Raw genomic sequence first — 128,448 nt, forward strand, 5'->3', positions numbered from 1 at the left:
GGTAGTTCCTCAGGAAAAACATCCGGGTATTCACTCACTACCGGAACTCCTTCTATGGCTTTGGCTTCCATGTTAAAAACCATTGGGTCAGGCCCACTTCCCCGGGTGTGGCAGGTTACTTGTACGCCATCCTGATTAATTAGGCGCACTACCTTATCAGCACACCCTATGTGTCCATCATGTAGACTTAACCAATCCATTCCAAGGATCACATCTATTCCTTTAGACTTAAGTACTACTAGATCTGCTAGGAATTCTACCCCACTTAAATTGATCCTCACCCGGGAACAACCTAGTCGACACTGGATGTCGGCTCCAGGTGTCCGAGTTAATAGGGGTACCTTTAGTAGTACTGTAGGTATGTGGTGCTTATCCACAAAGCTTGATGATATAAAAGAATGTGATGCTCCAGAATCGAAGAGTACTGTTGCCAATACTGAGCTGACTAGAAACTCACCGAGTACAACGCCCTGAGCTTCCTGAGCCTCTTGCGCGCTGATGTGGTTGACGCGGGCTCGTCCAAACGACTGTTGGGGCTGCCTCATCTGCTGGCTGTTGTTGTTGTTGTTGTTGTTGTGGCCGGGGTTGTTGCTGCGGACGGGAACACGGTTGGCTCCTGACACTGCTGCCCTTGGCCCAGTCACTGCATTGGAGAAGGCTGATGCAGCTGGCTTGTTGGCGTAGGGGCAGTTGGCAATGAAGTGCCCTGGCTCACGGCAGTTGAAGCATGCCCTGCCATTGTTGGTGACCTGACTGGCGCTGTTCTGTGGGGCCTTGACAGGGTTCTGGCTTCTGAATGGGGCATTGGTCTGATGAGAACCGGAGGCTTGGGACTGGGTCCTGTACTGCATGGGAGCTTGGGACCTGGGCATGGGGTAACCAAAGCTCCTCGGTTTCTGGAACCTGTCCTGCTGGTGGGTCTTGCTGTCCAGAAACCGGCGCTTGTTGTCCCTCCTTTCATCTGCCTTGGCCCTCTCAGTCAGAATGGCCATGTTCATCAGGGTGTTGAAGTTGGGGTAAATCTGAGGGGTAAGCAGGGTCCTCAGTTCTGCGTTCAAGCCCTTCTTGAACATGTCTTGCTTCTTCTCATCCTTGTCTACCTCTTCTGGAGCATAGCGGGCCAACTCCATGAACTGATAGGTGTACTCCTCCACAGACTTGTTGCCCTGGCGCAGTTCACGGAATTCATCTGCCTTGCGCTTCATGGTAGCTGCAGGAATGTGATAGCGGCGGAACTCTGTCACAAACTCGTCCCAGGTGATAGTGGAGGCATCCTGGGCGGCCGTGCAGTAGTTCTCCCACCAAGCTAAAGCAGTCCCAGTGAGCTGGTGTGCAGCCAGGAGAACCTTGTCCCTGCTCTCACAGCCGAATGGCTCTAGCTTCCTCTTAATGACCCGCAGCCAGTCATCTGCGTCCAGGGGGTTGATGGACCCGCCGAAAGTGGGTGGCTTGGTGCGGAGGAAGTCTGTCAGCTTCTCATTCATACCCTGTCCGCGGGGCCTCTGGCGAGTGATGGCATTGGCCAAGGCTTCCAGCAGAAGGGTCTGGTTGTTCATGACTTGTACCAGGTCAATGACCGGTGGGGGCGGTGGCTCCTGTGCTCCCACTTGACTCTCTCCCCTGCCCTCGGGCTGATTCACCTCCTGCTCCTCATGGTGCACTATTGGTGGGGGCCCCTGCCTTTCCTGTTGCCTTTCTGCACTAGGAGTGGCACGTGCTTGACTCGGGGAGGTCCTGGTGGCACGCTTGGGAGGCATCTGCAGATTGAGCGAACTTTCATGAGACTTGGATTTGGATATTAAGGTGATGTTTAGTTAATTATCTCGAATTTTCGAAGAGACAGAATCCACCTCCTGTCGACAAACACACAGACTAACAAACAACAAGCACAAATGATTTTATTATTTTGCCGGGGCGGTTACAACACTTGGGGTAGGGCCAAAACACGTGCTACACGATCGGTACAACAACACAACTAGGGGGGGTACAACTCTAGACTCGGGACAGTTTCAGGAGTACAACTTGGACCACGGACCATGACGACTCCATTCCCTCGGGCAAACTCAGGGCTGGGCACTCTACTCGCGGGACGAATCTGCACACTGCGCGGAGTGGTCTTCTGGCGGAATCAGGAGGGCCAGCACCTCATCTCCTAGGGTCCCACCCGCGGGAGGGAGCTCATTGGCCACCTCAGAGTCCCATTCTGATGGTGGTGGTGCGGGTGTGGCATCGGGGCTCTTCCGCTTCCCGGACCCCTGGGCAACAGGAACTCCATCCAAAACTGGGGCCTCGTCGTCCTCCACGATCCGCATCTTCCTCCGCGTGCGGTCCGAGCGGTGGGCTTCCTTCAGGGCCTGCGCGTGCCGGTCCTCGGCCTCTTTGAGGGCCTCAATGGCGAGGGCCTCATTGCTTTGGGCGGCCGCGGCTCGGGCCTCGGCTGCTGCCAATCTCACCTGGAGCCTCCTCACCATAATCTCGGCGTCCTCGGCTCTGCGGATCTGCTGCTTCAAATGAGCAGCCTGCTCATCGCAGAGTTCATCCAAAGTGAGGAGGTAGGCAGCCATATGGAGCACGGTGGGGTCATCCTCGCGCTGTCCACGTCCTTCCAAAGTCCTCACCCGGGCCAGCCAAACCGGGCGGTTCTTCTTGACAGGCGGGTAGAACCTCATCGGTGTGCGTCCGATGTGCCGCTCATAGATCTGGCACAGGTAGCGCAGGGCTTTCCGAGCTGCCGCCTGGTAAGTGTCTTTCCGCCGGAAACCAGTGGCAGACACATTCCAAGGCTGAATGTCGGGGAAACGGCTGCTCCTGCCCACAAAGATGGTCATCTCGCACCGGAGAGTCCCACGGTCCTCATACTCCCTGCTGGAGTACTCCGGGCGCTCGTAAATTCCGAGGCGGTCCATGCATGCGAACAGCAACCTGGGAAAACCGGGCTCCTCCAGGCAGTGGCTGTTGGTCCATCCATCTTCGGCCATCTGGAAAGAATCGGGGTGTAAATCAGTTTTGCAATTGAGCAGGGGTAGCAAGAAATTTTGTAAATCATTTAATTTGGTCAAAAAGGCTTCTCCGGTCCTAATGGTTACGTCCTACGGCCAACGACGGCTCTGATACCACCTGAAGCGTCCCCACATAAGTAGAGACTAAATGTGATCCAAATTATCAGTCCCAGGAGGCTGATAACACATTTATTCAACAGATAGTTCAGAAACCGTACAACTCCCGAAGGAGCGGGCGGGCAAGCCACACCCAAAGCAAGACTAAAGCGATAACAACACAGATCCAAGTTGCAGTCCAGTCGGACTCCGGGCTGCAATCGGAGCTAAGCGTCAGCGGAAGCATCCTGCAAAAGGGCCAACACCACAGGCAGCGTTGGGTGCAGACGCAACCTCCTACTCGAAGTCCTCGGCGACGAAGTCCGGATCCTCCTCTAAAGTAACAACACAAGGGTGAGTACAGAAGTACTCAGCAAGTCCAACCCCATCCACGGAGGGGGATACAACAGAGTATGCACAAGAATAATCAAGGAATGAGCTATGGTTTATTTGCAGTAAAGCTAGATTTTAAACACATGCAGGGTTCCATTTCAAAGAAGTTTCATAAAAACATTTTAGTAAACACTATATCAAGTGGGGTTGATCCTACACAGAGGATCCAAGTTTTATCGCTACCGGACTCCCCGTCCGCCGTAGCGCACGGCACACCTGCCGGACACTTCCAAAATTCCACGCACCCACACACGCAGTAGAATACCAGTCATCCCCAAATGCTAGTTGTGTGACCGAGCCGTAACTCGTCCAATGCCGTGGACACGGCTACCCGGATAGGTTTTAACTCTGCAGAGGTTGTACACTTTTCCCACAAGTAGGGTACCGTATCGCGAACACCTTAGTGTCGGTACGGATCCTAACAAAGCCATTACCCACCTTAGCCAATACTGACTAGTCAACGCGAGAGCGCTCAAGGGGTTAACAACCCATCCACGGGGCCGTAACCGGGACCTAAGTCACCAAGAGCTTAGTCCTTTTCCAAGGCCTCCCGTTGCTCACCAGCACACCTGAAGCTTAGCAGTTTAGCTAGTGGGATTTATGCTAAGCCGTTGCCCATACAACGGTCGAGTGGTTGTACGATGAGGGAATTAGGCAGGATGACACATCAACTCGGTCCTTAGTTATGACAAGATGGATATCTCCCACACTGCTCAACCACTGAGGTACGAGCCTATCAATCCGGAGTTCCACACAAGAAACACCCATCCATCTCATCCACCACCTCCCCTAACACCCGAAAACTCAACTTCTCAGTTAAACCTACTCACACATTTATTTTCCGAGTAAACAGGTGTAGTCATGTTTGAATTTGGTTAATGAGCTCCTAAGCATTCTAGCAGTATTTATCATCTAAACAGAGCAACTCATATTTAGAGATAAATATGGGACAACAAGGAATAGTCATAACAGTCAAGGGGTGGCTATCCAACCATGTCTTGCGATAAAACAATATGCATTTTATAAAACAGGCCAATAGGTTGTGTCTGAAAAACTGGGTATTAAAATATGCATCAAAGGGTGAGATTGGACTTGCCGTTCTCAAAGCCTTCCGGGAGCTCCTGCTCGCGGTACTGGTCCTCGGGCTCGGGCTCGCGGTCGAACTCCTCCTCGCGCTCCTCCTCGGGTACTCCGCGATCTACGGCACACACAAACGAGCACACAATAAATAAAAGGAAAAAGGGTTTTACCCGATGAGCTCCGAACAGGAAACATGAACGGAAAATAGATAGGAAGGGTATTTTCGTGGGATTTTGATATGCCGCGGCGGAAATATATGAGAGGAGGCCGTGGTCGAGTTTGGGGTTAATCGGAGGAGGTTTGGCGCATGAAATGACGGGTTAAAGGAGTATTAGGGGCTTTAAAATGGGGTTTAGGACTGAACCGCGAGAGTAAGGGCTTATCTGTAATTATTTTTGGAATGGTGGAAGGGCCTATTAGCGAATAAGGGAAACTAGTGGGCTGGATCGCGAGGAGAGGGATTTACCCCTTCTTCTTCCTGGAGACAACCAGGAGCTTGAGAAGAGAAATGGCCGTCGGCGTTCTGGTGGTGGGAGTGAGGAAGGCAAGGTGCTCGTGGTGAGGGTGTAGAGGTGAAGGCTCGGCTCCCTCCTTTTATAGGCGGCGCGCGGACGGGCGAGGGTCGAGGTAATGATGGCGGCCAGACTTTTGACCGGTGGCGTGCCGGAGTGGAGGAGCTCGTGGATGGCGTGGCGGCGTGGTCGACGAGGCCACAGGGGCGGCGACCGGTGACCGGCGACACGACGCGACGCACCGAGCCAAGCGCTAAACGCCAAGGCGCGAGCGGGCGCGGTACGGACGACGTGACGCGGTGCGGGCGCGGCACGGCACGGGCTCGGCGCGGCGGCGGCGCGGCGGCGCGGCGTGGGCGCGGCGGCGGCGCGGCGGCGCGGCGCGGCGGGCGCGGGCGCGGCGCGCGGGCGCGGCGCGCGGGCGCGGCGCGGGCCGCGCGTGCAGCGTGGGGAGGGGCGCCCGGGCGCCTGCGCAAGTGGGGGAGCTGCCAGGGGAGTAAAAGAAGAGAGAGAAGAAAAGGAAAAGAAAGGGGAGGAAGAAGGAGAAGGAAAAAGGAGAAGGAAAAGAAGGAGAAAGAAAAAGAAAGAAGGAAGAGAAAGAGAGGGAAGGGAGCGGAAAAAGATGGCGGAAATTCCGGGATTCGACTGCGCGCGGTGACGGATTGACGGGCACGCGGCGAAAATTACGGGGAGCGGAAAAAATGGGGAATTGACGGGCCGGGGCCAGGACGGCGGGTCCGACGGAAGGGAAAAGATTTGACGGAGCTCGGCGGTCGGAAAAATTTTGGAAAGTGTTTTTAACGGTTGATTTAACCGGGTGTATTTTACAGGCATTACAATTTATATAATTCTCTTCGATCTACTAGCGGTGGCTCCATCTCCCTTACTTTTCTTAATTCCCTCTGTTCCCTCAACCACTCACTAGCTTCACTTGGATTTCGGTCCAGCGTTCCTTATGAGTCATTTCCTCCCAGCGTTCCTCAGGAGTCACCTCAGACTCCTTTGTTTTCTTCTTACGTTGTCTTGGCTTGGGAGGCGGTAGTCGCGACTTCTTAAATGGTGCTTTTAGTCCCGGCGAAGGTGATCATGGAGGGGTGTTGTTGTCGTCGTCGTCGCTCCAACCACCAGGATGTGGTGGAGATGGAGACCTTGATCGTGGAGTAGGTTGTGGTGGAGATGATGGTCTGGATGTTTGAGGAGATCAGATGGTCGCTGCTGCGGATTTGCGGAGAGTGGTCTTGAGCTCTGAGGAGGTGCCTCCACGCTGGGGATGATGATGTAGCGTTTGCGCTATAGAATGACCCCGTGAACCACTTCTCCTAGTGTTGTTGACCCGTCGCCTGCTGGGAAGTCGAGCTCTAGGCCTTCAAATTAGCTATTAGGGATTCTCTCTACGCTAACACTTGCATAGCCAGGTGGAATCTCCATGCCATGGCATGTATGATTTGGCAGGATTGGCAATGCACTCCTGTACGCCACCTGGATATATAAAAGAAATGAAGTTCTTAAACTTCAAATTGCCAAAGCACTCCTGAGGCTCCGGTGCATAAATATTATGTATATATACATACCTTAATGTTGAAGTTGCCGATCAGTGTATGCAGCTCAGATGTGGTGCGTTGCGTGATGGCATCCACAGGGAATAGTTGCTCTTCCACGGGTAATCCTAGCGTATGTGGCTCAGGGAGCCCTGTGGACGCACAGCTGCTCCCGAGGTGTTGAGAAGGGCTGGCAACTGCGTTAGCCATTCGTCTACTGCCTCCCTCCTGCATTCTTACTTCTACAGATTGTAGTTTGGATTCTATCGTGCGCCATCACCTCTCATACTCTTGCTCCTTTCTTCGGTTCTAGCTTGTGTACATGTCCATGTCACCTCGGAATGCGAACTTCCACGGAAAAAGCCCGAACCCTCGGGTACATCCTGGGTGTTCGGGATTCCCGAGGGCCATTGTGAGCTCATCATTCTCTTGGCACACCGTCAACGTCCCATCCTTAACATCTTTAATAATCTTGTCAAGCTTTGTGGCTGCTTCACATAACAGGTCATCGAAGACCAGCGTCCCATCATCTGGGTTTATCTCACCTCCATGAGTGTAATACCAATTTTTTGATCGTTTGGGCCAATCAATTGTTCCTAGTACGATACCCCGCTCAATCAGATCCTTTTCCATTTGATTCCATTTGGGAATTGCTTTGGCATAACCACCTCGTCCTAGCTTATGATGGTACTCCTTCCCCCAGCATTGCCTGTGTTCTGGGCGACCTTGTTCTTACTTTCTTCGGTGCTCTTGTATTGTACAAATGCCTCCAAGTGGTCCTTACACTGTGGATACACAGTAAAATCTGGAGTTCGGCCCATCTTATATCCACAGTAAAATCTGGAGTTCGGCCCATCTTAATGTAGGTGGTATCCAACATCTTCTTGAATGTCTAGAATTGTGTGGCTATCTTCTTCAGTGCCCACGCTTTCACATCATTTTTAATATATCCATTGGGAAATGTGAAATGTTTCTTAACTTCTTCCCACAGCATATTCTTTTCTGTATCCTGGAACACGTATGGATTAGTCGTTTTGCGCTTCCATTCCCTTATGCTGATGGGCACGTTCTCCCTTACGATTGCCCCGATTTGACTCACGTACTGTGTTGCCACTTTTTGGGGAGCAACTGGCCTGCCCTCTTCTGTGACTTCCGTGATGATAGCCTCTTTTGTTCCAGTCTTCACCTTGGAAGGACCTCGGGGCTTCGGACGACGGTTCGTCGATCCAGAGGGCTAACCGTTCAAGATTCATTAATTAATTAGTACATAGTAATAATAAATAACATCATATATTATATATAGAAAGGGTTAAAATATGATCTTCGGAACCTTCTGCCACGATAATGTTTTGCTGGGGCTTAGGCTCTTCATTGCCATCGATAGATAGGCTGAGAAACATTTCTGGCTGGCTACCCTCTTCATCGGTGTACGCTATGGGAAGATTGGAACTACTATCACTAGCAATAATCCGCTCCATTAGATACCTTCTGACCTCGTCATCTGTCATCGATCTCAACTACTTTGTACATGAAATCATATATAGAACAACCATGAAAACAAATTCATTTCAACAAAAAAATTTAAATATACAAAATGTACTACATTTTCGAAATATACAAAATGTAATATACAAAATGTACTATGCAAAATGTAATATAAAAAATGTAACCTACAAAATATAATATACAAAATGTACTAAATTTCAACTAATTTCTAAGCATTTCAACAAAAAATTGTAAACATTTGTACCAAAGTTCAATTAATTTCTTAGCATTAATTAGAAGCATACAACTATATTCCACAAATAATTGCAATGATCCAAACGGGGCCTAAATGTATACAAAATTTATTTTGTATGTAATCTACCAAATTTCAAGAATTAATTGGGGGACGGCCGGAGTTGAAGGGGGGCGCAACGGCGATGAGGACGCGCGACGACGACGGGGGAGGCGGCCGGCTGGCTGGCGACGGGGATGACTGGGAGTGGGGGGTGTAGAAGACACTGTAACTTTTATACAGGACCCCTTTTATCCCGGTTTGTAATTGAAACCAGGATTAAAGGACATTTAACCCCGGTTTCTAATACAAACCGCGATAAAAGGGGAGCCTTTTATCTCGGTTTATGATCACCTGCGATAAAAGACCCCTTTTTTATCTCGATTTCTGATCAACCGGGATAAATGGGTACTTCCAGGCGGGAATCAAAAAGTCCCCTTTTATCCCGGTTCTATTTTATAATCGGGATAAATAGGGGTCTTCTCCTGTTTTTCATCTCCTGATTAGTTTTTGAAAATTTATTCTATTTATGTTTTCACATCTCCCGACTGGTTTTCGAAAATTTATTCTATTTATGTTTTCATTGGATTTCAGGAAGGGAAAATAAGAAATTTACGTATTTCAAATATGCAAAAATATATTAAATTAGCATGTTTGTTTACAGTAAGTTTTAACTAGTCATAAATTCTATACTATTTCTTTTTGCTTCTATTTGGAAATTTATTCTCGCCGGATCGGATCTCGTCGGGTTTTGCTAGATTTTATGAAGCAAAAATTAAAACTTTACATATTTCAAACATGCAAAAATATATTTAATTAGCAATTATATTTACAATAAGTTTGAATGACTCATTAATTCTACACTAGTTATATTACCTTCTTAAATAATTATTTTACTACATCACTATCATCTATCATTAATCCCAGAGGGCAAACAATCTGTTTAGCTTCATATGTTGTGGATGGCAATTCATTATTCTCGGGAAGAATCTTCTTGATAATTTCCAACATCAGTATCGCAAACTCAAATATTGCTGAAAGTTTACGTAGAAATACATAAATTATTTAGCTCATATTTAATTTACAAATAACTAAACTATTAAAAAATTCAATATTTCCACATAATTTACTTATTCTAGAAATGGCTAATTCCATACCTCTATCTGAAAAGTACTAAAGTATGAAATTACACTTACAATTTATATGGCTAATTTATAAATATCCATCACAGCTCAAAAACATGGATAAATACAAATCCTCTACATGCTTAACAACAAACAAACTCATTTTTCTCCCTCTCTAAAGTATAAAACAAAGCTTAACAACAATAAATGAACGAAGCATGAAGTAGCTAACCTTCACAACACTTTGGATGAGTGAAATCCCCACGGAAATGAGGAAAAAAAATTCAGCAGCACCTCCCCTAGACTTGCTTCGCGCCATGGAGAGGATGAGCTTCTCTGTCTTTGTGGAGTGGAGTGGCTCGGGCGAGAGGAGTGGTCCCTCCTGTAGATAAGATTTTATCCTGGTTGTTAAATCCAACCGGGACAAAACCGGTTGGTAATCCAAACGGGATAAAAGCTCCGACCTTTTGTCCCAGTTTGAATTACCAACCGGGAGTAAAACGGTTATCCCGGTTGGTAACTCCAACCAGGACAAAAGGTTGAATTTTTTGTCCCGTTGGTGGCTCCAACCGGAGGTAAAGGTGGCGCCGTCAGTGCCCGGAAACTAGCCGTTTTAACCGAGACTAAAGGGTGGCCTGTAATCCCGGTTGCAAAAAAGGAACCGAGAGTAAAGGTGCGCTCCATTCCAACCTACCGTGACGCACCCCCTTTTCTCCCGGGCTAAAATTAAACCATGACTAAAGGGCGTGAGATCTAAAATCAGTTCTTATGCTGCCACACCACACTCAGTTGGGTCTCCTGGCCTACGGAAAGGGTAGGATACGTTGTGAAGGTCACCAGCATCTGCAGCACGAACTGAAATCACAGAAACAGAGACCAGTAAAGCTTGCCAGGCAGCAGAGTGACGAAGTGCACATGAGTTCGCCATGAGCAAACTAGAAGCGTTGATGATGCCCTGAATAAGGAGAAGGCAAGAAGGTTGCTTAGTTATGCGAGGCTGGCCCAGGACCAGCATGGTTGGCATGCTCTTTTTGACTTGGATCAACACACTATCAAAGATCAAAGGCACCTGTCGAAGCAGGCAACCTCTGTGTCGTAGGATGGAGCTGACGTCTTGGACGGATCGAGTCCGTTGACTTTTGCGCGCCAGTGCCGTCAAGGCGGCTGGTCTGCATTGACTAGAGCACAGCAGGAAGTTTCATGGAAAATAGGTATTCCTCAGACACACAATTACAATTAGTACCATCAGTTCACAACTCGGTCCGACCTTTGAAGCCTCCATAGACCATAGTTCAAAAACTCACAGCATTTCATTTTCTTCCACCTCACTTCCTCTTCGTCTTTCTCTCAGTTACTACTGACACAGAAGCATGAGTGGATTTCTTGACATAGCTCTGCTGCTGCCGCTGCTGCTCTGTCTTCTCAAGGATGCAACGTACAAGGCCACGGCGTGGGATGATAAGGATTTCTTCAGCTACTGTCCACCATCCTGGTGCAGCAAACAAGGGCCGGAGATCAGGTTCCCTTTCATGCTTGAATCCAGCAATACATCATCATTATGTGGAGCATCAGACCTGAAGCTAGCATGCTCTGGCCAGGACACCATTCTGGTTCACCCAGCTCTTGCCTCATACATAGTGACTGCCATAGATTACAGGCGTGGTACCCTGACGCTTGTCCGGCGTGTGGACTCGTCATCTCCCTCCTGCAGGCAGAAGCTCATGTCAGCAGCCCTACCTCATAGCACTGACCCCTTCCCACCATTATGCAATCTTGGCTATGCGGTGATAGTAAGCTGCTTAACAGAGTTCACACCGAGTAATCATGCTGCCAATTATATCTTCGGCCCAATCTCGTGCCTTAGCAACACGACCCACTTCTCCTATTTGGTGGATGGTTCTGCAGATCTGTATGTGCTTCCATTAGATTGCAAGGTCGTGCCTGATAGCTTCTTCCCGATGATTGACGATTATTATAACCAGATGCTCGGTCCCTCAATATTCAAGAAGAAAGCAGAAGGAATAGTCAATTTCTCCGAGACTACTTTCCAGTGTTGTCAATTTGATATTTTAAACAACTGCAAACTGTGTGAGCTTGGTGGGAAACGTTGTGGGTTCAGCACACAGAGGAATCAAACCTTCTGCATGAGTCATGGTATTATCTCTAACTGATGATACTGTCTGAATTTTCATAATGTGAGTCCAATACATTAGAAAAACATTCAGCTTCATCTACTGAGATGCTACTATGCGATTCTTGAATTTCATAAATACTTGTCAGCTTATCATGCAAAGTAGTACTGCAGATCATTTGGGTAGCAAGTTTCAGTGAGCAAATTAAGGCCAACGAAGTCTGATCAAAATCACAAAAGAAAGAGGGAATTATATGTTATGCACTTAATCTTGCAGTAGTCAGCCCAATTTTTACAAGCATTTTAAGTGCGTAAAACACTTCAGTGCAACTTGCAAGGTGGAGACTACTACCAAAAAGTACCCATGAAATAATGCTTCAAATAATGAAGGGAAAAAGATACAAATTAGAAGTTAAATTGGTAAAACAGAATTCTAACAAAAATATAGACACTACTGTTAAGAATCTTTGTGATAATTATGCTAACGCAATTTCAACTACAGATGACTAGATGTGGGATAATGCAAATTGGCACGAGTACCTTTAAACAATTAGAGACCAAAATTTTGCATGAAACAATCATTGCACCGTACCGATCATTTTCATAAGAATCACAGAAAAAACATAATTGAGATCAAATAAAAAGCAAAGCAACTCCTCCACTGTAACACATTTAGTTCAGCAACCCTGCAAAAAGATTCCAAGAAATTCATGTTGCAAGGCTGGCTACTGGATATAAGGTTAAAAGGTTAAGACAAAATTGTCTTCATGTTTCCCTTTTTGATCTGCAACATATGGGCTTCTTCACTACTGACATGACCAGATAAATGGAATTAATTTAGGCTGTGACTCAGAAACATATGTTACTCAACAATTTTGCTAGGATTGTTTGGGTCTATCAGCTTTGGATTACTTCATTGGCATTGACATTATTAAGGTTGCATCATCAGCCAGACATCCTTCCTTATGCTGGAGCTGCAGTAGTAGTAGAGCCTGTAAGCAAAAGAGATGCAAATATCAATGATGTGTGCTAGCTCCTAAAAAAGCAAATTGATACAGCCAGTTAAGATGTGCAAAGAGCCAAAGAGGCAACGAGTTCCTGATAATATGCCTGCTGAAGGTGTATAGGAGTGTCTAAAGTGGTATGCCTGCATGATGATAAAGAAATGGTGAAGCAGGAAAACGAAAAAAATACATTAATGCCCTGCATAAAGACTAACTAAGGAACTCATTTGGCATTGGTTCTCAATAGCAAACCAGGTAGCTGTCCGATGGGTTGGGACTTGAGACTACAGTGGACATTTGCTGGGGCAAAATGATGCATATTAATAGGGCGGGGACCCGGTTAATCACCAGAGATAGGAGCACCAACTTGCCTCTGATGTATACTTTTCGCGAAGGAACCTTCTTTGTTATTATATATGTTGAAAAATATGCAAATATGAGCATTACTCTTTCACATTTATATTCATCAGCATGACCATTCACAAAAATTAGAACCTTTATTGTGTATGCTGGGGGCTGGGCCACATCATGCAGCTAGTCATACTACAATATTGGACCTCGCCTTTTTTCTTCATCAACAATTCACCTTTTCTGTACTAAACCATGAATAGAGTCTTATTTTCTTTTTTGGTATTTGCAGGTTCACACGTCAAAGTAATTGCAGGTACTGCTAATCAATCATTCCTTGTATCCCGAATTAAAAAAAGCTATGTATTACAAAAAAATTCATATTTTAATTTACTCTACTATGACTCTTGACATTATCTTATACCCATTAGATAAACCAAGTAGTGCCTTTCTATGGTGACATAATATGCTGATTTTCCTATTCTTTTTGCGTCAGCTACATCATCGGTAGCAGCATTCGTTCTTTTGCTGATGGTAGCTATGGCACTTTATGTTTCCCTTAAGACAAGATATAATGAGGAGATACACTTGAAGGTCGAAATGTTTCTCAAGACATATGGCACCTTGAAACCCACAAGGTACACTTTCTCTGAAGTTAAGAAGATAGCAAGGCGATTCAAGGAAAAAGTAGGCCAGGGTGGATTCGGAAGTGTATACAAAGGCGAGCTACCAAATGGTGTGCCTGTGGCTGTCAAAATGTTAGAGAACACTACAGGAGAGGGAGAAGAATTCATCAATGAAGTTGCAACAATTGGACTAGTCCATCATGCAAATATTGTGCGCCTATTAGGATTTTGCTCCGAAGGAACACGACGTGCCCTTATTTATGAATTCATGCCTAATGAGTCACTGGAGAAATATATATTCTTACATCATTCTAATACCTCTCAAGAACTACTAGTGCCAAACAAAATGGTAGCTGTTGCTTTAGGCATTGCCCGAGGAATGGAATACCTACATCAAGGATGCAACAAGCGCATCCTGCACTTTGACATCAAGCCTCACAACATCTTGCTGGACTACAACTTCAATCCAAAGATCTCAGACTTCGGCATGGCAAAATTGTGTGCAAGGGATCAAAGCATTGTTACCTTGACAGCAGCAAGAGGCACAATGGGGTATATTGCACCAGAGCTCTATTCTCGTAATTTTGGAGGTGTATCACATAAGTCAGATGTTTACAGTTTTGGTATGTTGGTGTTAGAAATGGTAAGCGGAAGGAGGAACTCAGACCCAAGTGTTGACAGCCAAAATGAAGTTTACCTCCCAGAGTGGGTCTTTGAGAAAGTAATCACTGAGCAGGACTTGGTAGCTAGAGACATGACAGGAGAAGAGAAAGAAAGGGTGAAACAGCTTGCCATCGTGGCACTATGGTGCATTCAGTGGAACCCAAGAAACCGACCCTCAATGACAAAGGTGGTAAACATGTTAACAGGGAGGTTGGAGAATCTACAGATGCCCCCAAAGCCTTTCGTCTCATCTGGAAGTCATGAGATGCCATAAAACATGGAGCTAGTAGCTTACCATGGTTTAATTTAATGAATAACAGAGAGAGAAACTTAGTTACTCCAGTGTGTTTCATGGTAATTCATAGCACTAGTATGCAATCTATTTCGATCTTTCTATCGTATTTGCAGCTGGCTTATGAATAGACTCAGTCATCACCATGTAATACTAATTATTTGCAACGTATCAAATTGGAGTTGTGCTGTAATTTAAAATTTCGAAGAAATGCGCTTTCCCCTTTTCCTGATTCCTTTTCCTGATTCGCTTATTGCAATGATTTATTTCCAACATTCCTTTTCCCTTTCTTTAGTGCAGTCTTTGTCATTGCACACCTCAGCAAAAGGAAACATGTTCTGTTTGCGCAGGTGAGTTAGCAATTCAGTACTAGGTGAAAAACTCCACAGAAGTACCCCATAAGGTGGCGGATGGATGGGCGGAGATGGGTTTGACCACAATATCTAGTCAGGATTTTGCAAAGAGAAAAGGTGAAGGAAAACGAGTAAACTGGTTCGATTACCTTTGACAAGGCCCAATTTGAAAGGAAAAGGCGGATCTAAGATGCATCGAGATGCCCACGCTAGGGGCAATATATAGTGGTATGGAGCTCAATAGATCCGTTCGGTCCCGGCACGAGATCGCCACGACGGCGGCCGGCAGCCACCGCGGCTGCAAGCGACTGTGGTGGTGGAAGAAGTGGAATACTGTGGAAGTGCGGTTAGGTGTGTTGGGCTTCTTTGCGAAATGAGTCAGCCCAGCCCACGCACTCATGAAGAAACGTCCACGATATATAAAGCCACTCCTCCTTTTTGACTGTGTGCTGTGGTCGCCTCTCGGCCTTCTTCCTTCTTCGGCAGCATATATATTTTGCAGAAATTTTGAATTGGTGGACTGCCAACGAGCTGACTGACTTAGAAGGTGGCAAGGTGGCGCTCCATCACCTCTTGAATTGAAGGCTGAAGCGCCTAGCGGAGCAGCGATGGCGTCCAGCTGTATCCGTTATCAAACCCTCTGCCCGGACCGTTCAAGTCATCATAGATAACGACAATGGCAATCACGTCCTGGCCGTATGCTAGGTCACTGTCTTGTAGACCGTAGACCGGTCAGAATCTTTTGGGGCCTGGTAGTTTGACCGTTGATCTCATCCTGCATGCATGGACCGGCCCGGCATGGCGTCGGTCGTCCGGTCTTTAGGAGGAAGACGGTCCATGTGGTTGAAGCATATTGCTTTCTGGTCGCAAAGTCTTTTTCGGGATACCCTTAACTTGCCACAAAGCTTGACTACTAAGACTCACGTTAAGTTTCTAGCCACCTTGATGCTGCCTTCACTAAGGAGCTTCTCCACGAAAGAAGGGGGTCTCCACGTCCCCCACACACGGTCTTCGACGCTGCTCCACACCAAGCTTGAGGGTCAAAGACTTGCCGGCGAGCCACCAAGGCTCCAAAGTATCGGCAAATCTTATACAACTGTGGTTCACTACTAGAACCGATCACAAGGTAGGCACACCTTGCATTCTCTCTTCTCTATAACTATCCTAGCACTAATCACTCTCCTAAGGTTGTGCTAAACCTTTGATTAATCACTTATGCACTTATGGTGGCTTGGATCTGTTCTTGATGAGTCTTGATCTCCAATGAACTTCTGCACACTCCAGCTTCATCCAGCAACCCTAAATGGGCAAGTGGAGGGGGTATAAATAGCCCAAGGCATCAAAGAGCCGTCACTCCAACAACTAGTTAAAGTGTACCGTCGGATGTTCCGATGGTGTCATTTTGGTAGCATTGGAACATCCGGTGCTACTGGCCGTTAGCCTCCCCATGCCTAGATTCCCCACTAACAGGGCAACCAATTCATCCGATGCTTCATCCAGTGCTAAAGAGCTTCTGGCCAAAATCTCTCTCGAATTTTGCAAAGTAAATATGCTTCGTCCGACACTTCACTTGGCCTACCATCGGATCTTCCGATGCTTCTTCCTTTTTTGCCTTCACTCCACGAATTCATCCAACGCTACTAAAAAGTTGGGCATCGGAACATCCGGTGGTGGTGACTCAAGAAGCTTTCTAGGCGTTGTATCAATTGCTCCGATGGTTGATCCAACGCTCTTTTTGTGGACCATCAGAACATCTGATGGTACCTTTTTCTCTTCAACTCGTCCAACGCAAGCATCAAACATAGCTTTTTCTCTGTCATTTGGATGCTTGAATACCATAGAATAATCCTAAATACCATGGTTTAGTCACTTGAATACCATAGTTTGGATACTTAAATACCATGATTTGGATATCAAGAATACCGTAGCTTGGATATTTGAATACTATGATTTGGATATTGTCATAGTTTGATTTGCATTCGTAAGACCTGAAAACCTACAAGGTACATGGTAGATAAAGCATTAGTCCCAATGACTATGTTATCACTCAATCACTAAAATCACAAACTATGATTTAATGGGGACATGTTCGCTACAGTCACCAAACTTAACCGATGCTCTACACCTCGCAGCCGGCTCCTGCGCATTAATTTGTTTCCATCCAAATCTCTGGCAAAAGCATTTTCCAATATGTCAACCACAAAATGCATATCTCACTTCTAGGAAATGCATTTCATCTCAGCATGAAGACAGCATCAATCACGATTCTCCATCTTAAGTTACACGTGTTCACAAACATTATTTACACGAAGCAGGAACCTGGACTCAGGAAACTTATTAGATTATCACTAAGACAACAAACATATATCATGGAAGTGATTATTAGGACTCGCGACGCAATGGCCACCACTTTATCCTATTACAAGACTACAAACATATATGAATAATGTTTTACTCGTCTTCCTCCGAGATTGCAGTTAGCTCAGAAGAAGAATGGCATGAATCTGCAGCAGCAATGTGTTCATCAGCCTCGTCGTCACCACAGAAGAACGGCCTCGTAGAGGGCAATTGTAGTCCATCGGTACCAGATTCGAGCATCTCTATGACCTCACTCATGGTTGGACGATCTTGTGGGTTCAACTGAATGCACTGTAGCCCAATAATACACAGCTTCCTCTCCAACTCATGCATGTGAACATTAGAAGCAGAAGATACCTCACCCTCTTCATGTTTAGCTAGCTGGCCATACACCCATGATGGGTAGTATGCCTGACTTGGGGATGCTGCATTTTGGTAAAAATTCCTTCGCCCTCCTGCCATCTCCAGCAACAGCATACCAAAGCTGTAGACATCGGATTTGCTTGATATGGCACCAAAGCCCCGACAATACATTTCAGGGGCTATGTACCCAATAGTTCCCCGTGAGGCGCTCATTGGCACAAAGCTCTTGTCCCTTGGGTACAACTTGGCAAGGCCAAAGTCAGCAACTTTCGGGACAAAGTTGATATCGAGAAGGATGTTGTGTGGCTTGATGTCAAAGTGAAGGATCTGCATATCACAACCCCTATGCAAGTAGTCGATGCCTCGTGCGATGCCCAAAGCGATCTCATTGAGCTTATCCCATGAGAAACTTCTCTCAGATGAGAATATGTACTTGTCCAGGGAACCATGAGCCATGTACTCGTAGACCAGTGCCCTCTGCATTTCCTCAGCACAGAAGCCCACAAGACGAACCACGTTGATGTGGTGGATCATACCAATTGTGGAGACCTCACTAATGAACTCTTCTCCATTGCAGTTGGAGTTGCCCAGCATCTTGATGGCTACCTGCACATTGCCTGGGTGTAGCACGCCCTTGTATACGGACCCATATCCTCCCTGACCCAGCTTGTCTCTGAAATGGCTAGTGATTGCAGTGATGTCGGTGTAGGCAAACCTAATCGGACCAATCATTTGCTGCATCTGAAGAAACTTCTCGACTGCATCAATTGTTATCCTTGTTTTCCAGTACTTATGAGCAAGAAATGTGAATACTACTAGCGCGGGGAGTACTAACCTGCATAGTACTACGCAAACAAGTTACAAATATATAAAGTTAGACGACATAAGTAGTTCAATGAAAACTGTATCCCGTGATAATTAGAAAGATGTAGGCATACCCAACTTACCAAAAAGTAACTTGGTGATACTTATAGCAGATACTATGGCTATCACAACCCTCTGGAACATAGGATTTGGGGTATAGTAAAAGTTTGCACATTCCGCAAAAGTTGCTTCACTCCAGAACAAACCTTTAGTCCATTTTAGGATGCTTGTGCCAGTAAATTGATTGTGGAAGTATCTGCAAGACACAGGTGTACAGAAAGGAATTAAAGAAGGAAGGCATATAGTTTTTCGGATAACTAGTATATGATAAACCAAATTCTGAAGGAAATGGGACAACAAGATAATCAGTGCCTTATTTAATGCAGAGCGCAGGCTCACCTGGTTGAATTATTTAGGCACGTTTTGAATATCCAAGAAGCATTGTCGTAACCAGGATTATAATCCCAAGGAAATTCAACAGAAAATCCCTTCTTTACCAATTTTATGATATCTGTATAAGTATAATTGTCATTCTCTAACTCTGGGTATGTGAAACGCCAGCTACCAATGGGGGTCATGGCCAAGTACCCACAGGAAGGATCAAGAGACTGTACTCTACAATCCGCAATGGAGACATAAACAAACGAATTGTTCGCAGTCAGGCAAGGAACGGGCTTGTACCAACTGATATTTGTTACTGCTTGTGAACAATTAACAAAGCATGCCCAACAATCGGCTGCAGTGGCCAAAAAAATGGAATACGAATGCTGAAAGCTTCCGGAGACAGATCCAAGGTGGTTGTAAGGAAGCTGATCCCAGCGAGGAAGATGGCAGCTGCTGCGCATGTCCAAGTTAACATCCACAACCCAGAAGGACCGATCCGTATGGTTAATGTTGGTCACAAAGTATGTCCCTGTGTTGATGTGGATTCTAGCCTTGCTGCTGTTACAGACTAGCTGGTATGCTTGCACGCCGCACTCAGGTGGGTCACCTGGCCTACGGAAAGGGTAGGATATGTTGTGAAGATCACCACAGGAGAAAGGAGGACACTGACCTTGGCCCATCGCATCAGCTAATTGAACTGCAATTGCAGAAATACAGACCAGTATAGCTTGCCAGGTAGCAGCAGGATGAAACGCACATGAGTTCACCATGAGAGATTTTTTAGATGCAAGAATGCTATAGGAGTGTTGATTATGGACAAGCCAAGAAGGGCTCTTAGTTACTTGAGCACAGCAGGCCCGGCATGATTGAGATGCCCTTTGACTTGAACAAAAATACTTTTCAAGTCAAGTTCCATCCCCTTCCAGATGGAATTTTTTACTGGTAGTCTTTTTCCGCAGGATTGGGCCTGCATGATTGAGATGCCCTTTGACTTGGACCAAAATACTTTCCAAGTCAAGTTCCATCCCCTTCCAGATGGAATTTTTTACTGGTAGTCTTTTTCCGCAGGACTGGGTTTCCTTGACTCTGCGTTTACTTGAGCACAGTAGGAATTTTCATGTAAAATTGTAATTTCTCCTCAGGCACACAACTAGAATTAATAATACTACAGCACAACCTTGAAGCTGACCCACAAGAAGTCAGGAACTGAAGTCTCCATAAACTCGCAGCATTCTTAGGCCATGTTTAGTTTCCACCAAAATCCCAACTTTGACACTATGCAAAAAGAAGATTCCCCATCACATCAAACTTGCGATACATGCATGGAGTACTAAATGTAGATGAAATCAAAAACTAATTGCACAGTTTTGTTGTACTTTGCGAGACGAATCTTTTGAGCCTAATTAGTCAATTTTTGGACAATAATTCACAAATACAAACGAAATGCTACAGTTGCGCATTTATGACAAACTTCCAACTTTGGCACTCCCAAATTGGGAACTAAACAAGGCCATTTGCTTCCACCTCGTCTAACTCTTTCTCTCAGTTACCACTGACACAGAAACATGAGTGGATTTCTTGTCATAGCCTTTCTGCTCTGGCTTCACCGAGATGGAGTGTACACGACCACTGCATCGGCAGATGAAGACCTCTCCAACTACTCTCCACCATCCCAGTGTAGTAAACATGGGTCAGAGATCAGGTTCCCATTACAGTTTGAATCCAGCAACACCAATACATCTTTATAATCATTATGCGGATCACCATGCATAAAGCTAGGATGCTCTGGCCAGGACACCATTTTCGTTCACCCAATCCTTGCCCCATACAAAGTGACTGCGATAGATTACAGGAGCGCAACCCTGACAATCATCCCTCATTTAAACTATTCTCCCTGCCCACTTGATTGCCAACTTCATGTCAGCTTCTATGATCCCATATGATATTGATTACCCTTTAGACTATCCTTGCTATACTTTCTATAGTGGATTTGCAGTACGCTGTTTAAAAAAGTTCACACAAAGTAAGAATGATGGTGATTATATAGTTGGCCCAGTCTCTTGCCTCAGCAACACAACACATCTTTTGTATTTGGTGTATGCTGATGCAGACATGTCTATTTTTCCGTTGGACTGCAAGGCTGTTTCAGATGCCAGAATTCCAATTCCAGTGGCAGATATCATGCCATATACAACATTCAAGGAACAAGTAGAAATGATCCTCAGTGGTGCCACAATGACTGTCAGTTGGTCGAATCATGAGCATCATCCAGAATTTGCTTTCAGCGGCACACAATGCGGACGTCAAGGGCAACTCTGCGAATTCGCAGGAAGAACCATCTTTGGTTCCCCAATGTTCGTCGGTCAGTGTAACTATGAACCAGGAATTGCATACAACTGCACACAATGTGAACGTCAAGGTCAACACTGTGTATTCAACTCACAGATGAACCAAACATTCTGCATGCCCCACGGTATGATTTCTAACTGGCTAACACCATATCTAGTAGCACCATACCACCTTTTCTTACATGGGTTTCATACTTTCATGCACTAGAAATCCTTATAATTTTCAGTATAGAAATTACAAAGACACTGCTATTCCTGGTTCGTTGACATTCGCGAGAATTTGCTGCCAGACTATCCTACAAAATAATAGTCACCACTGCAGAATATGGATGAACCAATTCTGCTCAAAATCTTTTAAGAAAAGCAAACAACAGGGAATTATATGTTAATCCAGCAGTAGTAAGCAACCATTACTATAAAGAGTTTTTAGAGCCTAACTGTTATGTGTTTGTGTTATGGGTGGGTAGCACTGCTAGAGTCGTAGATCCATGACTCTCTAACTTACTCACAACAACCTAACTTAATTGTAGGGCCATCTTGACAAGCAGGCAATCTCAGCATGCCCCAACAAAGTAGGTGGTGGGTGCTCTAGCCCTCTCTGCAACTGCCCTAGCCCCTCACCTAAACCAGCTAGCACATGAGCTGCCACTCCATAACACTATCGCTCTAACACTACTAAAGAGGACCCACACTTCACAAATAATGAAGGGGAAAAAAGGAGAAAAATGTGACTATATGGTGGTGCACTGTGGCATTGGTTGGCATTGGGTGCTCCCGGTCCGTGTGGCATTGCAGTAATTACAGAGGTTGCGTTGGTGGTGTGGTGTGAGGAACAGAGGCCGACATCAGTATTCGCGACAGTGTGCAGGTCAGCAAGATGGCTGGTGGTGCGACAGGGGTGGCAGCTTTCATCGCTTTATTGCAGCCAGGTGGTCACCATGATGGCTAGTCCTGCGGAGCGGCGGCTTATCTGGTGCAGGGAGCTGACCTGGTCTTAGGTGGCGCCCTTTGCTTGGATGCCACTGCACATGCAGACGGTGAAGAGAAGGGCAGAGCAAGAGGTTTTTTGTGGGGAGTGGTGCTGGTAATGGCTGTGCGGATTGTAGTTTGGGGGCTAGCGGTGTGAGCTGTTGTGGTTTGGCAGTGTGGTTGCCAACGATTGACGAAGACTTGCAAGTGACAACGGTGTAGTGCAGTGCAGTGGAGACCCGTGCTGCGAAGATTGGCAATGTTGTGATTGTAGTGTGTTGTTCAGCGCTTGTTCTGGCTTGGCCAACCTGCCATAGTAGATTGTTGTAGGTTGTTGTGGTTAGGGTTGTTGCTTAGTATTGAGTTGCATGCACCAACTGGTTCAACCCTAATATACACCAACTGGTTCAACCCTAATATGGAAAAATGAGTAGTTTATTTATACTCCAACAGTTGGTTGCTTTAATTTACCCTTTTGGGTTCTTGTTCTGTCTGATCTAGGTTTCTTCTTTTTAACACAATTGGCAACTCTCATGCCTATTTCGTTATAAAAATAAAAGGTGCAAGCAGAAGATAGAACGAGCGACTTAATAAGTGCTTTGTATGATAAGAACCACCTAAGAAACGAAAGGGGAGACAATAGTAAAAGAAGAAATAGTTGCATAGAGTAAAAGACTCAGCCAGTGGGAAAGACCACTCCCACGGTTTTCTATTGGTAGAGAAGATCCCAGCCAAATAGCTGCATAAAGTAACTGAATAAAGAACCAATGCGACATTGTTTGTTGGTAGAAGATCAGGTTAATAGTGCGGGTTCTTACTTGGGACCCTAATAGACATTAGTCTGTCGAAAACTTAGGTAATACATGGAGGAACTACAACTCAAATCACTTGATCACCAGAGTTGGCGCCACCAATTGGCTTCGGATGTTTAGATTGTTTGGAATGAACCTCCCTTTGATGATATCTGCTGAATAATATGCAAGGAATATTTCTCTTTTACATACATACATACATATATACATACATACGTATATACATGTATATATATATATATATATAAACTTAAAAAGTTAAAACTTCTTGTATCCATTGGGGATCTGGACCACGTCTTCTGGCCACTCGTATTAAAATGTTAGATCGTACCTTTTCTTAACCAACAAGATAATTTCCCTTTTTGTACTAAACCGCTAATGAAGTCTTATTTCTTCTTTGGTAATTACAGGTTCACGCGTCAAAGTCATTGCAGGTAATGCTGCAAAGAAAACTAATGATCCTTACATTCTCTGATCCCATCAACAAGTGGTGGTTTTCTATCCTGATTTCTCATTCTCTGGTTTCTGCTTGTCAGCCACATCATCGACAGCAGCATTAGTTGTTATTTTGTTGATGGTGGCCACTGCACTCTATCTTTCACTTAAGTCAAGATATAATGAAGAAATACACTTGAAGGTTCAAATGTTTCTCAACAAAACCCACAAGGTACACTTTCGCTGAAGTTAAGAAGATAGCAAGGCTGTTTAAGGAAAAGGTAGGCCAAGGGGGATTTGGAAGTGTATACAAAGGCGAGCTACCAAGTGGAGTGCCTGTGGCCGTCAAAATGCTAGAGAACTCTACAGGAGAGGGAGATGAATTCATCAATGAAGTTGCAACCATAGGACTAATCCACCATGCAAATTTTGTGCGCCTCTTGGGATTTTGCTCTCAAGGAACAAGACGTGCCCTTATTTATGAATTCATGCCTAACGAGTCATTGGAGAAATATATATTCTTGCATGCTTCTGGAGCATCTCAACAACTCCTAGTACCAAACAAGCGCATTGCAAAAAGCGCATCCTCCACTTTGACATCAAGCCTCACAACATCTTGCTGTACTACAAGTTCAACCCAAAGATCTCAGACTTCGGCCTTGCAAAACTTTGTGCGAGGGATCAAAGCATTGTTACCTTGACAACAGCAAGAGGTACTATGGGCTATATTGCACCAGAGTTGTATTCTCGGAATTTTGGAGAAGTATCCTACAAGTCAGATGTTTACAGTTTTGGCATGCTGGTGTTAGAAATGGTAAGTGGGAGGAGGAACTCAGATCCAGGTGTTGCCAGCCAAAATGAAGTTTACCTCCCAGAGTGGATCTTCGAGAAGGTAATCACGTGGCATGACTTGGTGCTTGCTCGAGAAATGACAGGAGAAGAGAGAGAAAAGATCAGACAGCTAGCCATTGTGGCTCTGTGGTGCATTCAATGGAACCCAAGAAATCGACCCTCGATGACAAAGGTGGTGAACATGTTGACAGGGAGGTTGGAGAACCTACAGATGCCCCCAAAGCCTTTCATCTCATCTGAAAGTCATCCTGTGCCATAGAGCATGGAGAATACTATGCCACATGATTTAATGAATATTTGAGAGAGAGATAAACTTAGTTCCTCCTGTGTTGCATAGTAATGCATAGTACTATAGCATGTGATGGTTGTTCAGTCTTTTGACGGGTATTAGCACATGACATATGAATAGTAAGATGTCACCATGTAATACTATTTATTTGCAATATATCAGATTTGCAGTTGATGTATTCAGTAATCCGAAGGCAATATTTTAAATTTTCATATTCTGTAATACCAAGTATGTTCTTCCTCACTGAATTTCCAGGAAAGAGCAAATGTGTTCTGTTTTCAATCAACCAATAATTAGTGTTAGATGGAGAACTCACTGTCAAGAGCATTCGCATGTGGTAGATCATGCCATCTCTATTCCCAGGTGCTACAGGTTTTACAATGTGAATGGATGCGTAAGCATGGGGTCTGAGACTCTGACCACTATTCCTACTCGAGATTTTGCAGAACAAAAAACAAAAGGAAATCAAGTCGAAGGGCTTACCTTTGCCAGTGCCAAGGAGAAGGCAGATCTAGGTTGCATCGAGCTGCCGTGGGTCGGCACTACGGCAGGCCCCCTTGCAAGAGCAGAGAGGCCGGCGACGACGAGAAACAGCATCGGTGTAGAATGGTAAAGTAGGGGGAATCGACAGCGGCGCACTAGGAGAGACGTGACGCTTCCTCCCCGGCGCGTGATTAGTTACAAGGGATCGCCGCCCAGTGGCGGCCGCGGCCGCGGCCGGAGCACCGGCGGTGGGAAGAGGCATCTGTGATTCGCCGTTTCTAATAAAATTGGGCTGGGTTTCGTACTTTTGCGGTGTGTTGGGCTTGATGGACCAGCCCACTGAAAATCTCGGAGGTAGGCCCAAGTGTTACCGCCGGAAGCCTGGCCGTAACAGATAAGGAATCCTGCTTCTGCATTTGCATCAAGGAAAAAAAATCAGGAATCGACACTGAACAAATAACGTGGACACTGGACTGCCTCGCCTTTTGGCAATGTGAAATTTACATTCCAATATCGACTCAATAATCCATGATCAAACCCGCTGGATTGTTCAAGTCTTCATAGATACTGACAATGGCAATCTTGCTAGGTTAGGGCGTGCTGACTGTTGACTGAAGTCAACGGGCATATACATCTTTGGAATTTGTTTCCCCACTTACACACAAATAATCATGTTTGGTTTTGGAGATTGCTTCCGCTGCTACGACTACGAGTCAATCGTGCTTGGTTGGGGCCGGCTGCTGTCCACCACTACTGCATCGGCTCAGGCAGTCGGGCTTCACGCTCTTCTTCAGTCCAAAGCAGAAGTTCGTAGAGGACTACGCTTCTTCAGGGAGCTAACAGAAGGAAGCATTAGGGCCTCAGCCAATGCAGGTACCGGATATTGTCGGCCTCAGCCAGAAGCTTTCTTCCATGTAGATTCAATAAGCTTGTTCGCTTCAGCTTATAAACCGGTTGAAAAGCTGAAGCGGCTAATTTGCTGTGAGAAGAAAATACTGTTTGATGGCTGATAAGCCGGCTGAATAAGCTGAAGCGAACCGGTGGAATATAAGTCTGAGACTAATAACGTTCCAATCACCGTCACTACGCAGCTTGGTCCCGCGAAACAGGCAAACCAATCACGCACAAAACCTGGCCACGCTCGGCCTGGCTCTGGTGCGCAGCCTGGTCCGGCCACATATGAGAACCAATCACGCCCTTATTGTTTCATCACTGAAAAACTACTAAAAAGGTACCTCTGCTGCTGGCTTCAGCACTCAGAGCTTGGTCACCAATGCAAAGGTGATCAATCTTGTCTCTGTCGTTACTCCCGACGCGAATCGCTAAGCAATATCATTTGGGAGAAAGAGATGATCGTCTCTCATAACACGGACTAATAAAGTTCATGATCCTCTACCGTCACTGCGTATATGCGTCGCACCTCTACCGGTCTACCACTTGTTCCAGACTCCAGAGGAGCGTGTAACTCTGTCCGCAACGACGGGATCCGCATCCGGTGGACCACCGTGCGGCAGCAGCGTACCGTGCCTCCTAGTAAATTGTGATTTATCATCTCCGAAAAGGTACGTGGTAAAGTACGGTCACGAAAAAAAACTAAATTGTCGATTTAGTTAGGCATGACAGAAAAAAGTAAATTGTCAATTTAGTTAGGCATGACTGAAAACATGATCGACGTTCAAATTCTCATGGTTCAAAAGGATTTTTAGTTAAATTTTAAAGTTTTAGAGAAATCCATCTCTTCCACCAGGCATTCAAAGTTTTTTTTTTATGCTACCTTTGAAAATGTACTAGACCCTCCATTTCTATGTTTCTCCGATCCATATCACGCTATGCCCACTACCTAAGATGCTAAAAGTTCTAACAACTAACTATGTAACAGGGTGTTTGGATACGAGGTGCTAAACTTTAACAGTGTCACATCGGATGTTCGGATGCTAATTAGGAGGACTAAACATGAACTAATTATAAAACTAATTGCAGAACCTTGTGCTAATTCGCGAGACGAATCTATTAAGCCTAATTAATTCATCATTAGCAAATGGTTACTGTAGCACCACATTGTCAAATCATGGACTAATTAGACTAATTAGGCTTAATAGGTTCTGCAATTAGTTTTATAATTAGCTCATGTTTAGTCCTCCTAATTAGCATCCGAACTCCTATGTTTAGTCCTCCTAATTAGCATCCAAACATCAAACACCCCCTAAAATGAGTAAATGACCATCCATATCCCTATTAAAATAACATGATACATAACACTCTTCACTCCAAGCATAGGAGTAGAGAGAGGAACCATAAATACTGTACTAGATATCCTCAACATGCAAAAACTATAAAAATTATCCCGAGGTCATGAACAATCATATAAGGAAACGAAAGGAGCACCAACTTTTACTTTTCCAGTGTAAATGATAGACCTGGGATCCTGCCCGTCACCCATCTCAATCCAAATGAATTCCTCCCAACCATATTAGCTGTTGCTCAGAGACGACAAATAGAAACAACAACTTGTCAATGGAAAGAATGGAATAATGGATGTTGGACCCTGTCATCCGTCTCATGAAGAGACTCCACATCTAATTTATAACTAGACAAAGACTTAGAGAGGCTCACAGAAAACAGTGTTGTTGCTACAAGAGGCCAGCGTCCAGCACCACACACATATACCCCCATAGATAGTAGTAGTGATCAAATGATTGACTTGATACATGATGTTGGCCGTGCAATTTTTTTAGGCTGGTTAACAAGCTACTCCGTCCTAAATTACAATTCATTTTAGCTTTTCTAGATACATTGCTTTTGCTATGTATCTAGATATAGTATATATATCTAGGTGCATATTAAAAGTTACGTACCAACAAAATCAAAACGAAAAGTAATTTAGGGCAAAGGGAGTATGTACCTTTTTTCAGCCAATATTTTTTTAGGGTGCATTTGCCAATATCCAATTGAATCTCTGTAAATGCATTTGGCAGTATCAGACTTCCACGATGCATATCTCTTCGAGGGGAAAAAAATAAAGCGAGCAGACACAATTCTCCATCTAATATTATACATATTTTTCACATTTATGTCCCGTTTGGTAGGGCTTCTCAAAGTGCTTCTCCACCGGCTTTTGATGAAGCCCTACCAAAGGGTCAATTTCAAAACGGCTTCACCACCAAAGCCGAGGAGAAGCCGCAAAACGGCTTACACTAGAGAGGAGAAGCCGAAAAAAGTGGCTTCACCGGCTTCTCCTCTCTCTCCAAGCATTAAGTGATCATAAAATTACATATATTGCCATTGAGAAGCCGTTTTACCAAACGTTTTGCAAAACGGCTCCAGCTTCACTAAAAAAGCCACTCCACCGAAGAAGCCGAAGCCGAAGCCGTTTTATGAGAAGCCGAAGCTCTACCAAACGGGGCCTTAGTATCTTTACAGAAATCAGGAAGTCTGAACTCAGGAAAGATAGCGGATTATTACCATACCACAAATTTATAGTATAATCATGAAAAGGCTTACAGGATCACAAGCTATTGATCGGCTGTTGCAACTTCAGCGTTTCACAAGCTAGCGCTTTGCCAGATCTTATTTCCAGACCACAAATATTTATAAATGTTTCACTCATCTTCCTCCGAGATTGCGGTCATCAGATCAGAAAAGAAATGGTAAGATTCCGCTGTAGCGATATGATCATCGTCACAGAAGAATGGCCTAGAAGGCATTTGTAGGCCATCTGTGCCACATTCAAGCATCTCTATGACCCCACTCATGGTCGGGCGATCGTGAGGCTTCATCTGAATGCACCGTAGCCCAACAATGCACATCCTCTCCAACACATGCATATAAGCAACAACAGCGGAAGGTATCTCACCGGCTTCTTGTTTAGCTAGCTGATCATACACCCACGACGGGTAGTATGCCTGGCTTGATTTTGCTACGTTCGGGTCTGCATTCCTCCGCCCTCCAGCCATCTCCAGCAAAAGCATACCAAAGCTATAAACATCAGATTTGCTTGAAATCACACCAAAGCTACGAGATATCATTTCAGGAGCAATGTACCCAATAGTTCCCTTAAGGTGCTCACTGGCACAAAGCTCTTGTCCCTTGGGTACAACTTAGCAAGGCTAAAAATCAGCAACTTTTGGGACAAAATTGCTATCGAGAAGGATATTGTGTGGCTTGATATCAAAGTGAAGGATCTGCATATCACATCCCCGATGTAAGTAGTTGATCCCTGTAGCAATGCCCAAAGCAATCTCATTAAGCTTATCCCAAGAGAAACTTCTCTCGGATGAGAAAATGTACTTGTCCAGAGAACCACGGAGCATGTACTCGTAGACAAGCACCCTCCTCATTTCCTATGCACAGAAGCCCACAAGATGAACCACATTGATGTGGTGGATCCTACCAATCGTCGAGACCTCGCTGATGAATTCATCCCCATTGCAATTGGAGTTTCCCACCATCTCGACGGCTACCAGCACATTGCCTGGGAGTAGCACAACCTTGTATACGGAGCCATATCCTCCCTCACCCAGCTTGTCTCTAAAATGGCTAGTGATGGCAGTGATATCAGTATAGGCAAACCTAATTGGACCAAGCATTTGTTGCATCCAGAGGAACTTCTCCACTGCATCGATTGTTATCCTTGTTTTCCAGCACTTGTGAGCAAGGAATGCAAATACTACAAGGGCAGGGAGTTCGTGCAGGTCCGGCCACCCGCCCACCGCTCGTTCATGCGGGTCGGTTCGCTCCACACGGGCTCATTCAGTTGAAACGAGTCCGTGGATAAGGGTCGAGTAAAAAAAGAAAAGAAAAGAAAAAAACCGCGAGCATCGCTGTTTCTCTGCGCTCTCGCCGTCGCCCGCCGCTGCTCTACTTGTGCTCTTGCCGTCGTCGTGGCTCCTTCTTTGGCTCCTTCGCCTGGTGGTGTTCGAGTGCTACGTTGTCCAGTGCTGTTCAATGGCACCAACTATCGAGATTGGGTTCCTCGTCTATGGATTCATATGCGTGGTCTTCGTCTTTGGGAGTTTTTGACTAGCGAGTTGCCTTGTCCACCTCATCCCACTGCTCCTATATACCCAGTGATTCTTGAGAAGCTTGTGATTCCAGAGAAGGCTACGGCTGAAGAGATGGATCAGTTGTTTGCTGCTTACGATGCGGATGTGGCAAAACTGCTTGCTAATTATGATGATGGTCTTGCATTGTATGAGTCTCAGTTTACTGCATACAGGACATGGGTTGATGAGGATGCTCGAACTGCTTCTATTCTTGTTGCTAGCATGGAGGATAGGGTTTCGGCTGATATTGTTGAGCTTGACTTTGCACATCTCATGTGGGCCTTTCTTCATAAGCACTATGAGCTCACTGGTCAGTCTACTTTTCTTGCAACCATTCGTCAGGAGGAGCTTGTTCGATAGGGTGATGGTACAGTTGATAACTTCTACGCTCAGATTTCTGCTATTTGGCGCCAGATTAACACTCTTGGTCCTTAGTTGTCACCTAGCACTTTGTCAGTCCCGCCTGGGTTAGCAGCAGGCCCTTGAGCTTCGTTGCACCTACAACTTCTTAACGTGTCTTCAGGATGAGTTTGAGCCACTTCGTGCACAGCTGCTTGCTTGACATCCTTGTGTCTCTCTGACGGAGGCTCTTTCTGCTTATCGTAATGAGGAGACTCACCTTCTTGCTACTAGATTGTTGTGGTACTCTTCAGTTTTGGCCGCCAGCTCCTCCACTTGACCTGCTGTTCCTCCACCTATGGTGCCTTCTTCTGAGAGTCGAGGGGGTGGAGGTCTTAAATGTGACTGGTGTGGTAAGGATAACCATGTGGAGGCATATTGTTACAGGAAGAAGAAGGCTCAGTCTTGTCGAGGTGATCGTTCTTCATAGGGTACTAGTGGTTCTGATTCTGGAGGTCCTCAAAGGATTTCTGCTGGTTCTGAGACACAGGAGATTATCAGGTTGCTCAGCCACCTTGTCTCCTCTACGCCACTAGGAGCTACGGGTTCTGTGACTCAGCCTTCTACACCTACAGGTTCTGCTGCTGCTTCTCAGTCTTCAGGTACTCCGGGACTACCTTCCACGTCTACTCCAGGTACTTGTCCATGGATTCTTGATTCTAGTGCTTCGTTTCATATGACTCCTTATTGCACCTATCTTTCTTCCATATGTTCTCCATCTAGTTCTCCCACTGTTCATACAACCGATAGTTCTTCTCTTCCCATTGTAGGACATGGCACTCTTCTATCTGATTCTTTTCACGTCCCTGATGTCTCTTATGTTCTCGATGTGACCATGCAACTCATGTCCGCTGGCCAGCTCACTGATCATGACTGTTGTGTTATTCTTGATCCTAATTTTTACTATGTTCAGGATCGTCGCACAGGTCAGCTGGTTGGTACTAGCCCTCGTCATCATGATTCCTAGCATCTTTGGGAGCTTGACTAGCTTCATCTTCCTTCCACTGTGCCCGTCAGTCTAGTTGGCTCCACTTTGGCTGCTTTGTCGACCTCATCGTTTGATCAGTGGCATCATTGTTTGGGTCATCTATGTGGCTCTCGTCTGTCTAGTTTGATTGATCATGGTCTTTTAGGGTAAGTTTCAGGTCATGAGTGTTTAGCTCAGTGTTAGGGTTGTTGGTTGGGCAAGCAGATTCAACTTCCCTATCATTCTAGTGAGTCTGTGTCGCAGCGTCCTTTTGATCTTGTTCATTCGGATGTCTAGGTCTTGGTTCTTTTGTCTCTAAAGGGGACTATTGATACTATATTATATTCATAGATGATTTTTCTCATCATACATGGATTTACTTTATGAAACATCATAGTGAGATCTTATCTATCTACAGACTTTTACTGTTATGATTCGCACTCATTTTGACACCTCTATTCATGTTTTTCGTGTTAATTCTGCAGGCGAGTATCTTTCTGTAGCTCTTAGTCAGGTTCTCTCTGAGCAAAGCACTCTTGCTCAGTTTTCTTATCCTAGTGCCCATGCTCAGAGTGGTGTGGCTGAGCGCAAGCATCGTCATCTTCTTGAGACCGCTCATGCTTTTATGCTCGCTTCTTCTGTTTCGCATTTTTAGGCTGAGGCTGTGCTACAGCTACTTACGAATAAGATGCCTAACTATTCTAGTCTTCATCTCTTTAGCTATATGTGCTATGTGCTTCTTGCACCACGTGAGCGCACGAAGCTGACTGCTCAGTCTGCCGAGTGTACTCTACCCAGGCTCTATAAATTCATTGGGTCCACCACTAGCCTTCTTTGCTGCACTCCTCATCAAAAAGGAACATGATCTGTTGGCGCAACCAGTGACCCAGTGTGTCAAATATTCAGTACTAGGTGGAAAACTCCACAGGAGCATCCTGTATAGTGTAGCCAATCATGTCAATGTTTATTCCCAATCCTAGGTATTGTATATTTACTATGCGAATGGATGGACGCGCAGGGGTTCAAGCACAATTTCTACAAGTGCAGCTAGACCGAGCATAGGCTCATCTATACCCCCATTTAAAATATACACACAAAATGCACTTTGAGTGTTTCTAAAATTTATGGAAAAAATGCCTACAAGTAGATAATGGATAATTATATTGACACAAAATTTCACGAAAAAGTTTGACCATACGCCTTCTGTGAAAAAAAAATACAAAGAGTCTATCATTATTGTGAAGAAAAATAATAAGTAATTTGTCTTTCTTTCGTAGCACGCATATGGTCAAGTTTTGGAAAACAAAATTGTGTGTCACCATCTAAAAGAATACATTTTCCTCTCTATTTCTGAAGATGCATAAGCACATTTTTGAAATGGAGAATGAACCTTTACCCAATTTCTAGTCAAGATTCTGTAAAGCGAAAAATAAACGAGAGCAAATAAAAGGGATGATTACCTTGACGATGTCAAAACTTCCATGGAAAATGCGGATCTCAAGTGCATTGAGCTGCCACTACACGGCTGGCATTCGCTGTAGTAGAGATGCCGGCGAGCGAGCAAGGGTGTTTTGCTGTAACTTGGTGGGGGCCATAGCGGCGCTAGGGAGTAGGGACGACGTGAGGCTTCCTAATCGGTGGTGGAATGCAGTATCGAACTCAATGAACCTCATCGCTGCCTGCATGGCACCAGATCGCCGCGAGCCCGTGACGGCGGGCGGCTGCAGGGCGGAGCACCTGTGTGGTGGGACCGTGGAAATGCGCGGTGTCGAAGAAGAGACGTCCCTTGCGGAGAGCAGTTCTGGTGCTCCAGCACCTTTAGGTGCTCCCGTACTCCCAAAGAAAATAAATGCAAATGGTGCATGGAAAAATTCAACCAAAAATATAGATGCATAGACGATGTAGGATCTATGTTCATGCAAATTTTGGTGTTGAAAAATTTTTTGTTCAAGGATAAACAAAAAAGAAAAATCAGCCTATGAATAGTGCGGGTTGCACTGTTTTTCAACCCGAAACCCGTTACTGTTTGAAGGCTGGTTTCATTTTTTTTTCTCCCAGCACAAGTATCCATTGCAACTCAAAATTTGCATGATGGTACATATTTTTGTTGCAATTTTTCATGTGCACCTAGTGGTGGGTTTTTTGAATGGTAGTGTGGAGTACACGAACCCGCGGGAGCACCAGTACGTTATGTTCCATTTCTACTTTCTTCTTCTACTGGGTTGGGCTTTCGGCAGTACATCATGCTCGGAGGCTCCTATACATCTTATGAAAGATGTATAAGAGATGACCCAGCAAATTGTGCATCATCTAGCACAGCAACTATACGCATGACTACCGAAAGTCCACCAAAACACATTTAACTGAAAAAATATTGTCAACAGTTTTTAGAAAAAGTTGGACCAACATTTCTTGAAAAAAAGTTGAGCCAACATTTATTTGAAAAAAGTTGAGCCAATATTTCTTTAAAAAAGTTGAATCCAACATTTTTTTAGAAAAAAAGTTGAATCCAACTTTCTTTTCCGGCACCGGCGGCTAGCGATAGCGTGGGGAGGCGCGGCGGCGCTGAGCAGCAGCACACGGGTGCGCGACGGGGCGGCAGCGTAGGCAGGGGAGGGAGGAGATGGCGGCGTGGCGGGACCTGCGTGGGGGTGGCAGTGCAGGCAGGAGAGGGAGCTAAGGTTTGGGTTTGATGTAGATCTTATGGATCTCGTTCTTTGTAGGAATCTCGAACGGTAACTTCAAAGAATTTCCGGCGGAAGATGGATAGGAATTAATTCTCCGTCGTGCTCTCTCCCTTCGATGATGAATCAGCCCACCGATGAAGAGCCAATAAAGCCCATCAAAAGCTCGCAAATGGGGCCTAGCATTATCTCCGTAAGCCCAGTTACTGCTTCTGCATTTCTCGTCTTCAATATCAGACGCGTTTTGCTATGCATCCACATCCTGGTTGGTATATATGTATGTTTTTGCACAAGTTTATACGCTACTTACAATTATAGATTAAAAAAAGTAAAATCTTTGAAACGAAATATTATTACAGAACACCCCCTGATTTCTATGGAAAACATTATATCAGAGCTTACAATTATAGGTTACTCCAAAGATAAAAGTTCAAATTACTCGCCAAGTTTAACCTAAATCCAGATAAGTCCTTAACATTTTTTTTAAATTCTCCCCTACTATTTCAATTGGTCCAACCTATCGGTTAATAAGGTTCTTTTATTTCTCCACACACAAGTGAGAGTTTTGGATTAAAAATTTATGGTGTGATAGCGGACGTCATGAGACGTATTAAAAACACATTGATTTTTTTTTTCATGGTTGTTTTGATACATCTAATGATAAATTAACCTTAGCGGTACAAAATTAGAGACTAGGGAAGAACTCCCTAAACCGAAAGCATGCTAAACCAATCGAACGGAGGAGCCAATTCTCATCCGTATCATATTCTGACGTGGAGCCCTATATCCATGGGCGCGATCTCCTCTGTAACGTAGAGTGCGGCGTCAGCGAAGTGTAGAGGAGATGGATCCTATTTTGCTGCACGCGGACGAGATGAGATGAGAGGGAGATGGATCGTGGCGGCGAGGGACCGACCGTTTTTTATGAGAGTTTGTTACCGTGGGTCCGAGGGACTCGGTCGCACGCGTCCTAGCGGTAGGATGGGATAACGGATCGAGCTATTAGTACTAGTAGCTGGCAACGAGTAGTATGTGTACGGTCATTATCCAAAAACCTTTTAATTAATAGACAGTACTAGCTACAACTCTTGCTGGATGGATTTACTTTGGGATTAGACTGGATAAGATAGGATAGGCCTCTATTATCTCTTTCTAACTCCCTTCTACTCCATATAAATACCTACGTTAACTCGACTGCCAATTCCTCCTCCCTCTCTCTGCTTTCCGGGAGTTGTTTCGGCGCATCGAGATCGATCATGGCGGGCGGCAGCTTCACCGAGAAGGGCAAGCAGTACCCCGGGAAGATGACGGTCTTCGTCTTCCTCGCCTGCCTCGTCGCCTCCTCCGGCGGCCTCATCTTCGGATACGACATCGGCATCTCCGGTAAGTTCCATCGACCATGCATGGATCTGTTGCGTTCGCCATGCATGAACTGTTCCTGATGCGATGCAAATGCGATGCAGGCGGCGTGACCTCCATGGACCCGTTCCTGATCAAGTTCTTCCCGTCGGTGTACGCCAAGGAGCAGGAGGTGGTGGAGACCAACCAGTACTGCAAGTTCGACAGCACGCTGCTCACGCTCTTCACCTCCTCGCTCTACCTCGCCGCGCTCGTCGCATCCCTCTTCGCCGGGTACATCACCAAGAGCTGCGGCCGCAGGGTCTCCATGCTCGGCGGCGGCGTCATCTTCCTCGTCGGTGCCATCCTCAACGGGTTCGCTCAGAACGTCGCCATGCTCATAGTCGGGAGGATCTTCCTCGGCATCGGCGTCGGCTTCAGCAATCAGGTGAGCACCATCGAATCGATCGATTTTCTTTTCTTTTTTTTTTTGCATTGCATGCATCCATGCATGCATGCGTAACGGCTTCCTACTCATCAGTAGAATCGCCAACCGGATGAGATCTGCTATAATTAAGATCGGATCAGATAGTATTTTAGAAAGGAAATTGGATCTAATTTGCATGCCACGTGTATTCATCTGTGATGTGAAAATAATTCCTCCGTGCATGCAGTCCGTTCCGCTGTACCTGTCTGAGATGGCGCCGGCGAAGATGCGCGGCATGCTCAACATCAGCTTCCAGCTGATGATCACCATCGGCATCCTGGCCGCGAACCTCATCAACTACTTCACGGCCAAGATCGCCGGTGGCTGGGGCTGGCGCATCGGCCTCGGGCTCGCCGCCGTCCCGGCCGTGATCATGGTCGGCGGCTCCATCTTCCTCCCCGACACGCCCAACTCCCTCGTGGCCCGCGGCAAGCCGGACAGGGCCCGCGCCATGCTCCGCCGCATCCGGGGCACCGACGACGTGGGCCTCGAGTTCGACGACCTCGTCGCCGCCAGCGAGGCCAGCGCGGCCATCGGGAACCCCTGGAGCACCCTCCTGCAGCGCCGGTACCGGCCGCAGCTGGCCATGGCCATCATCATCCCGACGCTGCAGCAGCTCACGGGCATCAACGTCGTCATGTTCTACGCCCCCGTGCTCTTCAAGACCATCGGCTTCGGCGGCACCGCCTCGCTCATGTCCGCCGTCATCACCGGCCTCGTCAACATGTTCGCCACCTTCGTCTCCATCGCCACCGTCGACCGCCTCGGCCGCCGCAAGCTCCTCCTCCAGGGCGGCGCACAGATGATCATCGCCCAGGTACCTACAAAATCATTTCCTTTTTTAACTCGATCGCTGCAATAATAGCATTGTCGATATCAAATAACACTACTGTAACATGCAGTTCGTGCTTGGGACGCTGATCGCGATCAAGTTCGGGACGAGCGGCGTGGCGGAGATCTCGCGGCCGTACGCGATCGGGGTGGTGCTGTGCATCTGCGTGTTCGTGTCGGCGTTCGCGTGGTCGTGGGGCCCGCTGGGATGGCTGGTGCCGAGCGAGATCTTCCCGCTGGAGATCAGGTCGGCGGCGCAGAGCGCGGTGGTGGTCTTCAACATGGTCTTCACCTTCGTCATCGCGCAGATCTTCCTCATGCTGCTCTGCCGCCTCAAGTTCGGGCTCTTCTACTTCTTCGGAGCCTGGGAGGTGGTCATGACGCTCTTCGTCTACTTCTTCCTGCCGGAGACCAAGGGCATCCCCATCGAGGAGATGGACACCATCTGGGGCAACCACTGGTACTGGAGGCGATTCGTCGACGGCAACGCCAAGGTCCAGCAGATGTCCACCGCCGTATGACAGTCATCAGTCAGAAAATCGTGCAAAAATTTTTATCTAGAGGCCGGGAAAATGCCAGTCCATGTCCGTGCTGACACTTAATATTGTTCTAGTGTTGAATGTTGTTGAACGCTGATGAACATATCTTTGGGTGTCATATACATTACTGTAGTGCCTACAATGGTAAATAATATTAGGACTTAATTATATATATTGAGTCTGAAGAGTAGCATGTGGTATTTACCACAAATGCAGTCCACAGGATGTTTCAAACTGAGCTGAACAATCTGCACTTCCAGATTCGGCAAGTGTTAGCTTTCTGGAAACATTACTTTTCTATTTTGTATCATACCTTCGTTCCAAATTGTAGGTCGTCATAGCTTTTTTAACATATCTAGATGTATAATAATATCTATGAATCTAGGAAAGTCAAAACAACCTACGATTAGGAACGGAGGGAGTAGAATGGCTAAAAATTATGATACTCAGCAGGAAAATAACATGTTATAGACATATGAGCACGAGAGATGATAAGATCGAGAAGAAGACACAACTTGTTACTAGTTGCCAATCTAATTCAGAAGTGACTACAAATATATGAGGCCAAAACATCGGTGTTCAATTTTTATTTGGAAGGTGAGTCCTGGATGATGGTGGAAAAAATATTTTTTTATGCTAATGAAAAAAGTAAAAAAAATATTAGGTGAGACGTTCTGGATCCACAAAATAAAGCGGTATAAATTATAGCGCAGCGCCAAATAAACGATATATAAGATTTCAGATGACACTTCTCAAAAGCTCCTTTTTTTTCATATATAACAATACATGGAAAGCTAATTGCTAAATTATTGAAGTTATCAATCAAACAATTATGGGATATTACATGTTTAGAAAATTAGAAATTGTACTATTTGTTTTAATCTTCTTGTCAATCCCTTTGTTGCTGTTCCCGGTAGGGATGCTGATAGCACCTTCACGCTCTCAGCCTCGGCCGATGTTACAAGGTTTACAATTCAGATATTCTATTCGTGTTTTGCCTCAAAAAATATTCTGTTCGTGTTTCAATATTTTTCTAAAATGCTGAACAAAATTTTCAACATGTTGAAATAGGTTTTAAAAATATTGAATATTTTTACATGTGTATGTAATACTTAAAAACTACAAATACAACAAATTACTAATCTCAAGGTTTAAGAAAAAAGAAAGAGAAAAGAACAAAACTGAAAAAGGTTAACCTCCATTTCTAGACGGCACCACCCGGGATGCAGCGGCCAGCGAAGCTGCAGGTGGCGCACCCTCTTCATGACTCTGACTCAGCCCTTGCTGCAGCAGCTTGCTGACCAGGTGGCACCTGCACCATAGAGGGATCCAACACCAACGGCAGCTCCTCGCCGACGCCAGTAGCGCACTTTCAACATATCATCGGTACGACACAACATGCGTCTCTCCACCACCGTTCGATTAATCAAATGCAGCGAGTGCAACGTAACCTTTGTCGCAAACTTGGTATTTTAAATGATGAGGTTGCGCTGCAAGAGTTTGTTGACATGTTCAATCTACTAGCTGATGTGGACGCTGCTCTGAATGAGATGTTCAACCTCAACGACAACAAGGGCGAAGGCGATGGACAATGCCCTAATCAACATGGTTGGGGAAGGTGTTGATGACCTACTAGATGTGATAGTACATGAACCTGCTTGAGGTAAGTCTCCATCTGGTGATGGATGTAACAGTCAAGTGGCGGCCAATGATGACTGTGAGTTGTGGAGTTTGCGAGGACTGAGTGGTGCGCAATGTTTGGAATACTGGCTTGATGTTTGGGGTGTGTTGAGTTGTGCAATATGTTTGTTTCGATGCTTGGTGTTGGGTTGTTATTTTTTCATTTTATTATTTGTTCAATCTGAACTTTCATCTTCTTTTTAATATAATGGGCAGCTATCCTACTCGTTCATTTCGAACCTCCGTTCATTGTTGTTGTCCGAGTATATTTAGTAGTTGTAGATATATATATCGTATACTGCCATATGTATTCGGGGAGCCTTGCCCCCCAAGTCTTGCACTCAATATATACTGGTTGAGAGGCTCAATGCAATACAATCAATCTATTATACTCAATTCTATTCTTCCTACATGGTATCACGAGTTTAAGGTTTCAGATCCTAGGCCAAACCTTCCGCTTCCGCTAGTCTTCCCTGCCTCCCATGTGCCACCAGCCGTCCTTCACGGCGCGCATCCAGTGCGCCCCCTCGACGGCCTCCTAGCGTGCCCCCGGGGAGGTTGCCTATGACCTCCGCCGGGGGCAGCGCCTTCCGTCTCTACGGCGGATCCAGTTAATCTGCCGCCCTCCGTTGTCAAGCAAGATCAGATCGTGAAGAAACAGTTCGCCGGTAAAATCCCTGGTTTGATCAAAGCGTCTGTAAGATCATTGTCGAAGGAGTTGGACGTCGAGTTGAAGCAGAAGGGAAGCTCAAAAAGGAGCTCAGTTCGCTGGTTTGGATACCAACTGGTAGTTTCTTCACTAAAGCCATTGTAAAAGCATCTGAAATACTCGGCTATCTAGGTGGGGGTGAACTGGCAACCAGGAAAGGCCGATGCTGCCTCGCCGAAAGAGGTGCACCGACGTCGTACTGTAGGATTTTTCTCTGATTTGATGTTTGGGAAAGTCTTGGTCTCTATCTGCTGCTGGAAGACCTTGCTCATGTACAAGTTGAGCCAGAGGGTGATCAACCACTAGGGACCACCAGGATTACCAATCAGCTCTCCCTTTGACAGTTTGATAGCAATCTGGTGCATCATGTGGTAGGCCGAACCTAACAGATGTTTCCCTAGAGGAATAGTGGATCCTCTTGCCAGGGCTTCGGCCAGAGCTTGTGTGTTGGAAGAAGGGCTGACTGCTCTGCCGTAGAAAAGGTGCTTCTCCAGCCACATCATCAAGAAGGATGTGTATTCTCTCTCCAAAATCATCCCGGTCCTCATGTTTCTGTTGATATACCCTTTCCACCCGCCGATTCCTTTTGTCTCCAACCGATGGGTCGGCTTGATCAGATAATTGAAGGGTGTATCGGGGGAGGAAATGTCAAGACCGGTCAGCATCAGAACATCGGCCAGAGTTGGGGTCATGGGTCCGTACCCAAAGAGAAACGCATTGAGTGCGTCAGACCAAAAATAGGAGGCTGCTATCACCAAGGATTCATTTTTCTCCATCTGGGACAAAGATAGATTGATGCACTGGCCGATTTTTAATTCGTCCCATTGAACTCTCTTGGACTTGGCCATTCTTTGATACCATTCTTTCCAGCCGGGAGTCTCATTCGGCCAAGATCTAAAAGTGCCTGACCACTGGCTCAAATCCATAGGTGATTGCTTAAAAGGGATTCTATGGGTTTCTAAATTGATCAAATCAGTCGGGTCTGGGTTCCCCATAGGGCCTAAACAGATAAGACCAGGTGCGTCGGAAAGGCGGATGGTGATTTGCTGTCTGACCGCCTAGGGAAGGCAAAAAAGAAAGAACTAAGAATAGATCTAAAAGGAGCATGGGTGGTAAAAAGTAAAGAGGAAAAGTTTCAAATGTTAACCTCTGGAATGAAGCTCATCATTGCTGATGGGATCGCCGATGGAACTGCCGTTGCTGATGGAGTTGCCGACGGAGCCTCCATTGCTGGTGGAGTTGCCGATCGCGCCGCCATTGAGGGAAAATGAAGCGGGATGTAGATGAAAGAAAGATCACCGGAGGATGCGACTGGAAGCCAAAGGGGCGCTGGGAGAAGATGGGAAGTGATTTGCCGGAGAGAAAGTTATTGAGCTCGTGGAGAAGAAGCGGCAGAGAACACCGGTATTTAAAGACGGTCCGAGAGAAGGGGTAAAGGTGGGATTTTTACCGCGCCGTCTACACGACTTTCGGAGGAGCGGTTGTCTCAGGCACCCAGTTCGAAAAGATTGCAATCATCAGGTAGAAAACCGCGAAACAGAAGGGGATTTTTGCCGCGTTTGTTTCGGAGGGAGAGTTAAAAAAGAATTTTGAAGTAAAAGTTATGTTTTACTCTGAAACTGGGGGCATGTGTTGACGCCAGATTTTGACACATTTTGGATCGGCGTCAAGAGAGGAAAGGATTGGCCGATGCGGCAGATTAAAAGGTTACGATTGGGAATCGGCCGATTGGCGCTACAGTGTTTCGAGCGATTGGCAGACGAAGTTGGTGGGGGTCGGCCGATTGGAAGGCTGGAGCGATTGGGCCAATATGGGCTTAAGGTGGGCTAGAAAAAGAAGATAGAGAAAGATTGGCCCGTGGGAGTATGATAACCAACTCCGATACGAGTTGTGTTTGTAAATATTCATTTTCGTTTAAAATTAGAGATAGATCCTAGTCGGTTAGGAAATCAGTTGTAACAGGCTATAAATGACCATCTTTAGAAATTTGTAAAAGAACACATCAATCAATACAAACAACTTACTTTTTATCATACTTTACTTTCAAGTCGGCGACTTCGCCAATACATCTTTTCTTTCACGAGTTCATATGGGTTGGTAGGGTTGCATCGACACGATCTCCGACCGATTCTGTAAGATCCGTTTATCGAGTAATATCTAAGCTTTAACTTCGGGTGCATCGCTGTTGTTTCGTTTAGATTTATTCACAAGTTATCGATATTTACTAGAATTATAGGTTTTATCTATTGTTCTAGTTTTATCACCAGTTATCCAGCTTGAGATTTGAACTGTCGACTTTGTTACTCTTATTCTTATTCATTGTTATACAGCCGATTAGATCTATTTCAAGTGCTGCATTAGTAGCGTTGTTTAGCTTACTCTAGTAGTTTCTTTACAATCGCTGCACGGTTATCGACTGTTCTATAGCCTTGTCAATCAGCCGATTCGCTGATACGCTTCTCGAGACAGATCGGAACTTTAGCCGATCGAAACCCTTGGAATTTAATACATCCTTTTCCTTGTCAATCAACAGGTCAGATTGACTGGCACGCCGCGCGAACTGCACCAGGGCGATAACCCAAACAGGAGCTAAGGATATTCTCCCGGGTCGTGTGTCCGATGCTGAAGATCATCGGCTGGTTTTTAGCGCCAACACTTCTTCTCCAGTCTCACCGTCTGCAGTGCTCCCTCTGTGACTGCGAGGGGATGTTAGAGTATATTTGGTAGTTGTAGATATATGTATCGTAGACTACCATATGTATCCGGGGAAGTCTTGCCCTAGCCCTGTTCACTCGTGGGTTACACCGGTTTCCACTAGTTTTTGAGCCCAGCCCGTCAGTGGACAGTTTGCTTGGGTTGGCCTGGTCTGAGTGCCGTAAGCAAGTGGTGGTTAAGCGGGTTGGGCTGGCTGGTTCAACGGTTTAATTGGTTTGGAATCAGTTCGCAGGCTTCATCAGTTAAATGCAGAGCTGCTCCAGTTAAATGCAAAGCTGCTCCAATTAAATGCAGAGCTTCATCTGTTTACTTAAGTTAATGCCTTTACTAACATAATACCCAGGCCATTCGCCATTAAGGCCTTGTCCAAATCTGCAGTGGGCATCTAGTAGTAACATTATGTGCTACAAAATAAAATTATTACAATAAACAACCACTCAATTTATGTCACTAATTATCCATCATCATACTAAATGACAGACTTCCAGTGTTGCTTGTGAGACTTCCATTTTAACGTATTCACTTGCTTGGTGAGTGATAGGAACAAGAATGCATCTTCAATCAACCTATAAGACAATAAAAATAGAGAAGATAGAGAAGACAATCACTCATCAATTCAAAATAAAGCAATATGAAGTAGTTCAAATAAACACAATAGAACAACAGTGTTGAGCAAGCATGTAACTAGGAGCCTGTTCCTAACATGTCAGACTCACATCCAAAGGATTGGTGACATACCTCTTGCTTCAAATGACAGGAAGGAACTCTAATCTCCACAATTCAACTTTGCAAGCTCTACAGTTAGATGATTAATATAAGCTAATAGTGAGATGATTAATGTAAGCTAACAAGTTGTAATCGGAAACCTTGATGACAAATGAATATAATTGATACCTTCTTCAAATGCTTCACAATTTTTTAAATCTCTTATGATTTCTTCTAGATCCACATTCCTGGGCGATGAACGTAGCCAGCTTTGTGCACATATCAGTGCCTCGACCATCTTGGATGACAAAGAGCTCCGAAAGGGAGAAACCACTCGACCACTGGTGCTAAAAGCAGACTCTGAAGCTACCGTAGACACTTGTACCACTAAAACATCTTTGGCTACTTTTGACAATACAGGATATTTACTGGAGTTCACTTTCCACCAATTCAAGATGTCAAACTGTTCTATGTTCTTCTCACAATTATCTTTCAGATATCTTGATAACTCTGAATTGATTTCCTTGGTTTCGATCTCTTTGAGGTGAAGAGCAAACTGTGACACTAAGCTGTGAGAAATGTCAACGACATGCTCTCCAATATCGATTGGAAGCTGATCACTGTTGTTTCTAGCACCATATGATGAAGTACCACCAGTAGCCTCAACATAAAAATCATATAAGTGACTAAGACCAGCTTCAATTGTGCTACAAAATTCCTTTGCCTTCACTTTGTCATACAGAATTTTAGAGAAAAACTCTATAAATTTCAGCTTGAACCTTGGGTCCAAAGCAACAGCCATAAATAACAATGGATTCATGATGGCACAATTTCCCCAATACTTATCAAATTTCTTTTTCATCTGTACAACCATCATACTCTAAGCATGGTCATTTTTTTTAGATAGTTTGTCTAGCTTGTCATGTATGGAGATAAAATCATGGAAAAAGATACTCGATGTCACATATTGCGAACCAGAGAGTCTTACCGTCACATCGCAAAATGGCTTCATAACCATAAGGAACTCCCTTTCATATGTCCAGTCCACTTCATTTGGAATACCATCTGCACCAAAATGATCATAATAGCTTTTGTTGTCTTTAGCTAATCTAAAGAATGCCTTCTCGAATTTTACAGCGGACTCCAACATGAGGTAAGTGGCATTCCATCTAGTTTCTACATCTAACGAGAGGAGGCTCCACTCAGGAATTTTCTCTTTTTTCACACACTTCTTGAACTGAACTAATCTTCCAGGAGAGGATCTCACATATAGATTAGCATTTCTTATTTTTGTCACAGAGCTACTAATGAATTTTAGTCCACTCTTAACTATCAGATTAACAATATGGGCACAACATCTGATATGTAGGAACTCATTCTCTAAAATGACCCCCTGCCAATCCTTGCTGACTGTCTTCATATAAGAAATTGCAGAATTGTTTGAAGAAGCATTGTCGATGGTAATAGTTAATATGTTGCCAATGTCCCACTCTAAAAGGCATTCTTCAATCTTTTCTCCAAGTGTTTCCCCCTTGTGATCAGGTACCACACAAAAGTTCAGAACCCTTTTCTGAAGTTTCTAGTTATCATCCACCCAATGACCAGTCAAACTCATGTAGTTAAGATTTTGGTTTGACGTCCAAGTATATGTTGTGAGACAAATCCGATGTCCATTCAAACTTTTCTTCAACCTTGTTTTCTCTTCCAAGTAAACTTTCATGCAATCCCTTGCCACAGTAATTCTTGAAGGTAGCACAAATCTTGGTTCAAGTGTCTTCGAGTATTCCTTAAATCCTTCACCTTCTACGACATTAAAAGGCATCTCATCAAGTATAACCACCTTTCTAAGTGCTCTACGACAATCTTCTATACTGAAATGGTCTTGCTGTTCAGCTGTCTTTCTTCGCTTTTCTGGGTCCTAGAATGGAGAGGATGTGCATAGATTCATCACATGTCTTCGAAGTGTGCTTGTACCATGGAAAGATCGGTCACATGTATAAACTTGGTGACAATAATTGCATACTGCGATTGGACTCTCTTCTGTTTCATGTGGAGTAAAATGATCCCAAACATCAGAACTTGCTCTGGAACCATGCCTTCTCTTTATCTGCACATGCTTTGTAATTTTCACTGGAGAGATGACTTGGTAGATGTGCTACTAGGTTGCCTATATACCTGCTGCAGCAATAAATATTAATAAACTATCATTGTAGTCTTGACCATATGCTAAGAATAAATGATCAGTGTTAGCTAACAATAATACATAAGTTAGAAAATAGAATAATACCTCCTTTGTTTGCCCGCTGCTTTCCAGTGTATGAAGGTTCACCCCTCTGTTTATCACTACCAAGCTTGTTTTTCTGCCTTGATATTCAGTCCTTGACCTTGCAACCACCGGAGATGGTGGCGTTGATGCAGTTGAATCGAGTTCATTTTCCACATTTATCTCATCACTATTCTGCAAGAAAGGTTTTAGTTTAGATATTACTGATGCAACTACTTAAAACTTAAAAATAACAGTACTGCTACTTCAGCAGAAAGTTGAAATGATAAATATCATATAGACATAGTATAAAATAACAATGTAGTGGATCTTAAGTTAAATGAATAGTATTGTTTTAGTTAAATGAATGAGCCAGCTTGATCTTTAAAAAAACACATTCCAAAATGATGCCAGAGATGGCAACAGCACCAACAACTATACTGTATCACCTTGTTACTAGCGAGCACCATCAACAGAAAGTCTCTCTTCTCATGGCCCAACAACACAAAGGCACGGCTAATTTATTCAGACTTGAACCTATGCATCAACAGATCAAACCAGCAGCAGTCTACCTGTCCTTGGGTCGCCACCGTGAAGATGCCACTGCGAGGAATGGGTCTTTGACTTCCTTCGCTGCTGCAGCGAGGAACTTGGGTCACGGCCTCCTCATCTTCTTTGGCTGCTGCACGGAGAGGCTGGGATCTCCTCATCCTCATCCTCTATCTTCCTTCACAGTTGCGGTGAGGAAATTGCACCCCAAGGATGTCTTCGTCTCCAATTTCACCGCCCCTGTCGGGAGAAGTTGCGATCTCCTCAGCCGGCGTTGGCGGCGGCGGCAGATGGGGAGGATGCGACATGTTGACCTCTGCCACCCGGTTGAGATGGTTCTGGTTGGTTCTAAACCTATTGAACCGCACCCTCTCCTTACATGAATGGATTCAACCCGGAAACCAGCTAGCCCGCTCAATACTAGTTGATTGGTTTGGTCTAGGTTGGGCTTGCGGGTCAGTTGGTTTCGGTCCAATCCGTGAACAGCGTTATCTTGCCCCCTAAGTCATTGTACTGCTCTAAGGAATTAAGGATTGTTGGGTGTGAGGGGGGAATGGAGCGGCAGTGGCATTAAATAGGGGGGAGTGGGCAGGAGACTGAGAAATTTTGGGGGAGCAGCTCAATCTATTATACTCGATTCTATTCTTGGTACCGTTGTGCTTTAGGCTTCCCGCTGCTGGCTTGGGCAAAAAAACCAATGGGCCGTTGCCGGCTGTGCGATTCGATCTTTTGTATCTTTTGCGCCGGTTTCTCTCCTCCGAAATTCTGGCCCCGAACCCCGCATGCCTCCGCCTCCGCGAGATCCAACTCGATGCCGCCGAGGCGGCGGCGGCGAGCGCCCCCCACCAAACCGCAGCCGGAGGAGCCTCCAGGCGCCGACGCGCCGTTGGAGGAGCGACTGGCATGGAACAGCCGCCAAGAAAGTACGGCACCCTGCACCCCTCCCCACTCCCTCCTTCCCAATCTATGCTACAGGAATGCGAAATTTCACTTCTTCAGACTTCATTGATGCACGTCGCAAGCAGGGCAAGATTAGGATGCGAAGGATTTTGTTGCTCTCAAGTATATCGTGCTATCTGTACTGGTTGACTAACCGGAATGGGTGGCTCACTTGGCCGTCTTTCTCAGAACCTCTTATTGGCAGCAAAAATCCACTTCCACAACTAACTGGGCAAGCTATATTCGAGTTCTTAGACTGAGGAATCATCTGAACCTTACAAAAATTAAGTGAAATAACCATAAGGATCGCACCAGAAAAACCTGATGTTGGGTTTAAAAGTTTAAAGTAGTTCTGTTTTAGCAGACTTAGAAGAGTGGCTTTAAATTATGATTCCTTAAATCCTGTGAGGTGCTAATGTTGAAGCCAATTGTTTTCTTTGTCCATCAGCAATGCGTGGCACAAACTAACTGTTCATTGCATTTGAGATTCTCATGCAATGATTATGATTCAAACTTTCAAACTCCTAATCCAGAGTTCCAATAAACAGGTGAATGCCGGATTACTGCCATCAAAGCGATCAAAGATGCAGAGGCCGGGGACATACGTTCTTGGTTGCAATTGGTGCAGTCTTATTTATCCAAGGAGCAGCTGGAGGCAAATGTGTTGGAGTATTTTCAGGAGAACTTTCCCAATTTATCAGTTGTCCCTAATGAAAAATATGATGTGCTTGAGCTGAAATGGAATGATGGTGATAGATGCATAATTGGAGACTTCGTAGATGATAATATTCTGCAAGCTTCAATTGCATCATTGCCAACTGCTGGTGTCCTTCAGTTCCTAGGGGATTCAGGTTTGACCATGTCATCTACCTACTCATAGTTTATTTACTTGATGGGAACTAACCAGTAGCATCATGCTTAAATCATCGTGTTGCTAAATATGCAGTTGGGAAGGACTTCTATAGGCGCACTGGCAGTTTCAGTGATTTTGTAAGTATTCTACATGTACTGATACCAGATGTTTCTGGTTTACCCTTCACAAGTCTTATGAGTGTATGTTGCTTTAAGGCTTGGAGTGAGCTACCTGAAGGCCAAATGGCAGGAGCAGCGGATGCTTTTCAGACGCCTGGGGTATGCATTTTTCCTCTTTGCAGTTTACACGTCTGGTAAAACATTGTTTTACATTGTAATTCCATACTATATATCGTGTTTGCTCCAAGTGGATGGGTTGCTTCTGGATTGCCTTGAAATTTCACCTTCTGCGTTTAAACATAATCCTTTAACAGGCTGTGAGTAACCAGTTGTCCTTTGGCATGACACCCAAAACCGTGAGGTTACCCAAGAATGGCGAGATGCTCCTATCTGTGCATGGTTCACCTCTTGGGGTCTACAAAGAAGAAAATTTAGCAGCTGTTCAATGTATTCACCCTTTTCTCTTGCAAGTTTTCCTGTATCAGAACCGTCATTCGGTGCTTCCCCGTTGGCTAACCATTTTTCTCTTCCAGAATCTGGTAGTGGAACTGAAGATGCTCCCAGCTACCCACTAGGTATTACTTAAAATAGTAAGAAAGGTGTGTGATTGGTTCATCACTACATTTTTTCACTCCTGTCTCGAGGTTGATTGTTATTTACCCTGCAAGATGTTACCAGCCCTTGAGTCGTTGACAATAACCGTAAGTGCTGCTAATCAAGAGTTTGACATTTGCACTCTGTTAACTAATTCTGTGTACTACCAACGAGTGGCTAGTGAACTGAACTATAGCTGATACTGACAATTCAAATATCTCGCATCGCTTGGTTGTCAAGTCTTAAATGTGTGTTGGTGGCAAGAATTGACATGAGGTTTAATCCTTTGTTCAGTTTATTTTTCCTTTTTCCTTTTTCCTTGAATCTTTACGAAACAGGGCTGCCGGCATCTTTTACATGTAGATGATAAACTGGGAGAGAGCCCTGAGTTTAATGTTTAGAGTATCTCAACGCACCCTAACTTCAATGTGTTTAGGTCACCCTGTAATTTGATGAACCATGCTGTTGGATGCGGACTTCATTTACCTGAAATTGTGTATCTAAGTGCATCGACACTGTTCTTGTTGCCATTCATGTCCAGCCAACAGGTCGGCAAAATCAGTCGACCATGGGTTGCTATATGTACAGCTCCAGTTCGTTGAATCAGAAGTGTTAGTGGTTTATGAACGGAGAAAAATTATATGCCGCCTTCCGTGCTGTCATTTCCACCCCCTCTTGTTCCCGCACGTCTGAAAGCCTGGAATAATTCATTTGGTGTCCTGTCACAAGACAAGAGTTTAGTTCGTGATGTTCCTTATCTTCCCGTTCGCATCCAGCACAAGCACGGAACGGAAGCTGGGTGCAAAGCCCACAAAACTTTGCTGCTCCAGTTTATCCCAGTCTGTTTCTTTTCTTTTATTCCTTTTCCGCAAATGCAGCTAACTGTGGCTTATATGTTTGCAGCCCAGGTCTCATTTAGCTACCTTCATCCTCTCGCCATTTCGGTTTTCAGGGCCATTAGAGCAGGCTTAATCTGTCAGTTTTAGCATGAGCTAACCAATGCACATATGGCCTCACATACTCTGCTGGCGCCTCCAACCAACCAAACCATGCCTGTCACTCGCACATAATCCTACCCGCGTCGGCACTAATCGGCACTAATTCCTTGGCATCCCATGTGTAAACCTACCAGAAGATACCACTGCCACCACAGCAACTCGCTCCAACTCAAATTAAATCAAATCCCACATCAACCACTCAGGCCGGCCGCCGGCGCCTCCTTCAGGTTCAATACTCTGTTCTTGTATACCAATATATTGAGAGAAATTCTCACGGTCACGGGGCAATTGGCATTATTTCAGCACGCGACGGTTGACAAAACTGCGCGCTTGGATACTTAGTCTAATCTGCCGTTTCCACCGATCGAGCGAGCGAGTATTCCCAACCACCAAAAAGCCTCCGCCTCCCTCCGTTTCTTCTCTGCTTCGTCCCAACCGTCGCTGACCTCCCTACTAATCTTCGCGCTCGTCTCCCTCCCCTCCCTCCTCCGCTCTCAGTAGCTTGCTCGTCGCCAAGAAGAGCCACCAGCTGGCTGCCATGGACCGGTCCAAGTCGTACGCGGGCGGGCGCATGCAGATCGAGCCCTACTACGGCGGAGGCGCGCGGCCGGACTTCCGGTCCTACTCGTACAGCGCCGGCGGGGGCGGCGGTATGGGGATGTCGTCGTACTCGTACCAGTACGAGTACGGCGGCGGCGCGGCAGGGGCGGCGGCGGACGGGGACCTGAAGCGGAGCAAGTCGTCGAAGCGGCGGTGGCTGGCGCTAGGGGACCCGGACATGGAGCGCAAGCGGCGGGTGGCGGCGTACAAGGCCTACGCCGTGGAGGGCAAGGTGAAGGGCTCCTTCCGCAAGAGCTTCAAGTGGATCAAGGACCGCTACCTCCACCTCGTCTACGGATGGTCCTGATCGAAACAACTCGCTTCGATCGCGCATGTCTCTAGTTTTGGCTGCCTTCTTCGATTCTCCCTCTCTCTGTTCATGCTTTGCTTCGATCATGGTGAGTACGAGTGCATATCAACAAACGGTATAAACCTTTTTCTTTTCTTTTGGGAGCTTTATTGGTAGATGTTGTTCTTGATGATGCCAATGAACCAGTCAAGTGTCTGATGATGATGATGATGATGTAACCAAATGAATGGGTTTGTTGTTTCGAATTGTTCTTGGATGAATCGATCCATCGGGTGATCAATCGATGGAAACAAATTGTTCTTCTAGATGAGCTGTGTTTAGGCATAAGCGCTTTGAGTTAGTCCAACTCTTTTCTGGTCAATTATTGAGCGCTGATGCAATTAGCTTTGCGTGTGTTGAATGAGTTATTGCTAGATAGTAGCTAGCGTGCGTGGAAGGGCGTAGGAAATAGCTTTGTCTTTCAGTATGGATCGGTTGGCGTCGATGACATAAGCCACACCCACAGCATGCCTCTCTCCTCTGTTTTTTTTTTCTTTGACGAGTTCTTGACACAAGTCTTCAACATTGCTATACCACTATAACACACATGGCGGCGGCAGGATGGCCAGCGGCGGCCACAGTTGGTCCAGGATGAGGAGCTGAAGCAAGTAGTTCTTAGTTAGCTACCTAGCTAGTTACCCCACTCACCCTGTTGAATCTTAAAGGGAGATCAGCGCCAAAGTGGATTCTGATAATTTTCTAGCAGGTTGATTAGCTAGATCACAGTTGATTTTTTTGGAACATAGTTAGGCCTCAACTGTACATGTGATTAACTACCAAAGAATAAAAAGGTCATCGAACGATTTTTCTTTATGGTAAAATATATGCATGACCTGATGTGAAAACAACATGCAAGGGCTTGGTTAGAATGTAGGGTTTTTTTGGACAAATCTTTGAGCAAAATTCCACCAATACATCCATCATCTTCGACCTTGCATAGTTGCACTTGCATGTAGTGTGAGTGATGATGGCGCAGCTTTGCAACCAATGGAGATTGCCTGATATGACCATCGAAACCGTTGCCTTGGCTCCATGGAATCCCCAATCTCAGAGCACCACAAGCTCAATAATGGGCGTAGATGTGCTCGATCCAACGGCCAGTTGACAGCCGCCGTGGTCAACACACACAGATATTCCTGGCGCGCGTGGACAAGGACAACGTGGTGCCGGGTGCCTCACGCGGCTAAGCTACTTGAACCTGACGGCCCTGTCCCTGTTGCTGTCACTACCACGCGCGCAGCTGAAAGCGAACCCCAAAATTCTTTCGTTCCAATTCTCTCTAACCGTCGAACCAAACACTCAGGCCTTGTTCGGCTGGCCTGGATTAATTCCAGCCATGTATCTAATCTAGGCCTGGATTGGGTGAATCCAGACGTGTCACTCAATCTAGGCGAGGGTTTAATCCGGCTGGGTTTGATCCAGGGATTGGACAGGAATTGTTCGGTTGGATAGGAATTGATACAGGGAATTAAATTACATATGTGAACATGATCAGAGTCTTGATGAGCTAAAAATTAAATTAGAACCCAAGAAGGTAAACATCTCTTGCATCTACACCGAAGCACATTAGGGTGATCATCCTGAGAAGCTTACGCCACAATGCAGCAGATAATTCTTCTTCGACTGCACATCAGAACAAAACAAGATGGATCAGCATCCTTCGTACATGTCTAGAAGTTGACAATCAACATCAAATGAAACAGGCAGGGAAATTTCAGCCAATTTTTTGGGATCAGAAACATAGGAGAACAAAGCAGGAGAACAAGATGGATCAGCCAATTTCATACAATTCCTGCATGTTTTTCAAGCTTGTATCAGAAAATTTATAACCAACTAAAAGCCACAAAACTTTGGACATGGTGAACTGACTGCAAGGACATGGTCAACACAGGCAAGTATCAGGTGTTAAAGTTGGAAGTTCGTTTCAGAACCTTTCAGAAATTACTTTATTCTGGAACTCTGCATTCTGAAAGTAAAAATTTGGATTATTGGCAAACACATCCAGCCAATGAGCTGGTTCAGTTTACAGACTATGAAAGCAAATATAGCAGCAATCACAGCTTATTCAATTGGAAGTTATGCTAAATAGATCAGACACTAGTCAGCAACAAACTGGTTGCTGTTAAGAAGTTGGCAATAAATTGCTGCTATAGCAGATAAAAGATTCTGAAGCTACAAGATAACACTACAGTAACCACAAACAATGTGAATAAATTTCTGTTATATAAAATGATCAAGAATAGTAGTCAACCCATGTGACATGAATATTCTGATTATATATGGTACATAACTTGGTGTACTGGGTAACTGTTAACAACAGCCAGTTTTATGCACAACTTATGAGCATGGCCAACGTTGAAGATGATCACACAAAAAAGAACAAAAGCTTCTATCCAAGAACAGATATAATGTAATAGTTAAAGCAAATACTAGCATTAGCATCTTTGAATGCTAATGTAACATTAGCATCTTAATTAAGCAAACAAATAACCTGACAGTGATGAATTTTGCTGTAGGACCACACATGACAGTAAGATCAATTTGCATCAAGAAACCACTACAGTGAAAACTTGGAGATCCTTTTGTGAATTAGCATAAGCAGCAATAGATCTAGCATCTGTGAGTCTGTGATATGATTGGGGCAATAGAATTTGCTTAAACTAGTACGATTGGGGCAGCATCATCTTAAGTGCGTCCAGCTCTCGATCAACACAAATAGCATCATCAACTCGTGTTTCAGAACCATTTACAATTTGGCTCATGGGTAAAAATGGTCCTGAAATTTAGAATGACCATCCAACTTCATGAAAAGAGTTTTCTATGCTTGGGGTCTCTTGATTTGCAAGACATACAAAGTAGTTTGTAAATTTTGCTAACAGAAACAGTAATAGGAGCTAGCTATGCTGTCTAATTAAGTAATTAAGGAGATAGAAAATCAACAAGGCGTGAGTGTGGTATATTTTCACTGCTAAGCTTTGCTTATTAAATTACTAACTCATTATCTTTTATACAAGGAGTGTTTATTAACTCAAAGCTACCCAGGCCATTACTGCAGCTCTACTCTCTTCTAGCTCTAGGCTGTAGCTGCAGCACCATGCGAATCAGAAATCAGGCAAGATGAGGCACGCCAAGACCGACTCGGAGGTGACGAGCCTGGCGCCGTCCTCGCCGCCGCGCACGCGCCCCGTCTCCTACGTGCAGAGCCCCTCCAGGGACTCGCTGCGGAAGAACAAGAATATGAGGATGGGAGAGGGGAAAGAAGAGAGGGCGGCGCCTTACCGGTGAGAAGGTGGCGGAGAGGGTCGCCATCCGGGCTGTGCCGCGCCGCCACGCCGCCACCTCGCGCCGCCGCCTCGTCGCCTCACACGCCGCTAGCTCGCGCCGCCGCCCGTCGTCTCCCGTCGTTGGCTGAGGATTCGTTCCGCAGGGTTGGAGGTGGGGATTGATTCCAGGCCTTGGAGTGAAGGGGTGAAACCGAGCCGACCCAGGTTTGGTTCCGGATCAGGTCAACCAAATAGTAATTTTTATTGAGGCCTGACTTCATTCCAGGCCAGATCAAACCACCCGGAACAGACCCCGTTCCGAGCCATTCCGGCTGAAACGAACGAGGCCTCAAGAGGCCTAGACGCATAGGCAGAGCTTGACAAACAAATCAGAGGGGGCCAAAGCCAACACGTGGATTTAAGGCTCCTTTGGTCTCAACTAAGCTCCGCCAGTGCCCAGCAGGGCGTCAACCTTTTCAACCAAGACCTCCAATTCTCTAGAGGATCGGATATTCCAAATTAAACTTTACATCAACGTAACTACTGAGCCAGCCTGATTAAGTTTAATATGATGCATGTTTTTTCCTATTTATATCGAATTAAAGCACACTAGGGTTCAAATCTTAGTGTCCATGCACCATCAAGTTGTTTGTGAGCTTCCCGCCAAATTTTTTTTTGTTTGTGAGCTTAGTAACCATATAAGTATTGCTAGTTTGTGTAGATCTCGAAAGTAATGCTTCGCTAAAAGAATGCTCTTGCAACTGGCTGTACATGAGTTAGCAATCGGACGATTATGGATTGGTTAATTTGCACCCCGGGGGATTCGTACACAGAAAGAGAAAGAGGAAAAAGCCATTATCCAACGTTTCCACTGCTTTCTTTGTCAAACAGAGTTTCCGCAACTTGGTTTTGACTATTTCAAATTTATATAAGAACAAGGAAAACAATCATTGTTTGGTTGCTGCGCATCTTTCAAAACTTCTCCACAAGGATTAGAACTTACTAAACAATGTCAAAACGACATGATTTCACTCCAAGGAATGATAGGTGAATATGTGATTAAAAAAGAGAAACGGAGCCTGTTTCCCATCGGTTTAGTTTTGTACACCCTGAAGCCATGGCGAGTTTCCAATAGTTCCAATCGTCACTGATTTTGAACACCATGGAACTGTTTTAAAAATGGACATCCGAGTTTTTTTAGATAAAGGAAAAGCAAACATTCAAGGCCTCTGCATAACCGTGCATATATTCATCATTAAAATAAGAAAATAATCTCAAGAGTTGCATATCCTATTATTAGTTTTCCATAGATGGTCGATGAAGATCTCCAATTCTCCATGGTGGTGCCCTCCAACATACCGTATTCCCATTACACGACTCTGTTTTTTTTACGAGTTCTTGACACAAGTATTCAACATTACTATACCATCATAGTACGATCAATTCGACGTATGTACAGCCGTCGTCTCAACCAACAAGTATGGTTTGAAACTTTATTTTGTTTGTTTCTGGGTGCACTAGATGAACGTACATATAATCGAGCTTACGCGATAAATGTATTTCTTTTGTACGTGAATGAAATGGACATAAGGTGGCGAATATTTTGCGAAGTCTCACTCTACTTTTGTCTGCATGTACTGGTTAACCAGAGAGGTTTCGTAAAAAAAAAAAACAGAGGAGGTAGTGAAAACAACATGCTAGTGCTTAGAATGTAGGGTTTTTTTTTTTAACAAATCTTTGAGCAAAATCTGCCAATGCATCCATCACCATCCTTGCATAGTTGCACTTGCATGTAGTGAATGATGATGGTGCAGCTTTGCTACCCATGGAGATGGCCTGCCTGATATGACCATCGCAGCCATTGGCATGGCTCCATGGAATCCCATAGCACCACAAACTCAACAATGGACGCAGATGTCCTCGATCCAACATCCAGTTGACCGCTGCCGGTGGTCAACACACACACATATATTCCTGGTGCACATGAACATGGACAACGTGGTTGGTGCCCGGTGCCTCACGCGGCTAAGCTAATTGGTTTTGACTATTTAAAATGTATGTAAGAACAAAGAAATCAATCACTGTTTGGTTTCTGCGGATCTTCAAAAACTACTCCACTGGGATTACAACTTCCTGAACGGTGTCGAAAGGACATTATTTCTGCCCTAACTCAACAAGAAAGGATATGTGCATATGTGACTGAACAGCGAAAACGGAGCCTGTTTCCCATCAGTTTAGCTTTTGTACACCCTGAAACCATGGCAAATGCTCCCTGCAATCACAAATAAGTGATGGTTTAACTACAACTCTAATTGCTTACTTTTTTATGTCTGATTTTGGAAAATTAAAAAAGTGATATGAGAAGATTTAGTTTTATAAAATTATACTTTTTCATGTTTTACAAGTATTTTATAACAAAAGGGTACTAGTTAAAGTTATGCTTTGGAGACTATATTGATGTCAAAAATGTCAGTTATCTGTGATTGGATGGAGGAAACCTACAACTGTCGGGTACGCCCACTTTGTGAAACAATTAACTATTTTTATCCATGGCAGGAAAATGAAGGTGCTGTACATTAGATTTTGAAAAATACCATGAAACCTGTTTTAAAAATGAATATCCAATTTTTACGTAACGTAAAATCAAACATTCCATGCCTCTGCAGAACAGTGCATATACCTATTCATCACCATAGTAAGATAAAAAAATCCTCAGGAGTTGTGCATCCTATTAGTAGACTTCCATCCATGCTTGGTGAAGATCTCCAAGGGAGTAGCCTCCACATTCTCATCAGAAGACTCCATTGCTTGTCCTCTCGTGCAGGAGTGCCCAAACCTAATCCATTATATTGCCCACCAACCTTTATTTCATTGAGCCAAATCGCTTAATACCCCCCACCCCACCACACACGTGCGCGCACGCACACACACACAAAAGAACTAAAATTGGCATTTTGAATATCTTATTATCAATATTCCATTAAGCCATGACCAAACATATGGGATGCATTGCACGTTGGAATTAGGCCAAATGTAAAGTGTACAATAATATAATGGGTACAATCCTCCAAAGATACTTAGCCAAATGGCATTCATAGAAAAATTTAAATAGTTTCTTTATTAGTATAAAAGCAACATTTTTGCTACATTGCATCATCTCTTGACCAAGTTAAAACAACTCCTTTTGTAAGAACCAAAGGAACATCTAATTTCAAATAAAAGTTTTAACTTCCATGAGTAACAACTATTTCGAATGAAAGCATGGTCTAGCCAAGCAAGATACATTGATCTAACTGTGAATTGTTTGCGCATATTTGAGTTCCAAAAAAACATATCTTGTTGTCTTTTAAGGTGTAATAGGATCTCCAGCATCCTCTAATAATCATATCCCAATAATTGATATTGGGAGATGTCCTAATATCAGTTTCAAGATTATTGGGGGAGTTGTTTTTGCATTCCCCAATCCCCAATAATATATTCTGCTCCACTTCTCTTTATAATTGAACATGAACACTATGGAATGTTCTATTTAGACATCCAAATAACTCATAATTATTTCAACACCAAATAAGTCATAAATATAAATTCATAAATTTGAGTTTAATTTAAATTTAAACACAATTAGTTAATAAAAGAGTAACTTTTGAAAAAAAAAGGAGCTGCAATGTGATTAGGAATTTATTTAAATTAATTTCTATCATTGACAGTCTGACATGATTGTATCATCAAAAAAACTATGTTCTGCATCAATCCTTAAGTGACAAAATTGGTGCTTATGTCCAAGAAATTTCTCACAAAAGAATAAATCGAGATAGGTATTTGATGCTACATGTCAACTAGGTGACTAATCCAAATGCACATCTCAAGAAGCTCTCTGAACATATTAAGAAAGTAGATTATATATACTTTGACATGTGGTTATCTGAATGCCATGAACAAGATCAGTTTTGTCTGCCTACCTATTACCATTGAAATGTTGTTATCGATCACATTTTAATTGCTCTAATCTTTTGGACAATGGAGAGAGCATGTTAACACATAAGTATTTCATCTCCAATTCGGTCGTCTTTCAGCTTTGCTCTAAAACAATCTATATTTACAAGACTTGACAAGGAGCTATCGCTGGATCTGGAAGTAGTGGGTGCATACGTACTATTAGATCAATTTTTGTAAGCTAGTGGGAATGTAAGTATTGTCATTTTGCGATAGCCTGCAAATTTGAATCTTTCGGTACTATTATATGCTTTTAACTTTTTCTGAACAAAAAAATTGTAGATATTACTTTTTACTCACTGAATCCTTTTTAGCCATTCTTTTTTTTTTGTATACACCATCAACCTGGAAAAAACTCGCAAGTTGGAAAATCGTGGTCATCTGTTTTTATAGATGGGTTATAATATACTCAGTGACCTACAGCTATTCAGGCCATCATGATGTGTTTATCCAATTTTTATAGGCAAAGGTTAAATGTAACTGATTCTGAGTTTTCATTATGGTCATCAGTAACCATTATCTTATTCTAGATATTTTATATGTTGAGCTGACTTCTTGTTTTCATTATGTTTGTCAGTAGCCATTATCTTATTCTAGATATTTTATATGTTGAGCAGACTTTTTTAGTGGTGAGTAGGTGACAAAGTGATTCATACTTATGTGCTTTGGAGTTTCAGGTTAGCAGTGAACTTGGAGGGGGGAATACTTATACACTACTGGAGAAGTAAGCATTCATCCATGCCATTAGTACCATAAGGCTTTTGGTTCGGTACTAACGCGCAGAGTTAGTATCGATCGTCACGCACAGTGCCACCGGATCTCCTTTAGTACCGATTTTGGTTTAGCTAGTACTAAATGGCAACACGAGGATCGTGTGGCCAATGGCTAGATTCCCCTTGAAGCTATTTAGTACCGGCTGGTGGGTCGAGCCGGTACTAAATGGTGTTCATACACGTTAGTACTGGTTGGTTGCTTCAACCGATACTATCACCATTTAGTACCGGATTGAACAACGAACCGGTACTAACTTACACCCTATAAATCACCCTTCTTCTTCCTCCCCAAGCCCGAGCTCCACCATTTAGCCGAGAGCTTGAGCCTCTACTTCACTCCCATGTTGACCTAGGGAGGTGCTACCCATTCTTTCCACAATTTGTGGGAATTTCACTCATCCAACTAGAGTAAAGGTTAGCAACTTCATCTTCCCTCCTATCGTGGTCAATATTATATGTTTTATGCTTTGTAGCTAGAGAAATTTATGCTTTTTAGAATGAGGATAATGGAGATTTTTACCTATGAGGATAGAGGGAAATTAGAGTTCAAATAATTTTTTGCAATTTTTTATATAAATTTGATGCATTAACTAATTTTTAGACATTAATATGATGCATGAACTAATTTTTAGGCAAAACTTACTAGTATAAATTTCAAAAATGTGCAGATGATGATGAATTGGCCTGCATACTATTCCTATTGCATGATTACACAACTTAATTGGGAAGGTAATAAAGCACTGAAATAATCATTGCATCTACTCTCCTAGTCAAGTTGTGTAATCTTGCAGGAGAAGGCATTATTTTAAATGAATTTATCCATATCCATATATGTCTCCCAAATATTGTATCTGATGCTCTAATAATTTTGTTATATATTTGATAAAATCTTGTAGCACAAAATGCCGATACATCGCAGCTTTGTGCCATTGTTTCCCCCGCATCCCTGTTGACGCTCATTATTGACACACTTTTAGTGCCATTTAAGTGGTGTTTTCATACATATTCTTATACTAACCCACCACTTGGCACCTGAAATAACCCCATTTTTGCATATGCAATGTATTTTGGAGCATAATGCGTTTTTGCTGAAAATTGGACTAAATGGAGCATAATTGGATAAAGCCCAGAACAAGCGATGACCTAGAGAAAGATGAAGGCCAATGGGTCCAAAAAGGGCCCAGGCCGATTAGCCTATGGAGGCCCAGGCTGATCAACCTAGGACCTTCTGAGCTCCTCTGATGCTCATTTTTGGCAAGCACTCCACAAAGATTACTTAAGGGCTAAGTTTGCAAAGATATGACAAGATGAGTTCGGCATCAAAGAGGATCAAGTGGAGATTTGGAAAGTTATCAAACATCAACCTTATCCCAAAGCTATCGACATGCCAGTCCCACATGCAAGTAAAAAATAAGACTCCAGAACACCTAAGAAGACTTTGGGACGAAGGAGGGTGCGAGAGGCCACAAGGAAGGGCTAGGTGGATTGGCCTGGGGCTTTCCTTGCTCGCCTTGCCTTCCAGTTTCTACCACACACTCTCCAGACTATAAATACTCCAAAAATCCACCGAACCCGTAGATCCATCCACTAGAAGTCGATGAATAGAGGGACACACACCAGAGGGAGCTGAGGGCCGCTGCAAGTCTTCGAGGTTATCTAGGAGATGGCTTAGGCTAGACCCTAGCCGCCATGGTCGTCCCTGCGCGGCGAAGCCATGGTGGAGTTATGGAGCTGAGCCTTATGATCATCAAGGCTTATGTACACACGCTGGTGACATCAATCTAATCTTGTGCTTATTTTGATCTACTATGATGCATGCTTATTCTCATATGTTTACCTAGCATATGTTCTTAGTAGGAATAGATGTAATCGTGGTGGTTAGTCTATGTCTTGCAAATACATCTTAGTAGTGCGTAGGAAGTCTGTGTGATGACCCTTGCGTGGTGATAGCATGTGGGAGGGAAAAGGCCGAACCATTGCATAATACTCAATAGGATCGATGGCGAGTATTGTGGGAGTCATTTGAGGTAAAGCTTTAGAAAACCGGAGGCATTAACACGCACCTCACAGTAGGACCACAATAAAGTAGGCCGCTTGCGAGCCGCTTTTCTGAGAGATGACTCTTTATCAAGGTGCTATATAGATTGGTTACCACTTTGGCTGGAACTACAATAAGAAGATAATAGGCTCATGCTACCTTTGATTGTGTTACCTCATATATATATGGATGTGATATGTTTACCCTATCTATAATACTTATCTCACGATTGGGTTTACCTTTATATGCAATTCATGCTTCATGATAGGATTAGATCCGTTTAGCTAGATAGAGAACCCTAGTTAGTTTGCTGCCGATCCACGGATTGATAAACCTTGGATGGAATACTCTAAGGGAAAAGCTACGATGATCCATGTGCTTGCGGTTCACAACTTGGTGTGTTAACTACCGTCAACGATCCTCCAGCGCAGCCTGCTGGCACTTCCTTCCCCATCGATCACGGACCCAAGCCCATTACACAACCGCACTTACGCCGAAACGTTGTACTTACGCCCTTTGTATTGTAATATTGATTTTATTACTCATTATATCATACTAATGATTTTTTATAATTTGTATTGAATCTTGTTTCACCAATCGAGTGGTTACGTCAAGTAATAACTAACATGACTGAACAAGCTCCTATGGTGGTACATGAACAAACGAGTCTAACACAAGGTAGATGTATGGTTTGTCTGGCCATTAATTATGTAGGCATGCGAGCACAAAGACTTGGCACATGTTGCCACATGTAATGCAGTGAGGCAGGCACTGACCCAAATAGAACGTCAAACAAATCACATATTTCAAGACTGCAGTTATTTCAAGACTACCCTATCTATCATTATCTTACCCCTACCTTGAGTAGTGTCTCTATCCATCTTATGATATACTAATATCCATAGTAAACTCTTTTGATATACCCGCCTTCCTTTGGGAAATACGATACCTTAGGAATACTCTTGGGTGAAATGCTACAACGGTATATCCGTACACTTGCAAATTTATTCGTGGTCGTTAAATATACCAGCAAGCATTTATGGCGCAGTTGCCGAGGAAGGCACTGGTTAAAAGTTTTTACTTTGTATATGTTTATATTCATAGTTGATAGATCCTTACTCAAGCAGGCTAACCTTGATTGTCTTCTCTATCTTTGATGTGAAGACAGGTAGTGTATGACTGGTTTCGACTTCCCGACAAATTTCAGTAAGAATCCAGAGTCACTTGTGAGAAGGGTATGATCTCGCGTCTTTCCTCCTCAAATTACTCTCTGGGCAGTCAACCCAGCTTTCTTTTCACCATCTATGTCAACCGCGATGGCTCAGAAGACTCTTCGTAAGTACTCCGCTCCCTCAGCCTCTCAGGTGCTGAAAGGCCCTGAGGTGGACATAGGAAATGTCAATGTCGAGATCAAGACGGGTCTTGTTACCATGGTCCAGGCTAGCCCATTCTATGGGAAAGCCAACCAGGACGCAAGCGTCCATCTGCAACAGTTCCTTGAGCTCTGTAGTACCTTGACCATCAGAGGGGTGAGTGAAGATACTATTCGTCTCCAATTGTTCCTGTTATCTCTCCTTGGGAGATCGAAGCAATGGTTCTACGTGAGCCGTACAGAGGTGAATACATGGGATAAATGCTCGGCGGCATTCCTTGCAAAGTTTTTCCGTTGGGTAAAACCAACGCCCTTCATGGAAGGATTTCAAGTTTCCAGTAGCTACTGAGTCAATTCCCGAGGCATGGGAAAGGCTTTAGGAGTACATCCTGGCCTATCCTCACCACGGGTGGATAGGTGGCTCATTCTTTAGAACTTCTACAATGGGTTGACTCCGACATCCCAAGGCCATGTTGATGCTGTTGCTGGAGGAGCCTTCTTCTCGCTTACTATTGAAGCTGCTACAACTTTGATCGAGAAGATGGTCTCTAATCTTGGGTGGAGCAATGAATGACTCCAACCCCGATAGAGAGGTACACATACCATCAAGGAATCAGACATGCTTACCTCTAAAATGGATCTCCTCATGAAGAGATTGGATGACTACACTAAAGAGAAAGCTACCATGTCCAATGCCGTCCAAGCTATGAATTCTCACATGACATGTGAGGTTTATGGAAACATTGGACACTCGGGGAATAGCTACCCCAAGACTCAGGAGAACGTATTGTACATGAACGGCAACAACAACGGATATCGTTCACAAGGAGGCCAAGGGTGGAATCAGCAACGCCCTTACCAAGGAGGTAGCAACGGTAATTCTTTCAATCCTAACCAACCCTCCTTTAGAGATCTTATTTTTGGGCAAGCTAAGATAAATGAAAACCATAAAAGGAAGTTAGCTGACAATGAGAATACCTTGGATAGCCTCAACATAAAACTTGATGGTCTTTCTTCTGCTTTCAAGAACCAGATGAGTTTTAATAAAATGCTAGAAACCCAGTTAGCTCAGCTGGCTGTTGCTGTTCCTTCTGCTAAGATCGGGAAGATTCCGGGGCAATCTGAATCTTCTCATGAAAATGTTAGTGCATTGATCGCCAGATGGGGTAAGCCATCTCGAAGGCCATTTGTCGCTAACCATGCAAGAACAACCCATACACCAAAGAAGGAATCATGGGATGAACGGGTAGCAAGCAAGGAAGATCCGGGATACCTAGCGATCAGCTGCTCGATATATGACTACTACATCAAGTGGGCCCTTTGCGACCTTGGAGCAAGCGTCATCATCATGCCCAAGGTAATTTTTGAAAGGTGGAATTATCCTACTCTTTCCCCTACCTAGATAAGATTGCAACTAATGGACTCGTCGATCCGGGAATAGTAGAGAATCTTCTGATGAAAATCTGAGGTTCCCACATCCCCGTGGATTTCGTGGTCCTCGACATGGAGGAAGATCCAGGAATGCCACTCATTCTTGGGCACCTATTCCTAAAGTTTGTCAAGGCAAGGATCGATCATTGGAAAGAGGAACGAGAAATTCAGGTTTTAGCAAAGGGAGGAGCAATCCTATCTGATCAATCAAGAATGTGAGTGGCACGGGGAGTGGATGGAGCCAAAGCCCCAATTCAAGAAGCTACCAACCACACCATTGAAGCCAAATAAATCGAAGAAGGTGAGGCGGAAGGTAGAATGAGCATCCTCATCCACTTCTCCAAGAATGGACACCAAATGGTAAACACAAGGAGAAGAGTCCCGCTTGTCGGACTCAAAATGGTGAGTCCTTCGCCGACAGGTAAATCGGTAGCTATCTCATATTCGCTTTCCAAATTTTGATTTCCCCATTATTTGATTTTTCCCATTGCGTATTTGATTTTTCAAACTCATATTGTATGCTGGAATTTTTTTGGCCATTTTCCCTTTTCATAAAAAATTTCTAAAAATAATTTTGAGTTAAAAATCTCTTTGAAAAATATTTTGAGCATTTATGGAGCAAACTTTAGCTGAGGCAATCAGGCATGACGTCATGTAGCCGTTGGGGAGCCCTAGGCCAAAAGGGGCAGCTATTAGGGCCCACTAGGGGTTGGTTGACCCCTGGGTTTGGCCGAACAGTCCCTAGGTCCCACCAGCGCCCACGACTAGTAGTCGTTGGCCATAGTCAGAATCTGACCGTTGGCCCCATTTTCTCTATAAATAGAGCCCAAGAGGGGGTGATCTTCATCCATTTCTCATTTTTCATCCATTCGCTCCCTCTCTACTCTTTGCTCTTAGGTTTTTCTATGAAGTTTTGCTCAAAAGTTGAGTGCAAACAATCTCTCTCTTGATTTATTTGCACAAGTGGTTGGCCATGACTCTCTTTCCAAGGGAGGATGTTAGACCCGTGCGCAATGATGAGTTGATGATCTTATATGCCATGGTCAAGAAGATCAAAATCTCCCCTGTCAAGGCTATGGTTAGGAAATGGCTTGAGAATTTTAAGATGACGGGTCCCATTGAGTGCACTTCTTTGATCACTCGCGTCCCTTCGAGGATCGGGGCTATAGATGGGAATGCTATTCCTTTCATGGAGACACCTCGTCTTCATATTGGCGAAGTGTATTTGGTTTATGACCACACACTCAAGATGGGTACGGATGATTCTTTGGTTTTCTTCTTTCCTGGCTATACAAATGAGATCCCGTTACCTAACCCAGGGCTTTGTTTGTATTATTGCCGGTTGCTAACCATGCTTCTTGTGCCACAAGAGGAAGCTCGCAGGATCAATGTTTCTAGTGTTCATAGTAGGATGACACGAAGCATGTCAAGGAGTGCAGCCATGCAGCCGCCGCCACCACCGCATCCACAGCCACAGCCTCCCATGTACCCAGCTTAGGCGGGATGGGCCACAGCTGGTTATGTGCCCGGGGTAACACCCGAGTACACTTCCGATTGGGACCAACCCTCCTATCAGCACGGAGGCTAGTGGTTCAACGTGGCAAAGCGTGGGCAGTGACGAGTGGACACAATCGATCCATCGGAACCGATCCACTAGTTCCAGCTCCGGTTTTGTTCCTGCCACGTATGCCACTCGGCGCTCGTTCTCAGCTCGAGACCACTCTGGTCTTGCTCAGCAGCTGAGTGAGCTCACCATGCGTACAGGCAACATGGAGGAGTCGCTAAACCAGTACATCTAGTCCACTCAGGATTGGAAGCAACAGACTGGCGAGAGGATCCATGCCATGCAACAGCAGGAGGAGGAGTTGAGGGCTTACTTTCATTGGATATGGTACAACCCCAACCAATGAGAGGACCCCCATGAGAGGTAACTTGTATCTTCACCACTTTCAGAACATGCATGCTAAAAACAAATAAAAATCTGAAAAACTAAAAAGACCAAAAATATTTATTGCTTTCCTATGTGTGGTAAGAATGCTTTAATTCCTCATGGTTGAAATGATGAATAGTTGCTTTGTTTATTTCCTCTCATATGTCTAGCTACAACTTAGTATCCTACTTAGTTTTTGAGTTTGTTGGTTTGCATGATCAAACCTTAGCTTGAAACTTGTGGGTAGCAAAAAGCATGATCTAAGTCTAGGTTGTTGTGAGATACGATATGATAGAATAGAGTTGCTATAATCTTGTTCTACGTGATGCTTGATATCTGGAGTTTTACTTTTGAAAATGCTAAAATTATAAGTTTCTCAATGATGAGAAATTCCTATGCAAGGCCATATGTTGATCCTATTGAATAGCCTCCACATATGCAACATGTTTTCTCATTGAGCTTTGTCAAATTGTTGTGACCCTTGGTGAGATGTTTTTCAGACTCCCATGATCAAGATCACGTACACACCACCACCACATGCTAAATTTCTACACTAGAAGTTAGCAATCATGTCATCCATCCATCCACAAAATAAAGCTTCATGTTGTTCTATGACCTCTCTCTCCAAGTTATCCTTGCAAAAGAGACATGGGCTATGCAAAAAGAAATAAAAGACATGCTCATGAAAGCATGATGAAAAAAAGAAAAGAAAAGAAAAGAGAGAAAAGATAGACTATGTCCCAAAAGGAAAAGCAGAGGAGAGAGATGGATCAAAAGCAGAGGAGAGAGATGGATCCTACAAAAAGGAGTCCATACACTTTCCACCATATCCACCATGCACATACATGCATATCTTGATCACGTTGTATAACTTACTTCTCCAAAGGATCCGGTTTTTGACTTAACAATACATGAAAAACATGTATGCCTTCATTCTTCCCTACCTACAGCTCCACATATTATCCTATTAGGAGTAGGTTATGAAAGAAAGGCAAACCTATGCCATGGTGAGGAATCATACACATTGAGTGATCCGAGAGTATCATTTGAGAAACTTTGATTTATTTTGAAAAACTTTGCAAAACCTCCAGATTGATAGCTGATCAAGGGATGAGTGAATGGTGCTCTACAAAACCGTTCTATCTCTCAACCGCCTAAGACAAGGTGAAGCTACATGCCCAACAGGAGTAAGGTAAGAGTAAGATCTATGCCAACTTATTCAATTCTTGATAGAATATTTTGTTGTACGCATGGCATAAGATTAGGAATACAACATAGTAGCAACTCCTGATCAACCAACCTAAGTCTTAGCGTGTGGCGGATCCACTTCGGATCTACTTGGTTAAACATGATTTAGCCGCCTGATATGCGACGCTCATGCCTAAGCCGAGTAAACACGAAGTGCCGTCAGATTTTCCTCCGATTTAACCACTTGAACAGGATCATTTTAGCAAGCTCACACGAAGGTGAGCGATTCCAGAGAGTACAACAAGTCCACTGAGTCAACAAATTAACCACTTTAGCTTAGTTGCGAAAAGAACATCAGAGTTTTACAGGATTTCAGAAAACAACAGAAGGTAAAACACTAGCGGAAGCAATCGTCGGGGGTCGGACGTCCGGGTGAGGCCAGCCGGGACATCACTGATCCCTCTCCTCGCCGTCCGAGGAGGGATCCCACTCGACCGTCCAACCCGGAGGGAGCTGGGGCGGCCAAGTGCCAACAGGAAAAGGGTCGGGAGCAGCAACTTCACCTGGAAAACAGGAGCCACAACAAGGCTGAGCTACTAAGCTCAATAAGACTTAACCGACAAGAGTAAACTACTCCACACTTCTAGACATGCAGGGCTTTTTGGCTGAGTGGGTTGTTGCCAAAAGCACTAAGTAAAACCCTATTTTCAAGTTTTAGCTCCGGTTCTAGGTTCATTAACCGGTCTAGGTTCTGCAACCTATTCTAAGCAATCATAGAACCAAAACAAAGTATGTATATATCAACAAAACCATGTCATCATCAGATTCCTCATTTACTCAGGGTGACATAGCGATCAAGCAGTCTCAAACTGTGAGAGGCAGACGAATCGATTCGAGTTCTTTAACCATGCATGGTGAACCTAACCTCATGACATCCGCGCACCCGGAGGTCGCTTCCTGTGTCGGCCTTCCCCATCAATCCCCTAACCCATGTCGGGCCCATTTCCTTTGTTACAAGGTTCCACAGACCCGGCCTCTGCCGTTCTGTGACCACGCTTGCCACCACGTGCGACAACCAGCAGGGGAACTCCGTTCCAAGAACAATGGGGCGACCGCTCACATCTAGGTTCAATCCGGTACTAGACTTCCTCATCCCATACTAAGTATGAGGTTAGTACTTTCAAACACTTGATCACGAACACCACCACTGTCGGGCCTTAGCAAGTTTCCATAGACAGACGGGGCGATCATCCGACCACCAAAGAGTTACCCAAAACCCTGCCCCGTCCATCGTCCTTATAGTTGTAACAGAAGGGTAGACATCCAACTCCTACAACTCGCGAGTGACAGGAAATCACGCGACTTTTACCGTCTCCTAGTTAAGCAAGCAGCTACTCGGTCCAACAGCTAGTGTTCAGATCATAGGAAACTAGGTCATGCATCTAGGGTTTCAACCAACTCCTATACGTAAATGCACAAGCATGTTTTAAGGAAGGCATGCGCAAGTTTGGAAAAACAACACAGGGTTTCATGCAACCGGGGCTTGCCTTCGAGCAAAGAGGAAGAGAACTGCTCGACTTCGGGGGCGGCTTCGGCTTCTAGGGGCAGGAGCTCAGCTACAGCTTCGTCTTCTGGCACCGGGTGCAGCTCGTAGAAGCCGTCGGCGAGGCGCAGCTCTACACGAATGCAATGCAAGAGTTAGTATAGACGGTTATTTCAACAGCAACACTTGCACGTCTGAGCCCAGAAACTCGCGACAAAGAGCAGGAGGGTGGGGAGGTTCAAAGGAGCTGGTGGAGATCAAAAGGTAAGGGTTGCAAAGGAACTTATGATCTGATCCTTCAACTAGAGGATTTGGTATACTAGGGATCCTCAAACGCAATCGCTGAAGGGTTCCCAAGTTTTACACATACCCCCCTCGGGTTGAAGAAAAGATCACAGCCAAGCCCTCGGGCGAGGCGGATAGGGGTCGGCGGAACAGATAGGGTCGGGCGAGACGGAACCGGGGTCGGGCGGATAAGAGGGGTTGGGCGAAGAGGACTGGGGTCAGCAGCTTACCTTCTTCCTACAAGGAAAACTTGGGGTCGGGAAGAAGCAGACTTGGGCGGAGGGACTAAGGCTCTGAACAACGGCTAAGACCGGCAGTGCTCCGGCGGCGGCGGTGCTTCTTGTGGATCACAAGTGAGCTCTTACGCAGCACGGAGGAGCAAGCGGCTGGGTGGCTTGAGAAAACGGAGTGGAGCTGAGAGGAGAGTTCCTCCAGAACTTAGGGTGTGGCGCTGGGAGCTTGAGCAGGGAGCAAGAGAAATGGCGGAAGGCAGCAATGGCGGAGGGGACTCCGGCGGGCTCGCGCATTCCCTTTTATAGCGGCTGTGACGGGGGAAGGGAAGCGGCGCAGGAGCGAGAAGGGGAGCGGCGTGAAGGCCGGGGAGAAGCAATGGAATGCTCTACCGGGGCGGCGATTGAGCGACGAGGGCGGTGGTGCAGGACTTCGGGGATGACGCCAGCGGTCATTGGGCTCTGGCGTCAGGGCGGCGCAGGAGCGAGTATGCCGGTGGTTGAGATTTGGCGGAGGCGGGTGTCACCGTGCGGTAGATTTGATGGACGCGACCGGTTTAACGGCGCTAGAATCGAGGGCGCACAGGTGAGAAGATAGGCAGTCGCGGGCGAGCGGGCGAGCGCGGAGCAACAGATTGTCGGGCGGCTTCTGACAGGGCGGGGAAAGGAGCTGTCGCGGCCGTGGTCGGGGTTGGCAAAGGAGGAATCGTCGGGTAGCGACGACCAGGCGGCGCAACTGTGTTCGAAGTGACGGAAAAGACGGGCGACATCGGGCTCTGCGGCCGGGATCTGGTGGTGTGATGATGGGCGCGGGAGGCGAGGCGCTGCAGAAAGGTTGCAGAGGGGCTTCCGCTGCCATTGGGGAAGGGGGCGCGAGAATCCATTCGGTCGCGGGTCAGAGACGAGGCTGAGCGGCGGGCGGCGGAGAAGATGAGCCACGCGGCGGGGAGACTCTGAAGCGGGCATGCAACTCGAGTGCGCCTGCCGCGGAAGATCTGGGGGAAAAAGATCTCACGGGTCCACTGGTCAGATAGAACGGACGTTTGGGAAAGACTTAGAAGGATCTGACGGTGGGCTGGTTTTGGCGGGGTCGGAACCAAAGCAAAGCGGGGAGGGGTCGGGTCTCAAGGGTCGGGACCGGTCGGAAGGTTGAACTTTCAGGCGCAGCAAACTAGACAGATGATCAGGGGCTAGGATTAAGATTAACCTGGGAGATTTGGGGCCGGTCGTCACATAGCGTTTACTCAAGATGAGCAAAGGGCTAGCTTGGGGGAGTTGTTGACGGTCGTTAAGTACCAAATATGACAGTCAATATGCTCAAGAATAAAGGAGAATTAGCATTTCTTACATGCATATTTAGTTAAGAATAATATAGTTCCACATGTCCTTGGAGATTATTAGAGTGCAGATGAATAAACACAAAAGGAGAGGAAAAAACACACTCTAAGAAGCAAGAAACACAACTCCAACCAATAGGAGGTTGCCCCATGTGCATCCCATGGATTGAAGGGCCCACAAACTACCACAACCACCTCAATCCACCGGATAAGACACACAACCACCATTGGGACCTACCAGGTAGTCACCCAGGCAAAGGCGGTTGCGAGGCGGCCCATAGGGGGTCAGTCGAACCGCCTTTGCCTCCTATCATCCCCAGCTGATGCGTGGCGACGATTAACAGGACCCCTACGTCGGTTGTGAAATATTCCCCGGATATTCCCTAGCAGAACCGCCTCCAAGATCCTATAAATAGAGTAGCTCCCCCCCCCTCACACACACACAGCACAAGTTGAATCATTCTCTCCATCATAGTTTCAAAATTAGTGGAGTTAGGCTAGAGTAACTCTATTTCAGGGTTCCAATCTTCTTGGAGTTCAGGGTATGGCTCTTGTATCTTTTATTCCTAGATTGACTTTATATTCTAAGTATTTATCTTCTTCATATAGTGTTATGCTTGGTTCTTATATGCATGAGTTAGTCTTATACCCTTGCTATGTTGATATGCTAGGCTTATACGTTCGTATACTAGTCATATACCCTTGCTCATAGTATAGGCTTATATGCTCTCATGTGTGCCTTTAGACCATGCTATAGTACATACTTTGTGTGCTTATATACCATGTCTAGGCTAGTCGATCTATGCTACGGCATCAGTTCAATGGCCATGTTTATGGTGACTTCAGCCTTTGATACAATAGCTCAGGATGGTTGGAGTGTTGTTAACAATGCAAGCATGATGCTTGGATTGCTTAGCTTCATTGGATATCAGTTTGCCCCACGGGTTGCTAGGGGTAGGCGGCATGTGGTGACAGCCCTATCCATCCTTTGTAACCCCCCATGTTCGGGTACACTATAGGAGTTCAAAAATTAGCAATAACTGTGTCGACACCCTGGTACGGGTACTGTCTCCTCGTGTGTACCTGGGTGCATAGAACTAAGTTCTATACCATGTGTATGTATGTTATGCTTGTATGATCTGTGCAGTATATAAGAAGTACATATGAACCTAGAGCTAACTCTTAGTCCTTCTCCCTAGCTTAATTATCTTGAGATGATTCTTGTGTGTGTCGCACTACCCTATCTATCATTATCTTACCCCTACCTTAAGTAGTGTCTCTATCCATCTAATGATATACTGATATGCATAGTAAACTCTTTTGACCTACTCGCCTTCCTTTGGAAAATACAATACCCTTGGGAGTACTCTTAGGTGAAATGCTATAACGGTACATCCGTGCGCTTGCAAATTTATGTGTGATCATTAAATATACCAACAATTATGTCGATAGGTTATTAGGAATTGACATTATCGATATTAATTATAGTGTGTATGTCTGTATGATTAATGGTCATGATGTGGACGATCTTGGTTCTAAGTATCTAATTCATGTATGAGATGTTGGAGGTATACCCTAGAGGCAATCATAGAGATGATGATATTCCATTGTATCCATATTTTATATTGTGTTCCTTGAATATCCATTAAAGGCTACTTGAATTGATTTGCAATTATGTGAATTGTGTGTGAAACTCTTTACTTGTATGGCTATTCTAAAAAGTTGTCCCTAGTCGGAGTTCATGTGAGGACACACATGAATCTTAGACTAGCACATGTATTAGTTGATGACTATATTTCACAAGTCATGGACATGGAGATGTCAAACTAATAATGTGGGCACGTGTAGAGACATGTGCTAGGACTGACCCAACACGAGTTACATAGTTCTCTCTTTACACAATGTGTACGCTTTGTCCTTAGACCTGAGACTGCCGCATGTACTCAAGATGTGGATCGACTTACTTAGGAGCTATCAAGCGCTACACCGTAACTGGGTAGTTATAAAGGTAGCTTTCGAGTTTGTCAAGAAGCATGCTGTGAGGCATGGTCAGTCAAGATGGAATTTGCCCCTCTCTATTTGAGAGAGATATCTTTGCGCTCCTCAAGTGCTCGGATCCGAAAATGCATGACCATGCTACGTGAGGTTAAGAGTTAACCTAGAAAGGGATTCCAAATCACAGCATCGAGAAAGAGTGGTCGGCTTGGAGCTAGATCGAATATCGTGAGGCAAAGGGAATAGCATGTACGTGATGTTGTGATGGTTCGTCTGATATGATCTTCATGTGCGTATAGAAGTTAGTATGTCTTGCTAGAGGCCGCTACTAACTATTGGTCGAGTAGGAGTACTCGGGCCATGTCTATATGTATATGAACCTATAGGGTCACACACTTAAAAGGCAGGAAGCCCAATTCGGATGTGATCGGAATTGGACCAGGTTTAGGAGTACGAATGGGCCTCGGACCCAGAGACCCGTTAGGAACCCCTATATATTGAGGGGTGGGGGCGCCCTAGGGTTGAACCCCTTTTTGCACCAGCAGCAGCCGCGCCTCCCACGCCCTCACCTTGTTGCAACTCGCGAATCTAGCAGTCTGGTTTGCGACGCTTCCTCCCCGCACATGTGGATACCTTGGAGGTGTTGCATCTGCAGCACTTGGACGAGCCACTGCACGAGAGCTCCGACGAGGAACCTGACAAGCCTACGACGAGTCTGACGAGCCACGGCACGAGGAGGGAGTCGCTGCACGTGGACGAGCTGCTGAGCTCCTGCTCGACGTCGACGTGTTAGACTACACTGCGTCGACGCGTGATCGACTTCGCTGCCCCGATGCGTTTCTACATCTTTCGCACTTGTGCGTCGAGTGGTAATCCCGTGATCCATGTATGGCAGTTTTCCTGATTTACGTGGTAGAAAAAATATATTTTGCGCTAGCGTAGCCTACCTCGTATCCCAACATGAGATATATGTAAGTTTTAATATTCTAAGTATCTCATTCATGTGTGAGATATGTGTAAGCATTAATATGTATGATGGATTTCATATCTGTGATATACTCTAGTTATTAATACTCTACATATGTAATGAGGATTAACGGTCATGATACGGACGATGTTTTGCTATTTTCCATTTTTTCCTATATTTACTCCATTTATTATATATAAAACAAATATAACAGCATAAAAACAAATAATAAAAGAAAATAGAGTGTCGTGCAGGAAAGGAAACTGCTGGAGGCCGACAATTTCAGCTCCCACCATTTTAGCAACTTTAGTACCGGTTGGAAGCGCTGCCCGGTACTAAAATGAGTCGAGCTATTACTACATGCCCCTACTTTCAGCTCCCGCCATTTTGGCGACTTTAGTACCGGTTGGAAATCCTGCAAGGTACTAAATGGAGCAATTTAGTACCGGGTAGTGGCTAGCACCGGTACTGTACTGTCGCCCCTACAACAACTGCATCATCTTCTCCAACACTTAGCATTCTCATTCTCCCCGGTCCCTCTATGCCGCTCCGCCCCGTCCGTGTCACCCCGTCCCCGTCTCCGTCCCCCACCACCACCGCCCCAGCCCTGTCCCTATCACCCACTGCCGCCACCCTGGCACGTCCTCGCCAGCCCGCCGTCGCCATCCCCTCCGGCCCCTCTACGCCACGCCGGCCCCGTCCGCGTCGCCCTGTCCCCATCCCTGTCACCCACCTTCTCTCCCTCCCCTCCCCACTGTCGCCTCGCTACTTCCCCCATCACCACGCCACTCTCTCCTCTTCCCCGCGCGCCGCCGCCTCCCAACCACCGTCGCACCTCTCCCCTCCCCTGTTGCGCCTTCCCTCCCCAGCCGTCGCACCTCCCCTGCGGGCTCCGCGGGAACCACTGCCCCTTCCCGCCGCTGCGTCTCCCCCGCGTGCCACCGTCGCCCCTCCCAGGTTAGTTTTTCTTTTTTGATAATTTTGATTTTGATGCGTGAAAGTGATTTTTTTAATAATTTCATGAATTTCTGCTGATACGATTAGTTATCACAATATACATAAGATCTAAAACAATAATTGTAAATTTCTTCCATTATTTTGTAGCCTATCTTTTATTCCTAGAAGTATGGACAATCTTTTATTCTTAACATTTCATGAATTATGATGTTTTACTGGGTAATTATTATTGAAGTTGATGTTTGTGAAATAATCTATCTTATTATAATTTTATTTTGATAGTTTGGGCTAACTACGGCAAGTGGTCATTCTTTTCGCCATGGTGGTGGCGGCCATAGAGGTGGCGGCTGTGGTGGTGGCCGTGGACACTATATTTTCAAGGAGCCACTGCTAGCTCGTCCTCCAAGAATTTACTTTCCTAATAGCATCATTGACTTGCCTACTGGCGATCGAAGCAAAGAAGCAATTCCTTCCTTCTTGTAATTGTTTTTTTACAACACATGAATAATTCCTAAATTTACTTACATACAACGTAGTTTATCGACCCAATTAGATGGCTCAAAGATGTTATCGAAGCTCTAGGTGGTACTTCTCCTTTAGTGCAATCCGAGGTTGTTAGTGAGCGGAATTTTAAAAGAGTAAAGATCTTTTTTAAAGTACCTGTTCGAGAAGGACAGGCCAATCGGATGGTACCAGGACAGGCCATCCTGATGGTTTCAATTGCCGAATGGGGTCAAGTAGCACCAAATAGGGTAACTTTTGAAAGGACCGTTGTAGAGGCCTGCCTACAACACCTTAAGGATCATAGGTACTTTATGTCAGACTTTTCATATTTTTGAATAAAGGTACTCGAGGGAGAAAGTAATGTGACTATGACTACTGAGAGGCTTTATCAACTGAATCAACATGACATGGTATGAAATTTTTTTTATCATTCTAATTATACTTTCATCTTTAGTTATGTTACATTTTTAGTTATGTTACATCTTTTAACTTTCATCACGTTATTCTCATCTTTTAGGATCTCTTTGGCCAAACCATTGTGGCAATGAGCTTTTATGCAATTTTGGCTCAAGTCTTGGATGTTTTAAATTGCAGCTACATTGGTGGAAGCCCGATACGCACCAGAGATTTCAAGCTCCAAGCTAATCTTACTTTCTACAGGCCATATGAGTTTATCTCTCCATGGTTCGAGATTTATAGTAGTGTATGTGATCATCCATGTTAAGCGATAGAGAGTGCACTAATTCATGCTCTAATTTATATTGATGAAGTTCTAGAATTTAGGATTGGAGACTTAAACTATGTTGAATATCTAAGGAAGCAAAGCGGAGTGTGAAATATGTAGCATGCATTGGATATACTTCTTCCTACCCTTTTTCATATGGATTTGAACTTGCTCTCTCCAAAACTTTTTAAGTATTGATGTACGAACTTGTAAGACTGGTCATATATATTTCATTGCATATATAATGTTCTCTGAGTGTTGGATTTGAATGCTTGATATATTAACACAAGCGGATACGAATACAAATTAAAAAAAAGGAAAATAAAAAAAAGAATAACCCCTTTAGTGCCGGTTAGTAAAACCAACTGGCACTAAACTGTCATCCACAACAGCGCGACGTGGCTCGCATTTTAGTACCGGTTGGTATTACCGACCAGTACTAAATGACGCATTTAGTACCGGTTATTTTTGCCGGTACTAAATGCATTACCTAGTGGTACCGGTCGGGCCTCCAGTACTAAAGGGGTTCTAAACCGGTGCTAGAACTCGATCGACATCAGGAAAAATTATAACTTTTATCAGGAAAAATTATAACTTTCATTTTCCACCGAGCATCAGTAGAAGTTTATAAATTTCATTTTCTTATATTGCAGTGCTTTATTACTCTGAGTGTTTATGGCCAATGAATCTATATGTACTGTCTTCTTACATCGTAGTCCGAAGCTAGAAGTTTACAAATTTCATTTTCTAACCTAAAATGAACTGTACAGCAGTAGAAGTTTATAAAATTTCATTTTCTTATATCGCAGTGCATTATTACTCTCAAATGTTTATGGTCATGAATTTATATGTAATGTCTCTTCTTACATCATAGTCCAACTGCCATACTTTCGTCATATTTGGCTGCTCAAAGAGTGTTTGATGAAATATGCATATGGTGCTATTGGCTGGGCTACCAAGGTGAGATCACTCTCTTGGTTTGGCTTTGATTTGAGAATAATATTGTTTATATTGTGAATGCATCAGCAATGTGAAAGCTTTGCACAAGAAAATTGTTTAGACAGAGACGTTCTTCTGTAGCAATTTACATGATTATCATGGATGATCCGACTTGAGACTTGTAGCTGATGTCTTAATTTATTTATCTTTATTTCAGGGAGCAGCATTTTCCAGCAAGACTACAGTATGTGAAGCACACGTAGATTCATGATCTTTAGTTTTTAAAAAACATAATAGTAGTTCAGAAATTTGTGCAGTACGGGATATGATGTACCGACTAATGATTAAAACCTGTTTGATAGGAGTGCATCTGATTTTTTTTAATGCTTGTTTGGCATCGTATTGTGAAGCATTCTTATTCTGTTGTTTCTTTTGATCGATCAAGTTATGGAGGCGTGCCTTAGCCTATCTTATAAATGGCTTGTAGTTACTGAATGCCAGCGCCTGTCTTAGATCATCTATTTCTTTACTTGGTCGTCAAAGTTGTTATCTGGGGTGCCTAACAATGTAATAAACATTGGTCACCAGCGTTATTTTTATCAGCATAATATATATATATATATAGATATAATGGCACATTCCAATTAAGACCTGAGATCAAACTATATTACTAACTATAATTTAATTAGTTATTAATTATACCATAAAAACCCTGATTTCTCAGTTGTCGTGAAAATTTGGCGCGCCGGATATGCACCATCATGTTACTTGTATTAGAAGCCACCGTGCCTATATAAGGATGTGTACTCATATTAAGCACGCGTTCCATTGAGTCTTCGCTGGCACTAGTCTCTGATCTTGCAGGTCTATGGAATAGAGGTTCCGACCATCCATGCTCCATGAAAAGATGCACCGATGTTTGTCAACAGCGATCGCCCTTCCATTATGGACAATGGCATCTAAGAAAAAAAATCCAAATAATACTTTAAGCATGCGTCATCATGGTCAGTTGGGTTCTTCAACACCGTCCAAACATTGTTTTCAGCGACTTTGCAGTATCCATACAGGTCAAGAGGATAAGACAATCAAAATCTGATTTCCTATAACCAATTAAAGCAATAATGTTTAGTTCAAGTACTTTGCTCACGGTATCTTACATTAGAGCTAATATCCCTTTGTCAATTTAGCTGAGGCCCATTCAGCATAACTGTACATTTGAAAGAGGTTAATAAACGAGTGAACGGGTGAACCCATAAATAAGCATTCCAAAACATTCCCAACCGAACACAAAAACTCTCACCTGCCAACTTGCGAGTGAAGGTACAATACGCAATATTTTTGGTGCTGCCATTGTTTGTCTAGCCATCATTCATTCCTCCATTGCTGAAGCTGAGCAGAAATGTTGTGCCTTCAGAAGTTCATTAATTGGGCTGATAAATAGAGTGGACCCTCCACTACGATGGAGGGGATATTGGCCTGCAACAATGCCAAAGTTGCACCCTGCACTGAACTGGCAACAATTATATATGACATCAATGTGATACTCCACTGTTGTCGGATGCCTTCAGAAGAGGCTTCCCTGCTTGAGTCTACTACAGCCTTCAGCTTCTGCAGTAGTGGTTTTCCACTAGCAAACCTCCCCATGTCTTGAGGATGCATGCATGTGGATGGGTGCCTCAGATTCCGATAGTGTCTCCTGCTGCTGCTGCTGCTGCAGTTCTTCGTGGTTTTTCTTTCTGGAACAGGGAAAGCAAACTGAAAATTAATCACTAATTAACAGAGGGTAGAAGACAGCAGTAATAATGCCACTCTTGTAAACAAACATCGTACATTTATCATGGAAACTTCACCCAAAAAAATAGTGCAAGAAATGCCATAATGCACATTCAAACCATTCAGAGGGCCTTAGAGATATTCACTCAACTGGATAAAAACTTCAACTTTGATAACAGAGACATGCTAATAACTATCTCATTAGGTCATAAGAATAATAAATACATAATTGCTAGATGATATTTCAATGCGACACAACATCGATTGACCATTAACCATATTGACGTGTATATATGTCTCGCTAAGCAACATAATGAGTACAAACTACAAAAGCATACTCCATCCTAAAATATAGCTAGTTTTAGCGTTCAAAGTTTGTCCCAAAATATAGCTATTTATGAGTTCCTAGGGGTGATTTGAGCCGTAAACTGTCAGAAATATCCCTCCCATCTATCTGCATTCGCATTCTGCTATGCAGGTTTAATTTAGATTCATACAAACACATGGCAAGGTGTTGGTGGTAAACAATTAGCAGGCATGCAGGTGCAGCATGCATGTTTAATTTTACTGTGTGCAAATAAATTTGGACTTTGCAAATGTAGCAAGGGTAACTTAGACCTTTTTAATCGCTCTCCATAATCTATGTCAGAAAGTCTAAAACTAACTATATACTGGGACGGGGGAGTAATAAAGTAGGTAATTTCTAAACAATGCAATTGTCATTGACAGAATATATGTGCCTAGTGCTTCCACTGAAAGAAGGCATACTCAGGAAACAGAATAAAGTTCCAAACCTTATTCTACTCTTGCATTAATTATCATCTATCATTACACATGACTTATAGATAAACATTCAATAGTTAGCATTAGTGCTAAACACAACAATTAGGGGCAAACCGTTAAATCCCTACAAATGGTGGTGAAAGGCTAGCAATGGGACCCAGAGAGCTAAGGGAAGGAACTAGTTAAACCGTGGCTTTTGCTGCAGTTATTCAAAACATAACATTAGGTCTACAATCTTTCTGACTATATCAGATCTCTTGGTGCACTTAGCTATAACTATTGTATTTTGCAGTACAGGATGAACGAATGAGCATCATACTACACAATACTTACTTTCAACTACTGCCATGATAATTGGCAAGAATTAGATGCAGCATTTGTTTGAAGAAACCATCTTAATTCTTTCTAAAGAAAATGAAGGGTCATTTGGATCCCTTGCCAATTGTGGCTTGCTTTGCCTGGCTGGACAAGAAAAGCAGCTTTTGGTTGCCTTGCTTGCTACCTTGTTTCCTGCACTTTGTAGGATATCCATCACTAACACAGCCGAGTGAACACCAACCTCCGACTCTAGCTAGGATAGGCTTACCAAGTGAGGTGAGCTGGACGGGCAAGCAAACCAAAGTTCCAAACGCTCCTTGACTCAACCTTGCTAATATGGCAACTAAGCGAACCAGACAATGTTTTAAGCTAACTAGGATTGCCAACACAATTTTTTTGTCAAATGTTAAACTCGATTGGCTAGAAATATCTAGCCTTGTAGCTCCAAAATCAAGCTTAAAATGTGTGATCTTTGTAAAGTTAAGACACGAAAGCTGATTCACTATGGTTCTAGATGCCCTAGACCTTGAATATTTCAGTAAGGTTACAAACTTTCTTGGACAGTATGGCAGCAATGGCAAATAACGTTAAATTCAATATTTCATTTTCCTATAGGAATATCAAAAGTCATGAAAGTCCACATGCACATCAGACCAAGTCTCAGTGTAGTAGTTATGACATAACAATGCTTGCTTGTTGTATGTGTAGTATCTTTAACATTACAACAGACGACTGGTACACATATCAGACTTAGAAAACAATGTTATAGGGATTTGATAAGCTTCCAACCATTGAAACAGAATATTTCAACAGACAGAAAGTTGACCCACATAAGCTCGTCCTGCAGGCATTATTAGTGTTGGCATGCTATACTAACCTACCAGTAACCAAAAATTCATGTGCAATCTTACAGAGGTACAAGTTGGCATTCTTATATGCAAGCAAAAAAAAACAATTAATGGACATATCTAGGCATGCAACACTTTGAAACCCAATCTTAAGAAACTAAGTTATTGCAATCATGTATTCATTGGATCTGAGATCCAGCAGGCTAAGACAAATAGCATACATCCACTAATGTGAGATCAGGAAGGCATGCTAAATAACAGAAGTAATATTACCTGACAAAACCATCATTTAAAGTGACTTTGGTTAGTTCCTGAAATAGTAAACACCTCACGGCAAAAGAAATTTTGAGGATTTGCTACTCCATAGCCTAACTAAACATAGGCACATGGCCGGCATGTCAGTTTGCAACCAGCACTTTCTATAGGGCTCCCACGGCCGACATCAGCTATTTTCCCTGTTATTCAAACCAACACAGCAGAATCAGAGCACGTACCAATACACATTACAGGTATAGTTAATGAGAATGATGGCCAATAAAGAAACATCTGTAAATTAGACACCTCATGTTCTCATATTTAGGTGTTAGGCTAGACAAGCATAAAACTCCAAATTTGCTCTGTTGGACTTGTACAACCATCCTGGTTAGTGGATTTCATCAATGAAAAATACTAAAAACATGTACACCCTCTAGAGATTACAAAGCTAGAGCTTTCGAACCACCTACATGCTTACATACTAACATCGATAAACATCATTTAAGACTAACAATGTATTGATCACATTCATATTGATAACTAAATGAGGAATGTGGTGCATAACTTCCAGTTAAAAGTAACAAAAATATCATCACCACACCACATTTGATCTACTAGCTGAGAGTTAGGCAAATTAAGCAATCCAGTAAACTTTGCTCAAAATTGCATATAATCGTTAATTGCAACCGGAGGGGTGCCAATTAGTGCCCCTAAGGGTCAGCACTGACCCTCAGGTTTAATTAGTTAAACTATTTTTCAAAATCTGCCATAGTTTAAAATTTTGGTTCAATTAATTGGACTAAAGAGGGTCAGTGGTGCCCCTAGGGGGCACCAATTGGCACCTTGGTGCAACTGTAAGTCTGAAACCTATCACTTGAGAAATCAAGTAATGGATAGTGCAATGGTCAAGCATGTTTTAATAAATCCTTGTGCTAAACTTGCAAAAGAAATCCTTAAAGAGTTTAAAGTATATGTGCTTATCCATATATATAAACATATAAATAAAACGAAGCAACCTTAACAATGTGGTATTTCGTCCATCTGTAGGTTGTAGTAGGGAAGATAGAGATGAGGCTCGAGTCTGTAGTTGAAAGCCGATTCTTAACTTACAACAGTTCCGGTGTCATTCAGTGGTACCCGTTACCAAATCTCAGGGCAGACTATCTTGTGCCTCATTGGTTTGACACCAATCTTCATCATATCAGCATAGAGCATCATGGCATTCAAGACATAGCCAAGCATGCACTGCCCACGAATAAGTAATGTGTAGGTAAAGCTATCAGGCACCATACCTGATTTTCTCATGTAAGAGAAGAGCTTACCAGCCTCATAGTGTTGGCTATCTATGTAGAGGCCATATATCAATGTCATATATATCACACCATTTGGAATTAAATGGTCTTCTTCAGTTGTAGAGTTTGAGAAGAAAGAATGAAGATCATTGTACTTCATTCCTGAGTACTCCATCACAAACCTGACTGCATCCTGAACCCTATTCTCTCTGCACAGACCATCAACAAGAACTGACACGGTGATAGCATTAGGTGAGATACCTTTCTCTAGCATCTCCTTATGCAACCGAAAAGCAGCATCTATGCCACCATTCTTGGCATGACCATGAATAAGAGCAGTGTATGTGACCACATTGGGCTCGATCCCCTTAGCCACCATCTCAGTGTATATAGCCATTGCTATTTGCATATTCCCTACCTCTGAATGCCCATCTATCAACGAGGAGTACGACACCACATTGGGCTCAATTCCAACCTCAGTCATTCTAGTGCATGTTGCTAGCGCTTCCTCCAAATTCCCATTCTTGCAGTACTCATCAATCAGTGCATTGTAAGCAGCTGCATTCAGATTAGCCCCAGATTGCCTCACTCCTTCAAGGAACCTGGCCGCTACCTCAATCTGCCCTCCGTCACAAAGGCCTCTCACAACTATGCTGCAGGTGAACTCATCCGGGCACAACCCTAGGTGAGTCATCTCCTGATAAACTGCTAATGCTTCTCGTGCATTTCCAGATTTGAAAGCTCCATCCATCAAACTGTTATACACAGGAACTGTAGGAGCAACCCCAAACCTGGGCATGCCAAGAAACATCTCCTTTGCTTCACTGAACCTCTTCACCTTGCAGAAACCATCAATCAGGGTTGTAAAGATAACAGCATTTGGAACTAGACCACTCTTCAGCAGTTCCTGGTACAGTGCAAATGCACGGTTGACATCATGTCTCTGACAGTGGCTGCTCATCAGCACATTGTATGTGTACAGATTAGGCTGCATCCCTGATTCCTTCATAGCGTCAAACCTCTGCTCAGCATCACCAATGCAGCCCTCTTCACAAAGTGCACATATCATCGTCGTGTACGTGACCACATTCGGATCAATCCGCCTTGCCACCATCTGATCCCACACCTCCTGAGCCTTTGCCACAGCACCCTGATGCCGGCACGCGTTGATGAGTGTATTGTACGTCACCACACTGGGCACCATCCCCCGGCTATGCATTTCGTCGAACAGCTCCCAGGCGCACCCGAACCTGCGGGCTTTGACGAGCCCGTCTAGAATCGCGTTACACGCCGGTAGCTCCGGCAGCGTCCGCAGGCGGCGGAACACGGACAGCGCCTCGTCGAGCAGCCGCATCTGGCAGAGGGCGATGACGAGCACGCCGAGCGCGGGGGCCGGGGTGCTGGATGTGGAGGCGAGCGCGGCGAAGGCTGCTCCGCCGGCGGTGGGGGCGGTGGAGCCGCGGCTTTGGCCGGGGGAGGAGGAGGCCTGGACGAGGGATTTCGTCAAACGGATAGCGTGCGCGAAGTTCTTGGCCGCTGCCGCGCCGTGGACGGCGGCGGCGAGGCGTGCGGCGCGGTCGCGGGAGGGAGCTGGGGTGGCGGCGGCGGAGGCGGAGAGGCTGTGGCGGCAGCGGTGATGGTGCGTAGCGAAGGGGTGGCGGCGGGAGAAGAGAAGGCGGCGGAGCGACGGGGAGGAGGGAGTCATGGGTCGGGCATTGGGACGGCGGCAAATCTGCCGTATTTGACTACGGGTTTGTTCTACCATCTGATGACGTCACAACTATATGGGCATCAAAGGTTTTCTCTTGGTTGGGAAGAGGAAGCTGCTGCTGCTCATTGAACACCGGACCAGTAATATCAGCTAATCAGCAGACACAAAAATATAGGCGTGTTTGATCCTAAACATAATCAATTGGTGCCTCAAAATTTGATGAGAAACATTGCTGATGTTATCATTAGTATCGGTAAATACTGCATGACACACATAGTTGTCATAAGGTGCAAATGCTCTAATCTGACAACGATATTTATCCTCATTGTAGGGATACGACAACTTGCCATGACGATTGATCATAGTGTAGTCGGTCTATAGGAAAAAAAACTTTCTAATTTCTCCTTTATGTTGTTAATGTGGTACTATGTAAGTAGAACATATAATAACTACAAATATATAATAAAGCATACTTAATATGTTTAAGTGCTTTTCCAAAAAGCTAAGCATTATTGTTCTTTCTTACCCCTTTGTTTTTTTACATGTCACGTTTGGTTTGCACTAATTTGAATTTATTCACTTTAATCAAACTTATAGAAAAAATATATCAACATTTACAATACCAAATTTATTTCATTAAATCCTCATATAATATTATATTTTAATAGTAATATATTAAATTGGATAAATTTGCCTTAGGACAAGCAAATGCAACACGTAAAAAAATGGAGTATAATTTCCTCTTAGTGGTGAGAGTTTCATATTTTATTTTATACAATCTCTGAGGTAAACTAGCAACCAATATTCAACTAACAATTCCCGAAAGGAAAAACGTTGGCTTAGTGTTTAGTCCGGGAGTCGAGCGTGCACTAGAGTCCGATTTAGCTAACCCGCCTAAAAAAGAGCCTAATTTAGCAAAATCATGGGCGGTCACTTTGAAATCCACTATGGCGAACGAAAAAAAATAATCTTAGGATGTTTGGTTCACGCTCAAATAATGTAAACAGTAAGAGAATTAGGTTACAGGTATAGTGGTGGAATCGTTGATTGCAGACTTTGTTTGACTGGATGCAGTAACCAGTTAACAGTAGAGGAAGCCGAGTGTAGCGTAATCAATGTGATACCGGTCGGGGAGGAGCGGAATGGGCCGTGAACTGCCCGATGTCCGATTACGCATTAACACATTGTAGATCACGCCAGACAACCATCACATTTTGTTAACGTCCTGTAATACAATTACATTTGGACCGAGATAACATGCGATGGGTCGTGCAAACTTCATGCGCACAACCTCTATCTGGTGTCACCACGTGTCTCTAGTTGGTATGGAACACGCACGAATAAGGACACCTCACAGAAGCAGAGCAATATATGCGGAGACGTTGCTTTTCAAATGATGTCTAACATCAACAAGAAAAATTAGCCACCTTTTCTTTAAATAAGCATTACTCTCTCACAAAGTATCCGTTTGCACCATTGCACTCCTTATAATAAAATCTACAAAACAAGATTCATATTCGATATGTTTTTAAGTGTTTTTATGTGAGAGACAACTTATTTTGATTGTACGTCGCAACTTATGTATAAAGTGTATAGCAGTTTATGTATGAAAACTTATGTGTTGACCGAGAGACAACTTTTATACATACAGTGTGGCATATTATTTAGAGGCAATGTAAACTTATCTAAAGACTGTTTAGACCATACTATATGTCATATGTCTACTAATCTAGTAGCAAATTTATGTAGAGACAAATGTATAAACTTATACAAAAGAATGTGTAACCACTTGTGTGCAAAAATTATAACAATTTGTATAGTATGTATGATATTAAAACCTATGTAGAGATAATTTAGCAACCTATGTAGATATTTTAGATAGATAATAACATGAGGGTTAAATTTGTAATTTATGTACACCCAAACTATAACTATAAGGCATGTACATTCAAATCTAATTGTATGTTTGATAAAAATTAAATTGTAACAATGTATCAATTTTTGTAGAGAAAATTTGGCAACTACTTAGGTATTCTATAGATGCAATAATTTCAAGTAAAAGAATATGTTGTAGCAACCTCTATATATATATATATATTGTTGTTAAGTTTACACATAAATTGCTACACTTGGTATAGAAGTAGTTACTCCACATTCAACATAAGTTGCTAGCACATAAAATTTATTGACACATATGCATCATGGGTCTAGTTTTGTAGGTCTTATTGTAGGAAATATAGTGGTGCAATCAGAATTGAAAATGGCCAATTAATAAGAAAGTTATCATATTTTAAAAAGATAAAACAAAAATAAAAATGCGTGGATAGCGGCAGCCTAGTACCATCCTGAGAGCCGAAACAGGCCGCATGGGTGTGTCCTATCTGGCAACATTCATGCATGTCCTACTTCCCATCCACCCCTGCAAGCCCATGATAAAAAAAAAAAGCCTAATAAGATATACGTAAGCAGTCACCGCATGCAAATAGGTCCCTTTAACGCATACGCGGGCGGTGGGGGCCGCATGTTTCCGCGTGAGCGCGGAATAGCTTTTTCCATTACATTTAGGGGTGGTAATGAATCATGTCCCTCATGCCTCCTTCACAATCTAACTCAGCTCTATTTATTTTTAACTAAAAATTATATATTATTATGATCCGGTTTTTATGGAGCCCGATCCTTAAATTTGATAGGCTAAATTGGAGGGCCCTCTACCACCCGACCGAACCAAAGACTCTTAGGCCCCGTTTGGATCCCTTCATTTTTTGAAGGATTTGGAATCTACTAAATGGAGTAAGCTATTTGTCTTGGAACGTGGTATTCCACAACTTTCCAAAGTTTAGATATTAGCCTATCTTAAATTCATGGGTGTGGGAGATGGAAATTGATTCTATAGATCATCATGCTATGTTTCTAATGTGCAACTTATAGCACGCTCTTCAACTCGCTTCCCTATAGTAGAAAGTATGTCTTCCATACCAACAATAATATACAAATATATTCCACGTTCAACTATATTAGCTTAATTATTTTTTTTAAATTATGATTATTAGAATAGAATTCAATTCTATAACTATTGAAACCAGAACTGTCAAAACAACAACGTAGAAAGTTTTTTGGTCCACCTCCTCTCGCAACGCTTGTTTTTGACCCTCCGATCTCCTTCGATAGTCCCGCACCCTTTCCCTCTGTCCGTTCTTCAGCCCCCGCCCTCAATCCCACCCTATGCCCACCGTATCCGCCACCTCGCCACCCCATCTTTCCTCTCACCCCCGCACCTGCCGCCGCACGCCGCCCTCCCCTGTGACAAGCCCATCGCCGCCCCTCTTTCCTTCCGCTGACTCCTCGGTGATGAAGATCCTGCCCGGGTCGGTGAGCTCGACCAGCCAGGGGTCGGCGTCGTCGGTACCGGCACCGGGGAAGAGGCAGATCTGGCCGCGGAGCTAGAGGAGGATCGTGGCGGCGGCGTCGATGGTGGCCCATAGATGGTGCTCGGGGGTGAGGCAGTAGTCGGCGGAGAGGATGAGCGCGGCGGCCCCCGAGGTAGTTGGCGGAGAGCATGAGTAGAGGCCGGCGGCGCGGCTTTGGCGTCGAGGGGAATGCTGCCCCAGTTGGCGCTCCAGGGGCTGATGGAGTATGGCCACGCGGGCGCCTCCTAGCCGCCCGTGACCGCGGCGCTGCTTGCCGCCAATGCGCTGATCTACCTCCGGTCCGAAGCACTTCATGAGATCCTGTCCTCGATCGATCGAGTCTTCTTAAATCCGCAACTCATCATCGAGGTAGCCAACCTTGCCTAAAAATCATAATTTCAGTATATGCAACAAAAATCACCACCCTTTTTTTCTGATAAACATGTGAGTTGCAGTTGGAGACTTGGAGTATCTACTCCAGGTATGTGGTAGAAAAGGGGAATGCACAGGCGCTTGCCAATAATAATCAAGTTGTTTTAATTTTCCAGTGCTCTGATATTATACGCAAATTCGACTTCCAATAAGAGCACTTTGATCTTTTTGCAGGCTGCAGTGCCACTGCCACCACTGTTTTCGTCTTAGTTGGCTTCTCTGAAATTTGAAATTTGAATACTGAATAGCAGTTGGTATGCTAACGTGCTTTGAATAGTAATTTCAGCGATTCTTGTTGACCTCTTTCTGTTTGGTATGGTCAGATCTTGCTTAGTTTAATGTTTCATGATACTATGATTTGCGAGAATTCAGTTTCTTTTACATATTTCATTTAAATTATGTTCAGCTATCTTTCTAAATCCCCTGCATGACTGGATAGGCATTCAGGCTGCTAATATAATCTGACCTATACTATTAGTTCAATATATAATCTATTAGCTTTGATTTATTCCAGGCCTCTACATGCATTCAAAATATTTTTTAAAATTTATCATACTGTCATTTCTCATATGCTGGCAAAAATTATTTCTCATTGCCGGATCCAAGGACGCTACTCCAGTGCACGGCGGGGATGTATTCTATGTCCTGCGTGGCGTGAAGCTTCCGGATACGCTCGTTGGGCTGATCCGGCGCCACCCAGCAAGAGTGTGGCCTGACGTACCTACCAACTAGGCAACTACACCTGCATGGCATGCTCAGGAGCGCACACATCCATGGCAATTTGCCAGCGGCGAGCAGGATCTCCATGCCACTGAACTAGGTGAACTCCTTGCTTCATGATGCAGCCCTTCACTAGCTGCATCGTTTTGGTTCAGCTCTGGGAGAGGAACACTCTTGTGTAACGCAAGGGGGTTTCTTTTGTTTGCTGTTTTTTTAGTGCACCTGTGGGAATCATGACGGTATGTAGGAACACAAATATTAGCTTAGCTCCTTCATTGATGTTCATGCTTAGTCTTTTCAGGGGTGTTTGGGAGGAGGGGACTAAATTTTAGTCCCCATCACATCGAATGTTTGGACACTAATTAGGAGTATTACACCTAAACTAATTACAAAACTAATTACACAACCCCTAGGCTAAATCGCGAGACGAATCTATTAAGCCTAATTAGTCCATAATTTGACAATGTGGTGCTACAGTAATTATTCGCTAATGAAGGATTAATTAGGCTCAATAGATTCGTCTCGTGATTTAGCCTAGGGGTTCTGCTATTAGTTTTGTAATTAGCTCATATTTAGTCCTCTTAATTAGCATCCGAACATCCGATGTGACTTTAGCCCCGTCTCCCCAACACCCCCTCAATGTTGAAAGTGTCTCAAAGTCGAAGCTGATGGAGAATGCATTTCTAAGATCATCTTAGGTGCATTGATCTATTTGAATTGGACGGAACCAATAACAGAAACCTTAGTAGTTCATGTACTTTGAGCTTCAAAATGTATAGTAACTGCATCATCTATCTGAATTAGATGGATTTTTATTTTGCCCGTGGTAACGCACGGGCACGGTGTGCTAGTGTAAGGATCCAAATAGGGCTTAGTCTATTATATTAGAGTAAAAGAAAAAGAAAAAACTTCTCAGTCCGGAGTATCTTCAGACCGGCCCGAATATAAAATTGAGCCCAATAACACCGAACAATCAGGCCCTCGCGAATAAGGCCGACACAAAGCCCAGGCCCAGCCGACAGCCGCGGAACACGGCCGTAACCGTCGCCGCAGCACCGGGGGCGCGGCGAGCACAGTACTTGAGCCAGCCAAGGCGCAGACTCGCTCCCCGTGTTCCCTTTTCGTCCTCGTTCCTCTCTCCCGTCGCCGGTGCGCCCGCGGCCTGTCTCCCTCCCTCGGCGGAGCGTTCGGGAGGGGATTGGGATGGCCTCCCACCATTCCGAGCCCCTCGACCCCGCCCCCGCCGCCGACGTCCCCGCAGGTGCGGCGCCCGCCTCTGCCTCTCCGTCTCGCTCTCGATCCTCCCCTCCTGGTGTCTCGGGCTCCCCGCAAGCGCTGCTCTGCTCGCAGCGTAGGTCGTGGGGGTCCGGTCGCTGCGATCCTGTTGCCCCAGAACTCCGCTGCGGTTGAAGTGGCCTCGGATTTGCGCTCAGAGTGCTGCGCCCGTACGGCGCGAGCGCGTGAGTGCTTGCTTGCGTGCTCGTGCGGCCGCATCGGGGTCCGCTGCTTTTAGGGTTCTGGGAGTTTGTTTTAGTCCTTGTAACTTGTGTTCTAGCTTCTACCTTGCTTTGTTTTGTTCGAATGTTCTGTGCGATGGTTTAATCCTAAGGGTTTTAGGGCTGGTAATGCTGGGACTGGGATGTAATGGACATGGCTTTGATTGTGCCGCTAGCTGCTTCGTGCGGATTGCCCTATTTCGTGGGATTGCAGGACGATTTTGAAATGGTGAATGCTGATAGTTCCAAGTGGAATGCTTGTGCTTGTTGAAATGCCCTGTGCTTTGTATGTAAATCATTTGTAGAGGTCCTTGTGCCTGATCTTGTGATGATTTGTGCTTTAGTTACCTGCTGATAGGTGTTTGCCACTAGCCTCCATCGGTACCTTTTAGCATTGATGATGCTGAATCGTTTGTGCAGCAGCATTGTGTCTGAAATTCTGGAACAGGACGATTCTTATGATTCCATTTGCATGCACCTTATCCGTTTAATTAATAGTTTGGCATGAAATTAGTTGCATGTAGCTGGCTCTGTGTTTTACGGGAGATTTTCGCTCGCTAGGATGGGTTATCTTGCTCACAACTCAGAACTGCTTTTGTCCATATCTTAAATCCCCTTGACTTGGTGTTGTCTGTACATATGTGCACCAATTAACCTTTGTTGTGATCATTTGATTCCTTGTGCAGATAATAGCCCAGAATTGCCATCCCCATCCTATCATATCGTCACCAAACCTGGTCAACTCCCAGTCGAGTTTCTTGAACCCTCAGCTGCCCAAAAGTTGGTAATCGGATTTGACTGTGAAGGTGTTGATCTCTGTCGCAATGGGGCTCTCTGTATCATGCAGGTGAGCTGAACTAAACCTCAGCAGGCATGATATTTGTATTAGGGACTTCCATTTCATGATTTTGACATCACAAAACTGTATGCAGCAGCCATACATTTTTCTTAACTGGCCTACAATGTTGCATTAATCCTGCTAGTAATGCTAATTCATTACCTTCAATTCATGAGACATTCATTCACATGTAATTCTTTTTCATGCACCTAGATTTTATATCTGTTATTTTGTCCAACTTCTTATATATGCTTATATTTTTCCTGAAGTTGTCCTAAAGTAGCAATTTCTCTGTTTCTAAGATGCTGATGCGAGATACTTTTTGTTGGTTGTCTTGATATTGCAGCTTGCATTTCCTGATGCTGTTTACTTAGTTGATGCTATTGAGGGTGGAAAAGAACTCATTCAAGCTTGTAAGCCCGCACTTGAGTCTGATCATATCACCAAAGTTATTCATGATTGTAAAAGAGACAGTGAGGTGCCTAACTATGTATTTGCGAATTGCTATGTTTTTTTTAACTTTTAGGAGATTTTAGACTTGACTAACTAGATTAGAGTCTCTCTCTTTTTGCAGGCTTTGTATTTTCAGTTTGGCATCAAATTGCATAATGTGATGGATACACAGGTAATCATCATATGCATTTACCCACTCATAGGATCGATTTCTAGTGATTTTAATAAGCACGGTAATTTCCCTGTACTACCCATTACCCAAGCATTATAGTGTTCTCTTTTTTGGCGACAAGCTTTAGAACTGAGCATTATCACGAGTTAGAGACCATGTACTCTGCAGAAGTACTTATTTGACCTCCACTTTTATAGAAAGTTCGCTGTAGTACTAGCTATGATGGTTATTCTTCACAAAAAAAGCTTCAATTACCATTATTGTGTGCAGATTGCTTATTCCCTGATAGGAGAGCAGGAAGGAAAAAAGAGAACATCTGATGATTACATTTCTTTTGTCAGCCTTCTTGCTGATCCTCGGTACTGTGGTATGTACTAAACTCTGATTTGAGTTGTCTATCTTTGCATGAATGCTAGCAGATCATTTTACATAGTGTCCTTGGTATATTTATTCACTGCAACTTCCACTTTATATTGCAGCTTGCATTTCCTGATGCTGTTTGCTTAGTTGATACTTTTTGTTGGTTGTGCTTATGCTCATGTCATATGCCATGGGAGCTTTGGAATTGTTTGATGAAATTCTTGTTGACACGATTTGGTAGTCTGAAATTTTTATGTCATGGTGGACTTTACGCCTAACTGTATACTCAGTTACCACGATTCGGTAGTCTGAAATTTTTATCTCATGGCGGACTTTATGCCTTCCTGTATACTCAGTTACCTAAATATGATTAGAATGCTTTCAATTTTCGTATACAAATATAAAAAACTGAGATGATGTCTTCATTTGATTAATACTTTTTGAAATAAAAGTTCAATATATTTTTAAACAGTAGAATTTTGACATGATGTGCTTTCAATTCCATGTTAGCTATTGAGTGGTGTGTTTGGGGATACCAACCTGCCTGGGTAGGCCTACTGGGACCTTTGACTCAACTAGCAGGGTAAGTTGACTGGACAGAAATGGCCAGAGGCTAGAATCAGTTCAAGAGACAGAGGGAAGGAGGGTGGGTTGAGAAGGCTCGAAGGTCTTGAGTGTGAGAAAAAGCCATGTGATGTATAGATTAACACACAATTCCTACTGCTCAGCTAGCCACATCATTACAACAGCTTATCAAGGATTAATGGAACCACAAGAACATGCAGCTTTGATGAAACCCCAAAGTCCTAGACCAATATCACATATGGCGTGAAAACTAGAAAAGTACCCATTGCCCTGCAGTCACCATTCGTCCTACATTGCTGCAACTTCCTATCATCAACTCGTGAGCTTTTGTGCATCGTAGCCCTTGCCACCAGCACCTTTCATAGTTGACCAGACCTTGCTGTCAGCCATCACCGTCACCTTATTACTCTTCATTCACGTCCTCCCTTTGTCTCCTACATCACTCAGCCTTCTCTCTTCCTCTCTTTCGTATTTTTTTCCCGCTCTGTTCTAGATCTAGATATAGTAGCAGCAAACTAGCAGGAACAGGCAACATGAGGCTGCAGATGTAGATTATGCTAAGTTGCAGTAGGTGGTAGGGCAAAGTGAATTATTGGTAACAACTAGCAAGTAGCTCATGGTTGAGACAAAGGCTTAAAGACATCGCTACTAGTGAGCTTCAGCCAGTCCATGGCATGGAGACCACACTATCCAATTCTAGATCCATGTTTGTCAGCTTGTTGGTAGTTGATCTTGATCTGATTGTTTGGGCTAATTGAGCTGATATCTTTGTTGAGCTGATAATTCTGCATTAACTACTCGCACGGGTGCATGCAGCTTGGCTAGAAGCATAGAATTGGTATCGTCTCAATCATTCATATTGTTAAAGTGTGCTGTTTCTGTAAAACATCATATCTGTTTATCCTGCTTTATGCACACTGTATATGTTTATTTGGTGTATGCTGTGGTGCATTTCATCCACCATTATTTTCTGTTTTAATGTTTGATTGTCCGTGTGGTGTGATATCGTGGTACTGCTTTATGTAGGCATACCATATCCTGAAAAGGAAGAAGTCCGTACCCTTCTAAGGCAGGTTAGCAACCTGCTGTTTAGAACATCCTTGTTGCTCATATTGCGTTTACTGTTTACTTTCTATGATAATGCCTTGCCGTTAGATGTTCTGTTGTTTTGATAGTATGTCTTCCTGAGGAAACCTGACAAATAATATTAATTTAATGGATTTCAGGACCCGAACTTTTGGAAAATTAGGCCCTTGTCTGATATGATGGTTCGAGCAGCCACGGATGATGTCCGCTTCCTTCTCAATATCCATGAGAAAATGATGGAGAAGTTAAGCAAAGTATCTTTATGGCGTCTGGCAGTTCGCAGTGAGCTATACTGTAGGTGCTTTTGCTTAAACGACAACCAGTTTGCAGATTGGCCACTTCTTCCTCCAGTCCCTGGTCAGTACATATAATAAGATTTTCTACATTCCTTTTCAAAATTAAGGAGCTTGCCCCATACTATATCCATTTTACCTTTTTCTTTGAGCCTTTCAGATAAATGTGAATGTATGACTGTTGTTTTAATGTGAGTTTAATGTACTCCCTCCGTCCTGAACTACAAGGCCCGAACCTGTCTAAACCTTGCGTCTCTGTGTTACCATTCGAGTTCTTGATCTTACGATCTCCCCCGCCTACAAATCTACCACCTGGGTAACCCCTTGGTGGACTGCTGGTCACCAAATCCGATACATTCTTTTTTATTTCTTTGGCCAAAGAATTTCCATTTTTTCAATCGAATCAATAGAACATTTTTAGCATTGCTGAGCATCTGTGCTGATTCATATTTCATATTTGTGAGACAGATGACATTGAAGCTGATGTTTATGTTCCTGAAGTGGATATCCTATCAGTCTTAGATGTGCCTCCTGGGAAAATGGGACGGGTTATTGGCAGAAAGGGATCGACGATAATGTCTGTCAAAGAATCTTGCAAGTAAGCATCTTGAGTTTGATTTTGTAAATATCCCATCCTCTATGCTATTAAACTTCATTGATCTTCTCTCTGTTTTTTTGGTTCCTCTCTGCAGCGTTGAAATTCATATTGGTGGTGCTAAGGGACCTCCAGACAGGGTAGGTTTCCGATAACCTTATTCATCACACATAATTTATTCATACTGGAGAGTCATGCTGTGCTTTGCTTAATTGCTGATTCAGTGTTCTTGTTTGAATGTTGAACTGCAATAGCTAGAGTCTTTTCTAGAGAAATCAACTAACAATGCATTTTCATTGATACACACTGAACTATTTTTCTCAAAGCTAAGCTCAGCACATTGTGTTGCTAACTCATTTCTAAATTTGAAATGCCACAAAGACACAAACATATGACATGATGGATTCGAACCGCATGGTTCTTGACAGGAAATAGTTGTAAATGATATGTAGTTCTGCATAAGTATTTATGTTTTTCCTTTCTTTTGTTTTGCCCAATGGAGAATTTGGTTTTATTTCCCCTTCAATCTTTGTCTTCACCGTTAGACTGCATATAGTGGAGGCTTTATCGTTGGTCTTATGCTTAATCCTGGATATATCCATTGCCCGTGTCTACTACAAGTAGTCCTTGGCCAGTTGGCCTGCATGTCATAAAACATTGATAGCATATTTTCAGTGATTTTGTGGCTGAGGTGTGGTCTATACCACAATAGGCTGGCCTGAACGGGGCTCAGTCCTGATGAAATATTTCGATCCCATTTGCACGTATGCAAGCCTGACCTTGAATCATTCCAGCTGTATGCTCCCACAAGCCAACACCTGCTTGAAAGCGATTGGTGTTAGTGTTGGAATAAGATCATGGGATCACATTAGGGGGTTCTTCCTAATGCACAGACATTGAACAGTTATCCGTTCAATTTAATTAATTAATAAGCTCGAAGCATTCTGCAGCGACTGAACCAAATAAACGTATTGTTGGCTTTACTGATCCTCTTTTATTTGTGTGCTACATGTAGGTGTTCATCATTGGACCAGTGAAGGAAGTCAGAAAGGCTGAGGCCATCCTCAGGGGCCGAATGCTGGAGTTCTGAGATGCTACCCCTCTGTGACCCAGGTTTCAACTGCCTTATCTTTTGAATGAACACAAAAGGGGGGTATACAAAAAGTGTATGGCGGTACCGTGAGTGTTGTGGATCTCTTGATCGTCCGTGACATGAATCACCGAAACAAAACAAAATAAAGTCAACTTGGCTGATGTTAGTGTTCCCCATGCTCTCTGCTATCTTGTTAAACCATAAGATCCTGGCCCATCTTAGCTTAACGCATCCGATCCGGAAGCTTAATAAGCCTTCACCTGTGCCTTAAACATGATAATCGTGGCGCATTGATTCCGTCATTTGGTCCTCCATCCGGCTGCTCAAAGCAGAGTGACCACCAAAAGAAGGAACTGGAGCCTGCTGCTGTCCTACCATCACTGTTAGGTCCGTCGCGCAGGATTTGGCTCGGAGATCTTGCTTTGAATGCAGATAGCAACTCGGTGGCTGGGAACAAATTAGCTATGCTTTGCCTGGATATCCTGCTAAAGCTCATTTAAGGGGAAAGAGGGGGAGCCCCACATGAGGTCCATCAACTTGATGCAGAGGCCAAAAATCCGGGGCTCCGCAACAAACCGGATGGACCCGGCACGGAGGATGGGTACGTCCCAGGAGGACCACCTCTTGTGTTTCACTATTCCTCGTGTGTGATAGATACACCGCTGTCCATCGCTTCTTACCACTGTTCCTCCTCCTGGTCGATCGTTAAGTCAGCTCCCAGCTCTTCTGGAACGAACTCCTCTTTTCGCCATCACCTCTTGGTTCTTCCTTCTCTCATGCCTTGCCTATCTGCTCCTAAGCTCGTCTTTAACACGTTTTTACGTTTTTTTTTTGTGCTTTTCGCTTCGGAGTTCGGAATGATCTTGTTTGGGCACAGACGAGACTTCTGATGTTCCTTCAACCCGGAGTCGTATGTTTTTAGCACAGTCGAGTATAGTGTTTGGTAAAGACTGACGTGTCAGGAGTGGCGACTGCTGTCGGAATATCCGCTATCAAAAATCCACACGACAGTAAACTCTCTGGCTGCGCAACTCCGGCCTGGAAGTGGGAAATTTCGCCAGCAAAGATTTTCCGCGTCCTGGTACTAGGATGAACGCCGCCGTGCTCTCACATCGCCGGGCGAAGCTGCGGCGCAGGCCGGCTGGCCGATCGGGATCCGTCGCCTGCCCCCACGCGGCACCCACGCGCGACGGCGACCGGCGGCGTCCGACGTGTGATGAGAGGTGACCGGAGGACCGCGACGGGGCCTTGCGCCTGGCTGTCGGGGCTGGCCTCGTGGGCCGCCCGCATAACTCGCATACGGACAACGGGCCGAGGGGGCCGACGGCGACGGAGATGGCCGGTCCGCGTGGTCCATGTCCGGCGGAGTGCGGCCGCCCCTGGTGCGCGCTCGATCGGCCGGAAAGGGATGGTTACGTGTTGCCTATTCGAAGCCGTTACGTGTCGCTTCTCCAGGCTTGACGTGGCATTAATTAACTGCGGCGATCCAGCGGTCGATGCAACGTAATCCTCGGAGCTGACCTTGTGGTACAGCAGCCGTTGTGGTACAGTGCTATATTGAGCTTGGTGAAATACCGACCATACTCCCACTTCCATGTTCCTTGGAGTGCTAGCTTTTCACTGGTTTATTGTGGTCTTTCAATCTAGTGGTACAAAATTATGTACAGCACTATAACACTGAATAATTGAAGGTCAGATTGAGTACAAAGTCGCAATCATCAAGGACAAACACTTCGAAAACCGATTGAGTTTCCTACAAGGCACGTTTCTGTTTTAACCATACATGTGCCCATGACGGCATCACAAGAAACCACATGAGAAATATGCTTGACAAGCGCTAAATAACCCTCTATAAGAAAAAGAAGCCGTATACACATAAGGTGGTACTTTTGAATGCCAATTTATATTAATAATAAGTTATGGTGTCAATCCTTGTGATTCTTTTGTTCATTGATTGTTTTAACTAAAAGTAGGTAAAAACGACGAATGTCATGAATCAATTCCTAGAGTTCCTGCGCCAATCGGCATGCTTACATTCGTACAAAGACTAATATTCAATATATTGGGTAGTTGGTGACAGGGTGGGTGTGGAGGGTAAAGTGGGTTTTTTTTTTCCAATTGTACATACTCTATCACACCCTGATGTAAACTTAATGCAGGTTGAGCAGCTGACCAAATCCAATTTGTTTCGAAATTTGTGTCAATGACTAGCCTCTACAATGGTCTAAAGAATCGACCAATATCCTTAGGCCTCCTCCAACAATGCCACTTCAGCTGGCTCATAGGAAACTCAATTTGCTTACATAGGAGAGAGAGAATGTGAGGAGAGAGAGTATACTACCTCTTCTTCAAGAGATAGCTCATAGAGAGAAAGTGGGTTGCACACTTTATTGATGAGAGAGATGTTGTAGGATCCAAAATACTTTGAACAATGTGCTACTAGATAAATCATTGGAGAGGTAATTTTTTTACTATCTCTTATATGAGGTGGATAAGCTTTGAGCTAGTGCACTAGCTCAACCATTGGAGAGGACCTTATTAATTACTAACTACTCCCTCCGTCCAAATTAAATGGCCACTTAGCAAATTTCATACATAGTTGTTTATTGTTTATTCAGTTTTTAGATCCTGAATAAATGCATGTGCATTAGAACTAGAAAAATAGCATCAGTTGATTACTTGATTAGCTCGACGAGCTTCTCCGTATATTTTTTTATTGTTGTGAGTGCTGCTTCAATCAAATGAGTTTTAAAATATCACTCTTTCCGGGATAAAATTTGAAGGCTAAAAAGACATTTATTTTTTGGGAGGGAGGGAGTATGTTTTTAAGGGACTGTTTGTTTTATCTAGAGATTGGGGATTATAGCTTTTATAATCCTTAGATTAGATGAAACAAATAACTAGCTTTGACCACATATTCTACAATCTAGTTTATTGGGTTGTAACAAGGAGTTGCAAAGAAAACTAGGGATCAGGACATGGCGCCATCAAGACTCGTTTGTGCTTATCCATCCTCCCTTTAGACCGGGATGTGACACTTCTCTAGGTCACCTGCACAATCCATGTAAGAATATGATAAGGTACAAGGGTCCGCAAGCATGCAAGGGACTGCAGAAGAAAAGTATTAGGTGAACAAGGGGTCCCCGGCAGATCACAATCCCGGTCACTTGATCTCTTCTGGATTTGAGTACTTCAGAGTTCACACATGATGAAAGCAGTTCAGCTTGATCTTCCCGCTGCTCAAACCCCAATCTACATGTTAATAGGATGTCATCATGCCATGGCGCCAAGCTAGAATCATTTGAGGAGCTACCTTTGTTAAGATCTACATGGAACGTCAGAATTGTTTTCACCATTTTCCTAATGTGAATCATCATATCAAATAGTTTCTGACAAAATCACTGAAAATTCGTGCGTTCCGAAGAAGCCTCATCATGCATGAGCAGGGGCAAAAAGCGAGAGGAAGCTAAGTGATGACAAAAGAGAAGTGTGTGTGAAAGCTCAACGCAAGGTCGGGAGGGGAATATTAATGGTGTAAAGATCAGCGTGAGTTTGAGGGTCTGTTTAGTTGCCCGATTTTGGACAACCAAAATCACTGTACCAGCACTGTAGCATAGTGTAGCGTTTCGTTTGTATTTGTGAATTATTGTCCAAATATTGACTAATTAGGCTCAAAAGATTCGTCTCGCAAAGTACAACAAAATTGTGCAATTAGTTTTTGATTTCGTCTACATTCAGTACTCCATGCATGTACTGTAATTTTGATATGATGGGGAATCTTCTTTTTGCATGGTGCCAAAGTTGAGATTTTGAGGTAACTAAACAAGGTCTGAGGTCAATTGCAAGTGGCACCGCCTCAATTATTCTACTTCCAAGGAAATATTTGACTACCATGGCCCCATAGAATTGCACTGTCCAGATGGTATAATAAAAGGCGATATGTATCAAGCTTGACTTCAGAATCAACTGAAGATTAATTGGCATACTAGATGACTAATTCCTCCGTCCTAAGTTACTATTTGTTTTAGCTTTTCTAAATTTTATAACTTTTGGTATGCACTTAAATATATGCTATGTTTAGATACACATAGTAAAAATCATGTATCTAGAAAAATCAAAACAAATAGTATTTTGGAACGGATCGGAGGGAGTACATGTCTGGTGCAAACCACAAAGAGGGGTGACAAAATGTCGTGGGAAATTGAATTAGCAGTAAGAACACACTCCACATATTTGCAGGGATAATTTACTCACAGGAGAGCTTCTGCACTATTTTCTTACTATGACTCAACTCATGCAGGCGTCTCCCTCAAACATGATCATCATGCGTGGACCAATATAACCTGTATCAATGCAAGCTGCAACTTGCAATCGAAGTGATCCAAGGAAAAATCAAGCGGTCCCCGCCAGTCCATCATATGAGACTCAACTACAAAACGGCATGCATCATGTGTATACAGGACCGCCCGATATATCGATCTCACAGCATTTAGCAGCATGCACAATGGAATAATACACTTTTGCCTGGGTTACAATAGTAGAAGTAATGCAAGATTTCTCTAGCCTACAATTAACACGACTCTGGCGACACTGCAACATTTCAAAAATACCTTTGTCTCCACTTTTTTCATGGAAAGTGGCCATCTTATTAATATATATGTGCTGGAACATTTGGGACGACATGAGATTGCTTCATCTTCAATCAGTCCCAACCAACAATAATAGAGGCTTGCAGACAAGGCTTGAATATATCTAAGGAGTTTGAAAATGGTTATATATCCAAAGGCAAAAGATAGATACAAACTGTGAATGATTTGAAGATTTGTCTTGAGCTATACTTTTTTTTTTGCGAAATTGTCTTGAGCTATACTAATTTTTTTTAAGACGCACGTTTTTTTAAGAGGAGAATTACAACGATGCAGCTTCAGGAGAAACCCCAAAACGCAGAGTTACAAGAGCCATGGTCTACAAACATGACAACAGAAAAGAAAACCATCTCACCACCACTACACAAAACACGACCTAAGATGACTGAAGCGTAGGAGAGAAAGACACCATGAACACACGCACGTCACTGATTGTCTAACAAACAGAAGCCAGCGGAGGTTGAGTGAGAAGGTCCTGCAAAACGATGCCTCCAGGGAGGAAGCGATGCCAACGCCGCCATCATCTGTCTGTCTCCGGGGGAGCAGACCAAGTATTCACCTGGCAAAAACTACTGGATTTAGTGGCCGCAACAACGCCCCCAGCGAGGTGAACTACGTCCAAGGATGCAACCGTCATCAGCCCTGGCAAATGCCCAGCCAGGCTTTCGCCAAAGGCCCCCAAAACCAACTCCGCACATCAGACCGCCGAGGCCAGGATGATAGCCAAAGCAATGGGATGGCAGTGAGTAATCCATGATAACGACGGTGAGGAACATCCGCAGGCATACTAGAAAGGGGTCACCATCACGACGACTAAAAAATGACCAAGGAGTGACCAGGTGACCGAAGGGGAAGCAGGCGAGCCCGCCAAAGGAGCCCACGCTGAAGCCCTTCCTCTTCCCAGCAACACTCGATGATGAGGTGGCCACCTGAAGCACCACGGGGAAGACGAAGACCCATCCTTCCATCCCTACCAGCGAAGAAGACAGCTAGAGGAGGCATAGCCCCATGAGCGACAACCATCGGTAGAAGAGCGAGCAACCCAAGAGCGAGCGACCCACAGTGATAGGGTGGGACATCGGCGGCAAGCACCCCCACGCCATCCTTGAAGAGCGACCAGAACACGACCAAGGTAGGTGGGTGAAGGGAGGAGGAGGAGAAGGAAGAGAAAGAAGTGACCTTGGAGCTCGCGCCGCCCCGGCTGGAAGTCCCCGCCGTCGCCCTCCTACAGGTGTTGATGGCAGTTAGCACACCAAGTTGTGAACCGCAAGCGCACGGATCATCGAAGCTTTTCCCTTAGAGTATTCCATCCAAGGTTTATCAATCCGTGGATCGGCAGTGAATTGACTAGGGTTTTCTATCTAGCTAAATAGATCTAATCCTGTCGTGAAGCATGCATTGCATATAAAGGTAAACCCAATCGTGAGATAAGTATTATAGATAGGGTAAACAGATCAAATCCATATATATGAGGTAACACAACCAAAGATAGCATGAGCCTATTGTCTTCTTGTTGTAGTTCTAGCCAAAATGGTAACCAATCTATGTAGCACCTTGATAAAGAGTAATCTCTCAGAAAGGAGGCTCGCAAGCAGCTTACTTTCTTGTGGTCACTACTGCGAGGTGCATGTTAATGCCTCCGATTTCCTAAAGCTTTACCTCAAATGACTCCGACAATACTCGCCATCGATTCTACTCAACATTATGCAATCGTTCGGCCTTTTCCCTCCCACATGTTGTCATCATGTAAGGGTAATCACGCCGACTTCCTACATACTACTAGGATGTATCCGCAAGATATAGACTAATCACCACGATTACATCTATTCCTACTAAGAACATATACTAGTTAAATATATGAGAATAAGCATGCATCATAGTAGATCAAAGTAAGCACAAGATTAGAATGATATCACCATCGTGTGTACATAAGTTTTGATGATCACAAGGCTCGATTCCAGAACTCCACCATGGCTTCACCGCGCAGGGACGACCATGGCGGCTAGAGTCTAGCCTAAACCATCTCCTAAACAACCTCGAAGACTTGCAGCGGCCCTCAGCTTCCTCTGGTGTGTGTGTCCCTCTATTCATCGACTTCTAGTGGATGGATCTCTGTGCTCAATAAATATCGGAGTATTTATAGTCTGGAGAGCGCGTGCCAGAAATTGGAAGGTGAGATGAGCAAGAAAAGCCCCAGGCCGATCGGCCTGGCCCTTCCTTGTGGCCTCTCACGTCCTCCTTCGTCCCCAAGTCTTCTTAGGGGTGCGATTGGTTGCCTGCTTTCGCTCGGGCCAGGCTCGCCAGATCCAGGATCTCTTTGATTGGTTGCTTTCATTAATGCTCGAGGCCTGGCTCTTCGGATGCAAAATGCATCGCTCAGCCTGGCTCCAGGGAAATGAGGATGGTGGCCGTTTCTCCTGGGCCAGGCTCGTTGGATGCGGGCAATTAATCAGTTAATAACTTTATTAGTGTATGATTAGCATATATGATATATTAAATGATATTAGCCTATTTAAATAATATTAAGAGTAATAAGATGAATCATAGGCTATAAGAGAATAGTTACACATATTAAATATCATAGTGATGGTTGTTTCTCTATTTTTATCTCACGCAACATGTTTCCATGCAACCAACCAAACATCATCTCATTTCAACCAGGTCGAGTACATACAAGCAACCGAACATCGCAGTGTTGCATGCGCTCAGCCTGTCCAGTGGGAGCCTGGTTTCAAGATACGAGCTAGGCTAGTCACGTACGCAAACCAATCACGCCCTAAGTGTCCTGAAGTCTTATTTTCACTTGCATCTGGGTTTGGCACGTCGGTAGCTTCGGGATGAGATTGATCTTCAATAGCTTTCCAAATCTTTGCTTGATTCTCTTTGATCCTGAAGTAATCCTTGCCATATCTTCATAAACTTATCTCTTAAGTAATCTTGAGGAGTGTTTGCCAAAAATAAGCATCAGAGGAGGCCAGAAGACCCCTGGCCGATCGGCTTAGGCTTCACCAGGCCGATCGGCCTGGACTCTTTCGGAGTCTGTTGGCCTTTGTCTTTGACAGGTTCATTGCTCGTTCGAGACTTTATTCAAAAATATATTTTTGGGTCCAATTTCCTGTAAAAATAGAATGTCCTCCAAAATACAATGCATATGCGAAACGGGGTTATTTCATGTGCCAAGTGGCGGGTTAGTATAAGAATATGTATGAAAACATCACTTAAATGGCACTAAAAGTGTGTTAATAACGAGCATCAACAATTCCCCAATGCTTGAACCTTGCTCGTCATCGAGTAAGTTTAGGATACTTGCTTAATCAAGAAATCAGCGTTGCCCTTCGATGTCATCCCTGCACTCAGTAATACATAACAAGACACATTGCTCTCTCAAGTATTTAGCATTTAAAGTTAACGTTGTGACCGGCTATTTTTCATCATGGAAGATAGACTAGCAATAAAGAATATACCATCGGATAATAGGAGGAGCCACCGCCGACCGCCACGACGCCCCTCGCCCCCAAGTGCAGCCGGCGTCCGGCGCGGCAGGTGCCCCGCCAGGGCACCCCTATGCGGCGACGTGAAGCCGCGGCGAACCACCATAGCTCATCGGCGCAGCGCGGAGCAGCAAGAGCAACACCCGCTGCCCATGACGCCGCATCGGCCACCACCACCAGATCCAGGCAAGACCGGTGGCCAACGCGTAGCTCCAATACACCACCACCGGATACGCCCACCAGCCACGCCTAGAAGTCCCCGAAGCACGTTGGTGAGAAGGGGAGGAGGGAAGGAAGGGAGGGAAGGGGTAGAGAAGAGGAAACCGACCAAGCCACCGCAGCTCCAGGCTCACCAGGGGTGCCTCCACCGGATCCGGTCACTGGTCACGGATATGCACAGCCCCGTCGATGTTGGTTGCCCGAGCTGCCGGAGCCGGGCCACCACGAAGCCACCTTCCGCGAAAGAGAGGCCCTGTCACCACCATCCCGATGGCCGCACGGGCTTCTGGCGGGCCACTCCGATGGCGATGAGGGAGGAGAGGGGCGGAGTTCGGAGGGCCTCGCGGCGGCGGCCTCCGCCTGTCTATACTAATTTTGTTTCTTCTTTTTTTTCGCTCTTTTTAAAACCTTACTGCAGTTTTTTTATAAATATACTGTAATTAACTTGTATAGTAGGGGCAATCCTCTAGTTTCATAAAAAAAACTGCTTCGCTAACTATATACTTATAAGAAACCCATAGCTATAGCTACTAATTAGTTTCTGCACACGAAATTCTGAAAAAGAAAATTAAGGTAAGGCCCCTTCAATTGAATAACAGATAACACTATTACTCCAGAATTGATTTTTTATACCCTTGTTGAGAGGTACAGGCCGGGAGAACGACGCACACAACTCACCTGCAACACGCCACTCGCCGCAGATCGAATTTTACGACAGTGATCGTCGAGAGACGGCAGACTAATGGAGATCTCTTAAAATAGTCGCCATGCTGTAAAATAATTTGGATAAAAGCATTTTTTATTCTCCCTTTTCAACGACAACTGCACTTGCACTCCACCCAGCTCTTGTCTCTTTGCCTGCGCACACGGATAAAATTATCTCTCTATCTATTTTTTTTATATGGTGTCCAAGGCTGCGCCACAAACTCTCTCTCCCCAGGGCTATTCCAACATGCCCCAGACTTGTCGTCTAGTACTCACAAGCATATATGGCCTCATGGGTAGCACATTAAAAAAAATGCTGCAGCTATTACTATGTGGAGCATGATCTTGTGTGTGTATACAAAAAAAAAATGTGTGCCTAAATCTCACTATTGTGTCTTTCTCCTTGGTTTACATGCAGATGTAATACTCAGTAGCAGTTACTAGATAGCTGCAGTTAGTTAGATGTTAGGCAGTGTTGGATTGGATCACACCAGAGAAGTTGTTAGGCTCCAATGAAAGCAGCGCAGCAGCCTCTTTCCTGCAGTGTTGTTTTCCCTCTTGTCATCACCTTCGTCATTCACTGGCTGGAGAGCTAGCAACAACGTGATAGATACTACATCAAGGCCGGCCACAATAATCTTGTCCTCTCCTCCTTGTCTAATCCTCCGTTTAGCCGTTTCCTTTGTTTCCCGAATTGATCACATGCCTTTCTCGTGTTTTTTTTTAATTATGTTGTGCTGGGGTAGCTGACAAGTAGTAACTAGCAATAAGTCTTTCTTTATCAGTGAACGAACTAATATGTAGTACAAGAACTGAAACCTACTACTAGCTATATATCTACTGAATCAGACTCAGTTGGTTTAATTGTCTGCACGAGATTGAACATCTTATTTTTGGAATATATTTACTTCTACTTCTTAGGAGTGGCTGACGAGCCGGCTCGTTATATTTGACAAGCTAAAAAACGAGTTTGACTTGTTTCGTTCGAAAGTTCGAGCTGGCTCGTTTGGCTCATGAGCCAAGCATTGTTCAACATTAAAATTAAGATCAACAATAATATTAATTAATATATAATAATTTAAACATGTTTATAATACCTAAAAATTTAGCTCACAATGATATTACGAAAATAAATAATATAAGTCAAAAAATTTGGATACTAGATGTTTGGATAATCAAATAGACTTAATTAGTAACAAATTTAACTTACAAATTGAATGAAAAGTTTATTTTAATCAAATAATAGTAGTGTAACTGTATTGATACAAAATAAGTCAAGTATTATCATTTTTATCGAGCCTAATGAGCCAATTGAACATCTCACGAGCGGTTTACGAGCTGACTCAGTAAGAAAACGAGCTGAAATTGAAGATCGGCTCAGTTCGTTTAAGGGTCGAGCCAAACCGAACCGAGCCTATGAGCGTTCCGCCAGCCCTACTATTTCTACCATATGCATGCCGCAGATAACACTATTGAACAATATATCGTTTTGGATATCATTTTGTAGCCATGCCATTGTTCTTTTGCAATTGCAAAGATGGACAAAAATTCAGCGGTATTATATTGCATTGGAGCGCTTGTCTCATTTTGAGATCCTGCTAGCTAGTTGACATTAACAATAAACACAAGAGAAAATGGTTGGATAATTGTTGCAAAAATTTTGAAAATATGAGTCGGTTTATAGGAGTACGGTTTCTACGTACACGTGAGAATGTGTTTTCCGTGACAGTAAACCTCGGCAGTCCTTTATAAAAAAAAAACTCGGCAGTTATTACTTGGATCTACCTCTATATAGCTACAGAATGATGAGTTGATGACACAGTAGCAGCAGGGCTACGGCCCCTCCCGGATCCCCCTATATATTGATCTGGTCCTTGTACAAGCTCTCCCCACATCCTGCATTCCTAACTTCTCTTTGATTAATATCTCCTGCCTGCGGCCAGCCAGACACAATAAACACCTGGCGTAGGTGTTAGAAAAAATGGAAACATTCAAAGCCAAGTTTTTATATCCTGAATTAGGATCTAAATCCTTTCAACTTAATTCGCATCATGTTTGAACAAAATAATCTTTATGGTTTGTTTTCTAAGAGGTTTGGAACTTTTGGCACCCCAAATCCTCTTTACTGAATAAAGCTATGTTGTCGATTTGACACAAATTTTCTTGGACATGAATATTTGGAAGTTGGAACAGACATTGCATTTTCATAAACCACAACCGGAGGAACACCCTTTAGTACCGGTTTCACAACCAGTACCGCTATGTCGGCACTGAAGGGGTCGTTTAGGACCGGTTTCACAACCATTACCGCTATGTCGGCACTAAAGAGGATCCTTTAGTACCGAGTCAAATGACCCCGGTACTAGGTACCTATTAGTACTAGTCATGCACATGCAAGTCACAAGTCACGCGATTTTCACGTGTAATATGCGCGTACGCGGTGCCAAGGATTCGAACTCACGACCTTAAGCCTCACACGACCCTTCCTTACCATCTCATGCATCTACACAGCACATATGATGGAGTTAGATGTGCTTAAAATAACCCGTTGAGGAGACTTTAGTACCGGATCATAATTAATGCCATCTGGTGCTAAAAGTGACATTTTAGTACCGGGTGGTGTTACGACCCGGTACTAAAGGACTTTTAGTACCGGGTTGTAACACCACCTGATACTAAAAGGTCACTTTTAGTACCAGCTAGTGTTATATAATGGTACTAAGCATGTGTTTGGTTTTGAGATCAAGTGGAACAGGTTGGCTCCGTTCCACTTTTGTGGGTTGGGTCCAACCCATCTCGTGTTTGGTTGAAAGGGATGGGTCCAACCCATCTCGTGTTTGGTTGAAAGGGTTGAGACGGGTCGATTGGATGTCATTTTAACACCGTTTGTAACTGTTGTACGTATAATTTTTTTATCCAACTTCTTTTCCACTTCTCCCCCGGGCTCCCAGGCTCGTCCCGCTGCCGCCTCCCTTCTTTGCGTCTCTACATCTCTCTGCGCGGAGGCGGGCGGGGGCCGGCGGGCGCACGGAAGGTGGCGGGGCCGGCGGACAGGCAGAGGGTGGCGGCGGGGGCGGTGAGAGGAGGCGGCGGGGCCGGCGAACTGGCAGAGGGTGGCGGCGGGAGGAGGTGACGTCGGCCGAGGCGGCGGGCAGGCAGCAGGGCGCGCACGAACGGAGACGACGGCATCCGTGCGGGTCGAGTGCGTCTACTCGTTTTGGGCGGATGCATTCGACCCGCATCTGGGAGGAATATTCCCTCTTGGGTCCGACCCAACGTAGATGCATTTTCAACCAAAAGGGGGTCGATGGGGGTCGAACCTGTTCCAACCCACATCGACCCCCAAACCAAACACACCCTAAAAGGCCTCCGGGAACCCTAAAATTGGACCCGGTACTAATGTTAGCATTAGTATCGGATCAAAATGTGACCGGTACTAACACATATATGAAATCTCATTTTTTTATAGTGAACCCTAAAACCTTACCAATGCAAAGTTCAAACGTTGTTTCCCCCTGAACTCCCCTGCAATTCCAAACCTGCCCGCGCAGTACAGAGATCTCTGCAATTTCATCTGGACTTTCATAAATGTGAAACGATCAGTAGCCAAAGTAGAAAGAAGGAAAGGAAAGGAAGAAACCCCAAGCTAGCAGTATAGCAGGATCAGATGTGTCACCGCCATACGGCCAGGTCCGGCTGACACTCCTCGCAGCAACCACAGGATACACACGTACCACGCACGGCAGGATCCAAGCCGTCAATGTCACCCGGCCGCGGGCATCCGATCCGTCCATCCAATCCATGGAGCTAGATCACCTGCCGCTCTGCGCCGCTCCTATTCACGCCACGGCCAGTACGAATGTTTAGCTCCGGTTTCCACAGCGCTGGAGCATTATATATCACCGCGTGTCAGCCTACATGCATGCCACTCACGAATACCTGCTGGCTGCCGCATAGTTGCAGGTATCTATCGCGCGCAGGTGTCCACTAGCTGTCGTAGCCAATAACGGCATGATAGGATAGATGCTATATATGCATCTATGGTCTATCCAGCGTTCGTCATGCAGGCGTTGGTTGTCGTAGCTTTGTACGCTACACACACCAGACGCTACATCAGCACATACTAGTGTCCTTGTGGGGTAAATCTCTGCAGCAGCAGCAGGGCAGCAGCACACATTCATGCATGTATGCATCAAAGTGCCCAAAGTTAATAAAGCTGTCAGCCACAGTAACTAGTAGTAGTAAAGGCAAGTAAAAAACCTTTTGATTTGCTGATAGGACTGCTAGTACCTCTTTTTCTTCATTCTTTCTAGCTGTACAATTAATCAACAACGATCTACTCCCTTCATCCCAAATTATAGATCGTTTTCATCCCAAATTATAGATCGTTTTAACATTTTTAGATTCATAGATTTTGCTATGCGTATAGATATACTCTAGATACATAGCAATAGCTATGAATTTAGAAAAATTAAAACGACCTATAATTTAATACGAAGGAGTAGCTAATACAACATGTGCAGACAGCAGGTATGTATGTGCATGCCATGAGAGTATAGGCGACAAGGGTCAGTGGTGCCCATGAGCTCTCTCCTCTCTCTTCCAATTCTCCATGCATGCAAGACATATATGCATGTAGCCCAAAAGACACTGGTACTTTGATTGATCCCTTTCTCGCACTTAATCATAATGAAATCATAGCGGATGCAACTAGATAGAGATGCACCTAATTTAATTAATGCCACCTCTAGTCTTTTGCCTCTACTACCTTTGCTGACTATTACAAGTATGATCATTCAAGTTAACTGATGAAGTAATCCAATCAGATCCCTGCCCTCCTATATGCTCTGATAGGATTGATGTGTGTACTATGCCCCTCTCTAGTCTCTATATACCTAAGGTTGCCAGCAGTTCAAATTTTCAATACCATCTTCTTGAATATTTTCATTGAACTTGTAAAGATGGTATATATAGCTATGTACACGTTTATATTTGAGAAAGTAGTTTTTTCATAATACTACAGCTTTGCTAATTTTGCATCATATTAGATATTAGTAATAATCATAGTTGTGTCAAAGTCCAAAGGATTCTCTTTCATGACTTAGGGCTTGTTTGGTTTCACATGCTTATGCATAAGTAACTTAAAATAAGCAAATAAGTTGCTTATAATAAAAATAAGTACCTTCAAATAAGCAACTTTAGTTGCTCTCAAACCAAACATGTCCTTAAGGGAGTATTGCCTGCACCATATAATTGAGCCTTGCCTGCCCCTATCAATCCATGTCTAGGGTCTCTTTAGGTAGCTCGCTAGGCAGCGAGTAGGACTGTGCTGACTGCCGAGTAAAGTGAGGCCCTCTAGCTAGGTAGAGCCTAGAGCTTATCTTTCAGAACCCAGTTAATGAGGCCATTAATTAGCTATAGGTGCACACCAAAGCACTACATTAAAAGGCCGGGGCAGCTAGCATATCCTACTACAAGCGGCTAAGCTTAGCTAGATGTCATGTGTGTGTGCATCTGTCACTGCACAAAGCAAGTGTCGAGTGTGCACACAACTGTGTGAGGACCAAGTACTCTACTGTTGCAAGTGTGTGTGCATGTAGTCCCCCCCTCCCTACTAGCCCCATATATGCTTATGCTTATGCAAATGCCGTGCACACAAACACATCTATCCCATCTATTTCCTTGGTTGGCCTCTGCCTCTTTATATGAGCATACTTTTCCTCCCTGCAGCCTTTTGCTACAGCACACTCACTGCGCACACAGGAGAGAGAGGAGAGAGAGCCCTTGGAGAGAGGAGAGAGAGAGAGCTCAGGCTCAGAGAGAGATAAATTGCTCCATTGCAAATCCAAAAGTTGAGCCCTGAGTAGAGTACCTCGCCGCGGGCAGGCATCTTGTCTTGTTGCTCTTTCCTTGATCCGTCCATGGCGCTTTTGCAGCTGCAGGGCCCTCCCCTCCCCTCCAGCTATATCGTTTAGCGCATGAATGCTCCTTCTGCACCTCCCTCGCCATAGCTCGCAGCAGCAGCAGCATCACCTAGCTCGCGAGTATTAGATCAACAGTGCAGTGAAAGTGTGTGTAGCGCCAGCCACCCCCCACCGGCCGGCACTCATCACCTCCATCAGACCTGTAGCCTTGCCTCGCATTTAATCACGGTATGTGTACGTTGGCCGCAATATCTCATACTGGCGCCGGTATATCATGCGTCTGTGCAAGTTCTTGATCGATGGATTTAATGGCGTCTGTGGCTGGAGCACAGCTTTCTTCTTGCAACTTTGGCTTCGTCCTGCGTATCAGACCACCTCGATATAGCTAGCTAACGAGCAAAATTCCTTCTTCCTGATAGGTTTTATATTTACAAGATGGATCATAGCTTCAGCGACATGATCTTGAGCGAGAGCGCGTGGAGCGGCGGCGGCGGCGACGGAGGGGCGGTCTTGCTGCCACCGGAGGTGGGCGTCGTCGAGGGGGGAAGCATGACGGTGCTGGAGAGGCTGGTGCTCGACGAGGCCCTGGCGGCGGCGATCCTGGAGCTGCAGGGCATCCAGGTGCCCGCCGCCTGCGCCGGCAAGGTGCCGGCGGCGGCCGGTGGCGGCGTGGTTGGGGAGACCGTCGCCTTCGCCGCGATGGCGACGCCAACGCCCGCCTACGCGGACGTTGACGCGGATGTCCTGCAGCGACAGCAGCATCGCCATCGCCATCACGGCGCGATGGGGATGCCTCCCGACTACGACCTCACACCAGCAACAGCCGCTGTCGCGGTAACTACTGTGCCGGCCGCGTTCGCGAACGCCGCAGCGGCGGTTGACAGCAACGGCGGCGGCCTCGTCGATGGGCCGGTCTTCTCCAGCAACGACACCGACGCGCCAGCGGTGGCGGCCATGACGGCGACGACAAGCCAGCAGCAGTGTGAAGAAGGAAAAGGCGGTGGACGGAGGCAGCGCCGGCCCAACAGGAAGCGCAAGGCCGCCGCCGATCCGTCCTCTGTGCCGGCACAGGAGAGCACCCTGTGCAGCCTCCTGGCGTCGTCGACCACCGCGAGCGAGGGCGGCATCCAGATCGCCTTCAACACGAGCGGCGGCGCTCAGGCCAAGAGGGCGAAGCCTTCACTGAGCGGCAGCGGGTCGTCGAGCATCAGCTTCGACGGCAGGGGCGGCGCCGGCGGGGCCAGCGGCGGCGCGGACGACCCCATGTACGAGCCGGACACGGAGGCGCTGGCGCAGGTGAAAGAGATGATCTACCGCGCGGCGGCGATGCGCCCCGTCTCCCTCGGCTCCGAGGACGCCGGCGAGCGGCCGCGCCGGCGCAACGTGCGCATCTCCTCCGACCCGCAGACGGTGGCGGCGCGGCAGCGGCGGGAGCGCATCAGCGAGCGCCTCCGTGTGCTGCAGAAGCTCGTCCCCGGCGGCGCCAAGATGGACACCGCCTCCATGCTGGACGAGGCGGCCAATTACCTCCGATTCCTCAAGTCCCAGGTCCGGGAGCTGCAAACCCTAGACCGCCGGAACTATGCCGCGAACGCCAGCAACGTGAACATCACCGCAGCGGCGGCGCCGCCACCATGGCTGGGTCACTGAGAGCTTCAACAATGGCAACGGCGGTGCCATGCCGAAACCCTACGATCGAGCAAGCAACTGATTTAGTCATTTAGTTGGATGGTGCATGGTAGATTTGTAACACGCATGCATGTTGTTGTTAACACTTTTTATGCCTGTCCAATGTGCATGAGACCATCTTATGATGTATGTATTCATCATCATTGTTAGCTCAAAGAGACAAAGACTAGGGAGATGATGATCATATCGATGATGGGATCTATCAACAAGGATGCAAATTGGCTTAATTAGTTAATTATTAGCCTCTGTTTCTTTTCTCTCTTTTTTTTGAGAAAAAGATCTTTCTTTGAAAAATCAATCCAGTTGCATGTGCATGTCTTGAAACTTGATTTTGGAGATTATATATATAACTAAATTAAAACCCCTTTTTGCCGAGCACAAGGAGAAGGGGCTTGGAAAAGTTTACGCCTTTTCTGAGCTAGCTTTTCTAGGGTTATCGAGTCCAAGCAGCAGCTTAGTCGTCTCCATCTTTTCATGTGCGTGCATGTATCCATGCAAGTAAGCAAGCTGCTTTCCAGTGCGTGTGTGCTAGCAGCAAGTGCTTGACGAGCTTTCCGAGTCCCGATCCAAATGGCGAGGTGATGGAAGAGAGAGGGGGGTCATCAGGTCGTACTTGCAGCTCCAAACACCATCATGGCGCCTTTCTAACACGCATTATCGACCTGCTGAGATCAAAGGCCCTTTTCCCATCCTTCGTGCGTGCAAAAACCCTAGCAAAGGTGATTCAAGGTTATCATAGGGCTATCATTGCTTACTTTCTCGTCGCCGTCGTCGTCGATCGGAGGGAAGGCATCGCAGTCGCAGGCGGCGAAGCAAAAGCGACGGTGAAAAGCATAGCTTAATGGTATTTTAATGGCGTCGCCGAGGCGAGGAGGACGACGACGGAGCCTCGTGTCCATGGCGATGCCGATGCGCCGAGGCCCACCGGTCAGGACCGGCCGGGTGAGCGGTGAGCTTTTCTAGACAGGCCTGCCTGGGCAGCCTGCAGGCGGAGGCGGCACACTGCATCAAAAGGGATGTAAAGGAATCATTCCCTTTCCCTTTTGATTCAATCCAGCGCTTTGTTTAAAAGGCAAGGAAAACGGGCCGGCCTGCCTTTTGCTCCTCGGGCAGCGTGCCCAAAACTTCTTGATGGGATGTTGAATCTTAATCGGATTCGTTCTACTGTTTTTTTCTTACTTATTTCGCTACTAGCTAGTCGATGTGTATTTAGCTTTAGTTTGGATGTTAATTTTAAACATGAGAAACAAACCGTGGGAGCAATTATTTAGCTTCGATTTTCTTATAAATCTGGTGTTTTATCATTTAAACCATATGCATCAATATCCTTGCTCTTCGGTAGGTGCACAGGGGCAAATGGTATCGCACATCAATGCTGTTATACCAACTCTTTTGACCTCCCCTTTAATTTCTGCCCCCAAACAAAGGTATACCAACTCCGTCCTAAATTACTATTAAATTACTATTCGTTTTGATTTTTCTAAATACATAAATTTTACTATGTATCTAGAATAATACATATTTATGTGCATATAAAAAATTATGTATTTATAAAAACGAATAGTAATTTGGAACGAAGGATGGTATGATTTGCCTCGTCTGATCTTCTCTTCCTCTCATTCATCCTTGTTTTCTCAAGAAAACCTCTCGTTAGCCTTCGATAGGGTGGCAACATTGCCTAATTCACAGCATCTAGCCACCTGCATCTGCTTTACTTTTGACGACACACCGGCTTAGTCTTCTTTGGAGCCCACGACCATTGACATCACTACCACTTCACCCACGTGTAAATAACCGGGTATCGCCATGAGCTTGGAATAGTCCACAGTTTTTGTTGGAGACTAAAAAGAAAAAAGAAGACGTGATCTCTCTCTCTCTTTGTGAACGCCAATAACCTATCCCAAATTCCTAATTACAGATTTGGAGCATTGTATTGTACCAGACACTTTGCAGATGATATACATGTGGCACTCGGCAAACCCGCCGTTACGCCCGACGCCGTCAGCGCGTATTTCGCCGAGTACATCTTTTCACCGAGTGTTTTTTAGCCGTCGGCAAAATGTTTGCTGAGTGCTCGCGTTTTGACACTCGGCAAACTAGTCTTCGCCGACATAAAATTTGTCGTGTGCTGTACACTCGGCAAAGCCTTTGCCGAGTGTTTTTGGGGTTTCGCCGAGTGCCTGTGGCACTCGGCAAAGTTTCTGATTCCCGTAGTGTGTGTTTATTTTTGTGTGGTTGGCAAAAATTGGCATGCCTTGTCTTAACCAAAACTTGCATTTGTATTGTGTTCAGAAGCTTGCTGGTGTTACACGAGAGGGGTGATTTATGTCCCTAACCATTTTTGGCTCCATAAGAACCGAGCTAAAATATTATATATTTTTGAACTAAAATTAATTAGACTCGTTTGGATCGTGAAGAAGGTAAAGGGTCATGATCCATTATCACCCTATACTAGGACAATGCAGGTGCTTCAACTTTATGTACATTTTGCCGACGTCATTTGTTTTGTCTGGCCCAGTAGATAGTAACTTTTTGTGCGAAAAGCTTCATTCTCAAGCTCAAGAAATTTAGGACCTGTTTGGATACCTTGTGTTAAACTTTAGCAAGGTGTTAAAGTTTAGCACATTGGGATGTTTGGATGGTCTGCTAAACTTTAACACCTTAAGTTGAAAATGACAATTATACCCCTACTCCCTTCCTTCCTTCCTCCTCTCTCTTCTTCTCTCTCCCCCAAGACAGCAGCCGGCCACAGCTCCACCTCCAGCTGCTCCTACTCACCAGCAGACCGGTTCACACGACGTCCATGCATGTCCGTCGCGTGCGCTGGCCCGGCGGATGAGGCCCTGCCTACGCCGGCGCTGGGCCCAACCTTCCCTCCCGCCACCACTGTCACCACCTCCCTCCCCGCTCCTCCAGATCCACGCGCCGGCGGAGGAGGCATGGCCGGGCGGAGGAGGCCCCCGCGGCGGCAAGCTGCGCCTCGACGGTGAGGCGGCAGGCCATGTTCGAGGGGGAGTTCCGCGGCGGCCGGATCAAGGTCCAGGGCACATTCGTCGGGCCCGACAGCGCCACCTACCGCGGCACGTGGGTGGCGGACCGCCACCACAGCGTCAACGCCAAGAGCTACGCTAATGGGGACTTCTATGAGGGCCAGTGGTAGCGCCAAGAGCTACGCCGCCGCCTCCCTCCCCGCTCCTCCCTCGTGCCCCCTCTAGATCCACGCGCCGGCGGATGAGGCATGGCCGTCGTTGGCAGCGGGATCGTGCGGAGGAGGCCGGTGGATGAGGCATGGCCGGTGTTGGTGGCGGGGAGGAGAGAGAGGAGAGGAGAGAGAAGGGGGGCAACCATGGAATAAGTGGACTAAGGACCACTTTTAACAAGTTTAACCAATTTTAACACCCTTTTGATGTGTTTATGAAATTGGAGGTGTTAAACTTTAACACAACCCTTTCAACACAACTGTTTGGAAGGCAATGTGATAAAAAAAGTTAAAAGTGGGCTTTCCAAACACCCCTTTAGTTTTAAGCGTCTTGGAGCACGTAGATAGACACAAATCCCAAACGTAAATGAAAAGGGTGTAGGGACATTCAGTCCCATTGGGCCTAGGCCTACGGTGTGGCAGGGTCTGTCCAGTGTATATATTCGCGAGCCGAGAGCGTGAGCGTGCTCTGGAGAAGCCCACCAGCAGCAATGGCAATGGTCCTCCCTCCTCGTCCGACCAGCCCACACAGCAGCAGCAGCATAGCAGGGGAGCCATGCTGTGCTGGCCCGCAAGGCATGCGTGCTTCCTTTTCCCTCGAATACGCATGCGGTGGCGGCGCCGTGCATGTCATCCACGCCCACCAGCTTCGACTGTCGGCATAGCACAGGCGGCGTGCATCGTGACAGCAGGTCAAATACCTCGCAAAACTTGTAAATGGGTGCAATACACAAATTTGTAAGGTGCGTGTAAATTAGCCTTAATTAGAACTAAACAGGTGCTCAAATACCTCGCAAAACTTATAGATGCTAGCAAATTAGAATTAAAAATTAACCATGTGGTCAAATAGAACTTGTTTTAGCGACCATTTTCATTCTATAAAAACAAACCAACGAGCTAATATGCCATATGGCCTACATGGCCCATCAGTAGAGTTTTACGAGGTGTTTGAATAACTGTCTATAGTTTATATATATACCCACTTATAAGTTCATACTCCGTACGAAACTATTTTTTTTTCAAATCATACGGTACAGAAGTAGACGCTCACGTACACGCACGCACACTTATCCCTACGAACATACGCACACAACCATCCGTATTAGCACCTCTGAAAGACTGAGCCGACAATTCTCGAAATTGACGAAGTTTGGCGTCTCGCCGTCGGCGGGCATATCGCCTACCACTAAAAGAATAGCACCAGTTAAATCGTGAATTAAATCTAGGAAAATAAGAGCACCAGCATCGAGTCAAGGACTTGAACCTTGATGGGCAGGTTTCACTACAAGAAACTTTACCAGCTGAGCTATGCTCAGTTCACTATAATGCAAATTTAATGCAACTTGAATAAAAAGACAAGAAAAAGGTCATTTCCAGTGTTCCAGTGGCGGAACTAGAAATTTTGAACAGGAGACCAATCAAACATGATCGACACCTCATACCACATACATGTGATAAAAACATATCAAGATCTACTATATATATGTTTTTATCAAAGTTTCCAATACTTATTACAATTTTGAGATAGGGAAAAAGTCTCATTTAGGCATACTAGAGTCTTTCTTCTTGTAAAATAATGTCAAATTTAATGCCTTCCTTTTCAGTTTAAACATATTTTTCTTAAAAGATTATAACGTTAGTTTTAGCTTTCCAGGTTAAACTACTTGCATTAAGACCAATCAAAATAGACAGGGACATTCGAGAATAAGAATCACTATGCCTAATGACCTATATATGTGTGAAGCATATGTGCCCTGTCTCCTCGCCAGGGGTTAAAGCGGTCGGCTTTTGCTGGGCTGCTAGCTCTCGCTGCGTTCTCTGCTGCAGACTGCAGTCAGCCGAGGGCAGAGGTTCGAACGCGAGCAGCTAGCTACGGCCCGCAATGTTGGCCAGGAGTCGCTAGCCTGTTGGGAATCACATGCACCTACCGTCCTCTATGTGTGTAGTTTTGGGTTTGCTTTGTTCGTCATTCTGTGCAGGACGGTAGTGAGGTGCAAAACAGTGGTGCATTAATGACCTACTATGTTGAGCTTTGCAAAGTACTCTTGGTTCCGCCACTGGTGCCCTTTTCCTTTTGGCACTTGACTGGCGGTCACTGCGAGATTGTTTTTTTGAAAGGAAAAGGGCACGAGAGTGTGCCTATTTCATTGATAAAGATGAAAAAGGGCACGAGAGTGTGCCTATTTCATTGATAAAGATGGGTTACAGCCGGCTAGCCGGTTAAGGAAAAAAGGATAAAAGGAAAAGGCTAAGAGGCACCCCGCGTGTTGCATCTATAAAAGGAGCGCCGCTAAGGCTCTCGCTCCTGCTGCTACCCACATGTTGGTTGAAAGTTTGATTTTTGCTATTAGCGATGTCGTCGGGGAACCCTGATGGCGGAAGATGCGTGAGTTTCGCTCGTTCCATATTTCCCACATAATAAGGAGAGTGAGGCTTCGGGACGCTTTACGCGGGATTCCTGTTGTTGATGTGATATTGGTCCACCACTCTATGGCCGTTGTGCTGTGTTTCCATTGGTTTGGTTTCAGACTCTCCTGTGACAACCATTGGGCTACGAGTTTCCAGATCTGTTTTGTGTATCTGCAGTCAGCTAGGAGATGGTGTGCAGTCTTTTATCGTGCATCGGCACAGGGTGCATGTTGGGGTGTGGTCCCAGTCCCGTTTCGCTAATCTGTCCGAAGTCCAGACCCTATTTTGGAGAATTAGCCAGGCAAAAACTTTGCATTTTGCTGGTGCCCAGGTTTGCCACACTGTTGCAAGATTAGGTGTCTTCACGGTGCCTAGGAGTTGGGCCTTATATGCTGAAGCAGTGGTGTACTGACCGCTCCGTGTGAATTTCCATGTAATGGCGTCCTCCTAGGTCGGGTTTAAATGGGATTGTTGGATTAGAGGCCAGAGAGCTACAAATTCGTTCAATAGGGTGTTTGTAAGGCCTGTTGTGAGCTGAAGATCCCTGATCCAGTTATTGTTGTCGATTGCCGCTCGCACTGACTTCTTCTTCCCTTTGGTTTTTGCGTAGAGTTGTGGAGCAATGTCTTTTGGTCGTTGGCCTGCAACCCACGCATCTTGCCAGAAACGTGTCCTGTCCCCATTGCCGAGTTGGATCGTCGTACATGCAGCGAAGAGCAGTCTATCACGGTCGTCACATGGAGTTGCGGTTCCGACCCACGTCTTGTCCAGGGGAACCCATTCATGCCATAGCCATCTGAGGCGGAGTGCTCTTGCGAATTTGTGAAGGTCCAGAATACCCACGCCGCCATGCTCTTTCGGTAAAGTTGTCCTTGTCCAGTTGATCTTGCATTTTTCCCCCGGTGAGCTTGCTGTCTCCCGCCCATAGAAAACGTTTTCTGATTTTGTCGATTTCCTCTAGCACTTCTTTGGGAGTTCTGAGAGCCGTGAGGGTGTAGATGGGCTGTGAGGATAGAACGGATTTGGTGAGGCATAATCGACCGGCCTGCGTGAGGTTCCTTCCCTTCCACTTTGACAGCTTGCTCGCCACTCTGTCGATCAGTGGTTGGAAATCTATTCGACGGAGCCGTTCAACCGTTAGGGGAAGGCCCAGGTATTTTATCGGGAAATTCCTTTGTGTCACTGGGAGGTTGCGGAGCGCTTCTGGGATGTTAATGTGGGAGCAGCTTATCGTTGTAACGCTAGTCTTTTGGATGTTCGTCTTGAGGCCTGTCGCTTCCCCGAAATTTTGCAGGAGGTTCTTCAGATTTGTGACGTCCCTTGTAGTAGGTTTAATGAAAATCACCGCGTCGTCAGCGTACATTGATGTTCTCATTTTTGCCGCACGGTTATTTAGTTTTTGGAGCAGTCTCTTTTCCGTGGCGGCCGATAGCAGGTACTGTAGGGGGTCTATCGCTAGGATGAAAAGAAGTGGTGAGAGCGGGTCCCCTTGGCGGAGTCCTCTTCCATGTTGTATGTGTTCCAGGGGTAGGCTGTTGAGTGAAATTCATGATGTTGACGTGGACAGGATAGCTGCGATCCAGTCCCTCCATTTCGGTGGGAATCCTCTTCGTTGCATCATGGTGAGGAGGTAGTCCCATCGTACTGAGTCAAAAGCTTTGGATATATCGAGCTTCATAAGCAGGGTTGGCTGACTGTGTCTATGGAATCGGCGTGCCAGGTTCTGGACGTAGAGGAAATTATCATGAATGCTTCATCCTTTGATGAAAGCGCTTTGGCACGGTGAGACTAGTTGGTTCATGAAGGGGGCTAGGCGCAGGGCTAAGGTCTTAGTTATGATCTTCGCAATGGCGTGGATCAGGCTGATGGGCCGGTAATCAGTTATGCTCTCTGCCCCTTCCTTTTTGGGTATTAGAATTATAGTGGCTTTGTTAAGTAGGTTGAAATCTGCACAGCGAGAGTTGAAGAAAGAAGATATTGCCGCCATGAGGTCGCCTTTGATCGTCTCCCAGCAGGTGGTGAAGAAGAGACCTGTATAACCGTCTGGTCCGGGCGCTTTGTTTTTTGGCATCTGTGAGATGGCCCGTCGGATTTCATCTTCCGAGAACGGGTTATCGAGCGAAGACAGGTCGACAGTCGGGAAGGTTAGGGCTGACCAGTTTAAGTCAAGCGTTCTATGCGGCGGTTCCCGCATAACATTTTGGAAATGATCTTGCACGATGTGTTGTTTGTCGTTATGGGTGAAGGCCCAGCCATTGTCGCTACTTAGTTTTTGAATGAAATTTTTTCGCTTCCGACCGTTTGCCTTCAGGTGAAAAAATCTTGTGTTGGCATCCCCTTCTTTTAGATATGTGACTCTGGAGCATTGTTTTTTCCTAGCTCTTTCGATGACTGCCCATCCCATGAGTCTCTGTTTGAGTTTGCCCCTTAGTAGTGTTTCCGCCGCAGAAAGTGCACGGTTATCTTGTGCCTCATCTAGACGTAGTATGACCTCTCGAGCCATATGCATCTTCATTTTCATATCCGAAAGCATGGATTCGCTCCAGCGTCTGAGCGCCTGCGATGTCACGTAAAGCTTATGGCCCAATCTGTGAAAAGGCTCCGTGTGATGAGTCGGCCTGTTCCAAGCCGTGGAGACGATCTGTTGGAAGTTTGGCAAGCGTACCCAGAAGTTTTCGAATTTGAAGGTAGGCGGGCGTTGTAGGGTGGCATGGTTGGTGAGTAGTAGGGGAGAGTGGTCGGAGTGGTCTGATGATAGCGCGTGCAGAAGGCAATTATCAAATCGGAGGTCCCAGCTTTGATTGCAGAAAACTCTGTCGAGGCGGACAAGCGTTGGTGTTCTACGTTCATTGCTCCATGTGAATCGTCTGTTTTGCAGATTTAGCTCCTTTAAGCCACAGTAAGCGATGGTGTTTCTGAATCTATTCATAAGTCGCCGGTTGAGGTTCATATTGTTCTTATCTCTTGCGCGGTAGATTAAATTGAAATCCCCTAGGATTAGCCATTTTGTGTCGTCTGATGGTTTTAGCGGCCGCATATGTCTTAGGAAGGTTTCTTTTTCAGGTCGTCGTACCGGGCCATATACCGCGGTCAGCTTGAAGGTGGTCATGCAGTGGCGGATTGTTATTTCCGCCGATATGGAATATCTACCAATTGTTACGTTTTGCGTTTGTACCACCGTATCGTTCCATAGTAGGAGAATCCCTCCTTTCGTGCCTACGCCGGCTTATATGCAAAGCTGTTTAATTTGTAGGCTCCTAGAAAGGCGGCCAGTCTGGAGTCGATGGATTGTAGTTTTGTTTCTTGGAGACATGCAATTTGACACGGTGTCGATCTCAACAAGTCATGTACAGGTAGGCAGCGTGCTGCCGCGTTTAGACCTCGAACGTTCCACGATAAAATGTCCACGTTGCCGTGCGTCATGGATCAGTTTTTGACCGCATGTAGTAGTATCTGTCGCAGCAGTGTGTTGGTCGATAAGTTTCTTCGGTGGTTTTGTAGACGGTGCTGCTTGTGGTTGTTGATGTTGTTAGGCGTGGCCTAATAACGACGTGGGTAGCAGGCCCCCTAAGTTGTACGGTAGTTTTTAGGTTCGTGATACAAATAGATGCCCGAAGGTCGAAGCCAGCAGGGCATGGAAGAGTAAGAGCCCGAAGGTCGCAGCCAGCAGGGCTATGCAGTACAGTTGGTGATACAAACAAAAGGATGGATGACATGTAGTGACGGTGGACGCTCGGAGTCGATGTCGCCGCTCTAATCTGTGGGGTCCCCATTAATCTGCTGTATTTCCGCCACGGCCGTGCCTGCATGATTCATGAGTGCGTCTCCTAGCATGTGACAACACTTATGGCTCCTGCCGTGTTGCCGTACGCGCGACACGCAGGTCACGAATGAGTTACACACATGCATCACATACACAAAGGGGCCATACTGATCACAAGATACATACATCCTGCAAAACAGAGTTAGGCGTTCTAACGTTCCAAACTTCAGAGGCCCGAAACTCCATCTTAGAGGCCGAATTTGGGAAATCTAATTTCGTCGAAACTGACAAAGTCAGTCGTAATCATGTGTAACTTTTTCTGTAGATCAATTTTCATATACAATTCGCCTCGATCCGAGATCGTACCAAAAAGTTACGGCTGTTTTACCGAAGCATACGCATACGGCAAAAATCCCGACCCCGGCAGTAGATCTCATCTACTATTGCACATCTAATGCGTCTGGCGTATGACCCTGGATTTCGATTCGACCAATAATATTGATCTTCGCTCACTGCAACTGGATTTACGTGTATCACTTAACTCCGATGGCGGAAACCGACCGGTAGAAGTATGTCGTTACACTACCATTGCAGCAAGGGCACGAAACCAGGACATAGATCAAACGGAAAACTCGCATATCTCCATATGCACACATCCTGAATCCAAAACTAAGCAGCTACGGCTCTGATACCACTGTCGGGTTACGAGGTAGGCTACGCTAGCGCAAATCAAAATTTCTACCGCGTAAAACCAGGAATAACTGCCGTATAAGGATCACGGGATTACCACCCGACGCACTACTGGTGCAGAAGATGTAGATATGCATCGATGCAGTGAAGACGATCACGTAGTCGTACGTAGTCGATCAACGTAGTCGTACGTAGTCGATCACGTCCAGCAGCTTTTCAGCAGCTCGTCCACGTGCAACAAGATCGCCTCCGGTGCCGCGGCTCGTCGTCGGCTCGTCGTGGCTCGTCGGCGGCTCGTCCAAGTGCTGCAGGTGCAACACCTCCAAGGTATCCACACGTGCAGGGAGGAAGCGTCGCAAGCCGGACTGCTAGATCCGCGAGTTGCAACAGGCGAGGGCGTGGGAGGCGCAGCAGGTGTGTTTCGCCAAAAAGGTGTAAACCCTAGGGCGCCCCCACCCCTCTATTTATAGAGGTTCCTAACGGGCCTCTGGGTCCGAGGCCCATTAGTACTTCTAAACCTAATCCAACTCAGATCAGATCCGAATTGGGCTTCCAGCCCCTTAAGTGTGTGACCCTATGGGTTCGGATACGTATAGACATGGCCCGAGTACTCCTACTCGGCCCAATAGTCGGTAGCGGCCTCTAGCAAGACGTGCCAACTCCTATACGCACACGAAGATCATATCAGACGAACCATCACAACATAATATACATGCTATTCCCTTTGCCTCACGATATTTGGTCTAGCTTCAAGCCGATCGCTCTTTCTCGATCCTGTGCTTCGGAATCCCTTTGTAGGTTAACTCTTAACCGTACGTAGCATGGCCATGCATTTTCGGATCCGATCACTCGAGGGGCCCAGAGATATCACTCTCAATCAGAGAGGGGAAAATCCCATCTTGATTGACCATGTCTCATAGCATGCTTCTTGACAAACCCGAAAGCTACCTTTATAACTACCCTGTTACGGCGTAGCGTTTGATAGCCCCTAAGTAGGTCGATCCACATCTAGAATACATGCCACAATCTCAGGTCTAAGGACAAAGCGTATATGTTGTTTAAAGAGAGAACTACTTCTCGTGTTGGGTCAGTCCTAGCACATGTCTCTACATGTGTCCACATTATTAGTTCAACATCTCCATGTCCATGACTTGTGAAACATAGTCATCAACTAATACATGTGCTAGTCTAATATTCATGTGTGTCCTCACATGAACTCCGACTAGGGACAACATTAGAATAACCATACAAGTAAAGAGTTTCACATACAATTCACATAATTGCAAATCAATTCAAGTAGCCTTCAATGGATATTCAATGAACACAATATACAAATCATGGATACAAATGGAATATCATCATCTCTATGATTGCCTCTAGGGCATACCTCCAACAGCGGTTGGATATCGCTGAAAGTGACAAAATCTATCAATGTCGTCTAAAGGAGCACCACCACGTGGTTCAATAACCATGTGGCCCACGAGGATGTCATCTTCCGACACCTAGTACGCCACCATCGTTCTTCGTCTCCAACGGCTGGTACCACCGAATCTGCTGCCGCATCCTAACCCCCCGTCTTATCTCCACCACCTCTTTTACCGCCTTCGGTGGCCAAAGCCGCTGAATCCACCCACCACCCCTTGTTGCCCTAACCCCGGCGAGCTCGGATCACGTTGAGATGCCCATGCCTCCACCATTGCTCACCGTATGTCCCTCACCACCCGCCGCCGAGGGTGCTTCGCCGCCTCACCGCTCCAACTACACCCCACCACCACCGACGTCGACTACAGGGGAAGTGACCTTCAATACCGGTCCCCAACCTCCCTTTAGTACTGGTTACGCAACCAGTACTGCTATGTCAGTACTAAAGGACCCCCTTTAGTATCGAGTCAAATAACCGGTATTAAAGTGTTCGTATTAGTACCGGTTGGTGTTACCAACCAATACTAATATATTTTTTCCCAAAAATAATAATATGTTTCTTGCAAAAAAAAAGGAAAAAAAATTTGTTGACCGCCGGGAGGCCCCCGCACACACACATCGTTATATACGTGTGCGTGGTTCGTGGGATCGAACCCACGATCTCCAGCCTCGCGCGAGCCTTCCTTACTATCTCACCTCACTGCACATGTGATGGAGTTAGATATGCTTTCCTTTTGAAGTAACTCGTGGAGAGGCCTTTAGTACCGGATCATAACACCACTTAGTACTAAACGTGGTCTTTTAGTACCGAGTGGTATTATGACCCGGTACTAAAAGCCACGAGGACCTTTAGTACCGGGTCATAACACCACCCGGTACTAAAAGGTTTTAGTACCGGGTGGTGTTAGATCCGGTACTAAAAGGTCTTAGGAGGTGCTCAGTTTTGGACATGGTACTAATACTAACATTAGTATCGGGTTAAAAAACAACCGGTACTAAGGCTCATATTTCTAATATTTCTAGTAGTGGTCGTTCAAGGCGTTCTCTCAACAGCAGGATCTCACAAAGACAACTCCCCAACCTCAATACCCCAACCCCAAAGCATCGAACGTGAATACCCAAACCCTAACCCTAACACGTCGAGCAATCAGGAACCTGAGACTGTTGATCATCTTTTCACTCACTGTCCTTACTCCCAGCAGGTTTGGCAGAACGTCGACGCACTCCTGCATTTGCAACACCACTCACCTGATGATGGTATGGGAATCATGGACCGGTGGATCTACAAACGAGAGGCAACAAATGCTCAGCTGAGGAAAGGCTTGGACTCCACCTTTATGCTAACCTCTTGGAAATTATGGAAGGAACGGAAGATTGGGTGTTCACTAGAGGCACATCCAAGCAACCGGCTCAGCTGGTGCAAAGCATTTTGGAGGAGGCGCTGCTTTGGTCTTGCGCAGGCGTTGAGCAGCTCTCCATCATATGTTGGCCGGCACCAGTGGAAGCTCAACGTCAGTAACTTGTCACTTGTCAAGGCCACAACCCTTTAGTTGTTTGTTTCCGAAATGTAATACCTAATAAAACCGAACCGTGTGCATGGGTCCGGAAGGTCCGTGATGTAATTTGAACTATTCTTTTCTTCTTAATATAAAAATAAGCAGCTCTTCTGCGTATTTTTGAAAAAAACCCTAACACGTCGAGGATAAGCGGAATCGGCAGCCAGCACCGCGAGCACAAGGAGGGAGGAAGGGGTTGATGCTAACTTGTGGGGGGCATGACCAGCGGAGGAAGAAGGCCGCTGCTTCCTTTTTTGTTCTTTCTTTTGTAAGGCTGTTACTGCCGTGGGCTTTAGCCACCCCATGTATTGCGGCCCAGCCCACACCGAGTCCATGACCCGCGTAGTTTCTGGCACCGATTCCCAGGACACGATCCAGGTTTGCTCTCAAGAAAAAAGAGGACACGGTCCAGGTCCAGGAGGAAAAGTTTTGTTTCCAACAATAAAGTTCTGTTCGGGCTCATGCCCCCAAAGAAAATGCAGCGTGGAGTCGTGGACTAAGGACTTGTTTATTTCTTTTTATTTCTTCAGGAGTTTCTAAAATTCTTGTTATATCGAATATTTAGATTACAAAACCAATTGCATAGATAGAGGCTAATTTGCGAGACGAATCTATTAAGACTAATTAGTTCATGATTTGATAATGTGGTGCTACAGTAAATATGTGCTAATGATGAATTAATTAGGCTTAATAGATTCGTCTTGGGAATTAGCCTCCATCTGTGTAGTTAATTTTATAATTAGCTCATATTTGATCATCCTAATTAGCTTCCAAATATTCGATGTGACATGAATTTAGTTCGGACTAAAATCCATGCAACCCTAAATAGAGATATACGCACCCCTAAATAGAGATATCTGAAACTGAAACCGTGCTGTGTACTGTACGCTCGATCGACTACATTGCGTGCGCGTGCGCCCTGCCACTGGCATCATGCATGCATCAACATGGCAACATCAATGCATCCAGAGCCAAGAACGAAAATTTTCAAAATAAAAAAATGCCAGCCAAGGACGAACAAGTTGCTGTGCTACCGGTGGGTCACGCAGCTCCGCCGCCGTTGAGCAAGCACATGAATAGGAGAGGAATGCTTGGCCCTGCCGGCTCCAGCCAGCCTTCCGAATGATCTTTTAGGATTTGCATGCCTGCGTCCTGCATGCTGCAGCGCATGCAATGCAAGATCGCGACGGGCTGTGCGGGCGGCGAACCGCCTTGACCTGCTGGCCGCTTGGCAGCCTCTCCTTCTGGGTCGGCTTCTCGTACCTTACCCATATTTCTTTCCTGCGCGCCATCGCCTATCGGTGCCGACATCCCTTCGCCAGCTCGATCGCTCACAATCTAATCATGCGTACATGCATCGCCGAATCATACAGATTTCTTTATGATGCGATAGATATATATCTTTTCTCTCGGCGAGGAGCCACTACTATTCCGTGGACTACATATTTCCCTTTTGTTTAATATTTGAAAGGCTCAGGCGACCACCTCCGCTCTGCTCTTCCCTAAATGTTTTTTTTTTGTTTTTATTATCATCGCCATGCATGCATGCACATGTCCACTCTTTGGCATTTTGGCAGGTGTATGTTTGCAGGTTGCAACTGCTAGGTCCCTTGGTTAACGTGGAATTAATATTAATTCATTGGTCCATCTAACTATATATGCCACGACAAGGGATGGGAGACGGCCAGTGGCATACTAAATCCGTGCACAGGTCAACTCGTGCATGATTCGAACAATCTGTGTCTTGTCTTTGCTTTTGTTTTATATTTAAGAAAAATTTCCATCTCTTTCTTTTCTAAAACTTTTCTTGAATGTTTTTCTCCATTTTTCTTTGCAAACCTTTCCACATTTCTTTTTTTTTCTTCTGAATTGCTTTTCATGGTAGGAGAAAATGATATCCGTCCATCCAGGGTAATAGTATGGTGAAAAGATATATAGGAGATACCCAGAGGTAACTAGAGAAAAATATCAAGAGAGAGTAAATAGGTGGGACCAAGTACAAAAAATAGTAGGACGAGTACCCAATTGAATTTGTTTTTTTAATTACCTTACATAGATCAACTAGAGTACTAGCAAAAATTTAAAGAAAAAGTACGAAAACTACCCATAGGCTATAGTACCTTATAACCATTGTATCAATCTCCTTATTTTAACCTTTTTCCATAATTTTTTCCAAACTTGTTTGTTTTAACGATGCAATGACTAGTGTAGACCCAACATAATGAAGGGACGCATCTTAGTGGCAGTGGGTGCCCTATATGAGAATGACTCCATACTGAACACTGGTTAAATTTAGGATTATATGTAGTTCTAAATTTGTATCAATTGGTCAATACACTGGGGTGTCTTTGCTGGCCAAATGTTTAAAACTTTGATTCACGGTTCATACGTTGGAATATGTAGAATTTTCATAAGAAAATGATAAATAAGTGATAATACACTTATTGGTTGATAAAATGATTCCGATGGATTATATATGTGATTATATAAGCTAATACTTGTTCACCTAATTACTTGTGATGAAATTATGTCTTTGATATGTGATAATTGGTTCAATATATTATTGGGTACTGTGTCAATGGTTGACATTAGTCATAGTGCTAAATTAGAAAATTTTAACTCCCTCCATTTGAAATTACAAGGCTTATTTTATTTCACTAAGACAAGCTTTTGACCATAGTTACTCTGTTAATACATAATTTTATCACGTAAAATTGATGTTATTTGGTAGTATTAAGAAAATACTTATGATTATAATTTTATATCAGATAAGTAAAATATCAGTAGAGTAGTTGTTGGTCACAGTCTTATTCCAATGAAAATATGCCTATCAAAAGGAGGAAATATCTTGCTATTGTCTTCCTCTTCCTTTTTGCTTTCTTCCACGCCAAAAGGGTATACTTCCTTTTTTTCGTTTGATACTCATAAGGTTCTCTATATTCTTCAGGCTTAAATATCCAGAGATTATACTCAAACATAAACTGAGCAACTAGATCAGGTTCTTGCAACTCTGATTGTAACTTTTAACTAAATTATGACCTATCAGTTGTTGAGCCTATATATGTATAACAGGAACGTACAATCTTTTGTACGAAGACAAAATTGTTTCGCTATAGTCAAACAGAGCTGTAGTTGCTCCCATTAGGCCTCCTTTGAAATTTAGGATTTCAAATTTGTCTATAGGACGCGCTTACGTGATCTTAAGATGTAGGAATTATACAACAAAACTGTTTGGAATTTTGGATATGTTATAGGAAAAACACAATTTATTTTGAAACAGTTCTTTTAAAAAAAAGAATTCATAAGTATGAGGCCCATGCTTAAAATCGTCCAAAAATGTGATAGATGTTACTGAATTCTATATAGTTTCTTCAATGCAATCCTATGTTACCTCCAAAAGGTTTCAATAAAAAGTTCCTATAGAAATTCAAAGCTCCAAAATTCCTTCAAAATTTCTCTACTGTAACGACTGACAACTGAGCATCACAGCACAGGTAGACACTCGTCCCAGGTGGCGCTTCAAGTGGGCCCAGAGATATCCAACATGAACAAAGCAAAGGAATATCAGATTTTCATCCAAAGGCCAAGTGTTTACGTGTTGGCCGTGGAGCTCACCCTCTAGCGCTGTGGGCCCTGGGTAGCGCAAGAACCTTCACTAGTGGATAATGCTAAGCTCACACGGCTTGGCTAGCTAGTTCTTAGAAAGGAGCACATACTCTTTTCTTTGCCCTAGAAATAAAAGGTTTGTTAGGCATTTGCCACTGCCACTTTAAGGAATAGAGGATTCCTTATCAAAAGAAAAAGGAATAGAGGATTAAAGTGGGAACGAATATGATTATTACGTGCTATAGTCAACATGATAATTCGATAAATAAGAAGCTACTATTGAAAGACTACAGCAGGGAGATTCTAATTAATTGCTCTTGTTTGTATTTTGAAATTGTTATTTCCTAGGCTTTTCCTCTAGTTTTGTTATCCATGAATAATTGTTTATAGTCACATTCAATGCGAATACAAAGTATCATATAGGTCATTAGCTCGAAGATATTGCATTATGTAATCTTGTCTCGAGCTAATTTTTATTATGAAATTCACAATGACATGGCGTACAGAGTCAATATTCTTAGGAGCAACTCTCAAATATATAGATAAAATTCTTTTGAGTTTAGATAAAACATGAGCGCTAAACATATACTCCATCTGTCCCAAATTATAGGTCGTTTTGGTATTTTTAGGTTCATAATTTTTGTTATTTATCTAGATATATGTTATGTCTAGGTACATAGTAAATACTATGAATTTA

At 44.7% G+C, this 128,448-nt stretch overlaps 8 protein-coding genes, 1 long non-coding RNA gene and 3 pseudogenes across 12 annotated transcripts; 8 read left to right on the forward strand and 4 right to left on the reverse strand.

The window, feature by feature from the left end:
• Nucleotides 1-10,804: 10,804 nt before the first annotated feature.
• On the forward strand, nucleotides 10,805-14,815 carry LOC101762726 (rust resistance kinase Lr10). Its single transcript, XM_004968934.3, has 3 exons — nucleotides 10,805-11,673; nucleotides 13,295-13,318; nucleotides 13,499-14,815. Exons 1-3 carry the CDS (start codon nucleotides 10,890-10,892, stop codon nucleotides 14,563-14,565), a joined length of 1,875 nt encoding a protein of 624 aa, XP_004968991.1. The 5' UTR covers nucleotides 10,805-10,889; the 3' UTR covers nucleotides 14,566-14,815.
• A 2,302-nt stretch (nucleotides 14,816-17,117) lies between these two features.
• Nucleotides 17,118-19,813, reverse strand: LOC101762049 (rust resistance kinase Lr10). The gene is made up of 3 exons (XM_012845775.2): nucleotides 18,921-19,813; nucleotides 18,605-18,777; nucleotides 17,118-18,502 (listed from the first exon to the last, which is right to left on the reverse strand). The coding sequence occupies exons 1-3, from the start codon at nucleotides 19,673-19,675 to the stop codon at nucleotides 17,388-17,390; spliced, it is 2,043 nt and encodes a 680-aa protein (XP_012701229.1). The 5' UTR covers nucleotides 19,676-19,813; the 3' UTR covers nucleotides 17,118-17,387.
• Nucleotides 19,814-20,470: 657 nt separating this feature from the next.
• On the forward strand, nucleotides 20,471-21,277 carry LOC111255711 (annotated as a pseudogene).
• A 43-nt stretch (nucleotides 21,278-21,320) lies between these two features.
• Nucleotides 21,321-24,931, forward strand: LOC101771523 (annotated as a pseudogene).
• A 4,183-nt stretch (nucleotides 24,932-29,114) lies between these two features.
• On the reverse strand, nucleotides 29,115-29,911 carry LOC101771917 (annotated as a pseudogene).
• Nucleotides 29,912-35,662: 5,751 nt separating this feature from the next.
• LOC101765431 (sugar transport protein MST8) lies at nucleotides 35,663-37,426 on the forward strand. The gene is made up of 3 exons (XM_022827204.1): nucleotides 35,663-35,971; nucleotides 36,198-36,827; nucleotides 36,913-37,426. Exons 1-3 carry the CDS (start codon nucleotides 35,663-35,665, stop codon nucleotides 37,360-37,362), a joined length of 1,389 nt encoding a protein of 462 aa, XP_022682939.1. The 3' UTR covers nucleotides 37,363-37,426.
• Nucleotides 37,427-46,643: 9,217 nt separating this feature from the next.
• On the forward strand, nucleotides 46,644-48,745 carry LOC101765834. 2 transcript variants are annotated; one of them, XM_012846220.2, is made up of 6 exons: nucleotides 46,646-46,924; nucleotides 47,489-47,791; nucleotides 47,887-47,930; nucleotides 48,009-48,071; nucleotides 48,227-48,359; nucleotides 48,446-48,745. In XM_012846220.2, coding segments are annotated over exons 1-6 (771 nt in total). In that variant the 5' UTR covers nucleotides 46,646-46,698; the 3' UTR covers nucleotides 48,448-48,745. The 2 variants fall into 2 exon arrangements, with proteins under 2 accessions (XP_022682968.1, XP_012701674.2); XM_022827233.1 differs by lacking the exon at nucleotides 48,446-48,745 and having other exon boundaries at nucleotides 46,644-46,924; nucleotides 48,009-48,106; nucleotides 48,227-48,319.
• Nucleotides 48,746-49,758: 1,013 nt separating this feature from the next.
• Nucleotides 49,759-50,719, forward strand: LOC101766251. The gene has a single exon (XM_004968942.3). The coding sequence runs from the start codon at nucleotides 50,043-50,045 to the stop codon at nucleotides 50,409-50,411; it is 369 nt and encodes a 122-aa protein (XP_004968999.1). The 5' UTR covers nucleotides 49,759-50,042; the 3' UTR covers nucleotides 50,412-50,719.
• A 1,127-nt stretch (nucleotides 50,720-51,846) lies between these two features.
• On the reverse strand, nucleotides 51,847-54,048 carry LOC111257453. Its single transcript, XR_002677986.1, has 2 exons — nucleotides 53,733-54,048; nucleotides 51,847-52,076 (listed from the first exon to the last, which is right to left on the reverse strand). It is a non-coding gene; the product is annotated as an uncharacterized LOC111257453 (long non-coding RNA).
• A 22,951-nt stretch (nucleotides 54,049-76,999) lies between these two features.
• LOC101773143 (pentatricopeptide repeat-containing protein At5g61400) lies at nucleotides 77,000-82,944 on the reverse strand. 3 transcript variants are annotated; one of them, XM_022826393.1, is made up of 4 exons: nucleotides 80,916-82,944; nucleotides 79,918-80,099; nucleotides 77,223-77,658; nucleotides 77,000-77,129 (listed from the first exon to the last, which is right to left on the reverse strand). In XM_022826393.1, exon 1 carries the CDS (start codon nucleotides 82,894-82,896, stop codon nucleotides 81,040-81,042), a length of 1,857 nt encoding a protein of 618 aa, XP_022682128.1. In that variant the 5' UTR covers nucleotides 82,897-82,944; the 3' UTR covers nucleotides 77,000-77,129; nucleotides 77,223-77,658; nucleotides 79,918-80,099; nucleotides 80,916-81,039. The 3 variants fall into 3 exon arrangements, with proteins under 3 accessions (XP_022682128.1, XP_022682129.1, XP_004971940.1); XM_022826394.1 differs by adding an exon at nucleotides 78,812-78,988 and having other exon boundaries at nucleotides 77,006-77,658; XM_004971883.3 differs by having other exon boundaries at nucleotides 77,006-77,658.
• Nucleotides 82,945-88,541: 5,597 nt separating this feature from the next.
• On the forward strand, nucleotides 88,542-94,605 carry LOC101766658. Its single transcript, XM_004968943.2, has 10 exons — nucleotides 88,542-88,722; nucleotides 89,644-89,804; nucleotides 90,142-90,273; nucleotides 90,370-90,420; nucleotides 90,691-90,787; nucleotides 92,392-92,438; nucleotides 92,592-92,808; nucleotides 93,213-93,342; nucleotides 93,437-93,479; nucleotides 94,355-94,605. Exons 1-10 carry the CDS (start codon nucleotides 88,665-88,667, stop codon nucleotides 94,427-94,429), a joined length of 1,011 nt encoding a protein of 336 aa, XP_004969000.1. The 5' UTR covers nucleotides 88,542-88,664; the 3' UTR covers nucleotides 94,430-94,605.
• A 14,379-nt stretch (nucleotides 94,606-108,984) lies between these two features.
• Nucleotides 108,985-111,363, forward strand: LOC101767072 (transcription factor bHLH87). Its single transcript, XM_004968944.2, has 2 exons — nucleotides 108,985-109,645; nucleotides 109,837-111,363. The coding sequence occupies exon 2, from the start codon at nucleotides 109,853-109,855 to the stop codon at nucleotides 111,065-111,067; it is 1,215 nt and encodes a 404-aa protein (XP_004969001.1). The 5' UTR covers nucleotides 108,985-109,645; nucleotides 109,837-109,852; the 3' UTR covers nucleotides 111,068-111,363.
• Nucleotides 111,364-128,448: the final 17,085 nt, after the last annotated feature.

The sequence above is a fragment of the Setaria italica genome, chromosome V (assembly GCF_000263155.2).
Source record: "Setaria italica strain Yugu1 chromosome V, Setaria_italica_v2.0, whole genome shotgun sequence".
Lineage (NCBI taxonomy): Eukaryota > Viridiplantae > Streptophyta > Magnoliopsida > Poales > Poaceae > Setaria > Setaria italica.

Coding starts and splice junctions, on each gene's coding strand:
- LOC101766251 (XM_004968942.3), top strand. CDS start 50,043: ATGGACCGGTCCAAGTCGTACGCGGGCGGGCGCATGCAGATCGAGCCC.
- LOC101762049 (XM_012845775.2), bottom strand. CDS start 19,675: ATGGTGAACTCATGTGCGTTTCATCCTGCTGCTACCTGGCAAGCTATA. Junction 18,778..18,920: donor TGCCTAAATAATTCAACCAG/GTGAGCCTGCGC, acceptor TGTGTCTTGCAG/ATACTTCCACAATCAATTTA. Junction 18,503..18,604: donor TATCACCAAGTTACTTTTTG/GTAAGTTGGGTA, acceptor TTGTTTGCGTAG/TACTATGCAGGTTAGTACTC.
- LOC101762726 (XM_004968934.3), top strand. CDS start 10,890: ATGAGTGGATTTCTTGACATAGCTCTGCTGCTGCCGCTGCTGCTCTGT. Junction 11,674..13,294: donor AACCTTCTGCATGAGTCATG/GTATTATCTCTA, acceptor TGGTATTTGCAG/GTTCACACGTCAAAGTAATT. Junction 13,319..13,498: donor ACACGTCAAAGTAATTGCAG/GTACTGCTAATC, acceptor TTTTTGCGTCAG/CTACATCATCGGTAGCAGCA.
- LOC101765834 (XM_012846220.2), top strand. CDS start 46,699: ATGGGCCGTTGCCGGCTGTGCGATTCGATCTTTTGTATCTTTTGCGCC. Junction 47,792..47,886: donor TCAGTTCCTAGGGGATTCAG/GTTTGACCATGT, acceptor CTAAATATGCAG/TTGGGAAGGACTTCTATAGG. Junction 48,072..48,226: donor ATGCTTTTCAGACGCCTGGG/GTATGCATTTTT, acceptor ATCCTTTAACAG/GCTGTGAGTAACCAGTTGTC.
- LOC101773143 (XM_022826393.1), bottom strand. CDS start 82,896: ATGACTCCCTCCTCCCCGTCGCTCCGCCGCCTTCTCTTCTCCCGCCGC.
- LOC101765431 (XM_022827204.1), top strand. CDS start 35,663: ATGGACCCGTTCCTGATCAAGTTCTTCCCGTCGGTGTACGCCAAGGAG. Junction 35,972..36,197: donor GCGTCGGCTTCAGCAATCAG/GTGAGCACCATC, acceptor CCGTGCATGCAG/TCCGTTCCGCTGTACCTGTC. Junction 36,828..36,912: donor CACAGATGATCATCGCCCAG/GTACCTACAAAA, acceptor TGTAACATGCAG/TTCGTGCTTGGGACGCTGAT.
- LOC101766658 (XM_004968943.2), top strand. CDS start 88,665: ATGGCCTCCCACCATTCCGAGCCCCTCGACCCCGCCCCCGCCGCCGAC. Junction 89,805..90,141: donor GGGCTCTCTGTATCATGCAG/GTGAGCTGAACT, acceptor TTGATATTGCAG/CTTGCATTTCCTGATGCTGT. Junction 92,439..92,591: donor TCCGTACCCTTCTAAGGCAG/GTTAGCAACCTG, acceptor AATGGATTTCAG/GACCCGAACTTTTGGAAAAT.
- LOC101767072 (XM_004968944.2), top strand. CDS start 109,853: ATGGATCATAGCTTCAGCGACATGATCTTGAGCGAGAGCGCGTGGAGC.